This window comes from Tiliqua scincoides, chromosome 6 (genome assembly GCF_035046505.1).
Source record: "Tiliqua scincoides isolate rTilSci1 chromosome 6, rTilSci1.hap2, whole genome shotgun sequence".
Taxonomy (NCBI): domain Eukaryota; kingdom Metazoa; phylum Chordata; class Lepidosauria; order Squamata; family Scincidae; genus Tiliqua; species Tiliqua scincoides.
Window position 1 is genome coordinate 8,215,274 of NC_089826.1, and position 144,179 is coordinate 8,359,452.

The following is a 144,179-nucleotide window of genomic DNA, read 5'->3' on the forward strand; positions in this document are numbered from 1 at the left end:
TTTAATGCACTGGCAATGTAATGTGGCCAGCCAGATGCTTGACAATGCAGATGGTCAAAACAGGAAGTTCATCTCACCCCAATGGGTTCCAGTCAGCTTAGTGGGTCACAAGTTCTGCAGGAGCTCAAAACAGCTCCAGTATAAAATTGGGCAAGCAAATTGTTGGAGATGTGATTAACAGAATGTAGATTTTAAACATCTCTGGTGGGCATGTGTGAAGGTTCAAAGCATCTTTTGAAAACATATTATCTGATCGGTTATCAGATCAACGGGGGCTGAGTTGCCACTGTTGGTTATTTGGGAAAACCAAGACTCTGAATTTAGATATATGAGTGCAAAATGACTGATAATATCAGCAATATTGATATTCCTAGCTACTAATTGGAAGAACTTAGGATGGTGTGTTTGGTCCAGGAATTAGACCTGGAAGATCCAGGTTCAGACCCCTGTTCAGCCACAAAGCATCCTGGGTGACCTTGGGCCAGTCACTCTCCTTCTCAGACTTGCCTACCTCACAGGGTTGTTGTGAAGACAAAAGAAAGAGAGAAACTGTATATACCATCCTGAGCTCAGATGAGAAATGGCTAAGGAAAATATGGGAGAGTCCTTATGGGAGGGTCCTTATGTATAAATGACTCTGCAAATGAACTGAAAAATTAAATTATATGGATCAGTTGAATGTAGCTGACGTGTAAAGAGATGTCTGCTATATTAATCCTTTTGAAATAATAATTATTAATGGTGGAGCTCCTGGTGCATCATTTCTTCACTCTTACTCTATGTTTTGTTTGCAACAGAAATGAAACAAGCTCTTGAAACGACTGGAAGCTTGAAAGGGTCTTGGAAGACAAAGGATGGATGACTCAGAAGTCCAGAATGTGAAATGCAACTTGCTACTTTCTGTTTTTAATTCTAATAAGTTGGGGGGGGGGAGATAACCCTCATTGTGTGTGTTCAGCCTCACTTTCTCTGTGGGCAAATTGTGGCATCCGTGCTTCTGCTTCTGGAACCTATGAAGAGATATGCTTGAATGGCGTTATGACATGGTTCAAACCTTAGGGGAACAATTTGTCACTTTCAGATTCTTTGTAGACACATTGAATACTATACAGTTGAAGCCAGTATGAAACCAGTTTCACAGCTGCGACTTCACTGCACAGAATCCTCTAAAAGTTTCATCAGTTCAGGGGTGGGTTTTGGGAAGTCTTTTGGAACTCTCAAGGGCTGGCTTACAAATGCGGTGGCAGGATGCCCCCACGTGAATAAAGTCCAAGAAATGCAGAATTGATGTGGTAATCAAACAAATGGTGCTAAATCATTCTGCTGCTGACATACTTCTCCCTGAAAGTTTTCTCCTAACTTTCTTTGGGTCTCAAAGCCCGATTGGAAGACAAGCAGCTCTGGTGAGGCAGGGAGAAATGGGTTTAGTATCTTCTTCACCCCTGGCCAGTACCCAGTTGTTAGCCCAACCTCACCTTATATTTGTCCGGCAACCTGTGCTCTAGAACGGCTCTGGTCAAGTCTCCTTCCAGCACTACAGTTCTAAGAATTCCAGGGCTACAACAGTTCAGTCTGTTTGATTTTACTTTAGTAGACCAATCAGATGCTTTCTAGAAAAATCCTTCAAAATCTGTGTTATGTTATTGCAATGGCAGGTACTGTGAGGGTGAATGAAACTGAAGAATACTGTTCATTTGTTAGCTTTAGGGGACACTCAGCCCAATCCTATCCACGCTTTCCTGGAAGTAAGCCCCATCGACTCAAATGGGACTGACTTCTGAGTAGACATGCATAGGATTGGGCTGACTGTCCCTTATATTGGCCCATTAAAAAACTCCCAAACATCCAAACTATTAACCTCTAGCTGGTTCTAGCATTTCTGACTAATCTAGTTGAAGAAGGTTCTTCTGCTGGAATGTGAAGAGAGAGAAATCGCTTCATCCTATGTTACTGTGCATTTGTGTGTGTAAAAGTCGAGCAATGAAATAAAATATCTTTTTCACTTTATAATATGCCTTTTTAGTCTGATTTTGAGGACTGCTAGGGTTTGATCCTTGTAACTGGCTGTGCTTTTCAGAACACGTGTAACATGTGCTCGGGAGGGAAATCTGTTATGAGTGCCGGGACTGAGTGTGGTGGCCAACGGCTCAACTCAGTGGATTGGTATAGAAGGAGGAGGGAGGTGAGGGTCAAGATGAAGCAAAACTTTTATTGTAGTTATAATAATACAGTAGTAGGGAGGCACAATCAAAAAGCAATGCAATGTATTAATAGGACTAGGTTGGCAACCTTCAGGCTCGAAAGACTATGGTATAAGCCTACAGCACGCGGTATTCCCAGGCGGTCTCCCATCCAAGTACTAACCAGGCCTGACCCTGCTTAGCTTCCGAGATCATGGTATAAGCCTACAGCACCCGGTATTCCCAGGCGGTCTCCCATCCAAGTACTAACCAGGCCTGACCCTGCTTAGCTTCCGAGATCATGGTATAAGCCTACAGCACCCGGTATTCCCAGGCGGTCTCCCATCCAAGTACTAACCAGGCCTGACCCTGCTTAGCTTCCAAGATCATGGTATAAGCCTACAGCACGCGGTATTCCCAGGCGGTCTCCCATCCAAGTACTAACCAGGCCTGACCCTGCTTAGCTTCCGAGATCATGGTATAAGCCTACAGCACCTGCTATTCCCAGGTGGTCTCCCATCCAAGTACTAACCAGACCTGACCCTGCTTAGCTTTCAAGTTCAAATGAGATCAAGCAGGTGCAGGGTAAACATAAACAACAGACTATAGTGCAATCTTATGCATGTCTATTCAGAAATCAGTCCAATGGATTTCACTGGTGTTTACTTCCAGATAAGTGTGCATAGGATTGCAATCTCAGAGTCCTGGGCTCCCACATGCCCATACAAAGCTCTCACACCAAGGAAGAAAATGACAGAGGCACAATAGCATTGCTAGGGGGGGTGCGGGAGATGCTGACCGCACCAGATGCATGGGGGGGGAGGTGACACCACTATTGGCCAAAATTTTTAAAATCTTGGTACTTTCAAATAATACCATCATGCTATATATCATTTGATGTGTAATTTCATGCACAATGCAGCGAAACAAACTGTGCTGAAATATCTCTATTCTATCAACAGTTATAGCCAAAAAACCAGCAGGGGCAGGGCAATGATATATGCCCAGGCCCACTGCCCAGGGCATTGCCCTGCTCACTGCATGGAAGGGGGTCCATCATAGGGTTGAAGCACTGGCCTCCCTTACCGGGTGACGCAAATCCTAGTGACGCCACTGTAAAGGCATGCAATGTGTTGTCAGTTTGACTGCACCCACGAGAGAAAAACAGAGGGGGCTTTGTGGGTTAATGGTTAGGCTTTGCAAAAGGACCTAAGTTACAAATCTGTCTGTGCTGAGCTAGGTGCAAAGCACCGCAGAAGACCTGACGCTCAGTGGCCAAGACTCCTAAATCGACCAGTCTCCTAAATTGCTGTCGCTAGTTCTAAGGAGAGGTGCAGGAAAGGGAGCCAAGGCTGCTTTCCCCGAGGAAGGGGGTACAATACAAGGCAGCTCACCAAAGAAAAGCTGGGCAGAAGCAGTTGGCGTAGCAGCTCTGCATTCAAGGGTCCCTGCTCAGTGGATGCTGGAGATGCAGTTTGTAGGTTATGCTCAGGGAAGGAAGGTGGGAAGAAGAAAGAAAAAGACTGGAAGGGAGGGGGTCAGGTACCAACCATGGGTGCTGGTGGTTGGCAACCTTCAGTCTGGAAAGACTATGGTATAAGCCTACAGCACCCGGTATTCCCAGGCGGTCTCCCATCCAAGTACTAACCAGGCCTGACCCTGCTTAGCTTCCAAGATCAGACAAGATCGGGAGATAGTGTTCAGTATAGGGAGATGGTTGGCAACCTTCAGTCTGGAAAGACTATGGTATAAGCCTACAGCACCCAGTATTCCCAGGCGGTCTCCCATCCAAGTACTAACCAGGCCTGACCCTGCTTAGCTTCCAAGATCAGACAAGATCGGGAGATAGTGTTCAGTATAGGGAGATGGTTGGCAACCTTCAGTCTGGAAAGACTATGGTATAAGCCTACAGCACCCAGTATTCCCAGGCGGTCTCCCATCCAAGTACTAACCAGGCCTGACCCTGCTTAGCTTCCAAGATCAGACAAGGTCGGGAGATAGTGTTCAGTATAGGGAGATGGTTGGCAACCTTCAGTCTGGAAAGACTATGGTATAAGCCTACAGCACCCAGTATTCCCAGGCGGTCTCCCATCCAAGTACTAACCAGGCCTGACCCTGCTTAGCTTCCAAGATCAGACAAGATTGGGCATGTGCAGGGTAACAGTGCTTTAGTATAGCGGAGTCGTGGGGGGAATGGGGTGCCACACACAACAGCGGTGGGTCCCAAAAAGACCCCAAGAGCAATGCAGCCAGATGGGGAACAAACAAGGACTCAATGCGTCCAATGGAACATATGCCATCGTTTGTGGGGTGAGCTCATCAAGGAATTTTCTCTTGAATGTTCAACCCTGTTCCTAAATGGTTCCCGCTACAAGACCAGTTCTTTCACTACCATGGATTTCTTGATTGAATTTAGCCATTGAGTTGGTGAGGGCGGTCAGGGCTAAGGAACCTTCTTTGCTGTTGCGAACAACTTTGTTTAGTCCAAGTCGAAAAGCTCCCAGGATATTTGATACAGCATTCATTGCATGCTAGCCACGGAGGCAGTAGACAGTGAGAGTGGTACACTTTCCTAGCTAGCAAAGATTACAGCTTTGAGCACAAGTAAAAGAGGATTCGCCAGCAAAGAAGCATCTTGAAGTGTGGAAGCTGGGGAGATGCCACCTATAGACTCAGAGCCCAATCCTATGCATGTCTACTCAGAAGTAAGTCCCTTTATATTCAACGGGGCTTACTCCCAGGAAAGTGGGTATAGGATTGTAGCCTCAGCACTTCGGTCCATCAAGCTGGTGCTGGCGTCTGGCCTGGACGCCTTTAAAAGGGGATTGGACAAGTTTCTGGAGGAAAAATCCATTACGGGGTACAAGCCATGATGTGTATGCGCAACCTCCTGATTTTAGAAATGGGTTATGTCAGAATGCCAGATGCAAGGGAGGGCACCAGGATGAGGTCTCTTGTTATCTGGTGTGCTCCCTGGGGCATTTGGTGGGCTGCTGTGAGATACAGGAAGCTGGACTAGATGGGCCTATGGCCTGATCCAGTGGGGCTGTTCTTATGTTCTTAACTACAATTCCCAGGAAGCCTTGCAGGTCTCTTGTTATCTAGTGTGCTCCCTGGGGCATTTGGTGGGCCGCTGTGAGATACAGGAAGCTGGACTAGATGGGCCTTTGGCCTGATCCAGTGGGGCTGTTCTTATGTTCTTAAGCTCTGTATCTTGGACACTGACTAATAGTGGCTCTTCAGGGTTTCTAATTGGAATTTTTCTCTGCCTTCCCTAGAGATGCTGGAGTTAAAACCAGGTTCAACCACTGAGCAATGGCTCCTTCCTGAGTCATGGAAAGGCAGGATAGAAATATTAATAAATATAATAAATATAAATGTAAAACAAGCAGCACCTTGGGGGACATACGCTAGTGTTGCAGTGTCTGTCTTAGGCCATGTCTATCAGAGTCTGTTTTTAACCATCTTTTGCATTGTCTTGTCCTTGGGATCTGTAGTTATGTAGCGAGTCTGGAGTTCTTGAATTCTCCCTCTCTGACCAAATATAAAATATAGAAAATTAAAGTGAGACTGAGCATGTGCAGACTGCATTTTTTCTCCCTTTATTGAGGAATACTCCTGGGAAGTAGGGCTTTGAGGGCAGTGTGCGAGTCCTGATGTTTTTAAAAGATCTTCGCAGGAAGTATATCTAGCAATTAAGAACATAAGTGCCCTGCTGGATCAGGCTATAGGTCCATTTAGTCCAGCTTCCTATATCTCACAGTAGCCCACCAGATGCCCCAGGGAGCCCACAAGACAACTCGATACTTGCATCCTGGTGCCATCCCTTGCACCTGGCATGTCAGAGATAGGCTCCCTCTCAAACAGAGGTTGCCTGCCGTCATCATGGCTTGTAACTGTATACTGACTTTTCCTCCATAAATCTGTCAAATTCCCTTTTAAAGTCATCTAGGCCAAGTGCTATCATAGCATCCTGTGGCAAGGCATTCCACATAGATTAATTCCACACTGGGCAATTAATTCAAGGAGGGGAGATACTTGAGTAGCAGTGAGGAGATTTAGGGAAGTAAAAGTATTTTAACTGCCTTCTCCTGTTACATGAAAATCCCCCTTTTTGCCTTTTAGCTGTGATTTTCACTTTCTATACCTGGATATGCTATTATGGACTATAATATCATGCAAACTGTTCTCCCAGCATACAGGCCACATTCCCAGGACTTTGGACAAGCCACAAGCTCACTGTTAGTTTACACACACACACACACACACACACACACACACACACACACACACACAATGGGAGGAATTCTTGTGTCTTAACCCAATCACCCTTTAAGCCTTTCCTGCATTACTGTATGCAAACTTGAACTGCCTTCCATAATTTTGGTGTGGCAAAATTATGTTTCTGATTCACTGTATTGTACCTACATCCTGCATTTTCCCACACAGTCTTTGTTAAATTCCTCTTTCTAAGAAGCCAGCCATCTACTCCCTGATAGACGTTTGCTTACACAGGCCAACACAAATTTTGCTTCCTTATACGTTACACCAATTCTTGGGTATATTTCGGGTGCCGATTCCAAAAACGACATCTATTTTGCCCTATCATGTCTATTTTTGGAGATATAGTATAGCCTCTTTAGTGAATGGTTCAAAGAGCTTCCTCATGGGGAAGCCGACACCATGGCTTCCTCATGAGGAAGCTGCTTGAACCATTCACTAAAGAGGCTATGCTATATCTCCAAAAATAGACGTGATAGGGCAAAACGGATGACATTTTTGGAATCGGCACCCCAAATTCATATCAAACCACCGTAAAGTTTGGGGGAAACTTTTCTGACCCTCAATTTTGTGGGCCTGTGTGATAACTGACATCTACATCCAGATCCCCATTCAGACTTCAGGGATAAAATCCTTCCCTACAACCCCTTTCTCTTCTGATTTCTCGGATGCACCACCAAGAAAGCTAGGTTACATTCAACCACCACGAAAGCTGTACACTGTATTCAGTTATTAGGACCAGGAAACGTATCTTTATCATTTCTCCATGTGCATTATTTTTACCTTTGTTCTTCTGTAATAAAACCATAATCTTTTATTGAAAGTTATCTTACTCTTGGTCTTCTCTTTAAGCAAAAGGGAATTTCTCTGCATTGCACCATCTTGTTATCCAGCCTAAGGTCCTGATGTTCCATTAAGGGCAGTGTAATAATTCCCCTAAACAAAACAGCCCTTTTGGTAACACTCCTTTTGTAGACAGTTCCTGTCAAACCTTTTGACTTATACAAGGAAGCACTGCCCTCTAGTGGGCACTTGCAATTCAGCAAGTCTGCTTGCAAGAAATACTGTTGCTTATGTGGGAGGAAACCCCATTAATTTCAGTGGGACTTCCTCTTGAGTGGATGAAATAAGGATTGAGTCCTTAAAAGCCATTTCTGCCCAATGTTGCATATATGCAACAGGGACCAAATGTGTACATCTGTGGGCTTGGCAGAAATGGGTTAATTAAGTGGATGTTTGTGTTGAGCTAGATCCTCTAAGATCCCTTACCTGGTTAATCAGTGCCTGTTTGGAGACTTCAGACAGGATTTTTGCCCCATTTGCATCACTTACATTGAACCTTACTTTATTCCCTCAAGCCACACCTCCATCACATTAGAAGACAAACCTTGGTGTCACTTTTCTTCTTGGGCTGGGGCACCTTCCTTATGAGGAAAGACTATGGCGTTTGGGCCTCTTCAGCCTAGAAAAGAGGCGCCCGAGGGGGGACATGATTGAGACATACAAAATTATGCAGGGGATGGACAGAGTGGATAGAGAGATGCTCTTTACACTCTCACATAACACCAGAACCAGGGGCCATCCACTCAAATTGAGTGTTGGGAGGGTTAGGACAGACAAAAGAAAATATTTCTTTACTCAGCGTGTGGTTGGTCTGTGGAACTCCTTGCCACAGGATGTGGTGATGGCCTGGTTGCCTTTAAAAGGGGATCGGAAAAGTTTCTGGAGGAAAAATCCAGTACGGGTTACAAGCCATGATGTGTATGTGTAACCTCCTGATTGTAGACATGGACTATGTCAGAATGCCAATGCAAGGCAGGGCACCAGGATGCAGGTCTCTTGTTTTCAGGCGTGCTCCCTGGGGCATTTGGTGGGCCGCTGTGAAATACAGGAAACTGGACTAGGTGGGCCTATGACCTGATCCAGCGGGGCTGTTCTTATGTTCTTTGAAAACTCAAAGGATGGGGCTAGGTGATCCTTTACCTATATTTTTTAATTCTGCTAGAAAAGGTTCTAGTAGTTACTGGGTGATTGATTTACAGTACTTATTCAGTGGGGATGGAGGGGGGAACCAACAACATTATATTGGCATCCTCAGATATCTGAGAAGCAGTCTCAGGAATGGTGGAAACAAAGAAGTGGGGGAAATGCAAAAGGCATCAAATTAGGGATGAAATCTGGTGCATATTTAGCTCAAAGTAAATCCCACAGAACTTGGTAGGACTTCTCAGTAATGGCTGGATCGCAGGCATTGTGACGAGAAAAGAGATATCAGACAGAGATGGGAAATATGGAATTATGAGGGAGAAAAAGAGGAAAGAAAGAAGGAATAGATGGAAGTAAAAGCTATGAGGAAGAATTAAGAAGAGACAGGATTTTTAAAAAGAAGGCAACTTTAAGGCTGCAACCCAGTGGCATAGCCAGAGGGGGTGCAAAGCACTAGGTTTTGCAGGGAGCCTCACTGCAGCATGCAAGCGGCCTCTTCCCCCTCCCCTTTGGAACCATTCCAGGTAGTGGGAGCAAAACTGAGGGGAGGGGCTGCTTGCGCACTGTGGTGAGGCTCCCTGCAAAACGTAGCACATTGCACCCCCTCTAGCTACACCACTGCCACAATTTATTCTGGAACCCGCCCACAACAGTGAGATTTACTTCCCCGTAAACATGTAGCTGCACAAGAAAGGGAAGGAAGGAAAAACCAGCAAGCTAAAGGGGGGGATGAGAAATGAAGGTGTTTATTGACCATTTGTTCCTCAGGCAGAGAGCCAACTGTGTTGGGAGGACTGGCCTGCACCCCTGCTCTAGTCTGATCTCAGAAGCTAAGCAGGGTCAGGCCTGGTTAGTACTTGGATGGGAGACTGCCTGGGAATAGCAGGTGCTGTAGGCTTATACCAGAGTCTTTCAAGACTGAAGGTTGCCAACCATCTCCCTATACTGAACACTATCTCCCAATCTTGTCTGATCTCGGAAGCTAAGCAGGGTCAGGCCTGGTTAGTACTTGGATGGGAGACCGCCTGGGAATACCAGGTGCTATAGGCTTATACCATAGTCCTTCGAGACTGAAGGTTGCCAACCAACCCACCAACCTTCTCTAACTTGAGTCTGCCCCCTACACCCAATTCCTTTCTCTCTTTCTGTTTTCATGGCAGTTTTCTCTGTCATGTGCGCATGCTCTGCTATCTCCCTAACCCACCTTGCCTTGTGGAGCTCTGCCTTCAGCCTCTCTCTCTCACGCCTCTTCTAAAGATCACCCAGAGCTTGCTAGCCACCTGCAGTTGATCAAAAGAGCCTGTACTGGGAGGGTAACTGTGCTGTGCTGGGCGGCCGCCCCTCTTGCCACATCCATTGCCATGAGCACAAGCTGTGCAGCCCCCGGACCAGGCGCCTGAGGTCAAGCCACATTGGGTTTTAGCAAACTCAGCAGCAGGCGTTGGCTGGGCAGTTGAGCAAGGTCTGTCAGCGTGCTTGCTGCCACCAGAGGCTGTGGCTGTTGGCACCCATGCAAGGGGCTGCTGCAGGCCATGCGTGCTGGGTGAGGAGTGGAATCCGAGAGCAAGCGGCTAGGAGCCCTTGCCTTTGTCGATACTGTTTGAAAACAAGAATAGTTCTGCAAATTAGTTCTGTGGAACTGAGTGGCCTCACTAGGGTTCACGTCACCTGGTGCAGGAGGCCAGCGCATCACCCCCATGGTGGACCTCCTCCCAGGCAGCGGGTGGGGCAACGCCCCAGGTGGTGGGTGTGGTGATGTTCCATTGCCCAGCCCCTGCTGGTTTGGGGACTATAACTTTTGATAGAATAGAGATATTTCAACGTGGTTGGTTGCATTGCATTCTGCATAAAATTACACATTGATTGATATATAACATGATGGTATTATTTGAAAATACCAAGTTTTAAAAATTTTTGGCCAGTAGTAACCCCTGCTAATTGGGTAAGAGGCACTTTCTCAAGTGGGTGCTCCTTTTTTTAGCAGGGGGAGAGTAACCAGCCCATCTCACCCCAGCAGTGTCTGTTCTGGTGGCTGTCTGCTGGTATTCATTCACATCTTTTTAGATTGTGAGCCCTTTTGGGACAGGGAGCCATTTAGTTATTTGATTTTTTCTCTGTAAACCGCTTTGTGAACTTTTAGTTGAAAAGCGGTATATAAATACTGTTAATAATAATAATAATAATAATAATAATAATAATAATAATAATAATAATAATAATAATAATAATAGTGGTGTCACTTCCCTGTGTGTGTCACCCGGTGCAGCCCCCAACCCCCTAGCGACACCACCGGCGGAACTAACCAGCATTTAAGAGACCCAATTTTCATGACCCACACACAGTATTGAACTTATTTCTAATTTGATTTGCCTCTAGAGCAGTTGTGGGGATTGAAAGGTCACATTTTCTTATCGCTGTGCTCCCCATGCAAGCTTTCTTATTCCACGGCATGGTTGCCCCAGGCCAGCGGGAGCACTGCTTAGGGACTCTGGGAAAAAGCCTGAGTGCTTGACCACCAGATCGAGCTCCCTGCACCACCACAGAGGCACGAGGAGTGTGAACCACTTGCTGTGGTAATTATGGGCTCTCTGTGTGTCTTATGTGAGTTTGAGGTTGTGTACCATGTCCTGCGGCTCAGCACTTGGCGAAGAGTTCTCTGTTCTGTGCTTAAGGAACAGGAGCTGACTTCTTCCTCCAGACCTGGCAACCCTGGGTCTGTGAAGGAGCTCCCTTTGTCTTGTCCCCCCCAACCAATAACATCCAGTTAATGATTGTCGAGCGCACACTCTCAGCTAGGGTGTCTGTACTGCAAGGTAGGCAGTACACCAACATATTCTCAATCCTGTCTCACCACTCAGCATTACACACTTAAACCTGGTGGACTAGACTCCCAGCATGGGGGATTATATCACAGTGGACTACTGTGACCGCCACCCCTGGAGCTGTGGTGGCTGGAACACCTTCCTGCCTCATCCAAACAGGTATCCATCATATTCATTGATTTTTCGGATTTTTATACCACACTTCCTCCAAGGAGCTCAGGGTAGTGCACATGGTTCCTTCCCTCCTTTTGTCCTCACAATGACCCTGTGATGTAGGTGAGGCTGAAAAATAATGACTGGCCCAAGATCACCCAAGAAGCTTTGCGGCTGAGCAGGGATTTGAACCTGGGATCTTGCAGGTCTAAGTCCAACTCCAGATCCACTACACACCAGGTCAGTGCCTTCCTCCAGGCCCAAGTCCTGGATCAGGTCATTTACTGACCTGTCATCTAACAACAGCGGCTTCTGGTTGGAGGAGTTGCTACCAGAGTCACTGGTGGGTTGAGGACGATTGGAAGGGCTAGAGATAGGGAAAGCCCCCCAAGACTAATCCTGTTTCTCCTGGAACAGGCAGCCAACCTCCACTGCCTTATCTCCCCTGGGCCTTCACCCTCCCCATGGTGTGGCTGTGAACTTTGCACATGCTTTTAACACACAAGCACCAACTATAATAGAAACCCAGTTGAGTCTGTATGTGGGACACACCCTAACCCCGTGCAAGGCAATACATTTTAAAGCAGGTATGTTTTGTCTAGTGTTAGTGGGATGTGGCTATGGGGGAGGGCGGCAAAGGGTGGCTGTGGGGCATCATGAACAGCTCGTGCACATCAAAATGTGCATCACTGGCCTCTAGCCACTAAAAAATTGACAACCAGAGGAGAATCTCAAAACAGAATTCTATGTGTATATAATATGTTCCGTATGTGTGTAATATGTTTGGCTGAAAACCGAAATGCAGCAGCTCAGGTGAAAAGACTGAGGGTTTTAAAGCTTATTATGGGATCTCGGAGCTTGGACTGTCCCGACTTCAAAAGATGAACAATTACTTCCTTTGTGGCTCAGTTTGGGCCTTGGCAGGGAGCCCATCTCTCTTCTTCCTGGTTTCTGTTTGATTGCAGAACTTAAAAGGGAGAAATGCTGTGGACATAGTTGACTTCAGTTGCGATTCGTTCTTCTCTTCCTATGTGTTGGAAAACAGAAAGTCCATGGGCAGCCTGGGCTTTTCCCCCCACCTTCTGGGGCACCCCAACCAAGTTCTCCCCACAAGGGAAGCAAAGCAAGTCTGAAAACCATGGCGCCATGTTGGGGAGGAGCTGTTGCTCGGAAAGGAAGCACCTGCTTTGCACGCAGAAATTCCTGGGTTAAGTCTGGTATTTCCAGCTAGCAGGGCTGGGAAAGACACACCTCTCCATCTAAAACCTAGGAAGAGCTGCGGCCATCGCAGGTGTAGATGATAGACCAGTGATTTTCAACTTGTGTGCTGCTATGGTGTGCTGTGAGTGGCCCACAGGTGTGCCGCAGGATTCTGCAGGACGGTCAGTGGGGCATTGGGCGATGTGAGCCTCTTGCCAGCAGCATGGTGTGCCTTGTCAATTGTCAAAAAAACCGATGGCGCGCCCAGAAAATTTTAGCACCTTATCAGTGTGCCATGAGATGAGAAAGATTGAAAATCACTGCAATAGGCCTATAGTCTGAGACAGTCAAAGTAGCTTTGTGTGTTCATTTAAGTTCCCATGACTAGGTGAAGGATACCCCAGGGTGCTGGCGGAACTAGTGGATGTGATGTCATTGCTGCTCTCTATAATCTTGGAGAACTTCTGGAGTACGGATGAGGTGCTTGAGGACTGGAGAGAAGCAAATGTCCTTATTTTTTAAGTAGGGGAAAGATAAGATCCAAGAAACTATGGATCAGTCAGCTTGATGTAAATACTCAGAATGATCCTAGAACAGATTATTGAATGAAATGACTGTGAGCAGGTAGAAAACATTGGGGTGATTTCCAGCATAGGTTTGTCATGGACCAGTTATGTCCTTGAGACAAAGCTCTTCTTCTTTGGTACAGTGTCTGGTCTGGTTGACCATGGGAATAGTGTACCTAGATTTCAGCAAAGCATTTGATAATGTCTCTCATGAAATGAAAGCTTCCTCATTAGAATCATAGAATGCTAGAGTTGGAAGTGGACTTGGCGGTCATCTTGTCTAACCCCTACTCAGTGTAGCCAGCTACAGCACCCCTGACAAGTGGCCTCTGCTTGAAGACCTCCAATGAGAGAGAGCCCACAACTGTGCAAGGTAGATTGTACCGATGCCAGATAGCTCTTACCATGATGAAATTCTTCCTATTGTCTAGGCTAACTGTAGTTTCCTATCGTTTCCACCCACTGGTTCTAGCCCTTCCAGGGATGTGTGGTACTAAAGGCAGGTGAGGCAGTGCTTCACCTGACCCACCGCCACTCACGACCCAGGCCACCCAACTCTGTTTGAGTCCAGAGTTGTTCTGAAGGCCAGCGAAGCCCTCAGAACAACTCTGGAAGGCCTCAGAAAGATAGTTCTGAGGAGACCGGCCTCTCCGGCCCTCAAAATACCTCCAGACATGAGTGGAGTGGTTGCATCTGGAGGTGACCCAAAAGTGATGTCACTTGGTGGTGCTTGGACCTCATCGGCAAAAACATCACCGCATATCCCTGAGCCCTTCCCTCAGGAACTGCAGAAGGCTGTGGACTTGGTACTTTCTCACTTCTCCTTCTCTATTCCCATCTTTCTTGTCTCCCCCTCTCTTCCTGCCAGTTTCTTTGGCCCCTATTCCCCTGAGTAGTACCTTTGCGCTTTCCCTCTCTTCAGCTCCCCTATTTTCTCTCTTCCTCTGTTTGTGCCTTTATGCGTCCTCTCCTCTTTGTAAGGATTATCTCTTTCTCGTTCCTTCTGCCTAAAAACCAATGATGCAGTGGCATTGCTAGGGGGGTGCGGGCAGTTGTGGAGTTATCCTCAAGTTGAGCATTGGGAGAGTTAGGAAGGACAGAAGAAAATATTTCTTTACCCAGTGTGTCATTAGTCTGTGGAACTCTTTGCCACAGGAAGTAGTGATGGCATCTGGCCTAGATGCCTTTAAGAAGGGATTGGACAAATTTCTGGAGGAGAAGTTTATTACAGGTTACAAGTCATAGTAGGTATGTGCAGGCTCTTGGTTTTAGAGGCAGGCTGCCTCTGATTTCCAGATGGAAGGGAGGGCACCAGGATGAAGGTTGTGTCTGTTGTCTTGTGTGCTCCCGGGGGCATTTGGTGGGTCACTGTGAGATACAGGAAGCTGGACTAGGTGGGCCTTTGGCCTGATCCAGCAGGGCTCTTCTTATGTTCTTATGTTCTTATGAGGTGTCTGGGGCAAAGGTCTGCGATGGCGCCCCCCCCATGAGTTGCCCCCCCACTCACCTGCAGCGCAATGGAGCCTCGCACAACTCCAGGACCAATCAGGAAAGCCCTCTGAGGCTTCCCCGCTGTCTTAAACTATATGGGAGCCTCAGAAGGTTTCCTGCGTGGTCCTAGAGACACGCGCCTGGGGCATTTGCCCCATTCACTTAATGGTAGGTCCTCTGCTGGATGCGGGCTGCACCAGGTGATGCGCACGGGGGTGTGTGTGTGTGACACCACTACTCTGAGTTGTCTTAGAGCAGCGATTTTCAACCTTTTTCATCTCACAGCACATTGACAAGGGGCTAAAATTGTCAAGGCACACCATCAGTTTTTTGACAATTGACAAGGCACACCCATTGACAGCAGGGGCCCACATCCCCCAGTGGCCCGATTAGCAAATAACCCTTCCCCCAAACTTTTGCGGCACACCTGCAGACCATCCGTGGCACAGTGGTTGAAAATGGCTGTCTTAGAGCATGCCCAATAACACAGAAGTGGCACAGGCAACTGAGATGAGGCACAGAGTGTGTGGCCCCAGAAGCAAGTGCAGAGCAGATCTTGGGGTTTTCCTATCAAGCCCCACTTTGTTTTTCCCCTGCTTTTGTTTTCCTTATCACCCAGCCTGCTTTGTGATATGTAAATTCAGTTATTATGGCGAGGGGAAGAGGAAGTCCGTGATCTGCCTCTCAGCAGAACTGAACTACAGTTCCAAAAAGCAGCTACACACAGCAGAAAATGTCTGATTCTGGACTTCCAGCAGCATCAGAAGAAGGTGGGAAGACACCAAGATGTTTAGCAGTTGTATACAGACAGTGGACAAGCTCCCCAAAGACCTTTTTGGTTAACATATCATTGAACAACTGAAGTTTCTCTACCATCTGCTTAGTGAATATGAAGGATTACACTGGTCCACAAAAGCAAAAACATTTTTTTTAATTGCCAAGGATGTTTGTACCAATTTAGGTTATTTTTCTGGGCACTGAATCTAAAAATGGCATTGGTTTTGCCCATGGCTTCCTCATGAGCAGCTGCTTGAATCCGTATATAAGGTGGCTATGCTGTAAACGCCAAAACTAGAGCCAATCGGGCAAAACCAATGCCATTTTTTGATTCGGCACCCCAAACATACCCAAGAACACATCTCGGTTTTATGACAACAAAATGTGCGTTGGCTTGTGTTATCATGATCACTCGTTGTCTCCTTCCAGCATGCATGTCAAGGCTCCCTGATTTGGGAAACACCCCACAGGTGTCATGGGGATTGCTGACTGAGCAAATGAAGTGTTTCCCAGAGCAGGGTGCATTTGGGAGCACCCCTAGATGTGGGAACTTTGCCAGCTTTACATTGTGCTAATGCAGGGGTGCCCAAACCCCGGCCCTGGGGCCACTTGCGGCCCTCGAGGACTCCCAATGCGGCCCTCAGGGAGCCCCCGGTTTCCAATGAGCCTCTGGCCCTCCAAAGACTTGCTGGAGCCCGCACTGGCCTGACGCAACTGATCTCAGCGTGAGGGCGACTGCTTGACCTCCTGCGTGAGCTGTGGGATGAGTGCTCCCTCCACTGCTTGTTGCTTCACATCTGTGATGCAGTAGCGGCAGCAAAGGAAAGGCCAGCCTTGCTTTGTGCAAGGCCTTTTATAGGCCTTGAGCTATTGCAAGACCTTCATTCATTCATATAAGTTCATCTTTAATATATTAGTTTATGTAAACTTATATAAATGCATTCAAATTTTAAATGTAAATTAATTATTTTTTCCCCAGCCCCCGACACAGTGTCAGAGAGATGATGTGGCCCTCCTGCCAAAAACTTTGGACACCCCTGGTCTTGGGGAACAGGTGAATCTAAACCCTATACCTTCTCTTCCTCTTCTGACAGAGGAGAGAGAAGAGACCAATATAGGAATTTAAGAGTCTCTCTTAATTTCAGCACGACTGGAGTAAGCATCAAATGAATGTAGAAAAATACTTTGGTAGAGAGATTCCAGATAGTCTCCGGGATGCCTCTGTTAATGGTCTGAGATGGCTGGTTGATGCCATAATGGGAGTTCATTGTTAGGAGACTTACAAGGGTCTTTCTGGGGTGCTCTGACTGGAGAAGCAATCACGCCTTGCAAGGTGACATAGATGACCCCCTCCTGTCTGGCTAAGGGAGGGGGAGAAGCTAAGGGGCGAGAGAGAGAGAGAGAGACTACAATATTGCAGTTTCTGGATGACACAGAGACTGAAGGAATGAGATATTAGACCGAGAGCTAACAGGAAGCACTGTAGGGGTGCCCAAAGCCCGGCCCTGGGGCCACTTGCGGCCCTCGGGGACTCTCAATGCGGCCCTCAGGGAGTTTCCAGTCTCCAATGAGCCTCTGGCCCTCTGGAGATTCATTGGAGCCCACACCGGCCTGACGCAATTGCTCTTAGCGTGACGGCAACTGTTTGACCTCTTACATGAACTGTGGGATGAGGGCTCCCTCCACTGCTTGCTGTTTCTCGTCTGTGATGCAGCAGAGGCAGCAAAGGAAAGGCCACCCTTGCTTTGTACAAGGCCTTTTATAGGCCTTGAGCTCTTGCAAGCCCTTCATTCATTCATATAAGTTCATCTTTAATATATTCATTTATGTAAACTTATGTAAATTTATTCAAATTTTAAATGTAAATTAATTCTTCTTCTCCCCCTGGCCCCCGACACAGTGTCAGAGAGATGATGTGGCCCTCCTGCCAAAAACTTGGGACACCCCCGGGTTAGGCCTTCTGTTGGTGGATTCCTTGCACATCCCACTTGCCTTGATTAACTACTTATTATTAATATTATTATTATTAAGGATTTCTTTGCCACCTTTCTCACTGACTCACAATGAGTGAGAGTCTTACAGACCCAAGCCAGTTCACAAAGGCAGGCTATCACTAAACTCTAAACTGTATTGCAAATAGACCACGTTTTCCAGTGGCACCATATGCCTTAAGGGGGGAAGCCCAAACTCGGTTTGTTCTGCCCCTGGAACTTCTCACATGCTATGCCAAAAATAGGAAAGTGTTTTGAATTGGTGATTGTATCCAAACATAATAAATTCCTGTAAATTGCTATGTGTACAAAAGAAGGGAATTACCCCTGCAACAAAGCAAAGAGGCTAGCCTGTTCCAGAAACCCGCTCCCTACAATCTTTGAATCCGAAGTTACTCTTGCAACCTATTTTGGGCTGCCTGATCACCTTAGAGCAGTGATGTTCAACCAGTGTGCCGTGTGCCACAAAAGGTCCACAGGTGTGTCATGGGATTTTTGGTTGAAAATCACTGAAAAAACTCTTCTGGGGTTCTCCATCTCTGTTTAAGAACATAAGAACAGCCCCACTGGATCAGGCCATAGGCCCATCTAGTCCAGCTTCCTGTATCTTACAGTGGCCCACCAAATGCCCAGGAAGCACACCAGATAACAAGAGACCTCATCCTGGTGCCCTCCCTTGCATCTGGCATTCTGACATAGCCCATTTCTAAAATCACTGTCTGTAATAATGAATTGTCTGTCCTTCTTCCTCCACCAGTAGTTCCAGCAGAGGAAGAAGGACAGACAATTCATTCACTGTCAATTTGTTACTACTGACAGTTGCTCTCAAAACAGAGCCACAAAACCCGAAACAGTCTCGCAGAAGCCAGAAGTGACATCACAAGAAGCTAAGACCATAGAGAAGACCACAGAAGTCAGTGTGCCATGAAAAAATAAATGTAAATCGCTGATCTAGATTTTGAGATGAGCAGGAGGGAAGGGGGAGCAAGGCCAGGTAAATGGGAACATAAGAACAGCCCCACTGGCTCAGGCCATAGGCCCATCTAGTCCAGCTTCCTGTATCTCACAGCAGCCCACCAAATGCCCCAGGGAGCACACCAGATAACAAGAGATCTGCAAGGCTTCCTGGGAATTGTAGTTAAGAACATAAGAACAGCCCCACTGGTTCAGGCCATAGGCCCATCTAGTCCAGCTTCCTGTATCTCACAGCGGCCCACCAAATGCCCCAGGGAGCACACCAGATAACAAGAGACCTCATCCTGGTGCCCTCCCTTGCATCTGGCATTCTGACATAACCCATTTCTAAAATCAGGAGGTTGCTCATACACATCATGGCTTGTACCCCATAATGGATTTTTCCTCCAGAAACTTGTCCAATCCCCTTTTAAAGGCGTCCAGGCCAGATGCCATCACCACATCGTGTGGCAAGGAGTTCCACAGACCAACCACACGCTGAGTAAAGAAATATTTTCTTTTGTCTGTCCTAACTCTCCCAACACTCAATTTTAGTGGATGTCCCCTGGGAAACGTGTACCAGGGTTTCCATTTCATCTACTTGCGCTTAGTGACCATGGGGCGTGTGGACAAAGGCATGGAGTTGAAAGCTTTGTGGCAAAAATGAGTTTCAAGGAAGGATGTGAAGGAAGTGAGTGAGGTGACATTCCGATACAACAAAAAAAGGATACACAAACTTTGCAGAATGCACTGTGAAAAATAACACAAACCTTGCCCTCAGGTTTTTAGTTGAAGGCAATGACATGTCAAGTTAGGAAGGAAAAGGGAGGAGAACCCATGGAAGAAAGGCAGGGTGAACAGCTGTCAACCCAGGCCAGTGGAAATGAATGGGCTTTGGAGGATTTTCATCATTTGTATGTGGCTTGTGCAGGAAAGTGTCCCAGCCATTCATGCAAAATGGGTGGAACAGCCCCATTACTTCTGCTTTACAGTCGACTGGCTTGCCCTGATGATGGTCTGGCTTGACCTTCTGTCCTGCTGTGTACTTTCTCTGGCTCTGAGGAAGAAGAAATATTTGGGGAAGTTTAAAAGAAAGAAAAAAAACACACACTAAACATTCAGCTTACAAAGGTTTTCCTGTTCTGCAGCGGGACTTTTCTGCGATAGATTCGGGCAATAATTGTGGCCTGTTCCCTTTTTTGGATGGTTATAAAGAGGTGCTTAACCGAAACTTTCGGAATATCACGCCGCAGGTGCGATGAAGGGGCTCTTTGTGGTACTGATCCTAGCGCTGGTTACAAGTGACATCACCCCACTCTATGGTGAGTAACCGCCATGCTGTTTCAGGTTTGCACATTTTGACTTTAACGTGAGCCAGAGGTTCCAGAATCCACCTTACATGGTAGAACAGACCCTCTAGGACAGCCATTTTCAACCACTGTGCCATGGCACACTGGTGGGCAATTTTAGAGCCTTGTCAGTATGCAATGAGACAAAAAAAGTTAAAAACAACCGCTCTAGGATCTCTGAAATAATAATAAAATGAGTGCTTCTGAGAACTTGCAGAATGCCTCCCCAACATGCATGTGTTCAGAGTTATATAGAAGTGCTTCTGAGAATCTTTTCCCACAGTAATGTATTGTTTCTTGTGGCTATAATGCTCTTACTCCAGGGTTTCCAAATACAGCATTGGTAAGTCTAAGTTCTTCCAGGAGGTCCCCCCCCCCCACCCATGATGTCATGTCATTTAGCCAAGGGGTCCTGTTAAAATCTCCAGGTTTGCTTTCAGTAGTCTTTGGAGATTGATGCTGATTCCTGGAAAGTCCATGCCTATTCCAGACATAGGGGACCTGTATTTTCTCTTGATTTGTGTATGTGGTTAGGGCATAGTACAGTAGATGTGCCATTGGGTGTTACAGCCAGCCAGATTCTCTCGCATGTGTCTATGAGAGTCCATGTCTGTCTGTTCCGTACATTTAGCCTTGTGTTGCAGCTGGGTACCAGATTGCCTGAGGTTATCTAGGGAGTTCACAGCACAGGCAAGTTTCAAACCAGAGCCCCATTTCTTTGCCGCTATGTGACACCAGCTTCCTTGAGCAGGCTTGGTTACAGGCTGTGACTTTGAAAGGGTTTGCGACCCAGCACTGAAAACCTATTCACAGTGCTATGAGCTCTCCGCCAAGTACAGCCACCCCTTTTTTAACATTGATTTTTATTCATTTTGTTTAGGGTTGTTAACTGCTTTGTCTGTGTGGTTGGTTGGTTGGTTGATATTGCATTAATTTATTGGGGTGTTATTGCCTTTTTACTTTGTGAAATGCTTTTGGAAATGATGTGAAGAAACAGATTGTACGTTTTCTTGAATAAAGACTTAAATACTTAAAAAGTAGTCTTATTAACTTTTATAAGCTTGTAATTTTCATGGATTTTAAGTTTCAACTGTTGGGAAATTATTTGGTTACATTTCCTGCTTTTTATTGAAGTGATGCAAAAACATGTTTTTATCACAACTAAGTTTGCATTTTTTTCACCACTGGCCCTTCAGATGCTTTCAGTAAGTGTGTGTGTGGGGGGGGGGACGACGACACAAATTGGGATTGCCCCCACTGTCCCTGCTTGCAACCTCCACGCTTTCAACAGAAGGCATGAATGTTGTTAGTGTTATGAATATTAATATCTCTATACCACCTTTCAACAAAAAGTAGTGCATAGAGAGTAGATATGTACAAACTATGTAGGTTGTTGAGTGTGACTGGAAACTTTGTACATCCAGAGTTGCATGCACACATATCTCTATACCACTTTTGAACAAAAAGTAGTGCATAGAGACTAGATATGTACAAACTGTGTAAGTTGTTGAGTGTGATGGGAAACCTTGTACATCCATAATTGCAGGTGCACACATGCTCTACTCAGACCTTTGGCTAAAGGTGCAGAGGCTGGGTGTAGGATCAGCCTGTACAAGCCTGATTCTCCCCCTCCATACATTCAGTGTGTACCTAACTGTTGTGTGGTCACAGCTGGGCTTGGCTATTGTCTGTCTTTCGAAGTACCTATACTTCCAGCTCCTGCTGAAAGAGTTGGGCTTGAGACTACTTTGAGTCATGAGTGGTGAAATCAGCAGGGCAGAGTTCAAGGGGCAAACGTGACCATTTGGTCTAGTATTGGGACCCAACTTGGTTTTCTCTGTTTGGGAAGAATAATTTCTGGTTGCCCCTTATACAAATGAGTGAATTTTGGCAGACTTGCACAATGAATTCAGTTTGCAGACAGTGATTATTCTGAATTGAAAATTGTGAGTTGTTTTAGTGTGGAACATACAGAATGCTGCATATAGTTCAGAGGATTGGTTGTTGAACTGAACAGCATTGCTTATTTGCTATTGAAGGTCTCTATTGCAACACAATCTTTCACGATTTGTTAGAATTGAACCTGCTCAAGTATGAACCTCACCAGAAAACTGAACCAGTAGCTTTATCTTAACCTAAATTGGTTGGCAATCTTCAGTCTTGAAAGACTCTGGTATAAGCCTACAGCACCCGGTATTCCCAGGCAGTCTCCCATCCAGGTACTAACCAGGCCTGACCCTGCTTAGCTTCTGAGATCAGATGAGATCGGGCATACCCTAAATTATCACAAAGGGTTGTAGTGAGGATTGGGGGGGTAGGGTGGGATGGTGGAATTCAGCCGAATCAAACATGCCACCCTAAGCTACTTGCAAAAAGGAAGAGGGATAAAGCCATAAATGAAATATGGTGCTAGAATCTTAACATTCTTCTCTGTTTGCATGCAGGTCTTCCCATAGAAACACTTTTCGCTCATATTGGAAGATGTAAATGTCTGAAGCACTCCTTGTCAGCCTTTGGGCCAAGGCAACTTAAATCCATTCAAGTAATTCCTCAGGGAATGCATTGCAGAAGAACTGAAATTATGTAAGTAGTGCTTCCTCCCAATTAAAGAAATCTTAATCAGTTCATTGTATGGGTTCTTTTGTCAATTATTATGTTCTGCAAGTAAGAAGTATCCTATTTTATGTGTCAGTGACGATCATCTCAGAAGAAGCATCTCCTCTGGTTGACAGAAGAGGGACGCTTCTTCTAAGACAGCCGTTTGTCACTTGCAATCGTAATAAGCCCTCGTATTAAAAATAATCTATTGCTGTCTGAATAATTGGGGGCATCTTTTAATTGTCTGAATGTTTTTAATTGATAGATCTGGTGATTAACAGATTAAACACTGCTGCGCTGGCCCACATGCTGATGCTTAGTTTTGTAATGGGGCAAAAGGCTAATATTTTTATGTTCCAGACTAACTCTGAAAAACAGCTGGAGAGTCTGTGTCAATCCCAGTGCTGCGTGGGTTGAACGATTACTTAAAGAACTGACAAAGAGGTAATGCATTACACATCCATTTGCTTGAACTACAGTAGTGCTGTTCAGCTAGGGGCACGTCACACTAAGGCATGTGGTGCTTGGCCACGGAGAGTGTTCTACTTGGGTGTGAAGAGCCAGCTGTCATGGAGACTGAGCAGCCTGGCTTAACCTCACTGGAAAGAAGGCAGCAGGGGGAGAAGTAAGGTCCCCCTTACTGTCTGACATGCCCTGGCCCCTGGCCTTCTAAAAAGTGCTGGCTGGACACAAGGCCAGCCCAAGACTTTCAAGCACCTGATGTGGCATGTCAAGTGCTGGCCCTCCTTACCTGATGATGCGTGTAACTCTTCTCACTTCCTGGACTGGAAAAAAGGGGGTGGACCAGAAAGAGGAAGTGTGAAGGCTAGGACAGTAATGTGCTAAAGAGGCAGTCTTGCTCTCCACACTTCCTCTGCTGTTTGACTCTCTCGTTCTTTTCCAATCCAGGGAGCGGGAGGGGGACGACCAGTGGAGGAATAATGGAGGATGGATAGAAGTGGGCATATCCACAATCTGTTTTCAGAGGCAATTACCAGCATGGGCCTCATGGATAGTCCAGTTGAGCAAGGAGAGTACTGAGTGGAGGAGAGACCAGGAGAACAATAATTTGCTATTGGAGAACACTAATCCCTAATTAACAAAAATTGTGATCCCAATGTAGGGCCACACTCTAGTGCTAATGGCCCAGGTACTTAGTGCACTTTCTGTGCAGGCAGCACAGAGTTTGACCATCTGTGGCCCCCTTGGCTTACTGTAGCCATTTAATCACAGCTGTGTGTTAGAGGAAGACTACTAGACATGGCTTGTAGCATCCAGTGGCGTAGCTAGAGGGGGTGAAAAGCACTACGTTTTGCAGGGAGCCTCACCATTGTGCAAGGGTGACGAACAGGCCTTGCTGAGGGAGAGTCAGCATGGCTTCTGTAAGGGTAAGTCTTGCCTCACAAACCTTATAGAATTCTTTGAAAAGGTCAACAGGCATGTGGATGCGGGAGAACCCGTGGACATTATATATCTGGACTTTCAGAAGGTGTTTGACACGGTCCCTCACCAAAGGTTACTGAAAAAACTCCACAGTCAGGGAATTAGAGGACAGGTCCTCTCCTGGATTGAGAACTGGTTGGAGGCCAGGAAGCAGAGAGTGGGTGTCAATGGGCAATTTTCACAATGGAGGGAGGTGAAAAGCGGTGTGCCCCAAGGATCTGTCCTGGGACCGGTGCTTTTCAACCTCTTCATAAATGACCTGGAGACAGGGTTGAGCAGTGAAGTGGCTAAGTTTGCAGACGACACCAAACTTTTCCGAGTGGTAAAGACCAGAAGTGATTGTGAGGAGCTCCAGAAGGATCTCTCCAGACTGGCAGAATGGGCAGCAAAATGGCAGATGCGCTTCAATGTCAGTAAGTGTAAAGTCATGCACATTGGGGCAAAAAATCAAAACTTTAGATATAGGCTGATGGGTTCTGAGCTGTCTGAGACAGATCAGGAGAGAGATCTTGGGGTGGTGGTGGACAGGTCGATGAAAGTGTCGACCCAATGTGCGGCAGCAGTGAAGAAGGCCAATTCTATGCTTGGGATCATTAGGAAGGGTATTGAGAACAAAACGGTTAGTATTATAATGCCGTTGTACAAATCTATGGTAAGGCCACACCTGGAGTATTGTGTCCAGTTCTGGTCGCCGCATCTCAAAAAAGACATAGTGGAAATGGAAAAGGTGCAAAAGAGAGCGACTAAGATGATTACGGGGCTGGGGCACCTTCCTTATGAGGAAAGGCTACGGCGTTTGGGCCTCTTCAGCCTAGAAAAGAGACGCTTGAGGGGGGACATGATTGAGACATACAAAATTATGCAGGGGATGGACAGAGTGGATAGGGAGATGCTCTTTACACTCTCACATAATACCAGAACCAGGGGACATCCACTAAAATTGAGTGTTGGGCGGGTTAGGACAGACAAAAGAAAATATTTCTTTACTCAGCGCGTGGTCGGTCTGTGGAACTCCTTGCCACAGGATGTGGTGCTGGCGTCTAGCCTAGACGCCTTTAAAAGGGGATTGGACGAGTTTCTGGAGGAAAAATCCATTATGGGATACAAGCCATGATGTGTATGCGCAACCTCCTGATTTTAGGAATGGGTTAAGTCAGAATGCCAGATGTAGGGGAGAGCACCAGGATGAGGTCTCTTGTTATCTGGTGTGCTCCCTGGGGCATTTGGTGGGCCGCTGTGAGATACAGGAAGCTGGACTAGATGGGCCTATGGCCTGATCCAGTGGGGCTGTTCTTATGTTCTTATGTTCTTAAGGGGCCCTTCAGAGCCTGTCCTGGCAGTGGGAACAAAACTGAGGCTTATGCCTGGCTCTCACCTTGCACACCATGGTAAGTTTCCCTGCAAAGCTTAGTGCTTTGTATGCCCTCTAGCTATGTCATCCCATGGGGAGAAAAACCCTAGACTGAATTGGACCTGTAGCGGGTGGCAAGGAACAAGGGCAGCTTCTTTCCCCTGGCAAACGGCAAGTGGGGGGGGGGGGAAGCTGGATTCTGAACAGAGGGTTCAAATCTTGTTAGGGCTTTGAGGACGGTCTCTTGGATCCCTCCACAACTCAGAAGCATACACTCATTTCCCTATGAGCAGTATAGGGTGTTCTATAGTGAGTGTCTTGTGAATGTGCTATTTTTACTTCAAAGACCTTTAAGAGACATTCAGTCTTACCTTTTGCTAATGTCGTCTAACAACTTTCTCTTTTTCCGCTTGCAGAAAATAGCAAATGATCCCAGATTGACTTTTCTCATGCCAGAAAAGCACAGAAGCAAGAAAGACATCATTCCATCTTGCCATCATCAGCTTTGCCTTGATTTGTCTGTGTCAGTGACACCTACTCAAAACTGCAGTTTAAACAGCATCTGTTCCCTTTGGAAATGAAGGGTGGACATCAGTAACTCACCTGAGCTTTCGGAATAAAGTAAAAGGAATGTAAATGTGCATTTAGAATGCTTACAATCTCTAGCAAAACCAGCTGTTACATAAGGCTGCTAAAACTAGATGGATGTTACTTCAAAGGTACATAATGCAGCTTGAATCCAGATGGCATTTATGCATTACAAAGCAATGAAATCTCCACTTCCAGGTTTTGTTTTTAAAAAAAATCAAGGTTCTAGTACTCATGACTGCAAATTAGCATACTACATATCAATCTGAGTCCCAAGTCCTGCTCCCATCCTAGAAATAGTATCCTACAAACCGTTGTGTACTCTTCACAGTTCTCTATATTCTACCCTGATCGCAAACCCTTGTCCTTGCGCATGCATTGGTGTCTTGTGAGAATCTCATAAGGCTTTTGCTGCATCAGGCCTGGAGGTCAGCCAATTCAGCACTGGGCTTCAAACAGGGACTAAACAGGTGCTGCTGGGATCCCCTCATGGGAATGGTGCAAAGGAGGGCTAACAGACATTGTTGGCCCTTTGCTCCAGGACCTGATTTAGTTCTAAACGCTGATCGTTGCTACACCTTTGTGCTAACGAATGCTGGAAGTTCATTCTGCTTGTGTCACTCCAGGACCAGAGTGCACAACACAGAGCCTTGCATTGGGGATAGCCCTAGTTGGCAACTCATTTTCAATGGAACCATATTTTCAATTAAGGAAGGGTTGGCCAGCAACAAGCTCCAGTCACTTGTTATTGGCAACCTTCAGTCTCGAAAGACTCTGGTATCGCACTCTGAAAGGTGGTTCTGGCACAGCGTCTAGTGTGGCTGAAAAGGCTAATCCAGGAGTGACAATCCCTTCCACACCAGGAGCAAGTGCAGTCTGTCCCTGCTCTGTCTCCCTGGCTATGGGCTTTCCTTCTTTGCCTCAGTCTGTTGGCCAAGTGTCTCTTCAAACTGGGAGAGGCCATGCTGCACAGCCTGCCTCCAAGCGGGCCGCTCAGAGGCCAGGGTTTCCCACCTGCTGAGGTCCACTCCTAAGGCCTTCAGATCCCTCTTGCAGATGCCCTTGTATCGCAGCTGTGGTCTGCCTGTAGGGCGCTTTCCTGGCACGAGTTCTCCATGGAGGAGATCCTTTGGGATCTGGTCATCATCAATTCTCACGACATGACCGAGCCAACGCAGGCGTCCAGTCACTTATTTGCAGTCAAAACAGAAAGACAAAGAGCTCTTTCAGCCCCTCCCTCTCAGGTGAACAGCAAGGGAAGCTTTGGAAAGCTTGTACACTGGAGGAAGCCACAGAGTAAGGAGATGGCTTACCTAGAACCTCCTTTGCTAGAAATCTAAAGAGGTGAAAGGACCCTCTGGTTGCAGCTCAGCTTTTGGGGAAAGTAGCAAGTGATAGCCTATGTCTTCATTTGGGGCTCCTGCCATCAATCTTGGGGTGGAATACACATTTGATGCAAAATAGCACTCTCCACTGCTTGTTCAGCACCAAGGGGCCAAACAGTCAGCCCCCCAAAGGATATCATAGTTGATTGTTCCTGGTTTTGAGGAAGCTAGAGGTTAGCTAGCATCTGGTTTTCTACTAGTAGGAACTTCCTGGTATCTTGGATGGCAGGAACTTTCAACAGAGCAAGTTCTTACTTATGTTACCAACTTCTCTGCTGCATATGACAACCAGACCACAGCTTGCAAAACTACATGCTGTTCCAGCGAGCCTGGATCTTGAACATGACCCTTTAAGGCATGTGGTGGAGCCAATACAGTAATTATCTAAGAAAGCCAGACTCTATTTTATTATAAACATAGACATTCATAGAAAATGGAGGGCTTTCAACAGAACATGACTCTAAGCACTGACTCTGAGCCCCTAAAACCAGCCATTTGTTGGCTTTTATTTTACTCTTTGCTTTCTTCTCTTCCATCTGTCCTGTTTTTCTTTTGATTCTTTCTCGCCCCTCCTTTTCCTTTTCTTGTTTTCTTTTCCCTTTTGTTATCTTATGACTCTCTTTGGTGCAATGTTATCATTGTCACCTGGCTGATCCCCTTCCCCTTGCTTTGTGCCTCTACAATCTAGAGTAAACATGCTTTGGATAAGAGTACAATAGTAGGTTTCTAGGGCTTAAGTGAGAGCCTATTGTCCCTTCCCCGTTGTCTCAGCTTCTTTCCACATTGTTGGAATGTTCTCCCAATAGACTCCATAAGGTCTTTCTGCACTCTGTGGGGCTTTACTGAAATCATGCACGCATTGCATGGTTAAGGCTGCAGCACTGGCTATTTTTCCAGTCATCTTGGCTCAGCTCCTGCACAGAGACCCTGTGAAAGTAAGCATTATTTTATTATAAGCACTGCGAAAATAAGCATTCGTCTCCCAGCTCTCGACAAGAAATGAAGCCATGGTTAGCATCTCTAGGTAGTTAACCCCTCCAATTCTCCAGCATACCAACAACCTTCAGGTCATTGTATACGTTGCGTGACACATCCCCAGATTTTCTAGCAAGCAGTTGATAGGAGCGTCCAATTTAAATAAATAGGAAGCAAAAACTAACCGTGATTTGCTGAAACATATCTTCTTGAAACTGATGTTTCCAAACTTGTTTGCTTCACATACTATAATTGAGGTGCACATTACCTTCAAGCATAAAATAGTTTTTGGAAGTGTTTATGAAATGTAAAGGTGGTTCTGGATAAAGGATGTCAAGGGACAGTTAGGTGCAATACTGTCATTTTATTACCATTGCTTGTTTTTAGAGTTTAGTTTTACTGTGCATTGCTATGTTTTTTTGTGTGTCCACTTTTGTTTCAATGTTTTGTTTGCCACTCTTAATTTGTTGCTTGTTATTGCTCTCCCATTACAGTTTTATGTATGCTGACAGCTTTCATTAATATATTGACTTTTACTGAAGCTTTAGGATATGGTCTTTTATTAGCTGTCTTAGGGCGCAATCCTAACCCCTTATTTCAGTGCTTTCCAGCACTGACATAAGGGCAATGAAGTTCTGAGGTAAGGGAACAAACATTCCCTTACTTTGAGGAGGCCTCCATGAGTGACACCCAACTGCAGGATGCAGCACACGTCCCATTGGCACCGCTGTGCCAGTGCTGGAAAGCACTGACATAAGGGTTTAGGATTGCGCTCTTAGGCACCCATGTAAGTGGGGGAAGGCAGGACAGAAATTTATTAAATAAAGAATTTTGGAGATGGCTGATCAAAACATAGTTTCTTTCTTACACACAGAATCAGCAAGCCTAATATGCCAAGATAAATCAAATTCCTTTTTTGATTAATTAGAAACAGAGAAAAGGCAGACCAAAGCTTTGAAGTCAGGTATGGCAGGGTGAACTGCCAGTCTGGCTTTTCTTTACATTTGCCTTGTGCACATGTTCAGAGACTCGTTAGGCATTCCAAAATAATTTGTACAATGTAGCTGAATATTCCCCCCCCCCAATTCTTTATGTGTATGTATGTACACACAGAGCCTCATAACACTAGTTGACTGTATCTATTCTAAAAGTTGCTGACAGAATGGTGTTGGATTACACCCACTGCTTGTGTTGGCAGTGCTATCGCTCGGAATGTCAATGCAAAAAAACACCAAAGCAGAGTCATGTTTTCCACAACAGGTGAACAACAGGTAATTAGTGAGCAAATGAGAATACCATCTTCCCTAGTCATGAGGCCACTGTAATTGCTCCCACATATAAAGCTAGGAAACAAGCCACTGACCACCCATGGACACCTGAATAGGAATCCAGCACATTATGCAACTCTCACTGACTTGCTTGCAGAAAAGGTGCAGGCACAACATTAAAAAAACCCCTCTAATCTCTTACAATTGCTTTGTTTCCTCTGAAAACATACCGTATGCACTAATATTTAGATAAAGCACATTTTCCTGTTTCCTGACAACGTATGTTCATCTTGCTGTTTGGTAAACTTATGGACTGGCTGGAATACAAGGCAGCTCCCATTAACCCTACCTAGAGTGCAGGGCTCACAACCAGACAGATCATCATTTAGAAGTGGGGCTATACACACACCCAGTGCGATTTATGAGACTGCAGCAGTAGCCCTTTTTTAGTCACACTCACACAAGGCTGCAGAGGCCACATGTGGGGCTTGCGCAGAGGCCACTGTATGTGTGACTCGGCCCTACGTTCTCAGCTTATTAAAGCAGCATTTATGATTACCCGAAGCTAGGAGACAATACAATCTTTGCTATTTGAAATGGAAAAGCAATCACACCCCCTCGAGGAGAAGCACGGTGTATACATGAGCCCCAACTGGATGAGCTCCTCTATTTATGCACTCTCCGGCGCATAGCAAATGGAATTTTGTCTTACTTGTGTTGAGCAGAAGCTTCCTCTGCACCACATCAGAAGCTGCCGTTTAAAATAACTTACAATATGGTTCTGAGGTACTACAGGCATGCCCCCATATCTGCAGATATGAAGGGACGCCTACCTTATAAGACATTAAAAACATCACTTCCGATTGGTTTGTAAAATTGGTTTTTTGCCTCTAGGGTTCAGTCTGAGCCCGGCAGAGGCTGTGGATGGATGTCCATGACCTCTGCTGGTCTCAGAAGACCTTCCAAAGGCAATGTGCACTGGGGGGAGGTGTGGGGGGCCCTGAAGACTTGATCCACGGATAAATGAATCCGAAGATATGGGAGCCCCCCGTATTTGGGAAACAGTAAGCCAAGAAGCCCTTGTGTGTGAATCTCCTCCTTGTGCTTTCCAGAACCAAGACAATAACCCACTTAAAAGAAAAAGAACTATGCAACTTCTGAAAAGGTATTTTGAGAAAAAGAAAGAGAAGACAGTTACACAGTAATGTACAAGTCCGTTTCAAAGCAGAGGAAAGCCATCTCAACACCATCCTGCACCAGAGCACACTGGGTAACTACAACTAAAAAAACAAAAGAAATTGAGCTGTTTACAATGTTTCCCAATCTTTTTATTTATTTCCCTCCCTTCCCGACAACGTTACAAAAGATTGTGTTTTTTTTCAATTATTATTTAATAAACCGGCTCCTCTGCAGTTCATATACAATCACAGGTGAATTTTTTTTTTAACTCCATTTTATACAAACATCTCAAAAAAATATTTGGGAGTGAAGTATGGTAGGAAATATTGCTCACATTGCTAGTTAACATGCACATGTGAAGAGGAGGAGAATTGTTAGTGCATACCTCCAGAGCATGAAAGACAACAGACTGAAAATGCCTCCAAGTAAAGATACAGTAGATGACCTGGATCACAACCCAGCAGGAAGAACTCCTGCTGAAGGCCCACAGAGGTGGACAGGAGCTGGAAACTTCCATTATTTCCATGGGACTCAAGCAGGAGAACTTCCTCTGATAGACTGTGTCCTTACAAAAAATGAAATTAAAAAAGGTAATGTCCACAAAATTTAAGTTTTTCATGCTATTCTACTTTCCAGTACTATATTGCAATTGCTTTGTCAATGTATATATACATGACCATGTACGTAACAGTTTTGAGGTATATAAAAAGAGATACCTGCACCAAGATGAGGAGGAGAGAAAATGCTGTTTTTGTTAAAGGAGAAAATTTTTTATCGCGCTTTGTGAGTTATTTACACTGAAGGAAGAACTACACATTACAAGAAAAATGGAGCTGCTGTCAAAAATGGTAGCCCCATGTCAAGTTCTCCCCATGTCAAGTTCTCTTAGTATAGCATAATCTCCTGATGTCATCATGCTGAGCATTTTTCCACCCCACCAGGGTGAGCCAATCATTTGGAGTGGGGTCGGCGGGTAAGTGCACACCAAAAAGGATGGCAGGGTGTGAAGTTTCACTACACAGTTACTGGAAAGTGGGAGAACTTGAGGGCTACCATTTTCTACAGCAGTTTCTTGTTCTTTGTAGCCTCTCCTTGAATTGTCACATGAACTTCAAACTGATGAAAAACCTCTCCAGCGGTAGGCACTTTTGAAAGGGAATTACAGTCTTCAACAAAGCAACTGCTGCAACTCATCCCCACCCCATAAAACACAAATCAAGAAGAGGGAGTAATTTCTACAGAAGCCTGATTCAATTTCCTTTGTCATTTTACACATAGCTAGCAAACTGGGAAGAAAAAAACCACACACAGTTAAAAGATATACATTTCAGCATAATGGACAATTGTGCCTTAGGATTGAAACTATTTAACTGTTTTACTCTTTTAATTTTCTTTTTTATGTGTATGAATGAGACAAATATAGGCTCTTTAAAAATTTTCAATCACATAATGGAAAAAAATCTCATTTATTAAAAATATCACATTTTGAGACTAGAAACAGTAAAGTGCATGAAAAGTTTAAAATATAAGCTCAAGGAATCTCATATAGCAGCAAAGGAGCAGAATACAGAAAAACTTAAAAAACACAGACAGAACCTTGCCCTTTATTGTTGTCTGAAACAGCTCAATCCACTAAAGAGCTACGGTTAAGCCACCTCCGTTCATGATTTCAACGGACCTGGAGTAATTCTACCCAAGCCCCACTGAAATGAATGGTGGTGACTCAACAGTAGCTCAGGGCAGATGGCAGTCACAGCCTTCTAAAGCGACAGCATGGTGATTTTACTGTGCTCCTGAGGCACAAAGGGTTTCAAATGGCCACCTGGAGCATGGAGATAGAAACATTGATAACACATTTTTAAAGAGAGCAATTAACCATTGGGAATGAACCAGCAGTGTTTTTTTAAAAAGTTACCTTTGAGAGAAAAATAGGAACACACAAACAAAAAGAATTGTTAAAAGCAAAAGATGGTTATTTGGCAACTAGGACCAGGAAAAAATAATCCCCAGAATGATTATGGCCCTACTCTCTCATTTTGACACGGAGGCGAAATGTGCCCAGACATGTCACTTCTCTCAAAGAACAGGCAAAAATCATTTCTAGAGTTTTTTTTCCCCTGTACCCTTCTTGGCTGAATATTTTCAACGGCTTCTTTTGGAGAATGGAGTTCCAATTTAAAAGGAAAATAAGGATTCCATGGAAGGGGGTAGAAACATATTTGCTCTTTTGTGAAACCACCCACAAGAATTCTTGCCACTAATATTAAACACAGGATTCTGTGTGCCTCTCCCCAATCTATGTTTAGAATTCAAACTCCTCTCTCTCCCTGCTTCAATGGGGTCTGATGGATTGTCAAGGCTGGGTCTCTCAAAGCATGGTCTGATTAATAACGCAGACATTCTTCTACAAAGACGACTGCTGCTGGGGAGCACCTCAAGGAGATCTGTAACATTCCCATTATCAGCTACGTAACGGCTCATGCCTTCCAGTAAACAACAGGGAGTCAGTGATGTACGTGGTTTACCAGACCAGAAGATTCACAGGTGTAAATACTGCCCTGCTACATGCAAACTCCACTGCTTCAATGAAACTTGCACACGTAACTCAAACAAAATACAGAACAACAGGCCCTGTTGGAATGGCACACACAGGCAAAATCTTCAATGGAGTTTCATATTATTGCAGTGGCAGAAAGTTATTTAGAGCCAGGCAATACCTTTGGATTTCTAAATTCAATATGAGACTTCAGTGGGGAGGGGACGTCAGGCCATACTGCTCAACAAATCAACAACAGTAAGTGCTATTTCCAATTATAAACTTTTCCCAACGAGACCAATACATCAATTGTACCCACTCTTATTTCAAGATGCTTTTAAAAAAAGCCACGCACAAGCGTGAGGCTGGGAAGGGAGGTATGGTTCACTTTGCGATAATCTGGGGGGGAAAAAACATTAGCTGTGGATATGTACATATAAGCAAATCCTCCCATCTGACTTGTCCATTTATAAAGGCAGCTTTCAATGAAACCAACAAAGCTTGCCAGTTTAAAATATAGATATAAATATATATCTTAAAAACAAAAACCTGGAAAGGGAACAAACAACAACTTTGGTTCCAGCCCTAGTGCCAAATGGTACCAATATGCACCAAAAAATGTGCAAAATCTTATCATCAAAACACATAATGAAAAGGAGCTTGAAGCAACAGCTTTTAAAAGGTTGGCCATACTTCACTCCTACATACTTTGATTTACAACTGTACAGGTCCATAAACAAACAAACAGGTCCCAGCCCGCAAAAGGGGCAGGGCTCCACTACCTCCTGATAGGTAAGTGGACACCATTGAGAGGAGGCAGGAACGGAGGATGGAGCTCAAGCTGCGTCAACAGTGAGAAGTGGTCTGAAGGGATGTGAGGGTGAGGGCACCCAGTGATGTTGTTCTCAACCAGCCACTGAGGGTCTAAAGGCCCCAGGACACCAAGCACGTTCATGTGAGTGTTGGAATAAAAAATGTAGTCAATCACACCCTGGAGAAAGAAACAGAAATACTGATTTAAAAAAAAAAAAAAGACCCCCCCCCCTAACAAATTCATCCACCAAGAGCCATCTTATACTGCCCCCTTTTTTAATGGAGAAGCTGAGGGAAGCACCTTAATGCTTCTGTTGCTGGAAGCACCCTTTGTGAACGGAAGGGGCATTCTGCTTGCAGAAGGGTTCCTTCTGCTTGCATGGACATTTCTAATAACAGAAGCTGAGTACTACCTGAGGTTTGCACCTCTTGTTGCACCAGTACATCAGGAACTGGGAGGTGACAGAAGGCGTGGGCTACACTTTGATTTATTTGTTAAAAGGTAGCTGACCAAGGCCTCATCAGGCTTGCTTGGAACGGAAAATTGCGTCCCAGAAGCGCTGTGGCTGGAGTGCAGATGGGTGTTCACTGCTTGAAACGCTGGGGTAGCTAAAGCAAAAAAAAAAAAAATATTGCCACACAAAAATGTGAGGGGCAGGCACCCCTAAAACATGCTGGGGAAACAAGATGGCAAACTTCCATCAATCTACGCTCCCTATCACATGTCTGCTATAAGCTGAGAAGCACGTGGCACACACCCTTTGTGTATTTACTGCACCAAGGAGTGTGCTGTGCTGAAAGGACTCGGCTTCCAGAAGAAACAAAAATGCAGAGCCCAAACATTCAATACCATTGCAGCCAGAGTGTAGACCCAAAATCCAAACCCTGCTTGTATCTCTTACTGCAGAAATGACATGGAGCCTTGTAACTCTGCAAGGAACTTACAGAGATATTGCACTAATAATTTCTCTTTTCTGTTGCCCAAATTCTGCATCAAGCTGCATAGCAAAGCATGTTAAAAGAACATATGGGGGAACAAGGGACTCCAATTATTTAATTATGTTGTTAAAGCGTCCACCATCCCCAAGGCTCCTTCAGCTCCCTCTTTACCTGGCAGGGCTCCCTCAGTGATACCTCTCTGTCCTCCTGAGGTTCTTATGTGGAAACAAGTGGACATCTCTAATCCTAGAGCCTTTGTGAAGGGTGGAGGTGTACTCAGAGGGATGCGTGACAGAGAAGTTAGGGAGGGGGCTTAGCTTGCTTAAGAGATGCTTCATTAAGCAACCCACTTGTTTAACTGGCATCTTCACCAGCCATGCGGATGCCGGTTAAATGTGTTTGCCACTTAACTAAGCAACAGGTAACACAACTTTTACTGTATCTCTGGTTTGGGATTGTGCACAACCTGGTGCACAATGCCCATATCTATTGTGCACTGGCGCAGCAGATATACTACAGTGCTGAAATCTCCATTAGCATTTTACCTGAATGATAGGGAAGCACAGGACCAGGTCTTTGCTTAAAGAAATCAAACCATCACTTTTCAAAACTTGGATCTGCAATGCCTTTTTGTTTACTATGAGAGTCAATTACTGAGGTCACAACCTGATTTCAGGTCAAAGGCAGCTTGCCACTTAACAATCATTACTACTTACTTTGAAATCAAAGGTGTAATTGGTATAAGGCATCAAGTTGTTTTCATAGGAGCTCTTGAGTTGGAAACCATGTGTAATTCTTCCTTCAGAAGCTCCATTCTTCCCATTACCACTGAAGTTCATAAGACACTCATTATACCGCAACTCCTTGAAATCTTTATGGTTGTCAGCTACTATTCCATTGCTTAAATATTCCACAACACCTGTTTGTTAAACAAAAACAGTTAAACTGTTGTTCCCTAAAACCAATGCTGACCTATACCACATGGTTGCCTTTAAGTTAAGATAAACTCATTGTATGCTCATGAGCAAATACAAGCAGCAGTTGTGGACTTAGCTTGGTGAGAATTCTTCCTTGTTGGTCATGAAAAGCTTTAAATAGATAATAAACTACTCAGTAGTTAAGAGAAATACAACCATCAATAGTGTTTCAACATTGTTGGTTAGGTTTACAAAAGGGAAAGGCTATTTTGTGTTATGTTATGGAGCATCTCATAATGAAAGAGTGTTTATCTTATATAATATATAAAGGAAGAGCTATTAATCTGGGCAAGGAATTCAGTAACAAACTGCACTGGTTCAACGTGACACATCTGACTGAAAGCTACAATCGTACACACACTTAAGAGCGTAAACCTCACCCAACTTAGTGGAACTTCTCCCAAAAAAGGAATGCACACACAGATTTGGTCTGCATGTCTCAAGATGACCCAAAACATTTACATAATGAGGATCGGCGGTGCTCTCAACTCTGTGCCAGCAAAATAGCTGGCACAGACTTGAGAGGTCCCATTGCAGGGCCTAAGCCCTTACCTGGGGAAGAGAACAAATGTCCCCTTCCCTCAAAGAGATGCTGGCGGCTGCCCAGCGTGGTACCATAGCCATTTTGGCACCGCTGCTCCTCTGGGCATCAGGTAGCTTAGAATTGGGCTGCCCATAACATAAAAAGGACACAGAATGCTTATCCTTCTTTTCTCCTTTCCCCACTCCCAAATAATCAGTTATGTCACCAGTTAAACATATTATCTATCTCTCCCTCACAACATGAACATTAAAAAGCCCAGTCTCCAACACATAACTGGGTGGGGAAAGATGATACAACATACTGCTAACAAAGATAGTATCAAAATGTGAAGAAACAATTATTTCTACATACCTGAATCAGGCAGTGAGTTCAGATCCGCACACAGCACCAGAGGGATCGAATTTGAATCAGCTGTTGGGCTTCCAGGCCTGCCAGAGGCTTTTTCAAGGATACTTTTCAGTTCAGAGACAAACATCATAGTCTGGACAAGCTTTACATCTGAATATTCAGGGTCCCAATGCATATGGGCATTGGCAACAAGAAGCAGCTGGTTGTCCACTGTATGAAGTGGCTTCATACCTAAGGTCAAGGCATAAACGTAAAGATACAATGTTAACTCCATTTCTCTCTAGATAAGGATACAGAAAGGGATGCAGAAATGTACCAAATTCAAGCTTGGAAATCCCCAGAAGAAAGAACAGCAGATAAGCAAGGCTGGAGAAGATCCTGGAAAGCTGCTAACAGTCAGAGCAGGCAGCGTAGGCAGGGCTGGGTGGACCAATGGTCTGACTTGATAAGGCCAAAGGGAACATGCTGAAGTACTGGGGGGTTGTTTGGAACCATAGGTATGAATAGACTTCCCATTTTAAAACCAGCTTCAGCAGACACTGAAGGAAACAACTGGTTTAGATCAGCTCGATTTGTACTTCTAGATGTTGCACTTACTCCATAGGAAGAATTAATGTATTAAAAGCCTAGCATGCGTTATCCACTCTTAGCTTAAATAGCTGGAAATTGTAGGACACCTACCTCCTACGAACAGTTCCTTGTGCACCTCTAACACGACAGCAACTCCAATATTGTCTTTTGTCATCACTCTATTCAGCATAGCTTCTGATCCTTCAGAGTTTGCCATTGCCACTTGGTTAAACTCCACAGTGTGTTTTTGCACCAATGTGAATCTGAAACATGCCCACATCATCACAGTCAGTATCTATATAAGCTGCCTTCATTAAAACAATGTTCCCAGCAAAACATGCAATTTATGGAAGAGAAAAAGTAAATATGACCGCCAGAAATAAAAAAATGCCACTTCCACATCAGTATGAAGTGATTTGTTTTATTTTTTAAAAAACAGATGCGCTAATTTCAAGCCCACTGCACGACTGCAAAACACAGGTGCCGATTTCATGCAAGTATTTCATGCTAATTATTTCATGGTTCTATTTCAGACAAGTCAGCAACAGTCTCTTACTTTTCAGTTTTGAAGAATATTGCACAACCATCCACATGCTTTCGCTCCTGTTCTGACATGATTTTGGCACGTGACTTTGGAGAGAAAAATCCATCATATCTACGCTCTTTTAATGCTGGCAGAAAGAGGGTGAAGTATTGCTCAGTTTCAACTTCCTGGAAACAAGCACAATTAAGATTACACTGAAAGAAGCTGTGCTGAGAAAGCTGGACTTTCTTTCACTGCTGTCCATTATCAGGAGGGGTGACGCTTGTGTGGGGAGGGTCCATAGTGTGGGTTTCTCCTATGTGACCATGTTGCTGCAGTGGTATGCAGCAGCAGCAACACTAAGAACATTAAAGATCAGAAGTCCATCAAGTTTAGCATCCTGTTTCCCATAATGGCCAGATACTTCTGGGAAGACCGGAAGCAGGAGGTAAAAGAAAACAGCCCTCCTTTGCTGCAGCCTCTCCTCCTCTGCTCAGCCCCCAAGTTCATCCTGCCTCTGAAGAGGGTAGTTATCATGCCTTAACCACCACTGATAGATGAGTTCACAGCAGACCAGGCTAACTCCCTTTAAAGCCATCTAAGCTTGTGCCCAGCACAATGAGTTCGGTAAGTTATGAAGTCCTCTCTTTGGATTCTGAATCTACAGCCAATCAATTTCACTGGATAAACTCTACTATTATAGAAGAGAGAGAACTAACATCCCTCTTCAGTCACACCATAGTGCAATTTAAGGAAGGGAACAATATTAGCTTAACCAAAAGAGTTTAACTTGCATATCTCTTTGTATAATTTCACATCTTACCATGTTCGCTGTATTTTTCCTCTAACACAGGGGTGCCCAAACCCCGGCCCTGGGGCCTCTCAATGCGGCCCTCAGGGAGCCCCCAGTCTCCAATGAGCCTCTGGCCCTCTGAAGCTTCCTTGGAGCCCACACTGGCCTGACGCAACTGCTCAGTGTGAGGGTGACTATTTGACCTCTCACGTGAGCTGTGGGATGAGGGCTCCCTCCATTGCTTGTTGTTTCACATCTGTGATGCGGTAGCAGCAGCAAAGGAAAGGCCAGCCTTGCTTTGTGTCTAACACAACATATAAAAGACTGTGCATATATACTGCTCTAAATAATAATTTACAGAGATGCTCCAAGGTCACCATCAGCATCTTAAAAAGAATGAAGAGAGATACAGTCCTACTAAACTGTGATGAAAAGAATATTTTGCTGGCATTACCTGAAGACTAATAATATCTGCATCCCAGTTCACAATTTCTTCCATGATTCCCTTTTTTCTGTATTCCCAATTTAATGCCCAAGATGGGCAGTAGCCGTAGAGCTGTCGGGTGGCATATTTATCACACAACACATTGTAACACATGACGGTAAAAGAAGCTGGGAGGGAGAAAAACAAACATCTTTCGGTGAATATAGTAAGGTACCTTGCTGCTTTTGACACAAGTTATCATCACTTAGCACAAGGCATTTCTCTCAGAGTAAGTTGCTAATTAAAAAAATATCTTCCAGAAAATGTTTTAGAATATGGTCATATCACAGATCATATGTATTTAAGAACATATCTGCGGAAATGTTAGATAACGTACGCAAGGCGTACTAGATAATTTTTAAGGGGAAAAAGATACAAATTATACTATTCAAGTAACCAAGAACAACAGGTCAAAATTTATCAGATCCTGAGGACAGATTCAGGAGGTATGAATTGGCTCCATCTTGCACAGCTCATACGAACAGTGCAACACTAGACAGCAACAACAGAGGTCCACACAGCTTCTTCTGAGAAAAGGAATTGCCATTCTTTTAGTATGGTACGTCCTGCTCATAGAAGCAGCTATACAATATTTCACAATAATTCTCTTCTGACATTACACAGAGCACTCAGTGCAGTAGAGGACTCAAACCAGCTACTGAATGCCTATGTTCAGTTTGACTCAACACATACAATCTAGCTATACTCCAGTAATAAACACAGTGACAGCATTTTGTGCAGTTCTAACAGCAATTTTAAGCAGTGCAGTTCTGCTAAAAGTTGGTTGTTAGCACTTCCTGATCTGTTTAACTGGCAGTGTAGAGCAAAGGTTCCCAAACTTCTACTCAGATGTTGGGACTCCCGTAAGCACTGGGAGGGGGGTGGCAGCATCGCAGTGGTTGTGTTGCCACTGTGACCAAGGGGCTTTGTAATGCTGGCCACCCAGAGGGTGCAGGAGGGAGCTTGTAGCCCCCTCTGCAAGTCTCCCCACTGCTCCAAAGAGCTTGTATCTCTGATCACAACCCACTTACAACTTGTGATCGTTTCAGCTGAAACAGAACTGACGCATGCACACATGCACCATTGTTGAAGTGTGTGGTCTCATGCATGTGTGTCCCAATCCACCCCCTCACTCCCCTGGCAGCTTCTTGAAAATGGATAGACAGAAGAGAACTCTGGGAGTGGTTCTTCAGCTCCCTGCAGCCTCCCATCTTTCATGGTTTAAAGTAGTAGCTGGGCAGTGGAGGAGGAAGGATATTTCTGTACTTAACATCAAAAATGAATGAGGCTTGAATAAAGAGCACAGCCTTTTAAAACTTCAATGCCTCAGTCTGATTTGCACATTTTCAAGGAGCTTCTGCAATCAGGAGCACCAGGAACCTTCTTTCAAAAAGCAAAAGTTGGGATTCTGCTAAAAGTATAAAAGGGACTTTGTTGCTAAATATAGAGAGCCCCCTTTAAAGCATCAATGAAAGAGAAAAATGGCTGCATAAATACCTGACGGCAGAATTTGGTCACGTTCTTTTAATGTAATCCATGGCCTTGGAGGCAGCTGCTCTGGGTGAACTGAAAGATTGAGTTTCAATATTAACAAGAGCTAGAAACTGATATTATGAGTTTATTTTGTTACCACCATTTTTTCCCCCACCTCTACATAAAAGCAAATGGCTGCCATTTACTGCTAGGAAGAAAAAGGAAAACACTGCATTTTGGGGCAATGATGCTATTGGGCAAAGTCTTCCATCCCAAAAAAAATTTCCACAGGGTGCATGTGGTTAAAAAACCTCAGATTTCCCCCTCTGCTATTTTAAAATGGGTTAGCAAATAGTTTAGAATAGAATCATTAGAGGTCAGCACACGAGCTATTGTTTAGGGCTGAAATTCTTTCATCCCAGAAGACACTACTTTAGAGTAGTTGCCCTAATGGAATTGACATAAACCCAGACTAGGCATCTGACCTGGGTCTGAAGGCAGTTAAGGATGTCCAGGAAAATGGTCCTGCCATAACCAATGAGTGACATCAAACAAAAGGTATCAAAAGTTAAGCTGAAGGATGCTCTTGGGTTTTTGACCTCAATTCTGACTGAGTGATGCATTATCAAGATCCAGTCCATCTTTCAAGAAGAGAGGTGCTATTGGAAGCATCATTTGGAGTCAGTTAGAACAGGGATTGAGTATAGGATATCATACTAGATTTCCCTTTATTTTCTGCCTTTATCTACTTGCCTTGCATTGCAAGAACTATGCTTAGGTTTTCAATAGCCCAAGTCTCTTCGCACATGTTTGCTTGTAACTACCTATTACTGTGTTACCCCTTTTTCATAACATCCTTATTGTGATCTTTAATCCGACCAACTCACAGCAAAGCATGTTGCCTTGCTCCTATAACCATTACCCCTACACTACTACTCTGCAGTTGGGGAACTCCTGGGAATGTAGGATTCTGCAATGCAACTGTTAGGGACAAATGCCAAAGTAACCCCCTTCTTACTTGCCCTAGGTAGTGAAGTTAGTACCACTTTATCTCAGAACAAGAGTTGGGTGGAGGAAGAAGGCTGCTGAACGCAAGGCCCCCTCTCACCCATCATAAGATACAGTGGGTTTCTGCAAGCACAGTGCACCAGCATCTTTGATGAGTACTTGCAATACAGAGCCTTCCCTACACTCACTACATACACCCAATAGATGTTTGTCAACATTATGGGCATTTTGCAAGTATCAAAATAAAAACAAACCTGCTAGATTGTCAAGCATGTAGTTCAATAATTTTCGTGTCCCATCTGGGTCCTGGTACAGGCTGAGAATATCTTGTGACAAAGGATTGCCTGCAATCAAAGCAAAATGTTTAAAATTGGCACTGCATGAAAATCTTGTTAGTAAACCTGTAATAACTACGGAGAGACCCTCTCGCATCTGGATTCTAATTTTTACATTCCTCCTCCTGGTCCACAGGATTCTAAAATGACAAAGAAACATGACAACTGATATTTTAGCTTCTAGGGAATAATACTTTATACCCAATACCAGTGCACCAATTATGGGTATTTCAAGTTTATCTAGTTAACATACAAAAAAGTATTTTTCTTTATAACCACGTCAGCAAAATACAAAGTGACAGACAGGATGTTGCTCCCAACAAAGGCAAAGTCTAAAATACATATGGGGAAAACAACTATAGAAGGTAAGGAGAGGAAAATACCGGCAAATGCTGCTACACACACACAAAGCATGGTTGCAAGTGGAAAAGAAGATAAACAAAATGCTAGGTAAAAATATGAGTTTTGAGGAAGAATTTGAAGAGACAAACACTAAGGAAACTACTTCTTGATACTAACCACCACTCTTTACAATGTACCTGTTCGCTCTATGCTATTCTGATTAATTGCTCACTTTGGTGTAGACTTAGTGTTGCCTACTGAAGAACAGAATTCAGCAAAATTTTCTGCTAAGCGAGAAAGTGAATTTCTTGCTAGAAAGTGTGAAAATCCATTGCCTGAATGGAGCTACTTCTAGCATTGGGGAGGCCTGCAAAGGGGGCTGTGGGCCTCCCAGACTGTCCCTGAGGCCAGTGTGACCCCCCCCCCCCCAAGGTAAAGCAAAAAGCCCCTAGGTTCCAGGGGCCATGATCACTGTGGTGCTGTTGGGACCAACCCCCTCCGCAAATACTTACCTACGGTCCCAATGTCCAAATAGGACTTTGGGAACTGCTGTTCTAGGGAATTCTGGTGTTACCAGGAAAAGCTTACCAGGGGAAATGTTATATTCCACCTTTCTAGCATAAGATACCTCATATTCAGAAAAGTTAAAACAATACTCCACATAAAAATAACCCATCCCAAACCCTAATAAAACAGCAGCAGATTCCTTAAATCCCATCAGCCAAGGAACCTTTCTGAAAAAACAGCTTGCCCATTGCTACTGAAATTACCCTGCAATGCTTCTTCATGCATCTTTTTTTCTATCCGCATGCAGACTAGCAAGGCATTTTGCAGGTAGTAACTTCTGTTGGGTTAATTACAATGGTGCTCTCCATTAAACTACTACAGGTGATGGGGAAAGGTTAACAGCAACAAAGTGTGATTTGTCCCCAAAGATTTGGCAGGAAGTTAGAGAAAGGACACAGCAAAAAGGAAACAAAAAGGGAAAGACAATTCAGGATTTATAAAATTTATTGTTGAATTAACAAATGAAACAGTGGGCTAAGAAATTCAGGCTGCAATCCTAGCCACACTTTCCTGAGAGAAAGCCCCATTGAACAAAATAGGACTTACTTCTGAGTAGATCTGGTTAGGATTGTGCCCTCAGTATAGTACCTGTATTTTCAACAAAATTTGTCCTTAAGTCCTATAAATTTCTGTGTCGAACTTAGAAAAGAAAGTTGGAGGAACTAAAGCATGCATGTGTAGAACAGAGTGGCCCACATGTGTACATCTCTTACCTTTCAAACCTAGCGTTTGCAGCTGGAAGAGCCGTCCAAGTTCATAAGGCAAAACTCGTAACAAATTGTTGTTTAAAAGCAATTCCCTAAAAAAATAAGAAACACTTTATTAAGAAGGCTTAATAGGATTCATAAGATGCATCATGTATGATGCTCATCTTGCAAAATACCACCTTTGGTTTTATTGTTCCTTTGAGTGACAAAATGGGAGATCCTCCCAGTACAGAAGTCTGGGTGTACTAACACAAAGCAACCACCACCCCCTTCACACAAAACAAGCTCCACACCTAAACTTCAAATAAATAAAAAAAAGAGAAGGGTTTACACAATCAGTTATTTGCAATTTGGTTGCATGTTGAAAAAAGTCAATCAGTAGTTGGAAGTTAAAAGAATATCACTGACTCCTGGCAAAACTTAGAGATCCTATCTAATCTCTCTTTTGGTGGGATGAAAAATCAGGTAAATAACAGGGTTGTTATGTCAAGAAACTCTGAAAGATCCAAGGCAAATCAGCAAATAAGAGCATCTTGGGATTCTTTACTCAACCAGACGCGGGTTGTTATCCTAAGAGTACTATCTTGTATAAACAAGCTCAAAGAGATAGGAGAAAAGGGCATACAAGGATCAGTCATTGCTTTTCAGGTTTATAGATGACAACTTCTGCGCTGGGAGCACCATGATGTCAGAAACACCTACACTGTAACATGTAGCTTCACAGGAAGTTATGGAAACAAGGAAGCAGACAATTTATCAGAATATGGTTCTGAAATTTCAGGGCGGAAGTGCCTGCGTTCCATTCAAAACTGTAACTAATATTCACTTTTACAGCTGAGTCAGAGTTAAAATTGCTAGCAAGAATTTTTCTGCAATTATTTTGCAAGAGACAACAAGATTTTTCACCTGAGAGATACCATGTTTCCTAGTTCTGCTGGTAAACTTCTGAGTTTGTTGGACGAGAGATCCAGGTAAACCAGATTATGAAGCTTGGCAATATCAGGAGGAATGCGAGTCAGGTAGTTGTCATTGAGGTGGAGAGCAGTCAAGTGTGTTAATGACCACAGTGACGAACTTAAGCTCCGCACTCTACCTAAAATAAAGATTGTGCAGAGAGTATTAAGTAATTAGGAAGCTTCCTCTAGAAAATTTCCCACCACCTCCTTTGGTGCTGCAGCCCCCAGCATAATGGGGGTTATAATAAAAAGTATTTGCCAAGACACTGTTCAACTTTGCACCTGTTAAAAAGAAAAAGTATCCTTCAAGACATCAAAACTAAAGTCTGTACTGTTGTTGCCCACCCCCAAGTAAACACTTATTCCTTTCACAGAGAGGGTTAGGGACAGGAAAAGGGAAAACGTGAGATCTTCCCCAGAGGACGGGTACAAGAGTTTGGGAGGAAATGGACACATATTCTGAAAGAAAAAACCTCCTATCAGTCCGTCGTCCAACATTTCCACATTAGGTATGGATTAGAAAAATCACACACATTTCTTAAGATATTCTATTCTTGGATTTTTTCCAGGAATTCAGTGGAGGATATCCACACCAATCCTTAACGTAAACTTGAAGTGTTCAGATGGAGGGCAAGTGCATACCTGCCATCTTGATTTTTATGACTTCCACAGTCTTCTGAGCTTGCCATGACACAAATGGAACCATTCAGAAGTCAGGTGAATAACTGACTGATAACTGAACCATGAAGTAGGTGGATAACTGACTGAGAAGCAACCCCTCCATCCCATCCTGCCTCTGTAAGTAAGATTTTCAATTGAATGTTATTAACTGTATGGCATTTTATTGTGTTGCGAGTCACCTTGAGCTGAAAAGTTGCAATGAGATACAGGGCCCAATCCTATCCAATTTTCCAGTGCTGGTGCAGCCATACCATTGGGGCATGCACTGCATCCTGTGATGGTGAGGTAGTCACAGGGGGCTCCTTAAGGTATGGTAACATTTTTTCCATTACGTTGGGGCTGCATTACGGCTGCAAGGGTGCTGAAAAGTTGGATAGGATTGGGCCCACAGGTAATTAAAATAAGTCAGAGAACTCACCCGAGATTTCCAATTCTGCCCAATGGGACTTCTTCCCATTGGCTACCTCCTCAGCTGACATGATGGAATAAATTCTGCGAGGGTCCGGAGGATCATATTTTTCCTTTGGCATCCCTGTTAGTCTGAAAGATAAGCCACGTAATTACAACACATGGAAGTTACATACAAGTTTTTCATCACTAAGTGGTCTACTTGATTAATGACTGGATTCTGGGGCTTTCCCAGGCCTCATAATGCCTTATACTAGGGTTTCTCAAACTGTGGGTCATGACCCACTTGGTGAGTCACAAAGCTGCAACCAATAAGCTGATAGCAGATGAGCAAAATGCATGCAGCCCTACTGAAAGTGAGCCATACCACATGTTTACTCGCAAGTACATGAATGTGCCTAGCTCCATTGCAAAGGGCAGGCCAAGAGGAATCCAACACAAGAACGGTCCCAATCCGATGAAGGTAGCACACAAAAACACCTGAGAAGGAAATCCCTTCTTCCAAGCTGATGAATGTACAGGTATCTGCCACTTAACAACTGTTTGCTTAATGACAGACCACATATATGACAGTGGTCAAAGCACAATAAAAATGCTCTTAATGAGGCAATCACATCTCCTATAAGCTGCAGCAGAGTGTTTGTTTACACAACAGAGAGGCTCTTAATGCAAAAAAGAGGCAATCTATCTCCAGTAGCCTGTGCAGCCAGCTAGTGTCTGGCAGCGAGTATCTGTTTACACAACAAGGCAATAGATTGGACTGAATGTTCACATAATGACGTAATCGCATAACAGGGATTGGAGAACGTATCCCCATCGGTAAGTGGCGCACACCTATACTGAGCCATGTGGAAAGCAAAACTAAGATACACCGCCACATTTACTCAAGAGTAAGCAAATAAATGTACATGCACTTAAGTTTAATTGCAATAGGATAAATAGATTATCCCTTTATCCCAACAGGATAAAGTGCCAAATACTTCATAGAAAAGATGGAGTACAATTCCAAGCATGTTTAACCAGAAACACCTTTGAATCAAAGGAACCTACTCCCATGAAAACATCACAGGATTGTCATCTTAGATCCTGCTGCCGCAAGTCTGAAAATGGGACAGCATCTGCCCCACATATTGGATGAAATTTTGATGGGAAAAAAAATCTAGCACATTTCCCTGTGACAGTGATGACCAAATAATTCATATGTAATTTATAGATGCACTGTCAGCAAAAGAGAATGAATTGTTTAACTGCAAGCAATAACTTGCCAAGCACAGGTGCTTTTTCACTCAAAGGTTCATGGGGGGGGGGGTGAAATCAGTTCGTTATGCCCTTCAAATGACTGCTCATCCCATCTCAAACTATATGCATGTTACCTAAGTCCCTATGAAAAAGTCTTGAGGAACTGTGTGTACTGTGAACCTATTTGGCTGAAACATGCTCATAAAACTTTCCCACAAATATATACCTCACCAGTTTGCACTTGTAGACTAAACTACCCTCCAAGTCAGAGATCCCCAAGGACATCCTTGAAAATACAAGTTGCCAAAACAGATGCATTCTAGCATGACTGTACTGAGAACAAAGGATCAAAAAGCAACAAAGAAAAACAAAATAGCTTCCATAGTTCTTCTGAATACAGTTGTGGTGAACTGGACTCCTCTACCCTTAACCAAGTTGGGAAAAGGAAAAATCTGCAAGGACAGGTTTGTAGTGTCTATACCTGCCTAAATCTTCCCTTCTAAAAAATTACAGAAGGGGTGAGAGTTCTATCCTGGACTGAATCTCACAACTTCAGTTTTACTTACAGTAATGTTAATATGTCCAGCTGGAACTTTTAAACAGCAGCTTACACAGGACAGAACAATGTCAGCAGCTATTCATTACTTTGCACATTACTTATAGGAAAAGTGGAACTAACATTTTAAAAACAACCAAAATAAACAGCTTCAGAGAGTGAAAGGGGCTCATAGGCTTATTTATCTAGTCACAATTAGAAACATGTTCACTGTCCCAGCTTGCTTTAACTCAGTGGTTCTCAAACTTTTTAACATTGGGACCCACTTTTTAGAATGACAATCTCTCGGGACACACCAGAAGTGATGCCACTAACCTGAAAGTAATGTCATGGCCAGAAGTGACATCATCAAGCAGGAAAAATTTTTAAAGTCCATATGATCAAATCAAATTTTATTAATTCAGACCCAAATCCTAACCAAATTTCCTGCACTGGCATAGCAGTGCCAATGGGGCATGCGCTGCATTCTGCAGTTGGGTCGCACTCATGGTGGCCTCCTCAAAGTAAGGGAATGTTTGTTCCCTTACCTTGGAGCTGCATTGCCTTTATGTTGGTGCTGGAAAGTGCGTTAAGGATGGTGCCCTCAGTAAATTAAAAGTTTACAATAAGTATAAGTTAAAAAATTTATTTAAAACAAGAATCACTCTCCTAATCATTCCCTAGCAGTTGCTTATTTGTTTAAAAAAATTCCCCAAACATCCCAAAGGCTGTAATCCTATCCACACTTAGCCGAGAGTAAGCCCCATTGATTATCATTGTTAAAAGAATATACAGAATATCATCTGTATAAGAGTACAGATCTGTACCATATCCTCAAATGCAGTCACATACCATGGTAACATCAAGTCTAATATATTAAAAATAAAATACACATTGAAATGAATGGGGATCCACCTGAAATAGGCTCACAACCCACCCAGTGGGTCCCAACTCACAGCCTGAGAATCACTGCTTCAGCTATTTCAACTGTGAACCCCTTGGGGGGAAAAACTACTAACATATTGGAAAAATGCTATGGGTCACCCTGAGCCCACAGCATAAAGCAGGACATTAAAAAACAAACCCAAGAGGCAACTGTTTCACTTCAAGAGTTGCAGAACCTGAGAGATGGACTTGAACAGCCTCTTCTAATTTTTGCTCCAGTCATCTCCACCAGCCATCTTATTAAAACCAGAATAGTCAGACTCCTCTGGAGCTATATCACACTTTCAGTAGCCAGTTTACTCATACATGATGATGATGCTACAGAGAAAGGGTTGTAATCCCTGAGGTACACAACTGAAATTCCCACATAAATAAAAGGCATAGAAGTTAAGGTCTTAGGCACTTCTCCCCATTTGCCAATTTCAAGTCACTCCTACAGGCGAGAGGATGAAGAGAAAGCGCATGCTTTCACATGCAGAAAATCTCCAGTTCAACCCCTGCCACCTCCACCAAAAAGAATTTCTGGTAACAGAGCTTTGTAAGTCACTCTGGCTGACACTGAATGAAAAGTGGGTTCGATGGATCAATGACCTGACCTGAGTGAAAAGTTGGGTTCGATGGATCAATGACCTGACCTGAGTGAAAAGTTGGGTTTGATGGATCAATGACCTGACTCAGTATAATGCAGCAGTTGGTTGGTTGCTGATGTGGCAGTTGATTGCTTAATTTTACTTTTAGTACTCCACTGCAGTACAGCTGGAACTCGGTATACATGGGGAATCCGTTCCAGAATCTGCATGGATACAGAAAACCGCAGATAAGCGAATCCGTGAGTTGGATCCAATAGGACCAACTAGCATGACTGGAGGTGGTTAAAGGTCCACAGAAGCGACTCAAAAAGGATCTCAGAGGTGCTGGAAAGGTACTTCCCAGTTTAGTGCTTTTCCAATACCTCTGGGGGGCCTTTCTGAGGCCCGCAGAGGACGTGTGGCCTCTCCAGGCCTCTGAAAGCATCCCAGATGTGACTGGAGCACTCTTCCGCTCATGCCCAGGAGAGCAGGTGAGGCTCTCCCAACGCTGGTTTGGATCCCAGCGTGAGTCAAAACCACAGGTTTTGAACCTGTGGGTAAAAAGGGTGGACCTATATTTCTTTTTTAACCTTTTATTAGACTTATTATAGGACCCCTCAAATACTTACAAGTGCTGTAAATGAATCAGCCATAAAAGACTAGGTCTAAAATTCAGCATGTATTTGCATAATTATTTCTAAAAATTCTAATTAAGATAGAGCTTTTTCTTAAGTTCAACGCTATAGACCAGTGTTTCTCAAACTGTGGTCAGGACCCACTAGACTGGTTGCGAGCCAATTTCAGGTGGGTCCCCATTCATTTCAATGTTTGTTTTATTTTTAATATATTAAACCAATATTAGATCTTCTTGGACTGTGGGTGGGACCTTGGGCAGGTGTCCCAATGGTGTCACAGTGAACGTGGTGCCATGGTGACCCAAGAGTTTCTCCCCTTCCCTGGGGGTCTGGCTGGCCTTGGGGAGGGTCAGGGAGTCCTGAGGCCTCCTCCATGGGCCTCTCCGATGCTAAATATCGCTCCGTTAGGGGATTGGAGTGTATATTCATACGCACTTCCAAACAACTGTAGTGTTCATTGCTAAAGTAGCCTCCAGTCCTCTCTGCTCAAAGATGAACATGCAAAACAAAAAGCGGCAACGTCCTGTGAATATGCAGAGTCAGAGAAGGATCAACTGCTGACTTTTCTAAAAAGCATCAACAAATTGGGCTGAAAGGGTAAGTTCCAGGTGAAGTTTACATAGTCTAGTAGTTGACCAGAAAAGGAGCTTAACCTAGATCTTAACTGCCAACCTTAAACATTAAAAAGTTTATTTTAAGCAACATAAACAGCTCCAGATTCTATAAATACAGTTTCAGAAAACAGACCAAAAAAGGTGGACTGATATTTTGCTTTCCAAGCCTACTTTTCCTTAAAAAGAACTTTTGCCAGTTAGGATGAGGGAAAGTGACATTTATGGTAGCTTGACTGATGGCTCACCAGGTAAGACATCCAATCAGCTATACTGGTCCTATTAGGATAGTAGCTGGCAATTATCTTCTTGAGAGAGAGAAAAAAGTAAGAGATTTCCTATCTTTGAGGAAAAAGTCAATTTGTTCTTTGTGCACACTACAAAACATACACATGTCAGAAGATTCACCAGCCCACATCCCAAAACATCCTTTCTGAATCAACCCTTTCAAACAGTTCTAAAGACACGACAAAAGGCCAATTCGCACAAATGTTTGGTCTTTTCTACAGAGCAAATCCTGCAACTGTAGGATTCTAGCAGACTAAAGAGATGCATCATTCATACAACACCCCATCCACTCTTATGCCTCTATCAGGGCAACTGCAGAGACAGAAGAAATTGGGTTTGAGGCACTATAGCATTTAGATTGCCACACTAATTCTGCGTGTTCAAGTGAAACATGTGCATCTGACTTTGGGGAAGACTGGCACAATCCCTGTATATGTTGCAGGTATCCCAAAGATCAGCGGTTCCCAAACTCTCCTGGCAGCAGCGCATTTGCAGCAATGGTGTTGCTGCCTTTGCCCTCCCCCCACCCCTTAAGGGGGCAGAGACAGGGCTTCCACGGCTGGGGCGTCACAATGCTCCAGTTCAGAAACCTCTGCCAAAGACCCTTACTTCATATTTATTTCCACTGCAATACACTTATCAAGAAGCCATTGGGCAGCATTCCCAGCTGCTCTTTTCTTAACATGGGTATTTATATTTGTGACATAAAAGGAAGGTTGAACCCTAATGCAATACATAGATGGCATGAAGTGAATGACGAGGATATTTCAGCAACTTCTGAAACAACTGGGTTCTGTTGGGTTCATCCTGGAATTGGGTCCAAAATCCCTTCAAGGACATTCGACACATATCTTTCTTTCTCTGTCTCTATATTCCACGTATTATTTTCCACCTGCACTTCTAGCTGGTGTTAAGTTTATTTTATTTTATTTTGTGCTTACAAATAACGACTGCATGAGATAGCATGTAGTAGGATACTGCTGTGGTTAAGTGTTTAAGTCAGAGTAACCAGTGCCTTAAAAACATCTTAAGCTTCCATCTCTTGTAAAACTGCCCCATTTTAATCAGTTTACCATCCCTCTTCAACATAAAAGTGTACTAGATTAACCACCAAACAGATTTAAACCACCAGAATAAGGTGGATGGGTGAGATACTGCAAAACATTAACCTGTGTGAAATCAGATTCATAATTTCATGGTTGAAAAGAACAGCACTTGGTCTATGTAAAAGTATGCAAGCCAAAAGGCAACTCTTCAGCTGAAGCAAACATATCAGATTATACCAGCTGAGATTTGGCACCAGGTTTCACCAGCATTCCTGCCTTCCTTCCAGCACTTTGTATTTCGAATTATTTCCTGCCCCTCAGAAACAGTGTTTAAAAATTCCCAAAACATGAAAGGAATTCAAGGAAAGGCAGAAACAAGTGGAAAATTCCACAGGGTGGAATAAGCATCCTGTGCTAAATCTTGCATTTCCAGAATTAACTGCAATAAATTAAAATAAAACCCACCTTGAAAACAGACTCAAGTGATATCCCATCACTCCCAAAATGAATGTCTAACCAAGAACCAGTCAGATCATACTTCCCCACACCACAGAGGGAGCTGGTAAGCAAGTTTTTGTTTAAATACTGTGATATAGAGAGAAGACCTGACAGAGAAATTCTTTAGGCATCGGCCTATATTCCCACCTGGAGTTATGGACTGAGACCATGTGGTTATATTCTGTGTCTCAGCAATGGGTAGGAGGACAGAGAAACATCAATGTTTGCTCCATCCGTACCTCCACTGCTGTGTTCCTAAACAGTTGCTGCTACTACATTTACAGAAGGGGCTCGAGTAGATTGATTTTACAAACTGGTATTTAGGTTGAACACTGTTGAAGCTTGCAAGAATGACTGCAAAAGTATTTATGAGTCTGATCAAGAACTGTAAAGCAAGAGGCTATATACATAATGGCCAGCTGGCCTATAAATCAAGGCACAGAGTAGTCAACAACTGGTTGCATCACCCAACATCTTCAGTTTCAAATGTACTTCTGAAAATTCAATTCAAGGATAAAAAGTTGAGCAATTGCTCTCTCCTGAGTTACAAACAAGCTGCAGACTTCAATTGTACTGAAACAAAGATTGTTTCTGATTATATTGATTTGATAGTGCAACTTGGGACACCCATTTTAATTTCCTACAAATGAAAGCTTCAGCAGTTTATTAAAGCACATACAGGGCTACAAATAACTGTTTTGACTTGCCATGCTGATATATATACTACAGCAGCAAATTAAATTGTTCACCAGTTTGCTTGTTTATCAAATTCCTTTATTTTACAGTTTCAATTTACCATTCTATTTGCTCATGTAGCAAAAAGCAAATGCAAGATACTGAATGTACACAGCAGAAGGGAAATAGAAGCTCTTCCATTTGCTTTCTGTTTACTCAGATTTCTGTGAAATGAAGGAAGCCTTGAAACCAAAGTAGTTTGCCCAAAGGGGGGGGGGAAATGTACACAAACCCTCATGTTAAGGCAAGGACAATACTCACTTTGGCACCTATGAACATCTGCAAAGTAAGAGGTCTGTGGGTTGTTGGGGAGCATTTTTTTTACTAGAAGATCCATGGGCAGACAAAGAATAACTTTTCCAATCTGTAAAGCAGACTGCACAGGCACTGGAGGCAGTATCATGTGATAGTAGCAAGAGATTCCCACACAAGTTTGTAATAATTCATACTACACAGTCATAAATCCACTAAAGAACTTGGATTAGATCCAGCAAGTCTGCACATAAACAGGTTATAACTTGCTTTACAAACTCTTTACGTGACACTTCAGTCTCAATCTATCGGCTTGCCAATGTCTTCAGCTTCACACTTTAGGTATGAGAAAAACATTCTTGAAGTACACTCAAGCAAACATTAAACGCCACTTGCAGACAATAGAGAGGCCCTGACTTATCCACATACGTTCACAAAACAGAAACTTCTACCACAATATCCAAACAATTACAGTATGATACACCGCTTTAAATTATAGCAGTATAGCCATAATTGATCATTAAATTGAAGTTTTGTGAGCTTCAGCAATAAGTGGAACCAAAACAAAATTTCATGTAAATTTATAATTTAGTTTCAAAAATTTCAATTAAGACATGTTCACGTGTGAAGTCTGAAACTCTGATTGAAAACAAAACTCCCCTCTGACATTTCATTTCTTATCTATTTAGAGTAACAAATTCCTACTGAATCACACAAGAATTGTTGACCTATATTGCTCATGAAGAAAGAGGACCTAAAGGATTATATTTTCACTTGAAAAAAAAAATATTCCTAGCGTAGATATGTTTGATATACAAATTTTAATAGAAGCTCCAATTACAAGCATACCATGCCCATACAAGTTAAAATAACTGCAATTTTCCATTAATTTCACACCTTCCTATGGATCACATTTTTTCACCACAATATATACCTTGACATCTATAGTTTTAAAAAGTCTGCTTATAAAATTATCTGAAAACTCAGAAAGATTTTAGTCATTGTTTAAACTTCAGAGAAGTAAGTATCATGAAAAATTGCAATCAAGCAGTCCAGAGATGAGAGTCGAAACTAAAGCAGATCATACCAGCAAAACAGAAATTTGAGTCATAATATTAATTACACAGCATTTCATCTTACTGGACTGTAATCTCATGTTTGTACTTGACAAAACTGCTGTTGTGGTATATCACAGTAGATTTTGAAATTAATGTTCATATTGCCTTTGACTGTGTGTTCAGCGTTACTCTGCTAAGCTAAAGTGGTAGTTCAATCTCCATGCTACACAAAGACAACCAGAACAGTAATTTAAGTATCCCAAACCCTTCTTCCACAATATTGGCTTATTAACATCACCATTATGACTATGTCTATTTTTAATCTAAATTCCCCTCCAGAAATATAAACCTAGAAGCAAATGCTATAAAAACTATAGTTATGAAGATTAAATAGCAAGGGACACTGGCATTATTTAGAACCAGTGGATGAGAAGTACTTTGTAAAAGATCAAGAACAAAATAGCAAGCCTATAAATGGAAATAAGTAGGGATCCAAGTCCAAATCTTGTGCTCTTCTTCAGAACTACAAACATTTGTGAGAATTACTGGAGTCAAGAAGCAAAACACAAACAAGGTGTTCATGTGTAGTTAGGCAGGATTAGTTGCAATGGGAGTGTTAGGCACACACATGACTGGGGTTAAGATTTTGTTACCAAGGGGCACAATGCAGCCAAATTGCGAAACTAACTGCCCAGAAGAAAAACAGATTTTGCGCATGCTACAAAGAACTCTACAAATTAGTTCCAGTTTATTAAAGCATTAACAAATGTCTTTAATTATGTTACTAGAAATGCTTAAAAACAGTGTTATTTATTTTACTTAGAAGTAAACCCATTGTAAACAGTAAGGCATAGGCTATAATCCTACCTTACTCGCTGGAAACAAAACCTCTAGTTATTACTAGAACTACTTATTTCACAGAAGACTAAACTGCAGTACACAAAATTAAGTTTGTGATCCTCACAAGCCCTTTGGGTTGACCCTTGTGAATGCATGTATGGTAGTTTATTCATATCACCTATGCTTGTAATAAACCCCTCCCCCAATGAATGTGCAGGTAGAGCTTGCTGCCATAGTGTTACCTTCTATCGTATGCATTAAATGTGTATAGGATCAGACTAAACTTCTGAAAAGGGCTTAAGATTTGGAAACATTATCTAGGCAATACTGACATAATAGTGAACGAGATTCCACTGCTCACTGCCACTAAACTCCAGCTTTGAAGCATTAAGCATGAAGAGATACAGTATGGACTACCAACCCCAGATCTAAATTGCCCCAAATCATTATGTCACATAACAGCAGGTATTCCACAATTGTGAATGTATTCACAACTGGACCTTACGGGTGTCTCAAAAAAGTATCCACACATTTCAATGAGCTAATTCATACATATTTTACTGTACACATGATCAAACTTCTAAGGCAGTGTTATTCAAACTGTGAGGCTCGGCTCTTTAGGGCGGTGCCCGGAACTCAAAGGGGAGGTGCGGGATGTCCTCTCGCATAAGAACATAAGAACAGCCCCACTGGATCAGGCCATAGGCCCATCAAGTCCAGCTTCCTGTATCTCACAGCGGCCCACCAAATGCCCCAGGGAGCACACCAGCAACACAGTCACACCCCTGGGCAGAATACAAGCCCGTCTTCTGCGCTTTTTTGTTTAAAGCAGAAGAAATGAAGTTGCTCAGCTGCGAGAGTGGCTGCTGCCGCCCCACCCTCTTCCGAGCATGCTCCGCTTGCAGTCCTTAACCCTCACTGATCCTTGTCTGGTTGGTTCCTAGTTCCCAGCCTGGGATCGCTTCTCATCAAAGTGAAATCTCTTTTCAACCCCCTCCCTCTTCCACTCCCCCCTTTCAATCTCCCGCTTTCCTCCCACTCCCCAAATAAAACGCTTCCTATTTTACCAGTCACCAGGGGGTCTTAAAGTTGCTTCCATGCAGTTGGCAAAGGGAGGGGGGAGAGGGAAACAAGCACACACTTTACTTGGCCAGGAGCAGAAAAAGGGTACTGTTTTTAAAGTGATTAATTAATCTTGTTGTTTGACTGAAGAGGAAAGGCTGTATTTTTAAAGTGATGAATCTTGCTATTTGAAGGGAATACTTATCAGCCATTGATGAAGTGATTGCCAGCCCAATCCTATCCACAGTTTCCTGGGAGTAAGCCCCATTGACTCTAATGGCATCTCTACTGTCTAATTTAAAGCCTACCTGTTCACCCCTTTTCTTTGGACTGTCCCCCTCCCTTGGCTGCCCTGTGAATTATTTTGTCCAACTCACTAATCCGAGCAAAAGAAGGGCTTTCATGTTAGCGCGACTGAACATATTTCCATCTGCAATACATCAAGGGAGATTTTCTAAAACCCCTCGTTCAAATAGATTATGTTTGTTTTGTTCAGCTGAACCAGATACCCTGGATCATATCCTTCTTTGGTGCACTGCCCATCATAATCTCAGGTCTCACCTACTTGGCCCTTTTCTTTCTTCTCTTCCTGTTTCCCTTGTTGATCCTTTCCCAATCCTTCTTAGCGATTATTCCCCTTCCATCACCAATTTGGTGGTGGAATTTTTAATGGTAGTCTCTATGGCAAAGGCCAGAAGCTAATACCTGGTAAAGTTGTATATATCTGCTATGTTATATTTATTATTGTCTGTGGACCTCTAATATGCCAATAAAGGTTTACCAAAGTAAGAAAGACTCTAATGGCACTTACTTCTGAGTAGACATGCATAGGCTTGAGCTGTGCATCTCCTAGTATAGGAGACAAATCAGCTTCCTAACCAAACCCTTATCAGCTCTGATATATTTTCATGGTCTATTTTTGTTTTCCCCACCAGCTGCTGGAAAAATTTAATTTCATTAAATTAATAAAGGGTTCAATCCTATCCAAGGAGAATGGGAGAAATGACTAGTTGGATTGGAGTCCACAGGGGTGTGTGTGTGTAATGTTGGTCAGACTGGTTGTTCACAAAGTTCATTTGATAAAACAATTCTGTTGGTATGCTTACAAAGTTTAAAAAAATGAGTCCTCCTGGACCAGACAAAATCTACCTACTATAGTATCCTGTCTCCAACAGCGATCAGCAGCTTATCATTTATAAAGCATGTATATTGCTGTGTATTAATTATTATTATTAACAGTATTTATATACCGCTTTTCAACTAAAAGTTCACAAAGCGGTTTACAAAGAAAAATCAAATTAATAATATATGTTTAAGATCTGCATTTAATTAATGATATGATTAATACAGTTAAAATTAATATAGTTAATATATAATATAATAAATATAATATTATAATATTATATTTAATATATTTAATATAGTTAATATTTCTGGCCACTTCCTGTTTAATGATGTCACTTCCAGCCCTCAGGAACATGATGGGGAGTTCATGGCCAACAGCCACGGGGGTCAAGGGAGCCACTGGCCGAAAAAGTTTGAGTACCACCGTTCTAAGGGAAGAAACTGAAGAGATGTGTGGAATCATCCCAGCACTCACAAAGGATGCCAGTGGTATATAGATGTGAATGGGAAACATTTCGAGCAGTTGGTCCAATTCATTAACTAATTAACTGGGTAAAGCAACTGCTTCTCTGTACACCACATGTAATGTATGTGAATGATAGCATTGTAGCATGCGTGTGAATTGCAGCATAGTAATTTGACTCTATAAAGTAGGTGTAGATGTTCCTGAGATGCCCTGGACTCATTCTGTATTTGTCAACTAGTGGTACATCAATACATTGCAACTGCACACTAACTATGCTAGTCTGTGCAACTTTAAATCTTTGATTTTATTGTTTCTATTTCCTAAAAAAAGGCAAGACAAAACTCCTCAATTCTTTTTGGAAAGCATTTGCAAACTAGAACTGTAATAAATGTTCTTATGAGACAGAAAAAAATGAGAAAAAATGAGAAAACAATGAGACAGAAAAAAAGAAGTGCAAGAAAAAAAAACCTCTCTTACATATCCAACAGGAATAGGGTACTGTGCATTTCTAAGAAATTTACTTCCAGGAACATCACCTTCTCCATTTCCATTGGAAGCAACAAACAGAAATACCATCCGAAATACAGTTTCTTGCAACTCAGAAGCATTTGTAGTAGCTTTCAAATATTTGTTTTTGGCATAGAAGTAGATGCAGAAATCTTCCTTCTCATTAGCTTAACATTACACCATATTCACTCTATTTCAAATGGGTTATGGTAAGACTGTGCTCACTCCCCCCCCCGGTCAATGTGCTCTTGCACATGTTGCCACCAGAGAAAGTCTACTGGCTGGTTATAATACGAGAGAGGGCCTTCTCTGGGCTTGTGTCCCACTTGTGGAACTCTCTGCCTTTGAAGATTAGACTGGTCCCTCCTTTGCCAGAATTCCAACAGCAGCTGGAAACTCATTTTCTCTCCCTTTTTTCCCCTGAGGGATGACCCAATGCCCAGTGTTCCATAATTGTTGGCTTTGTTCACGAAGGCATAGCTGTGGTCACTACAAAGCAGCCCCCTCACTCCCCGCTATGCTTCCCTGTCCTGTTCGAAAGGAGACCTTCAATGAAACATGAACTACTTCCCTCTCCTTTTGTGGAGCTGATGAAAGCATAGGGCTCAGTGCTTGGTGCCCAGGGTGCCTGCATCAAGCATGGCCTAAGTCAGTTTCCTCTCCCCCTACCTACATTCCTTTCCTGCTCTATAGCAGGAGAGGAAATTAGAGAGCTCAACTGTGCTAAGCAGAGGCATACCAGTTGCCTCTGCTGAGCATGCTCAAAGTTCACTTGCTAGGGCACCAGTCCTTTCACCATGGCAAGAATCATGACCAAAATTGTGAACACCTGTCATTGCACTTTTGCTAATGATTTAACATGCTGCTTCTTTGAATATTTTTGTAGTTTTTCACAACCAAAAGGCATTTCAAAGAGCCTTCAATAAAATTTTATCTTGTGTATTTTGTTTAATTTTTAAAGTATTTTTAGTTTAAATTATTTTTATAGTTATGGCCTATCCTTCTTCCACCATCATACCTCCCTTTGCCTGCTGTTGTATTAATGGCACCCAACGCCCTCATGCAGACAACAGGCTACCTAATCAAACCCATCCATATTTTGTTCTCTCACCACAATGAGTGGAAACAAATTTTGAAGACCAGATAGCCCTAGGTTTCCCTCTCACATAACCTCCTGCTCACGGAGGATTAGTCACCCAAAAATGGGAGGGGGGGTAGTATTAGCCTTGGGGCAGCACAAAATATGTAATCTAATGAAAGAACAACTTGGAAGAAATAAAAGAGCTCATACTGTTTATTGGACTTTTGCAAGAATGGCTTTTCCTTTCACCAAATTGTCTAACAAGACAGAAGGAATACTGCCCAAATCTTATTCAGAACTCAGGGGTTTTGTACAACTTTCTAAATTATGAGAAAGTGCAATTTAATCTGATGGTATGTGAATTGAAGCCTGATCAACCATTACATTCCTCCAAATATTTTGTATGCAATTATAGTTATGGTCTACCCTTCTCCCACCATCATTAAAATGTAAACAGCTCCAAAAAAGAGCCATGATTTTTTTTGTTTCTAATTGCTAACTTCTCTACACAGAACAACGAATTGAATTTAACTTAAGAGTATTAGCTTTGTACACTAGTGACAAGGAAAACAATCTTGGAATACAGTAGAACCTCCAAAGTTGACCATCTCTCTATAATGACCACCTCCTTAAGTTCACAGTATGGACAGACACTGCATACACACTATGGGAGACCAACCTCTCTATATTGACCACCTCTGTAAGTTGTATCTTGACCATGTCGACCATTGCACAGAGTATTAATTTACCCTCCGTAAGTTGCACACTGAAAGCAATACTTTGGGCCTGTGTTTTGTCTGGTTTGTCCCATCTTGGAAAAGCAAGAAGCCACAGGACAATCCATCCCCTACGCCTGCTAGCGTATGTGTGAAAGAGTTTTTATAGGTGGGTACACTGCACATAGCCGACAGACCTGTGCCAGCTGCCAATTGTACCTGGGCATGTACCAAGTTGTAAGGGACATGAGGCTGCTTGTGCATAGTGAAGCCATTGTCCTTTCACTTTGGTTCCCATCACCAGTGCATTACTTTACACTTATACTGAAACACAACTGCTGTTTTGCTGCCTATTCTCCCAGTTTGGAGAGAGCCTTCTGGAGCACTTCACAATCCCTTCTGGTCTTCACTACTCAGAAAAGTTTAGTGTCATCCACAAACTTGTCCACCTCCCTGCTTATCCCTGTTTCCAGGTCATTTATGAAGATGTTGAAAAGCACCAGTCACAGGACAGATTCTTGAGGCACTCCACTTTCTACCTCTCTCCATTTTTTTGTCTATTGCCCATTGACACCCACTCTCTGTTTCCCGGTCCTCAACCAGTTCCCAATCCATGAGAGGACCTGTCCTCTTATTCCCTGACTGTGAAGTTTTCTCAACAGCTTTTAGTGAGGGACCGTATCAAATACCTTCTGGCATTTAGTGAATTTGAGGAGACCCAGTGGATGCCAAGCAGCCTAAGTAAAAAAGTGGTTTTTTTTGTTTGTTTTTGTTTTTGTTTTGCTGTTGGGGCTATGTAACATGCTACATGCTATGGGCTGGCAAGGGATAGCATTGGTCTGCCTGTCTGCTATGAAACCAAGTATTTTTTTTTAACTTGCAATTTTTTTTAAGCTTATGAATTTTCAGGGATTTTTTTAAACACTGATTGTGGGCTGTTTATTCTCTGTCTCTTGATATAGATATAGATGATATAACTAGTAAGCATCACAAGAGGATCAATTCTCATTGATATTTGCAATAAAACTTTTTAAAAATCCAATCTAAATAATAACTTGGCCTTGCATTTGTTGTCCTGGGAGCTAAACATGATAATATTTAAATGCCTTTTTTTCCGTATGTTGACCACCTCCCTATGTTGACCACTTCCTCCAGTTCCTTGGGTGGTCAACTTAAAGAGGTTCTACTGTACTTTTTTAAAATGAAATACAAGAACAGGGTGAGTTAGGAATCTGACACTGGATTGGAAATATTAAAAGCTTTCAACACAATCCATAGATTTACATGACCATAAAATACCTCAACCCTTATAAAGTTTGTCTACTCTTAATTTTATCCATCATAATTATTGTTGCATAACTAGATGTAGACAAGTGTCAGGTAAAGCATTTCCAATATCCTATCCCTTTGGTTTTGCTAGCCAACCATATATGAGACATTAAACAAAATCTTAATGAAAAATAATGTACAGACAGGAAAGTAAATACTTTCTGATAAGCGTGTGTAACAATTCTGCTAGGTTGCTGGGTAAAGTTAAGTATATGCCCAACGCTCTGACCCAAGTTTATGAACACAAGCATGTAATCATTCATACAACCTTGAGTGATGATCAATAAGGTTGCCAAATCCAGGTCTAAAGGAAGCTCCTATTTTAATAAGCTATTTGTTAGGGAAAGGTTTAGCAGATGTGACTTTTCCCATCGTGCCAGCACAGTGAAGGGAGAAGCTTTACCTGCCAACCAAGTACAGGTATGTCCCTACAACACACTGGCTAAAGGCCCAGTTTCCATTGTCTCCAGTCTATCAAATAAACTATAGAACCATGTGTCAGCCATGTACTCATAACCAAAGCAATAAGAAACTATTTTTATCCCTGGAGAATTCTTCATGCATCCTTTTCTCCTGAGAAAAACAAAAATGATATAACACTGATGGGACCAAAGGACTTGGTGATCACCCTTGTCACACATACTGGAACTAAACTATGGAAGCAAAAGATAGTAGGTAGAGAAATTGCTCTAAATAAGTGCTGGCAAGTTCAACACAAGATGCCATTTTGGAAACCAAACATGTTCAAGATAGCCAGAACTACTTGGCATGTTTTTATTTATATCAAGTGCATTTCAAAAAAAGTTAGCTGAATACAGCAAATGCCAGTCTGCAGCTGGTGGACAATCTGAATGCCTATAATCCCTGTTCTGTGAAAAGGATAGGTTGCTCTGAGGCACCTGTTGCACATGAATATTCTCACTATGTCAGAAGACTGACTCATCTGAGATCAGAAAACACAGAAGGCACAAAGGAGAATACTACTAACATTGTCAGAGTTCATTTTAGCTTCTCTACACTTAGTGTGCAGAAAGACTGCACAGGGAGTCTCAGAAAAAGTCAACACACTATCAGGCAAAGTTGCATGTGTTTTAGCCATAAACTAGTTGACACATGCCAAACTCTAGTTCAACCATTAGCTTACTTAAAAAGTAATCAGAAATAGAGTTATAATGGAATTTTGTTAACAAAACAATGGTTTTGCTGCTTGTTTTTACTTGTGATTTTAAAGCCTTAAGAATGGCTACAACAAACATGCACATGCAATTCCATCAGACCACTGGATGGAAGCAGAGCAAACAGTGAATCAGACCAAAATGTTATCTACACTTTTATCGGTTATATTTCCTATTTTTCAAGAACTAGTCACAATATAGTCTGAAAATAAGATATCTAAGAAAGGCACAGATGTTGCAAAAAAAGAGTACTTTTTCCAGTCTACACTGTTCATTTAGAAGCATCTACTGGTGGTTCCCAAACTTTTTGGGAGTTTTACTCCCAAGATAAGTCTTTCTGGGGGCATGGGCAAGGACACTGAAGCAAGCCCATGACTGAGTCACTAATGGGGGTGAAAGGGGGATACTTTTACTTACTACAAGCTGCAGGAGTTGGGGAGCCCCACACAGCCCTCTGCAGGGCTCCCCAAGTCTTAGAATGTTGATGAGTTCTCAAAGCACTTCCTAGTTGTGTTCACAAACAGGAAGTGCTTAGCAAGCTCATCTTTTCAATGTTCTAAGACTCAGGGAGCCCTGCGGAGAGCTGTGCAGGGCTCCCCACAACTCTGGCAAACTGCAGCAGCCTGTAGTAAGTAAAAGTACCCTCCATTCACCTCCTTTAGCAATTCGATCCTGGGGATCGCTTCACTGTCCTTGCCCCCTCCCCTTAAAGGGACAGGGGAGCTTTACGCAAGCTGGTGGGTTGCAACCCACCAGTTTGAGAACCACTGATTATTGTATTCCCAATTCTTTATTGCCTGTCCAGAATATTTCACCACACTTGTGGAAAACAGCAACAACACTGGAAGCAGAACAAGACTCAGCCTGCAACGTACAATTCTGAACTCAAGGCTAGATGACAATGTTTTCGGTTTTGTTTTTCCTCTCTTTAAAAGGCAAGGCCACTCAGAAGTCCCTTCCAATAATTAGGTCTGGGGAAAATCAGATAAAGTAATTCAGTTCAATTCCATGAAAGGCATCTAAACTCTGCCCACCATACACTTAATTTGGCCCCATTCAGACAAACTTCTTAAAAAGCATGTTTAGCAACCACAGTGCTTACTAAAACCAAAAGGGACAATTCAAGCGTATACAGATAAACATATAATTAAAAGAAAAGAACTCAAAGTCAAACTTATCCATGTTGTAAGAAATCTTTCCACTCAGCTTTGGAAAATTATTATTATTTATAGCAGGTTTTGTGTACATAGCACATTCCAGAGTGCCATAAACACAAGTAGGTTATATTCTACAATCTCTTTCTAACTACTTCTGAACTCCTTCATTTCAGTTTGTACCTTGAAGCAGTTTCTAGTATTTTATTAGTAGCCAGATTATACGAAAGCATACACTTAACCATGACACAATCGCCTATATATTATTTGGCTCTGTGCCATAAATAGTCAAATTAAATTTTACAAAATGGTGTATCAACACACAACTGTGAATGTTACTTAACTTACAGCCCAATCCTATGTAACTTTCCAGCACCAGTTCAGCCATGTCAATGAGGTGAGCACTGCATTCTGCAGTGGTGGGGGGTGGTCACAGTGGCCTCCTCAAGATAAGGGAACATTTGTTCCCTTACTTCAGGGTTGCACTAGTGCTGGAAAGCTGGATAGGATTGTGCCCTTAGAGCTTTATCTATGGCCTACTTCACACATAACACACATAATTTTAAAAAAGAATGCAAACAAACCTCTCTGTGTGTGCTTGTGTTATGAATACACATATTAAGAAGTTGGGATAAAACAAAACTCCTTGTTGATTATGTAGTACAGCATCTGCCAAACCATGGCCTGTAGGCCGGATCCAGTGTGACACTGAATCCCTCCACACTGTGAGCAGGGCTTACTGTTCCACCACACTGCTAAAAACAAGTCTCTCCATCTTTGCTGCACGACCATCCGTGCAACTGCATCTGCCTGGAAATCCAGGTACGAAACCTGCTGGGACAGTGGGCTACAGACACAACTGCCCAGAGTGTTGTGTAACAAAGATGGAGGGGCTTCTTCTGAGTCACACAGCGGAATGGTAAGTGCTGGTCCAAATGAGGACCGCTTTACCCCACCACAACAGTTGCCAGTTGGGAGACCACTGATGTAATATATTGTTCCAAGGCTTCTATCTGAAGCATGTTGAACACAGGCACACCTTGCACTTTTAGGAACCAGAGCTTTGATGAAAGTAAAAAATGGAGAAATGCTGCCAATCTTTTTGTTTATGGGGGTCAGACATTGTTTAAAGGCACCAAGCACCCAGAAGTATACCGCACAGAGCTTGCCTTGGGACCCAGTTTGCTGCTCACTGGATGGAGAATGGTAGAGCTGTCCACCCAGGCTCACGGAGTTCCTGTGCCACTCAAGGCAACTTGGGAAGGAGTCTTTACCTCCCAAGCCAAGTTCTGTTCTGGCCAGACAGCTGGTTTAGGACAAAAGAAGAAAGCAAAGAAAGCCAAGGCATTGCTTTACGTACATTCAGCTACCTCTGCTACCTGAGCAAGAGGCTCTTTTTAAACTGGTGCTGCTCTTATATTTAGCAGGGGGAGAGTACCTGTCCCTTTTCAACTCAGCACAGTGTCTTTCAGCACCATGGCTCTTTATTGGTGATGTTCTGCATCTTTATACATTGTGAGTCCTTTAGGGATAGGGAGCCATTTAATTATTTGATTTTGTCTGCAAATTGCTTTGTGAACTTTTTGTTGAAAAATGATATACAAATACTGTTAATAAAATAATAATAATAATAATACATAAAATGAAAACACCCCTCAAAAGTATAGATACTAGCATCATAAATACTAACATCAAAACACTATGAGATTATGAGGCAGTTTTTAGAAATGGATGAACTAAACTAGAATTAAAACATAGCACTACATTACCAGACAGGATAGATTTAACGACCTGTCCTTAACCAAGATTTTTTTTTTTAGGTATTGTATTGGCAACCTTCAGTCTCGAAAGACTATGGTATCGCGCTCTGAAAGGTGGTTCTGGCACAGCGTCTAGTGTGGCTGAAAAGGCCAATCCGGGAGTGACAATCCCTTCCACACCGGGAGCAAGTGCAGTCTGTCCCTGGTCTGTCTCCCTGGCTATGGGCCTTCCTTCTTTGCCTCTTAGCCTCAGACTGTTGGCAAAGTGTCTCTTCAAACTGGGAAAGGCCATGCTGCACAGCCTGCCTCCAAGCGGGCCGCTCAGAGGCCAGGGTTTCCCACTTGTTGAGGTCCATCCCTAAGGTATTACAGACACTGATTCAGCACAGATTCAAACACCATCACATCCACATGGAAATAGTTACTATGAATACTTTGCAACCTCCTAATTCAACTGGTAGATGGGGGCTAGAAAGATCATAAATAGACTCCCTTTTGGTATTTTCCAGCCCACTTCTGGTTTAGCATCACAGCACAAAATTTGCCAGGGGGGTGGCTGTGCTGCCATCCAGGCAGGTCCTGAAGAACAAGAGAACTGTACGTAGAACAGAAATTCCTAATTTTGAAAAAATACCATAAAACTCGTATTATCTTGCTGTCACAAAGGAATGTAAGAAAAAGGCATCCTAGGCCTTTTATTTTGAAAACTCTGATTGGGTAGCACTGCTTATTAGGCATGAATGGAGGGTGGCTGAAGAAAACAACAGTAATTCAGTGTTAAAAGTTTAAAAACAAATATTAAGTTTTGTACTGAATTTTACTTTTTGGAAGTCACCTCACATCAAGAATATATACAGACATACCTCAAGGGAAGACTCACCACATTTTTTTCCCTCTCACAAAACAAGACCAGATTCCCCTTGCTTTTTGCTATGCTCTTGGACAAAAATATTTATCAATAAGTTAAATACAGATTCAGTTAACTGTTCTTGGACTTTTCATTTTTAAAAATAAAGTACCACTTGAAATAAAGTTTGGTTTTTAGTATGTAAAAGTGTGGATTTGTATTCATACAGAAAGAGGGTGTTTTATGTTCTAAAATAGCTCTGGGTGGGTGGGTGTATTCATGACATCTCAAGTCAATACCGGTCAGTTTCCTCCAACACACAGAACTGGTTTTCCCCGAGTTTGATCCTGGGAAGAATATTTCATGCACAAACCCAATGCATCTAAAATGGAGGCTCCACCATCCAAAGTACATATGTTTGGAGGCAGTCTAAAATATATCTATGAGCATACACAGCCCCTCTTCACACCCTTTTACTTTCTGTGTGTGTACTCACACACATGCATACACTTCTTCACAGGAAGCACTCTATTATGCACTACCAACCCCTGACACTAACCCAACTTTTCCTATATACACACATAGTCCACAAACACTATAGCTGCCAGACATCCTTTTTTGGAAGGGTTTTCCATATTCCAGGACATATCATAATCAAATAAATGAAGACTTAAGGAGCTTAAGGAGGTGTGTATAGGGTTATCCCATTTACCTTTCCAACAACTTTGTGTGCTAGGGTAAGAAAGTGCAAGCAGCCCAAGCTTTACAGTTCTGCAGATATTGAATTTATTGATTTAATTCATTTAAATCAATTGATTTAATTTAATAAAACCCAGATATTGAATTTATTGATTTAATTCAAAAATGCATACCCTGTCCTCCTAAATTTCGGAGTGGCTTACAAATAATTTTTAAAATCACAAATTAAATAGCAAATCCAAACAATATTAATACTAATAAGACACAGTCAACTTTAATACCAAGCAGTATCATAGCAGGCCAACAAAACTCTGCTGGAAAAGAAAGTATTTGACAGTCATCAAAATGCTGGTAGTAAGGGGACCTTCTGCATCTCACAGGTGAAGAAATGAGGGATGACCACAGACAACAGTCTCTCATGGTCACCTGCACCTCAAAAAGGAGGTGGAACCCAGTACAGTAGAAGGACTCCCTAAAAAATCTTATAAGGTGGACAGACTTGTGTCTGAAGGTGACAGTCCATGGAATACTTTTAAAGCTCTACAGCAACAACTTTCAGCCTTTTTCATCTCAAGGCACACAGAGAAGGTGCCAAAATTTTCAAGGCATACCATCAGTTTTTGACAATTAACAAAGCACACTACACTGTTAGCTGGTGACTCATATCCTCCAATGGCCCTACTAATACATGACCCTCCCCCAAACTCCTGCAGCACACCTGGAGACCATTCACAGCGCACCAGTGTGACATAGCAAAGTGGTTGAAAATCACTGCTTTACAGGCTAAGGACCAAAGTAAAAACCAGAACCTTGAAATGCACCATTAAACAATGCAGCTGCATCAGCAATGGGGTCACATGGTCATAGGAAGTGGGTGCCACCTCAGCAGCTGCTTTCTGTACCAGCTGGCTTCACGGAAAGCCCCAAGTAGAGCACATTACAATAACCAAGATCTTCCTGTTTCAAGTCCAACACCTTATCAGCTACACCACACTGGCTCAGGATGTACCCTACATCTCCAAAGCACCCACATTTTTTGAAACATGATCTGATAATTGATTGATAATTGATCTGATAAATCCTGGGGCATTTGATGCCCAGGAAGCTGGACTAAATGGGCCTATGGCCTGATCCAGTGGGGCTGTTCTTATGTCAATTACATTTAACAGAGATCCCTTATGCATACATGTCTGCTTCTATACAAACTATGCCAGTATGCCAGCTCATCTCTATATGGCCACACTGAAACTATATTATTATTATTATTATTATTAACAGTATTTATATACCGCTTTTCAACTAAAAGTTCACAAAGCGGTTTACAGAGAAAAATCAAATAACTAAATGGCTCCCTGTCCCAAAAGGGCTCACAATCTAAAAAGATGCCAAGGAATACCAGCAGACAGCCACTAGAACAGACAGTGCTGGGGTGAGGTGGGCCAGTTACTCTCCCCCTGCTGTACCAAATACATTCTTACTTCTACAATATTTATCCTCCCCCTTTCAAACCCACATACTCCTCCTTCATTGCTTCCGTCTTTCTGCAAAAAAAAAAAAAATTCCCTCAGAACTCTTACCACCCAACTTCCACTAAACTCTTCTATACACTTATAAATCAAGTTTTTTTTTTCAAAATTCTGCATATTAACAATATTAACATATTAATATACATTTACATATGAACTACCCTTTTCACCAACATACACTCCACACATTGAGACCTCATCACATATTTTGAGTTTTAGGCTTTTTAATATGGACACCTAAAAAGGTGAGGTCTAAATGCAACCAACAGGTGTTTGAAAGCACACATGTCATACAGGTACATTTGTTAAAAAAGCTGTTTTGCTGTCTGTAATATGCAAAATAGTCTTGAGAAATCTACCAGCTCTCCTCTGTACATACACACTGCTGACTTACAGCCCAATCCTATCCACACTTTCCTGCAAGTAGGTACCATTGACTCTAATGGAACTTACTTCTCAGTAGACATGCATAAGATTGGGCTGTTAGTGAAAGTCAACAACTGTCCTCAGAACATGCAGGCTTTCATCAACATTATGTATTTAAAAACATTTATAGCCTTCCTTCCAATCATCTTGGGGTGACTTAATGCAATGACTTGAAGTCACAAGAACGAAATTCCTTTAATTTTAAGTCTGCAGGCAGGGCTTGTATAAGCAACAAACCATTTTAGAATGCAAACACAGAGCCCTACCTTCCAACTTGGCTTAGGTATTGTTAGGTCAAGAACAGAAACAACCTCAGCTATCTGGCACTGATGTTTGAAAATGGAGAATTGGGAAAGTTATGCTCATGAACTGATGTCCACCAAGAGATGTGGAACGGGAAACCAAACCCTAATTAGAAATGTATACAAGAATAGATGCCATTCTTGTTATACTGCACTAGAACTATGCCAAGGAAAAATGTCAGGCATGAGGTCTCTCTCTTTGTTACAACTAGGAGTCAACTGACTTTGTACTTACTTGTCTCTTGTAGGTTTGTATTCTTTCCTGAGTCTTATCTTGTTGTATTTTCTGGCTAATTATTATCAGACTGCCTGATTTGGGGGATGGTACACGTTTAGCTCTTCTAAACTTAAAAAAAAAAGTGTGTGTATATTAAAAAACATTACACACAATCACTTCTTAAGAACAGTTCCTTAAAAGCAAACTGCTCATTTGTGATTTGCTAATGAGTTCTGTGGTTTGACTGCTGCCATTTTTGTTTTGTATTTACCTTTACATTTTCATAAGTGCATTCTTTTATGAGTATCTTTTTTATGATTTCCCCCCCAATTTCTTGATTAAAATAGCAAATTTGTGGTGTTCTGTGTGTGTTTATTCCAAGGGTGCATTTTAATAAGTGCATGATAATTGCTTTAAAAATGGACTAGGCAGATGATAATATAGTGTCAGCAGATGCAGCCACAGTATTATTTCTAACTGGAAAAGTCACCTATTTTAATTTCTGGAAAATATCTTAAACACCAAAAAGGGGGTGTTTGGGATTTTTATTTGAATATTTTAAACACCCAAAAGGTGGTACTGTGTTTATATTTGGATATTTTAACATCAAAAGGGGGCTGTTTTGTGTTTTTATGAGTTTTTAATAAGACACACACACAAACCACCCCTAAAAATAAAAACTAACACACACTCCTCACAAACAGGCAGCTGACCCTGCTGTACACACATTCACACCTTTCTCTCCCCAGACTGTACTTCTCACACACCTGCACAGACACACAAGGCTGCTGACCCCACTGTACAAACCTGCTGTACACATGGTATACACACAGAGCGCTGACCCTGCTATACATATGTGTACACATATGTGTACACGCACGCGCGCACACACACAGGCTGCTGACACGTGTACACATACACACACAGAGTGCTGACCCTGCTGTACACACGTGTACACTCACACACAGGCTGCTGACCCAGCTGTACGCACGTGTACACTCACACACACACAGGCTGCTGACCCAGTTGTACACACGTGTACTCACATACAGACAAGCTGCTGACCCTGCTGTATACATGTTCACGCACACCACCAGCTGCCCCCAACTGCACCCCCAGCCCGGCCCCCGGGCAGAGAGAGAGAGAGGCAGGCGGGCAGGCGCGGGCCTTGCCCCAGGCGCTCCGAGGGGGAGACGGCCCTCACCGCGTCCAGCCCCACACGCGCGCCCGCTCCGGGGGCCGAGGGCGCCCCGCCGCCCAGGCCCTCCCGCCGCCGCGGGCTCACCTGCATGGAGCGGCGGGGCGCCCGAGGAGGAGGCTGGCGGCTGCTGGGGCGGGGGGCGGCGGGCCCAGACATGCAGAGGCGGGCCGGGCGGGACGCGAGGACGGGCCGGGCGGACCTGGCGGCGCGCGGACAGGCGAGGAGGCTGCGGGGACGGCGCTGCTGCGCGAGGAGAAGGAGAAGGAGAAGGCGGGCACGCTCGCTCGCTGGGCCTCCCTCTCGCCCCCGCCGGCGGAGGGGCCGGGCCTGCCTGCCTGCCTGCGCCGCCCGCCTCCCCTCACGGCGCGTCTCCTCAGAGGCGGCCCCGCTGCCCGGGCCTCACTCCCAGCAGGCGCCTGCAGGGCTCGCTCAGGCCGCTCCCCTCGGGCTGCCGCCGCCGCCGCCACTCACCCCGGAGCAGGCCGCGGGCCTCCTGGGCGGGCGGGCAGAGCACCGGCGCTGAGGCCGCCTCCTGAGCACACTCGCCCGGGAGGGACCCCGCTGACCACAGGGGACCTGCCACCGGCCACACCTACCTGGGAGTAAGCCCATTGACTGAAATGGGACCTCCTCCTGAGGAGACCTGCAGAGCACTGGCCCTGAGGCTGCCACCCCAGCCACACCTACCTGGGAGTAAGCCCACTGACTGAAATGGGACCTCCTCCTGAGGAGACCTGCAGAGGACTGCCCCTGAGGCTGCCACCCCAGCCACACCTACCTTGGGAGTAAGCCCATTGACTGAAATGGGACCTCCTGCTGAGGAGACCTGCAGAGCACTGGCCCTGAGGCTGCCACCCCAGCCACACCTACCTGGGAGTAAGCCCATTGACTGAAATGGGACCTCCTCCTGAGGAGACCTGCAGAGCACTGGCCCTGAGGCTGCCACCCCAGCCACACCTACCTGGGAGTAAGCCCATTGACTGAAATGGGACCTCCTGCTGAGGAGACCTGCAGAGGACTGCCCCTGAGGCTGCCACCCCAGCCACACCTACCTGGGAGTAAGCCCATTGACTGAAATGGGACCTCCTGCTGAGGAGACCTGCAGAGCACTGGCCCTGAGGCTGCCACCCCAGCCACACCTACCTTGGGAGTAAGCCCATTGACTGAAATGGGACCTCCTGCTGAGGAGACCTGCAGAGGACTGGCCCTGAGGCTGCCACCCCAGCCACACTTACCTAGGAGTAAGCCCATTGACTGTATTGGGACCTCTTTCTGAGGAGACCTGCAGAGCAGGGCGCTGAGGCTGCCGTCCTGACCCCACTGACCACAGGGGACCTCCTTCTGAGGAGACCTGCAGAGGACTGGCCCTGAGGCTGCCACCCTAGCCACACCTAGCTGGGATTAAGCCCCATTGACTGCAGTGGGCCTTCTGGGTAGACAGGCATAGGATGTGATCCTGTCCATACTTCCTGCGAGTAAGCCCCATTGAGTATAATGGGACTTCCTTCACAGTAGGATTTAGCCCCAAGTCTGCCATTATGTTCACACTTTCCTGGGAGTAAGCCCCATTGACTGTAATGGGACTCCCTTCTGAGTAGACAGGCATAGGATGGGGCTCTCACAGGCCAGCCCAGGCATGTCTACTCGGAAGGAAGGCCCGTTGTAACCAATGGGGCTTACTGCCAGGAACACACCCAAAGGGTGCCACAGCCATTCCTGTCTCCCTGTGAAGTGCTGGGCATGTTCACACACACTCCTGCATGCTCCTGCTTCAGAACATACTATATTTGATTTACAGCTCATTGCATTTCCAGGCTTTTGTAGTGCATTGCAATAATTTAAAATAAATATATCAAAATTGAATCAAAAATCCCTGATAACTGTAACTATAAAATGTATGTTAGGGAGCTAGCCCATGTACACTCACATGTTTGCTCAGAAGAAGTAGGACTTACTCCTAGGTGAAAGTGCATAGTACTGTAGCTTGTAATGTGTCCGGCAGCCCTAGGGAAAGATGATGACCTAGACCAGGGGTTGGCAACCTACAACTCGAATAACAGAACAAAAACTCTATTCTGTTCTGATGAGCTAGGAAACTGACTGTGGGCACAAGCCTAACCAGGTCTACTCAGAAGTAAGTCCTATTTTGTTCAATGGGGCTTACTCTCAGGAAAGTGTGGTTAGGATTGCAGCCTGTGTGGGATAAAAAGGTAAGGGCTTACATTCCTTTGTATTTAAGTTGAGGAGCAATAAGCCCAGATCCACCTCCAAATAACAGACTGTGAATCTATTCTTGTATCTATTACTCTGGTTGTGCTTCTATTTATAATTTAGTTCTGGTCTCTACCTTGCATAGTTTGTTTCCCAGGTTATAACTACTTGAATTGAGTCTAAAACCATCAAAAAGGGCAGGAGGTCTGGTCTAGAGGGTAGAGCCTCCATTTGCCTGAAGATTAACATCCACAAGGTCGCCAGTTTGAGGCCACTGGCACCGTGCGACCTTGAAGCAGCTGGCAAGCTGCAGCTGAGCTGTTCCATCTGCTTGGAGCGTGGGAGGATGGAGGCCAGAATGTTAAACCAGATCGGAGTGTAACACCTTGAATGTAGTGGTTCTTGAAAGAAAGAACCTTCTTTCAATTTGTAAAAATCCCTGCGTGGATTTAATAAGCCTGCCTATGTAAACCACCTTGAATAAAGTCTTGAATAAAGACCAAGAAAGGCGGTATATAAATACTGTATATTATATTATTATTATATTAAGATGGAAGAATGGATGACTAGATATTCAAACAGAAGCACTCTGTCTCTGTTCCAGATCAAATGAACCATTCCCTCTTTATCCTGGTCTCATTGTGTTCGCACATCTGGGGGTGGTGGACAGGTCGATGAAAGTGTCGACCCAATGTGCGGTGGCAGTGAAGAAGGCCAATTCTATGCTTGGGATAATTAGGAAGGGTATTGAGAACAAAACGGCTAATATTATAATGCCGTTGTAAAAATCGATGGTAAGGCCACACCTGGAGTATTGTGTCCAGTTCTGGTTGCCGCACCTCAAAAAAGACATAGTGGAAATGGAAAAGGTGCAAATGAGAGCGACTAAGATGATTACGGGGCTGGGGCACCTTCCTTATGAGGAAAGGCTACAGCGTTTGGGCCTCTTCAGCCTAGAAAAGAGACGCCTGAGGGGGGACATGATTGAGACATACAAAATTATGCAGGGGATGGACAGAGTGGATAGGGAGATGCTCTTTACATTCTCACATAACACCAGAATCAGGGGACATCCACTAAAATTGAGTGTTGGGAGAGTTAGAACAGACCAGAGAAAATATTTCTTTACTCAGCGTGTGGTTGGTCTGTGGAACTCCTTGCCACAGGATGTGGTGATGGCATCTGGCCTGGACGCCTTTAAAAGGGGATTGGACAAGTTTCTGGAGGAAAAATCCATTATGGGGTACAAGCCATGATGTGTATGAGCAACCTCCTGATTTTAGAAATGGGTTATGTCAGAATGCCAGATGCAAGGGAGGGCACTAGGATGAGGTCTCTTGTTATCTGGTGTGTTCCCTGGGGCATTTGGTGGGCAGCTGTGAGATACAGGAAGCTGGACTAGATGGGCCTATGGCCTGATCCAGTGGGGCTGTTCTTATGTTCTTATATTCAGTTGCACTAATTTTTTTCAACAATTACCACAAATGGTTAAAGCTGGAAAATATGACCCTATTTCAACTTGGTTGGCCTATGATCAAAGTCAAGTTAATTAAAGAGAGACAGCATGAAAACAAGCCCTTAGCATGCTGCTCTGCAGGTAGTGTGGAAGCTTCAGTTTGAATCAAGCATAAACCCTTTTCTGTCATGATAATGCAAGGGGCCAACACAAACTGCAACCCTGGAATCCCAGAACTCACACCAGTCTCTAAGATGTTGAAGGACTGAGAGCCCAATCCTATCCAATTTTCCAGGGCCGATGCAGCTATATCAATGGGGCATGTGCTTCATCCTATGGTGAAGTGTGGAGGGGATTGCAGCCTCAGAGCCCCATCCTATGCCTGGCTATTCAAAAGGAAGTCCCACTATAGTCAATGGGGCTTACTCCCAAGAAAGTATGGAAGGGATTGTAGCCTCAGAGCCCCATCCTATGCCTGGCTGCTCAGAAGGAAGTCCCACTGTGGTCAATGGGGCTTACTCCCAGTAAAGTATGGAAGGGATTGCAGCCTCAGAGCCCCAACCTATGCCTGGCTGCTCAGAAGGAAGTCCCACTGTAGTAAATGGGGCTTACTCCCAGGAAAGTATGGAAGGGATTACAGCCTCAGAGCCCCATCCTATGCCTGGCTGCTCAGAAGGAAGTCCCACTGTGGTCAATGGGGCTTACTCCCAGGAAAGTGTGGATAGGCAGCCTTACAGCCCAATCCTAGCCACACCTTCCTGGGAGTAAGCCCCACTGACTTTAATGAGAGCTACTTCTGAGTAGACATGCAGAGGATTGGGCTGCCCACCCCAGCCAGCAAAACCTCTTCCCCCTCCTTCCTCCTCTGGCCCCCAGAGTTCTTTGGGGGCGGAACATTCCTCCGGGCTTCGCCTGCCGGCCGGGGACAATTCGGTGGCGCACCGCTCGGTCTCCGTTCTGGCAAGATGGCGGCGCCCATGGGGAGAGGCCTCCTCTGGGCAGGTGAGGCTGCTGTAGGGGGGAGCAGCAGGAGCGTCTCCCCGCCCCGCCTCCGTGTGGTCATTGGGCTGCAGGGGGGGAGGGGTGGAGGGTGGCGGCTTGGAGGGGGACTGGGCTGCTACGCTGACTAGGGTGCTGCCTTGACTAGGGTGTTGGACTAGGATGCTACCTTGGGTTGGTGCTGCCCTGGCTAGGGTGCCTGCATAGGGTGCTGCCCTGCCTTGTGTACTGCCTTGGGTAGGGTGCTGCCCTGACTACGGTGCCTTCCTGGATAGGGTGCTGCCTTCACTAGGGTGCTGCCCTCACTAGGGTGCTGCCCAGAGTAGGATGTTCTTTGACTAGGGTGCTACTGCCTTTCTCCCCGTTGTGTTCTCAGTAGCTTTAAGACAGGCAGAGGTTTGACTATTGCTGCCTAATACTCCTAATTATCATAATTAGAAACAGTTGCTGCTTGTGCTAGAAGAAAGCTATCCTGTTGAAGTTCTGTCTGCCTTGCAGTTTTTTCTAATTAAAACGGGGGAGACCTTAGGGGCTGCTATGGGATAAAAGGAAAAAAAATTCCAAGGTGCAGGAAAGGAATGAAAAAGGGGGGGCTCCCTCCATATGAAGGGAGACTCCAGTGAAAACTGTGCTTCTCTAGGTCAGTGGTTCTCAAACTTTTCAGAGCAGTGGTCTTCAACCCTTTTCATACAATGATCCGCGAAAATAAAGTGTGGGGACCCATTGTTGCTCATGCCTTCCTTCCCATGACCCTATCTGCCCATTCCTTGCCCCTGACAAGTCCCAATCCATGCCCCATTACACCCTCCCTACTTTTCACTGTAACTGAATATTTTTATTACAGAGAGCAAAAAAGTTGCTATGCAGCCTGGCACTAGTGAAAGTTATTTGAGCACCATTGTTAAGAACCTGAGCAGGACTGGGACACAATCTCCTGAGACCTGAAGCGGTACACTAGTTGCCTCCACCTTTATCTGGTGGTGCTCTGGTCCACTGATCTTCAACCTATTTCATTCCTGTAAGTTGCCATAACCTCATAACTGAGACTTTGCAACCCATTGGGGTCCCAACCCCAAGAAAACCACCTCAGAGACTGCTGCCTGATGTATAAATGCCAAAGGGTGTGGCTATAATGGTGATTGGGCAGCAGTGCTTCCTCCTCTAGTAGCAGTTTGTTTAACCGCTGATGCACATAGCCTAATCTACCCTGCTAGTTTTGCAAACCACCAAAAATGTGTCACGACCCACTAGTGGGTCTCAGACCCACAATTTGAGAACCATTGATCTAGATTTATGATACATATACACACCTGCCATGCACTTTTATTTTTGAGTTTGACCTCTTTTTGGTTGCCTTCACTGAGAAGAATTAGTTGACCTATTTATGGTACTTGTCACCACTCCATTGTTAATACTCTTTGAAGCAAGTTTTGCTTGTTTATTTTTGATGATAAATCAGTCATTCAAAAATTTCCAGGGCACAGAAGAAGACAATCCATCAGCTAATTGGGCAAAATAATTCCAACTTTACTATGCACAAAGCCTTGGGTTAGACCAGGGGTGTCCAAAGTTTTTGGCAGGAGGGCCACACTGTCTCTCTGACAATGGGTCGGGAGCTGGGGGAAAAAAGAATTAATTTACATTTAAAATTTGAATGAATTTACATAAGTTTACATAAATTAATACATTAAAGATGAACTTATGTGAATGACAGTCTTGCAAGTCTTGTGAAGCCATGATGTGTATGCGCAACCTCCTGATTTTAGGAATGGGTTAAGTCAGAATGCCAGATGCAAGGGAGGGCACTAGGATGAGGTCTCTAGGATGAGGCACTAGGATGAGGAGGAAAAATCCATTATGGGGTACAAGCCATGAGCAACCTCCTGATTTTAGAAATGGGTTATGTCAGAATGCCAGATGCAAGGGAGGGCACTAGGATGAGGTCTCTTGTTATCTGGTGTGTTCCCTGGGGCATTTGGTGGGCAGCTGTGAGATACAGGAAGCTGGACTAGATGGGCCTATGGCCTGATCCAGTGGGGCTGTTCTTATGTTCTTATGTTCAATAGCTCAAGGTCTATAAAAGGCCTTGCACAAAGCAAGGCTGGCCTTTCCTTTGCTGCCGCTACTGCATCACAGACGTGAAACAACAAGCAGTAAAGGGAGTCCTCATCCCACAGCTCACGTGAGAGGTCAAACAGTCTCCCTCAAGCTGAGAGCAGTTGTTTTGGGCCAGTGTGGGCTCCAACAAATCTCCGGAGGGACAGAGGCTCATTGGAGACTGGGGGCTCCCTGAGGGCCACATTGAGAGGCCTCGACGACCACAAGTGGCCCCAGGGCCGGGTTTGGGCACCCCGGGGTTAGACCACCCTCTCAGGATTTTACTAACTGAATTCTTTACCTTCAGTATGGATAAGTTGTGGTGCTGCTGCTAGGAAAAGCTTGCAACTTTACATTTAAATATCCGAGTTAATATTTATAGGATCAAACTGTGAATTTCTGTTTGATGGGGTTAGAGCAGGGGGGTCCAAACTTTGGCAGGAGGGCCACATCCTCACTATGATACTGTGTCAGGGGTCTGGGAAGAAAGAATTAATTTACATTTAAAATTTACATAAATTTACATAAATGAATATATTAGAGATGGAACTTATATGAATGAAGGTCTCATGATAGCTCAAGGCCTATAGAAGGCCTTGTGCAAAGCAAGGCCAGCCTTTCCTTTGCTGCTGCTGCTGCTGTTTCACGGCGGAGGGAGCTCTCGGCCTGCAGCCCACATGATAGGTCAAACTGTTGGCCCTAGTGGTGAGAGCAGTCGCATTGGACCATTGGAGACTGGGTACTCCCTGTGGGCTGAATTGGGGGTCCCCGAGGGCTGCAAATGGCCCCCAGGCTGGCATTTAGGCATCCCTGGGTTAGACTGTCGAATAATGTCTTGTGCAGAACTGTCAAAAACAAAGCACTATGTAGCTTGTAGAAGTAATTTAAATACAATACATGTACTGTATTTTAAAATACTATACATTTTGGAATGCTGTCACATTTCCCATACAAGTTGCAAACACGATTGATAAATACAACTCCTATTAAATTCTGTCTAAGGATTTTCCGTTCCAATGAATGAAGGGGGTGACTTTGTTGTTATTGTTACTACCACTACTACCACAAATAATTGAAGAGAAAAAAATGTGTTACTGAACTAGTAAGAGGAAATTGGCGAAAGGTTCTGGCTTTTCTTGTTTTCACAACAATTTCAGTGTTGCTGTAGTTTACTGCTAAGAGTGGGCAGACCATGACAAAATCTCATATTTTTTTAAAGGATGTTCTTTGTTTTAGCAACAAGTCATATCCATGTAGCAAAACATGATGCTACCTGAGCTATGCGCAGCTTAGGTAAGCACTCATCCTCTGGATTGATACAGGGCCTAGTCCTATCCAATTTTCCATTGCTGTTGCAGCTATGACAATAGGGCAGCCATTTTCAACCACTGGGCCGTGGCACACCAGTGTGCCGTGAATGGTCTACAGGTGTGCTGTGGGAGTTTGGGGGAGGATCATTTATTAGTAGGACCAATGGGGGAACTGATGGTGTGCCTTACCAATTTTAGTGCCTTGTCAGTGTGCTGTGAGCCGAAAAAGGTTGACAGTCACTGCAATAGGGTGTGCACTGCATCCTGCAATGTGGGGGGAGCAGTCACGGAGCTCTCTTCAAGATAAGGGCATGTTTGTTCCCTGACTTCAAGGCTGCATTGCTGCTGCATCGGTTCTGAAAAGTTGGATAGGATTGGGCCCTTAGTTGACTTCCTGAAAGGACTATACTTGGTCATGTTTAATAGGTTGTGGCTTTTATTCAGAGTCACTCATGCTATCCATTGCATGAAGTGTTCTTGTGTATCTGTCAACACACTGAAATTATAGGCTGAGAACTTTAAAATAAAGGTTCTGTGAGAACACAAATAAGAATAGCATACAGTTAACTTAGAAAAATGAATAAAGCAAAAGATCAGATGTTTAGTTACAAGTCTTAATCTAAGTACATGGTGAAAAACCACCTCATGCAGTTGTATTGAGTTGTAATTATAATTGAGTTGTATGGAGTTGTACAATCCAATTGAGTTGCAATATAATTGATTACAATTACAATTATTTCTCTAATCTTGGAAATGATCCCACATGGCAAGCAAGTTGCAGTCTGTTGGCTGAAGAGCTCTCTCTGCCTCAGTTTCTCCGATTGATAGACAGCCATGTGAACCTCATGACTCTGCCCAAAGAACGTGATGTCAAGATTCTAGCCTACTTCTGTTTGATGTAGTAAACTTGTTTCTGGATTGTACTGCTCCAGTCTGCAGATTTCATATGCCCAAATCCTCCGCCATACAAAAAGTTGTATTAACATAAAAACCTTAGACTAGAAGGATTCTAGTCTAGTTTGAATTGCTTCAGATGGGGCTTTGGTTAACCACTTGGGTTAAAATTAGGCCATACGTATTGTTAATTTTAAAAAAAAGGTTCTATTGAATTCAATATTATTATTATTATTATTATTATTATTATTATTATTATTATTATTATTATTATTTATATACCACTTTTCAACGTAAAGTTCACAAAGCGGCTTGAAAGAAAATACAATAACCCATGGCTTCCTGACCCAAAAGGGCTCACAGTCTAAAAAGATACAAAAAGAACACCAGCAGACAGCCACTAGAAAAGACACTGCTGGGGTGAGGAGGGCCAGTTACTCTCCCCCGCTAAATAAAAGAGGAAAACCCACTTTAAAAGTGCCTCTTACCCAGTTAGTGGGGCAACTGGGCAGGGCAGGGCAATAGCTTTTACATTCAGTTAAGTGAGTTGATGATTGCTGACGATGAGCTTTTTTATTCCTTTATAATTCGGGTCATATCCTGAAACTACGAAGTGGTTCAAAGCCCCATTGAAGCTAATGTTAAGTAGTTTGTTTTGCCACTTAGCTTATTCCCAACTGATATTGGAAGCATGTTTTTTTTTTCCTCTCTCTCTCTTTTGCTCTGAAACAGTTTCAGCTCATTGTGCTAGACATCTTTTCTCCCGAATTGCTCATCATTCTGCAGTAGTTCCTTCTCTTGTCAACATGCGGATCTCCAATAGACATTATGCTGTAAAGTAAGTAGATATCCTTTTATTTCTTTGGTTAGTGTGTAATGAAGTATTTTTTTAAGTTTTTTAAGCATAAACAGTTATGATGAGGAAGGCTTGAACAAGTATGCTGCTAGTAGCTGATACTGAGTTCAAAGAGGTGATCTATTACAGCACTGAATAATCTCTTTATACCAAGAAGATACTTTCTCTAATGCATTCTTTTGAGTCTCTGATTGCATCTTGCTTGTTATTAAGTAGTATCCACTATGTTGTGGTACAGATGGAGTGTATTTGTTAGCACCTTACTGAGTCATTTGTGAAAATAGTGCCTTGTCTGCAACCTACCAGTAGCTAGTTGAACAGAGAGGATTAGCATAGTATTCCCTGCTTGAAGCTAGCTTATTCTATCTTGGTTCAATTGTTTTTTTCACTCTGACTTGGTATGCATAGTGAGGCTTAACAGATCTGGTGAGAGAAATTGGAGAGGGGCTATTGCTCAGTGGTGGAGCACCTGCTTTGCATACCGAAGGTCCCAGGTTCAATCCCTGACATCTCCAGGTAGGGGTAGGAGAATCTGGAAAGCTGTTACTGGTAAGTGTAGACAGCACCAAGCAAACAGGCCAATGCTCTGTGTCAGAACAAGGCAGCTTCCTATATTCTCTTGGATCTTGGTGATAACCAAATGGCTTTTCAGGCTTTCAGTGATTACTGTCTTCTTATTTGGAATAGTCTAGCAATTTTAAAATTGGAAGTTCTGTTTATATATTCCCCTGGGGGCTGGGGATAAGAATAGGCCCTCAGTTTGGCTGTACTTGTCATAAGAGGTGTCTGAATGCCACCGGGTAGATGGGACTCGTTAGCCTGGGAAGGCAGCTCATCTGAGAGAAGGAAAACTCTGATCCCAAACCTTCACTGCCTTGTGGCTACATCCAGTTATGGAAAAGGCTTCAGGAGTCAACCTTGAGGCAAAATCCGGAGCCGGAGTCCCTGAGGCAGTTCATGGCTGAACACAGTCACGTTCTGGCAACTCCTGCGACGCCGCTGGAACCAACTGTACTGGCTTCTGCCTTTCCATTGGACCATTTCAGCGATGTGGAGAGGGGGGATTTGCTGCATGGGTAACAGTCTATCCTCCATATCTACCTTACCCAGGCTTCGTGCACTGGAGAGGACACTGTTCCGGAACCGCTATTCAGAGCGTGATACCACAATCTTCTGAAGGATGCCAACAATTGTTTATATAGCTATACCAGTAAAGATGCATGTTTAGCTTATAGCAACAGTGGGTAGAATCCACAGGGAATTTCTCACAGGCAAGTGACAAGTCCCGTTGAAAAGATTGTATGAGAGCAGTTATTCTCTTGCCAAAGGCCCATTCCTTGCAGTGGAGTTTGCACAAAACTAGTTCCTGGTGGATTGGGCTCCTAGCTGTGCAGCTCTTGAGTTTAAATTATATTCAGATTTTGTTGCCATGTGGAATCTATTACAGTTTTTATAATGAGCCAACATGATGAGACTAAAATCTTTTCCCCACCAATGTAGTCATCCTCCCACTGAGACAGTAATTGCTACCCAGACAAACGAAAGCTATGCTGTCGAGAAGAAGAAAGCGAGCTAATTCATAACTGAGGAATTTTAACTATTTTCTCTTCTGGTTCCCTGGGCCCCAAACTATTTGTCTTAAAATCATTCAAGTTTTTTAAAAAAAATTGCCTTGTAGAAAGACACTCCTGACAAATTAAGTAATTTAGAGACTGAGGTCGCATGTTCTTTGCTGTTTTTTTGACTACATTTTTTAAGGGTGGTGATTTGCCACTAAAATTAACAGCTATCGGTATATACAGGTGGGACCTCTTTATCCACAGGGGCTCCGTTCCCTGGACCCACATGGATACTGAACCCACAGATAGCAAGATCCGCGGGGAGTCCCTTAGAGGGCCTCTGGACATGACCGGAAGTTCAGATCATGTCTGTTGATAAAAATCACTTCCGTAGGTAGAACATGGTGCGGGGAGGCTGCACACAGTATCTGCCGACTCAGCACTTCTGGCGAAAATCAGCATTTCTAGTTTTTCAGAAGGCCCTGATTTTTCAGAAGGCATTTCTGGTTTTTCATAAGGTTGGTGAGGCCCTCCAGACATGGGTTTGGAACCCTCTACAGGTCAAATCCATGGGTTCCAAACCCACAATTGAGAAGGGCCCACTGTATATGTTGGTCCAGTAATGCTGAGATATTAATAAGGGAATAGCCAGAATATTAAACTTAGGTAAAAATATTCAAAGGCACTGAAGAACAGTTCTCTTCAATGTTTTCTTTGCCTCCTTCACACCCACCTGCAACAAAGAACACACTTTTAATTATTTTTTAACGTGTACAACTCTGTCTCTCTAGCATAGTTCATTCTCTTAAAAAAATCCTAACTAGAATAAGAAAATGGTGTTACCCCTGATGCAGCTCATTTTAGAACGAAGCATGATCCACTTACAGAATGCGACCCGCCAACTGAAGACAGGTGTTCAAAGGCTGGTTTTCTTTTTGAACTTACATGGATAGAGTCTGTTCTTTTGCTTTAAAAAAAAATTGCTAGAGGAAAACACCCTTGGAATAAAGCAGCAACTTCAAAACCTGTTGACAATTTTCTAAAAATAAAACAGTTATATCACCAGGAGGTTTTCTGCTTGTGTTTTCCAGGGATTGCAGCTTTCCTTCTGTCTTCAGTAGACTTTAACTGTAGGAAGCATATGTGTATTTTACATTGTGGATATCAGTTAAACTGCTTCATTTATCGCTTCTGTTTCCTCAAAGAACAAGAAAAAAATCCAAAAATGACACCCAAAAGAAAACCTTGGAGTCCGAGCCTAAGCAAAAAAAGAAGCATAACAGACCTCCGTTACCTAGCGAGCCAACGGATGATGTCTATTTGACGTGGTGCTACCAAAGACAAGTTTATGAGGCAGAAGTAGCTCTAGATATGCTAAAGAAGTTTCAACAGCTGGACTTCACTTCCCCCAACCAACATGTATATGCCAATATTACCTTAGATATGGCAATGGACAAAAAGGTATGCTAGAGAAGAGTTCCTAGTTTGCTTGCAGCTTTATCTTTCTTTTTGTTTGTTTTTAATAATATGTATATAACCTAAATAATGCCTGCAATTCTGAAAGAAGGAAGACTTGTTCATACATTCAGGGCACTTAGATGAGTTCAGAGGCTTTCATTTAGGGCTGATGCCCTGAGAGGGATTCTGAAAGTGGTGAAAATCCCCTTAGTCTCTCTTATTTGCTTGCATTGAGTGGTGATTTCCGCCTGCCTCTGTCATTGGATGTTATGCTGCCACTACAGAGATCTTTGTCAAGGTTCCAGCTTATCTTGTTGCAATTCTTGACACAGTCAATTATCACAAGAGGAAACTGAAGTAAGACATAAACCTCTATCTATAATGCCCTTCCATGCTTTCAGAGGAATGCAGAATGTTTGTGAGTGGTGCTGCTTAGAGGGGATTATGGAAATATTTTTTTTATATTTTCAAAGGCTGGGTTCCAAAGAGCACAATAATGTTGAATGTTGTTTAATTCAGGTATGCCCATGGGTTTCCCACGTACTCAGGGAGATTTTGTTTCTTTGAACAGCTGCCCACGCACCCAGGCCTCCTAGTGCCATTTCCCAACAGTCTCAGAATTGGTTTGCCTTATTACCTGGTGAGAGATTCTGCTGTTGGAGAACCACTCATGAGAAACACTCATTTAAATCCATCTTTGGCAGGTGCAACTGTGGTCAAACAGTTAATTGCATCTTGGCCGTTGTGTTTTGTTGCAGTCTTTTAATCTATCTTGTTCTTGAAACGAGACATCGAGGGGACACTGTTCCACCATCTCAGGGCTGCTGATGTTAAGTCTACACCAGTTCTTACTTCTTATCATTTTACTGTTGTTGTTTCTTGCCCTGAAGTGCTTAAGTCAGGATGCAAGTGGAGGAGGGGCTTAAGGGTGGGGAAAAGGATTTTTGTCGTTCGTCATCTCAGTATGTACAAAAACAAATACATGAAATGTTTACCACATATAGATACTAACCAAGCTTCATTTGTCCTAAAATAAATGCATGGGGAGGGAGAGTTGTGTGTTTTGGAGTGAGCAATTTTTTTTTACATTTAACAACTTTCAGAAAACAGTGGAGCAGTTTGTCGGTACGCTTCTTCTGCCTTATCGTTACACAGATGGCACCCACAAGGTTTTGCTGTTTACAGAGGTGAGTTACAATGCACAGTCTGTAGTAGTAGTTGTTGTTATAAACGGGTGTACTTGGCAGTTTACAGAGTAACAAGCAAAAAACACTGCCTGAAGGAGCAGTGTAAATGTACCATCTACATTTAGGCAGGAGACAGGAGAAACGTGGCTCTGTGGCAAAATGTCTGAAGCTCTCAGTGTCATAAGGCCAAACTTTTGTTTTGTTACAGAATGCAGAAGAAGCTGCCCTAGCAAAAGAACATGGAGCTGCATTGGTAGGAGGGACCGAATTAATCAAACCGGTAATTAACGCATGTGAAAATGTGTAGCAGCACTTTGCAGTTTCAGAAAACCACACTAGATCTTACTAGGGCTGAGCCTAGTTTTTCTCACTGTAGCTGCTGTGTTCATCTTTAGTTCCTTATCCTTGAGGTATATCTTTGTACTGGCCAAACCTTGGTGCCGTAGCAAAGGAATTTCACCTTGAAAAGAGCTGCCTGTGCTCTGCACTTGAAAATAAAAACATTGGAGCGCTGCACTGGCTTTGTCATCACAAAAGCCAGATTCTACAGCTTGAGTGAATTACAGCACAGTTATCCCAGTGCCCAGGGCTGCAGCTGTGTGGAAATGGTGACAGCTGCATCCAGTGGGTATGGGAAGCAGCGCCAGGTCTCCTCAGGGGAAGGGAGCTTATGCTCCCTTAACCTGTGTAGAGACCAGGCAGCCCTAATGGGTCTCCTTGGAAGTGTGCCCGCTCAATTGAGAAGGCCAGTGTCAGGTCTCCTGGGCTGGGAGGGGTGTCAGGATATGGCAGCAGAGAGTGCCGTCATCTCCACCCCGCTCCCTTACCCTGGCCTAACCCCTGCCCTCCCCCATCCCAGAATGCCCCCCTCCCACCCCGCCTCACTGTTCCGGTACTCACCCGGATCTCTGGGCAGGGTTCGCCAGGACTCCGCCCAGCCCTGGTTCAGCCCAGGCTTGTGCTGAACCGGCGCCAGCCTGGTGGTAAGTGTCACAGTTACATTTGCAACAGTGCCAGCACTGGGCCAGCATAGGTCCGATAGCACTGGGGCCGTAGGCATTTTAAGTAAAGGTGCATGATTTCTTTTACTTTGCATGCTTCAGTAGGGATTACTCTTTTGATTTATTCAGAGACTCAGCAGGACACAAAAAACCTGCCACTGGACATTTGAAAACCTTATTCAGCCACCTTTCTGGCTTATGGATTTTCACGAGCCAATACTCCCATGCTTTTCAGCATATGCCTGCGATCTTAAGATCTAGAAAGTTCCTTTAAACAAAACAAAAGGGAAGCATTAGATCTCAGTAGGCTGAATGCTGTTCCGCATTCTTTTGCTTTTCAAAGCTTTCATAGTGTAATAATAATAATAATAATACAGGCATTTATATACCGCCTTTCTTGGTCGTCAGATTTCTCCTCAGACTTTAATTCAAGGCGGTTTACATAGGCGGGCTGTTCTAAATCCCCGTAGGGATTTTTACAATTGAAGAAAGGTTCTGTCTTTCAAGAACCGCACAACATTTCAGATGGATCTTTTATGGTCTGTTATCACTTTCTGGCCTCCAGATTCCTCCCACGCAGGCTGACAGGCAGCTCCTTCTTCTCTCCAAGAGCAGGTGGAATAACTTGGCTGGGCTTGTCAGCTGCTTCAAGGTCTCACTGTTCACGGTGCCGGTGGCTTTGAACTGGCGACCTTCGGATGATATCTTCAGGCAAATGGAGGCTCAACCCCCTAGACCAGACCTCCTGCTGATAGTGTACATCTAATAAATATTGTGGTAGAGAAAGTGCGGTGCCCAATGCCATAACAGTAAATGACCCACAATCCCCATTTGCTGCACACCAATGTACGGGGCTTACCTGGACCTCCTAATGCCTTATAGGGCAATATAAAGTCACTTCCAGTTTCATGGGGAGACTGGAATTTGCATTTTTTAACTGCAGGGGTGAGACTAGTTCTCTTATATGGCCTGACGTATCATTCCGATGCAGCAATTATCGTGTTGTAAAGAGGCTGGATGTAGCTTCTGTGCCTGGCTGTTAGGGAAAATGCAACTGGAGTATTTTCAGTTCACGCTAGTGTGCATGCTCATTGTTCTTATCTCTGACAGTGAGCAGAATAAGGAGATGAATTGGGCTGTGTGTGTGAGTGAGAGAGACCTTGAGGATGTGTGCTAAATTATTTATGTGTTAGTGGTCATAAATAATTGTCAGTTTCCTTTTTTCAGATTTTAGATGGTGAAATCCAAGCAGACTTTTATGTAGCTGTACCACCGATGGTATCCAAACTCTCTGCTTTAAGGAGCACACTGAAAAAAAAATTCCCAAAGACCAAAGATGGTAAGGGCTCAAGTTTTTCTTTTTTTTTTTTTCCCTTGAGCGTCGAAGGCTGCACTCCTATGCATACTGATACTCACTGAACTCACCAGGACTTACCTTCCTGTAAATGTGCAGGGGATTGGCTCCATGATGCATTTTTCTCATTTCATTAACTTTATGGAAAATCAGAATCGTGATTTCACCTGTGAACACACCTGACAGAGTGTTAACTGACTCTACAATGCTCTTTTAGAAGAGCCAGTTGTTTTAGTTTTCTTCAAATAAGTGAACAGGGGAAGATTGTGTGTGGAAGAATGAATGAGCTTCCTGAACGGCCACTCAGGAAGTGGATGGCCCAATGGTGGCTTGCTTTTTTCCGGAATGCACAAGAGGTAGCAGTGCCTTTCAGGTTATTTGAAATTGCTTCTTTTTCTTACAAGTGAAATTGTGAGCAAACTATTTTGTGGCACCTTGGCTGAAATTTAGCAGAGCCCCCAGAGATAAGATAAAATTGTTTTTGAGAACCAGATCTGGCCTTAGGGGCTACCAATTGGCCATCCATGCCCCAGATCTTGCTTTTTGACTTTTGGGGTAGCCAAAGACCCTTAAGAGCAACACACCAAGTGTTCTCGTCTTAAGGTAGGACTCTTCCTGCCTTCTCCCACCTCTTCCTTTTGATCAGCTTTGCTTTGCATTGGAAATTACAAGAAAGTGGGCTTGCATATTTTTTCATATTTCAGCTGTCTGCGTGGTTTAATAATAATAATAATAATAATAATAATAATAATAATAATAATAATAATACAGGTATTTATATACCGCCTTTCTTGGTCGTCAGATTTCTCCTCAGGCTTTAATTTAAGGCGGTTTACATAGGCAGGCTGTTTAAATCCCCGTAGGGATTTTTACAATTAAAGATAGGTTCTATCTTTCAAGAACCACACAACATTTCAGATGGAACTTTTGCGGTCTGTATCACTTTCTGGCCTCTTCCTACACAAGCTGACAAGCAGCTCCTTCAAAGAGCAGGTGGAATAACTCAGCTCAGCTTGTCAGCTGCTTCAAGGTCTCACCATTCACGGTGCCGGTGGCCTCGAACTGGCGACCTTTGGATGTTATCTTCAGGCAAATGGAGGCTCAATCCTCTAGACCAGACCTCCTGCCCTCCTATTTATTTGGGAGCTGCACATTTACATTGTGTTCTTTAAGAGCCTTGTTATAAATTGCAAAGCTGCCAGAAGGAGTAATGCATCAGAGTTGTATTAGCCAGTTGAGACTATATTTAACTCACAGGTCTCTTAGTCCTCTTTAAAATCCCCAACAGCTATTATGTTCACCAAAACATTTAGGGAGGTAGTGCAGATTGGTGAGGCAGAATTAAAGTTTCAGGTGTGGGAGTGATATTATAACTCATCCATTTCTCATTCTCTGGGGAGGGAAGGAGGAGGAGTTGTTTAGTTGGTGCAAGTCAGCAAAGGATTAACCATGAAAAAAACTTCCTGACAACACTGCAGTGACAAGCTTAGAATTCTAATGATAATGGTAGTTAGCATTTTTATAGCATTTTCTGTGCATGGAGAGCACAAAGGCTGACCTTACAACAGGCCCATAAAGTGAATATTACTGTCCCTGTATTGCAAATGGAGAAGGCTGAGGCTGAGGGCGGAGTGGTTTGCCTGAGGCCACCTAGTGTGAATTCATGGCAGAGGCAGGATTTAAGAACTTAAGAAGAGCCCCACTGATTAGACCAATGGCCCCATCTAGTCCAGCTTCCTGTATCTCACAGTGGCCCACCAGATGCCCCAGGGAGCACACAAGACAACAGGAGACCTGCATCCTGGTGCCCTCCCTTGCATCTGGCATTCTGAGATAGCCTACTTCTAAAACCAGGAGGTTGCGTGTACCCATCACGGCTTGTAACCTGTGATGGACATTTCTTCCAGAAATTTGTCCAATCCCCTTTTAAAGACATCCAGGCCAGATGCCATCACCACACCCTGTGGCAAGGAGTTCCACAGACTAATTACATGCTGGGATTTGAACCCAGAAAGTTCTGATCCACCGCTCAGTCTCTCAGCCACTGTTTTACATCAGAACAGGGGCTGCTTAGCATTTTTCACTCCAGCAATATTTTTCTTCTTTCTCAAATAAGTCCTCTGCAGGAATTCCAACATTTTTGAGACATTACAAGGCTGCCCACAAGTTTTTCTCCTTTTGGCTATTCCTTTGGATGGAAAGATTGGGGAAATGTAACATCAATATAAAAACAGCATATCCCATTGTGCCCTTTTAAAAAATCAGAAAAATAGGGAAATTTCTCTTTTGGCACAAGCTTTTGTGGATAAGAGGCAGCTCAATCAGCCATTCATACTGCAATAATTCGGGGATTTTCAAAGAGCTGCTTTAAGAGCGTTCAAAGTTTTAGGTGCATTCATGTATGTGTGACTTTTTCCTTTAAATGACAGGTGTGTGTTCCCCCCCCCCCACACACACACACAGTCATAGCACAGGCTGCTAAGGAAATTTTCTTCAGGTTCAGAGGAGGTATGGTTCAGGGAAGCTGATGTTTGAGAGGTGCAGGTCCAAACTTGCCTTCAGAGCATGGAGCTAGTTGCACAGTTTTTTTGATGCAGCCAAGACAGCCTTCAAGGTGCTATAAGACTCTGTGCTACAGAAGACTGCTCTTTTAAAGTAAATGTGTGTATTAAAATGGGAGCGACAATTTGATGGCTCAGGGACAGTTTGACTTGTGTAACTGCTGAATTTTCATCAGGGTCTTAAATACAAGCAAATTGAAGAACACTGAGGGTTACAAGTCAGGCTGCTGTGATGGAGGTAGCTTGAGTGAATTCTTATAGGTTCAAGGGATCTCGGGGGAGCCAGGCAGCGCACTCACCCAAGCCCTGGGGGTAGCAGTCAACAAGATGACCTTAAGGAACTCTAAGTCCGAGAATGATCATTAACTGCTGCAGACTTGGAAAGGGTAAAACTAGCAGAGGGAATTCTGCAAAAGGAAGCAAGGGCTGTATTGAAAGGGCCTTTTCTCTGGGAAGGAAGGGCTGGCATTCCTACTGCTGGGATGCCCCTCCTCCTGGAAGGTAGGATCGGAACCTCACTGAACGGATACTCCTCCCACGTTGGGGGCGTCCCATGGTGTTTCCCAGTTTGGACTCGACAAGCGGGAAAAGACCTGATGCTCCTCAGCAGTGGCCTGGCCCTTGATTTGTGGAGTGTCCACCGCGAGGGTTGAGTACAGTGATACCTAGCCAACTGTAGGAGTAACTACAAACAAACAACCAACAACCGTGCAAAGAAATCCCGCTAGGGTTTTCTGCCCCCCGTGGGGAGGCCTGAGGTAGCAGTGAACCCCCCTGAGCTGGAGAAGCGGTGGGCGGAATGCCATCCTTCCTTTCCCAGAACTGGAATTCTCAGGTAAGAAATTCCTACTTTCTCTGGGAAGGAAGGACTGGCATTCCTACTGCTGGGATATACCAGAGCCAACCAGAAGGGTGGGCCAGCGAGGGGTCGCTCACGGCCTCAGCACTTGTTGCAACACCTTACGCCCCATAGCGGCGTCCGATGAAGCGGCTATGGTTATCCGGTAGTGCTTGGCAAAGGTGTGGACCGAAGACCACGTTGCCGCCCTACAGATTTCAATGAGGGATGCTTACCTGTCAGATGCCACCGAGGTATCAGTGCTCCTGAGGGAGTGAGCCGTGATCCCTTCTGGGGGAACTTCCCCTCTGGCCTGGTTGGCCAGCCGTATGCATGCTTTTAACCAGCGCACTAGTGAGCTGGCTGAGGCCTTGTGGCCTTGGTTGGAGCCCTTGTAGGTTACAAACAGGGACTCCGACTTCCTAAAGTCTCTAATGCGCTTGGTGTAATAACGTAGGAATGCCATCCTTCCTTTCCCAGAACTGGAATTCTCAGGTAAGAAATTCCTACTTTTCAGGGGGAAGCAATAACAAAAGGGTGTAGTATATTTGTATTTCTCAGTGAAACCCTAAACTTCTATTATCTATAGACTTCCAGGCGTGCCTGTGTGTGGGGAGGATGAAAGGTAGTGTGAATCATCACAAGGTTCTGAACATTAAATGTCCAGCAACATTAAATTGCAACTTCCTTTTGTTTTCCTTTAAACCAGGTTCTCTGAGTTACGACATTCCCCAAATGCTTAGTTTCTTTAAAGTGTGCCATGAATATGCAGTCGAGGATGAGAACTCCATCCAGTCTCAAATTGCAACGGTAAGTTTCACAAAGAATATTGGCGGCTCACCCAGGTGAAATGTTTGTTCCGAGGAGTTGTTAATAATTTACTGACAGTACACACACGCATTTTCAGCTCTAGTACTGTGTTGGCTGTAGAGCTTTTTAGGAACACTTGGAAATGGTTCATCCAGCAGGAAAGATTAGACCAAGCGGTTAGGAGAAGGCTGGCAAATGATTACCCTTTGCTAACGTAAGAGTTTTCCTTTCTGAATTACCAGAAAGCAAGAGGTATGTGACGGGAACATCGCATTAATAAACAATATTGCAATCTGCTCTGTTGTCCCCTGTGCTAGGTAATAACTGTACATGAATGGATATAAATGGATTAGCATTTCCCAAATTATAGTTCTCCCCCCTCCCCATGGAACATGTTGTCTGTTGTGGATCGTCTTCATGAAAAAATTTTTATAAAATGTGTGCAAAGAAATGTAGCATCCAGGTGACACTCAAGCATTGTTTCCCGAAACATTCAGCAGAATGTTGTCTGTATTCAAAACAGGACTGTCACTCATTTGAACAAACTGGGCAACCTGATCCTATTGCTGAGCAGTGCTGGTGGCCTGTGAGCTACCCTGGAAACAGTTGTCACAAATAAGGCACATTGTGGCAGCTGGGAGGGGAAAGGTGCTGGTGGAGAGACCAGCACCAGTTGGTGTTGGACCTCTATGCCAGTTGGGCACCCATCAGCAGTAAGTTACCTACCAAGTAGAGTGCAGGGGTTTCTGGGAGGGTGCATTTCTGGGTGGGAAGACCTGGGAGGGGGACAGGGATGGCAGCCTCGATTCCCCTCCCCCCTGGCCTGAAAGCCCTACGCAGGCTACTCTAATCCATACCAGCGATTGAGCTGGTGCACATCTGAGTAGACCCTATGGCCTGACACAGGGTAAGGAAACTGATGTTCCCTTACCCTGAGGAAACCTCTGGCTGGCTTGCTCGCCCCTTGAGATACAGCAGCAGGTGCTTAGCTGTACCACAGGGAGGTGGCCAGCATAGGTTTAGGACATTAGCTAATTAATCATCTGTGTTTCAATGAAAACTGCATGGGGAGGAAAACAGTTCTGACATGAAAAGCACACTTTTGTTTCTAGGTTATGCACCTGTGTGTCATAGCAGAATCCTCTTAGAAGAGGCATTCTCTCCTGGTGAGTGAATAGGGGGAATGCTTCTTCCAAGATGGAACCAGCTGCCTAAATTTTTTGTAAATACTCATATTAAAACTTTTTTTAAAAAATTGTTTAAAGTAGTGAGAGGTTGGTGAGTGTTGACATTGGCAATTGACAATTATGATATCCTTCACCAGAGCCAGTCCAAAAAGTGAGAACAAATGTATCTGTTTTCAGGCATTCATAAAATACATCTGACATTGTAGGCATTTGCTTGTGAAACATATAGAACAGCAAAGTGGCTGTTTCCTGTACCCTGTGGGCCTTCTAGGGTAAATTCAAAGCTTCAGCTTCTGAACTGGAATAATCCTCTTGCCAGACACTGTTGCCTACTTAAGAAAGTTGATCCTTAGCCCTTGACTGACAAGGTGCAACAGAACGTTCACAGACTTCTGTTAATGCCAGAAATTATATACTGTGCACCGTGTATAATATCTTCTCCATCACTGGTTTATCAGAGACTAATACTTTTGCTTTGGAGTACACCTCCCAGTCTGTCTCATTGCCATCTCGTCCCTCTCCTGCCATGCCCTTATCCTGAGGATGACCATGTTTGCCCCAGGCTTTTCACTGGCGGATCGTAGCATATGAACGTCTTACAGCCTGGATTTTGCGAAGGGACTGATTTGCCTTTTAATGGAATTCTATCCCATAGCACTCGGCCCACACAGGAGCTCCTGCTGTGGTTAATACACTTATCAATTGCATAGATACATTGTCACATACATTCAAAGTGTCAAGTGTGAACACAAGTGAAAATATGAGTTTTTGCCCCCCAGTTTTCACAGCAGGGTATATTTGAACTAACGGTGTTAATGGCATTTGTAGTACTTTGCATCTTTAACAGGAGGGAAAATATTTCTCCTTTTATTAAAAAAAAAAAAAGCAGCCCAGAACGCTGATTAAATATTTGTCCCAGCCGCTGCAATTTTTATTAATCTGGGAGCGTTTAATGTGTTCTGCTTCATTAATTTTGCATTAACGTCTTTCAGCTGGATATGCCTAATGATCAGATAGTTGCCAATCTGGATGCACTTATTAAGGACACTTGTAAATACAAACCTCTGAGCTATGGTAAGCCGCTGTTCTTTCAATCTCTTAATTGACACTAAAAGCTGATTTTGTGACTTCACTGAATTGAAGGAGCTTCTTTCCTGCATGAAGGAGCAGAATAAATACAAAGCCCTGTCTGGCAACAAGAAACAGAGGCAGGCCGTTCACTGTAGTATGTCAGGCAAAATGTACTTACTGAGTATTATTAATATCAGGGAAGTTGCTTCATAAGTTTGTATGAACTGCTTCCTTCTTTAGAGCAACAGTTGCCATACTTGCAACCACTGAGTAACAAAAAAAGCAGTCCCCATTCAAATCGGGGGCTGGATCTGGGGTTTGGACTAACCTGTTCACCCCATGAGCAGAGCTTACTGTTCCACTAGATCGCAGCATGACTTCTACTGCCATCCCAGCAGGCTGTGCAACAGGACATCCAGGGAGACACGACTGCCCAGAGCGTCTGTCCCCCAATTGCAGTAGAAGTCATGCAGTGACCTGGCAGAACAGTAAGCTCCACTCATGGGGTAGACAGGTTAGTCCAAACCTTGGAAGACCCTGCTTTAGAGGGAAACTTTTAATCACATTTCCTTCACTCTTTGGAGTGCAGTGATTGCAGTAAGCCATTCTGTGTTATTACAGGTTTCAGTCATATTGATTTTCGGTGGGAGAGTTTAGTATATATTGAAATCTCTTCCACTGAAGGAAAAGGGACCTTATCTTGAATTGTGGGGGCAGCTGGAGGAGGGCCTCCAAAGATGTCCTCAGTCTCCAAGCCAATTCACACAGAGAGAGGCGATCCTTCAGTTCTCACGTCAGCATGATGTGAGCGTAAAAGAGAAAAAGACAAAAATGAAATAAGTTTGGCAGAACTTACCCCTAACCTCTCCCCTTTGGACCCATTTCAGGCAGTGGGAGCAAAATGGAGGCGAATGCTTCCACTGCCTGGATTGGGTCCAAAGGGAAGGGGGAGGGCCATTTACATGCCATGGTGAGGCTCCCAGCAAAACTTAGTGCTTTGCACCCTCTCTAGTTACACCACTGGTGAGCACCAATGTTGCTGCATTAGATCTTTGAGTGTGTATCTGTTGGCAATTACAATGCACACCAGGGTAATAAACTTAGAATTTTTTCCGTGTTATGTGTTTTTAAGGCCCATTTGTGACAAGTTTGATTATGCGAAGTTCAACCAGCGAAGGATTATACGTACAGTTTGAACGCTTTCTTCCTGAAGGAGCTGTGAAAGAAAAAGTGAAAGTGGAAGAGATGGAAGAAAAAGACAGTGATAGTGACGATGAAGAAGAGAAAATACGAGAGGCGAAATAATCTTCTGTTGTATAATGTGTCTTTAATTGTTTTCTACAAAAATCTTGATAGCAATTTTGTGACTGCTTATGTTGTCCTACTTCAGTAGGACTCAGGACTGTGAAGAGCACAAAATTGCACATTCATCCACCCCATCCCCCACCCCACCGGCAAAACTTTATAAATTGATTTGGGCAATTTTATAAAATGTGCAGGAATAGTTTTGGATCAATATTTAGTTTTGAAAAAAAATTTCATCCAGAAGTTTGAGGCACTGGTTGATTACGAAAATGGCTTGGATTGCAGCACCTCTCTTGTTCATGAAACTGGACGTTAGCAGCCATCAGTTAAGCCATTTCTGCCCAACGTTGAATATAGGCAAAAGGGATCAAATGTGTACACCTGCGGGCGGGGCAGAAATGGGTTAAATGCAACCATGACTTTAAATTGGAAGTTCACATCTGGCTTGTACGTGCACCTCCAAATGCACAAGTTATTTTTGCTCTTATGTCTCCATTTAGGTGTTTAAGGTAGAAGTGGTTATATAATGCCAAAAGATGGATTTTAAAACGCAAAGGTTATTATTGGGATGAATTGAGATTGTCTCTTTTGAATCACCTCGTTGCCACGCTCAGGAGCGTTCTGGTCAAGAAATAACCAACAATTTTCGCCTTTAGTCAGGTGGAGGGAATGCAGTTCCTCCTCCAGCCCAGGAGGAAGCCATCAGCACCTTCCCTATCAAACTCTCACAGCTGCTGGCACCTGGCCCTGCCATTCTTTTCAGTGGGGGCTCTTGTGGGAGTCCCACACTGTCCATTGAAATGAATAGACTAAAGCCTGCTGGATTGTATCTTTCTGCATTGGAATGTCACATAATTTATCTCACTGCCCAGTACTGGGGGTAAGATTACGGTAAATGATTGAAAACTTCAGCTTTTGCTTTCAGCCTCAGGAGCAGCAGCAACCAAGTGTTTCTCCCAGAAACATTGTCAATGATGTTTCTCCGTGTTCAGAACAGGATGAACTATGATCATTCTGCTATGGTTCGTGGCTGTGACAGTTGAGTAGACTGCTGCAGTGATGAAACGCTGTTTTTTGCCAACTCGGTTGTTCTGTTGGGCAATCTTTCTGTTTTAAATGTTAACTTGACATTCTATTAAAGGAAGAGCGATTGCGTGGATGAGCCCAAATCCTTATGTTGACAACAATTTCAGACATGAAAAACTCTTGCTGTCATTATTACTTTTGCAATAATAGATGATCTGTGGTTTCTGCATGCGGACAAGTTTCATCAAATGGCTTCTGCTGTTGGATCAGCTTCAACTCTTTAAGTGGCTTGACATTACTTGTCTTGAAAAGTCTTGATCATGGCTGAATTCAGGGGCAGCTCTGTGGGTGGCTCAGGTGTTGCTAGGTATGGCGGTGACCTTGAATAGGACGCGATGCCATCAAAACACTGAATGTTTTCTAGCTTCTGCTCAAACATTTTTGGGAAAATACAGTTTTTCTTAGCCCGGCAACTCATGGAGTTGGTACGCAGTAATACTGTAATAATAAAAATGCTTTGGAGCACTCAGCAATGACATCATCATCATCGTCATCGCTGGGTACCAGGGCCTGGAGGGATTCCAAGAAGGAAGCTGCGTAGGGCTTCGATTCCAGCTGTGCAGCCACGCACCAACTTACAGGGAATGCTGCTTCCTGAAACCCTCGAAAACATCCACATGACCCTCGTTTGAGTCAAAACCCCTGGTTTGGGAACTGCTGGTGCGCATGGTGCTTTGTGACAGGAGAAAGGCCAGGTTCCTGCCCTGAAGAATTCATAATCTAGAAATGGACATAAGGAAGACAAAAGAGCAGTGGTTCCCAGCCTTTACCTAAAGGTAAAGGAACCCATAAGTGGCTATGGGGCCCATTAAAGGGGATGGTGACTTGGTGATGATGGTGGCGACAGTACTTCCAGGTTCACACAGCCACTGCCACCAACTAAGTAAAAAAAAAGGGGGGGTTGGACTGTATTCAGAGGTGTTGAGAACCTGGGGTTTGTGACTTCTCATGGAAGTTCATACTTTAAAAATAACTTGACTGTTATTTGACCAAATTCAACTGGTCAAATGCCTGACCCAGTGCTCAATCAGAATTCCCGAGTGTAATTTCTGACTGATGAAATCTTGTGCATTTGTGTTTCAGGCCCATGAATAGAGCTTGATGTGTAAAAAAAATGTTCTAAACACTGTTGCCACCAGATGGTGCTCGTCCCCTGCATAGTCCAACCAAATTTCTACATTTCTATCTTAAACCAAGTGAGTCCACGATACTGATTACTATTTGCAGTTGTAAAAATAATACCCTTTCAGTGGCTATGGATGCATGTGGTTCTGAAGACGACAGTAACTGAGTGTGAGTAATGGTGACATAATGTTTTCTGTTAGATAGCATAGAATTTGTGATATGGAGCACAGAAGTCGATATCCTGAGAATCGCGTTATGCAATCCGCGCAACTAATTTGTCATTAGTTTAATAATTTATATTCTGCTTTGCTTCCAACTGGATAACTCAAAAACAGCACAAAAAGATTTAAAATAATCAAAGAACACACCCACCGAAACAATAATAGTTAACACGGCTGTTGCCCTGCATTTTAATTCTCTTGGTGTTCCCCAGAATTGTTTCCTTCCAAAGCACCCATTCACAAAACACTCCTGTGTCTACTGTCATCTGTGCTCTTTGGTTCACAACCTCAGCATTTGTAGCTAAACAGATATAGATTTCTTTAAGAATCTCTTCTTGTGAGATAGACCTCAGAAAAACGTCATGGGAAATGTATGAGCTAAGGGTGCAATCCTAAACAGGGTCACCTGGGAGTAAGCCTCATTGAACTCAGATATACTTCTTAATTTAATCATAGTTACCTTACAGGGTGGTTGTAAAGACAACATTGATGTAACACATGCAAAGCACTTTGCACATTCAAATACTAAGCGGTTTTGTTATGAAATAAATTTTCATGCTTAAAAAAAAACATGCATGCGCACCAGATGTTATGTTAGAAAGAGTCTTGTGTTGACCTGTAGCTCAGCCTGTGACTATGAGCATAAGAGTTTGCTCTGTATGCGAGAAAACATGCCCTCTGCCCCATTTGTCAAATGTTTAGCAGTCTGTAAATTTATGCCTGTCCAAGCTACGCCACATTTGGGACTTCAAGTCTATTAATACTGCTTTTAAAAAGGACTGAATCAGATTACAACTGCGAAGGTCATGCGTCTTCTTTGAAGCTAAAGCTGCACATGCTTGTTTCGAGTTATCCATCAGAGAGAGACATTTTCCGTAGCAGAGGCGGAATGTCTCTTATTTTTAATGGAGCAAGAGGAATTTATGTAAATAGATCTTACCCTTCCTAGGTTGTTTCCTGCATCAGACTCGCCATAGCTTAACAATTACTTTGAATATAAATTTAGCTAATACAGTAATTAAATTCTAATAAAACAAGCGAACAGAAAAAATGATGGTGCTATTTAAAGTCATAAGAGCAAGCAGTATGGATTGAAGTCATAGTTGGCTTCTCATTCCAACCAAACCCCCCCCACACACACACATTTCAATAGCTCTTTTTGTCTTCCTGCTCTCCCTTAATGTGCAAGTTTTGCTGTAACATCCTAGATATGAACCACAAATATACTGTCATCTTAAAGACTAACAGCCCAACCCTACTCAACTTTCTAGAGCCAAAGCAGGTGGGCCAATGGTGCATGCACTGTGTCCTTCAGTTGGGGGGGCAATCACAGGTTGGTTGGTTGGCAACCTTCAGTCTCGAAAGACTATGGTATAAGCCTACAGCACGTGGTATTCCCAGGCAGTCTCCCATCCAAGTACTAACCAGGCCTGACCCTGCTTAGCTTCCGAGATCATGGTATAAGCCTACAGCACCTGGTATTCCCAGGCAGTCTCCCATCCAAGCACTAACCAGGCCTGACCCTGCTTAGCTTCTGAGATCAGACGAGATCAGACATGTGCAGGGTAACAGTTGGCATCACAGAAGCCTCCTCAAGGTAAGAGAACATTTGTTCCCTTACCTCGGGGCTGCACTGTGGCTGCATCAGTGCTGGAAAGTTGGATAGGGTTGGGCTGTAATTGTAGGATAAGCTGTACTGTAGGATAAGCTTTCAGAGATGGCTGTGAATTATCACTGCTTATCTGATATACATGCAAGTTTCACATGGGCTTGTCACAGACTACCTCTTGCATTTCATTGGCTGTTTGACTCCACTATTTCTTTCTCTGTATTGTTTACTCATATATTACATGCGCGCGCACCCTACCTGTCAATTGAGGATAACTTTTTGCATTGAGAAAGCGGACTTGGATCTGTAAAGGTTTATGCTATAATTAAAGTTTTTAAGAAGAATGTCCTATGGCATCAGGTCAAAAAGGCCCATCTAATACAGCATCATAGTTCGTATAGTGATGCACCAGTTGCCACTGGGAAGCCCAAAAGCGGAAGAGAAAGTTATGCTTCCTTTGCTCCCTTGTAATTGGTATTCAGAGGCTTACTGCTACTGAACCTGGAGGTAGTGCATGTCCATCATTGCCAGGAGCCATTGATAGACCAGTCGTACATAGCTGTCCACTTTTCAAGCCAGCCAAACTAGTGGCCATCTCCACGTCTTGTGGCAATGAATTCCACAAACTCATTATGTGCTGCGTGCCAAAGCACCTCCTTTTGTCCATTCTAAAATTCCACCTATCAGTTTAATTGAACGGTTAGTTCCCTGAGAGAGGGACAAAAGTTTTTCTTGATCCATATTATGCAGAATTGTATGAGTCTCCCTATCTTAACCACCTGTTTTCCAAGCTAAAAAGGCCCCCAACCAGTAGTCTTTTTTTTTTTTAGTAAGGAAGGTGCTCCAGCTTTCTGATCAGTGTGGCTGCTCCTTTTCACCTTTTCCAGTTATACCTTCTTCAGATACGGCGACCAGAGGTGTGTGCACCCAATTCCACATGTGGTTATACTATTAGTCTCATTCTTGATCCCTTTCCTAATGGGGCTCTTTGTTGTTTTTGCTACCACGGGCAAGCATAACAACCCCTCTAGAAGTTATACTTTTCCCAGACTACTCATCAAATAGCTGAATTTTCTGTTTCATTTCCAGTGATCAGCAATACAGCATCCAATAATATGATATGTTATTATTATCATAATATGACAGGTTAGGGACCAGCGTTGTGGTGGAAATGGCTGAAGAGCACAAATCAACATGGGAGAGGGCAATTTTAGCCTTTAGAACTGCAGATTGAAAGAGCAGAGCATGCACTGAATGAATGACTTCTGCTATATGACTTCTGGCTATAACTTAAACGTGTTAAAAGAGCAGATTGTTGAAAAACTCACTGTCAGAAAGTGGGGGATAACTGTACCATTGGTCTTTGTCAAATGACAGATCCAGAGGTTGGAGCCTTATCACGACTGCTAGAGCAGGTGCCAAAGAGAACAGGGTGGAAGCTCCTGTGCTGGAGGGAGAGAAAAGGAGCTGGCTGGGTTGCCAGCATCACCAGTCTGAGATGCTTGATGCTTCACAGATCTCTTGATGCTTCACAAAGCTACATATGTTGCAAGAGCGGCGGTCAACAGCACCCAGCCTGGCTCTGGCCCAGTGATTTGTAGCATCGAGTCATACAATGGCTGATGCTTCTTCGGAAACTTCAGATTCTGGAGGGTTGGGTTTACCCCCTAAAACCCTCACTGAATAGGGAAGGAAAGTATGTCAGAAAACTCTCTCTGTGTGTCGTGCATGCCATACCCCAGATCCATGAAGGAAATGCTATCCACTCCTGAGCAATGATAGCATGCGCTCACTCTCTCCCTATAAAAAGAGGGCTGAATTTTTCTCCTCCCAAACAACTGGAATGAATGGACAGCTGCCTGACACCTGTTTTAAGTGCAGAGGTTAAACATTCACATTCATTCAGACTGTTCATTCACGGTCTACGAGGATACAGCCCCCACTAAGCAGCATTTCTTTTCTCGAGATGATGTGACAGAATTCTTCTCAGTAATGAATGGGTTATGTGTGGAGAGGGGGCAGTTCTCTCAATTGCAGAGACACATTGCTGACACCCCAGAGTTAGAAGCAGCAGGCAAGCTTTGCTCCTGCTGTAATAGAACCCCCTCCCAATTCAGTGTTTTCCTTGTTCCATAAGAATCCATTCACTTCTGTGGGAGAAAGAGGTGCGCTCAGAGACACAAGTGGGATGGAGGCTAAGCCTGCTCCGGGATCTGGGCAAAGGGCCATTTCCCCCACCACCATTGCATACCATCCCAAATTACACCCTGGTCAATCCAGGTGCAGCCTGCATATCTCAAACAGTAGCATAGCTGGGGGGGCGGTGTGGTGTGGCAAGTATTGTAGGTGCCGCAATGTGCCATGTAACTGGCCCCTCCCACTTGCCGTTGCAGCCATCCTGGCAATGCATTGCCATCACTGCCTGGAATGGCTCCAATGGTGAGTAGGAGGGGTCAGTTATATGGTGCTTTGTGGACTTACCGCACCACCACCACCCCTATAGCTGCACTACCGATTTCAGCTATGGGGTGAGTGCCAGTGGCAGTTTTCTTTCCAGAGCAAATAGCAGCTGTGGGGGTCCAGGGGTCTAGACTGGAGCTGTGGAAGGGGGCAAGGGGTTAAAACGCCCCTGCACTGTAGTTCCAATCAGGAGCAGGAGGTCTTCTGCAGCTACTATTTCTAAATTAAAAGCCTGCATGGGAGCAGATGATCATGTGATGAAAGAATCATCTAGCAGCTCACTTGACGGTGATGGAATCCTGGTAACTGGCTCATAAGCAGAGCAGGGTTCCACTCTTTGGTCTCTAGGCTGGGTCAGTGCAATCAGAGATGCGGTAGCTGGATGCTGCTGGTGTCTCTCCGCCTACTCAGCCTTTGAGTGGTGCTGCCAAGGCAATTGTAAGGTGCATTGCACATCTTGACTGGCTGGTGAATAACAAATGGTCTGAGATTGATGCTCAGGTGAATGCAGGGCAGGTGCAAGAGGGCAGAGAGGTGAATTCTTTCATATGGACCTTACCACCATACGCACATCCGGAATATGACCCTTGGTTCATCCAGCCCAAGGTTGTCTGCTCCAGCTGCTGGGGAGGGGGCCTACAGGCAGGGATCTTCTGTGGTCCTGTCTCTGGTGTCTTCTGGACCTGGAACCAGTGGCCTTCTGCATGCAAAGCGCCTTCTCTGCCATTGAGCTATGGCTCAACCTCCCACAATCCAGACAGGTTTCTGTGTGTACTAGAGACAGGGGGAGATAAACACGTACGTTCAACACTATGTCTGCTACAGTAAAACAAAGCAGTCCTTGTTTTACTTTGTTTTACTGGTTTTTAAGTAAAAACAACAACACTTGCCTTAAGAAAAATCCTTGTATTTATGTTCCTGTTTACTTACAAAGCATTCCCTCGTGTAGGAAAGGCAGAGAGAGCCGTGGGCACAGTACACAGAAGAGACTGGTGTCAACAGAGCTGCAGGTGTCCAACCACCCAAGGGAAGAATGATCCTGGGGACAGCGAGAAGGTGAGGCCTGTTGATGGCAAGAGGCAGGAGCAGAAACGACATGACCTCATTGCTCCGTCCAGACAGTAGCCTGACCCTGAAGGCTCAACATGGATGAAACCTGTTCATGTGCAGTGCTGGTGTCCTTGGACAAAGCCCTGCACTGGGCCTCCCAAGATGCCCTCATCTGCCCCTGATTGGGTACTGCCTGCCATTGCTCATGAGGGCTCAGGGGTTGACCAAGCTGGTGGTCTTCAGATAGTCTTGAGCCTTCAGCCAATGTGATCTGATGGCCCCTGATGCAACTCTTGCCTGGCCTTTTGCTGTGTATGGACCTGCTTGGCTGGTGAACTGGTCAGTTCTTCCTCTTAGACCACAGCTTGTCAACAATGTACAAGCTGCATTCCTTGCCATCAATGTTGCTTTGGCTGTCAGTTCACTGACAGGAGGTGCGGTAGGTAGAACTGAGGATGTTTGGGATGCAGCGTTGAGGCGGACCAGTTGTCAATGCCTGCATCACAGTGCTGGACATGCTCAGCGTGACTGTTCTGAATGGGACCGCGTCTGAATGGTCGCGGTCGAAGTCAAGTCCCAGTCTTTTCAGTTCAAAGCTGAGCAAAATTCACTGAGACATGAATAAAGGGTCTCTCGAGACAGCCTTGGTTCAAAGAAGTCATGTGGCATATTTGGGGTTTTTCTGTTCACACCCAACTTTTGATGGGACGTTTTATGCTGCTTGCAGAACTCGACGGCGAACAGCTTTCCTTTGAAGATTTCCTGTGCCAAAATAATTAAGTTAAAAATACTGAGTAAGGGAAACTTCACAGATTAATTAATGGCTGACGGTAATGCGGACAAAGAATTGTACAAAGACAAAAGGGGAATGATTGGCTTTGACCAGCTCTTCCTAAAACGCTGAACAAAGCGCTTTTGTGGGCCGAGGAGTTCCAGCTCATGAAAGTTATATCCTACCTGGTTGACATTTTAAAAACAACAAGGGTTTTATGTGTTGATTTTACATTGTCTGCTACAGATAGTTTATCGATCTGGGTGTTGCAAGAAAGCTGGAGCCATATTTTCAGGGTTGGCTCCAGTGTTTGGAAGGCCTTTGGGCGTCGTTGTCTAAGAGCACATGGGAATATTAAATCTCTGTTGGATCAGGTCAAAGGTCCAATTCATCCAGCGTTATAATTCCTTCCATGGTCAACAAGAGCCCTCTGGAAAAGTCCGCAACCCCGGCGGTATGGCAAGAACCCTTTGCTGCAGTTTGCCCCCCCCCCCAACAACAACTAGTATTCAAAGGCAGTAGCGTAGCTACAGGAGGGCGGTGTGGTAAGTATGGCAGGTGCCGCAAAGTGCCATGTAAGTGGCCCCTCCCACTAAACCTTGGTGAGAGCGAAGTAATGGTTGGGTGTTGGGGCCACCCTGGTGCATTCAGGTTGGTGTTGTGGGCCCTCCTTGGCTCTGTGTGGAAACTGTAGAAGTGGAGGACCTCCACTGTCATTTATATGCCCTTTTTGTGTGTTTGTGTTTGAGGGTGGTGGTATCGGCATTGCCATAACACAATTTTTGTCACTGCCAAAGTCTCAGTATGCGCAACCTCTACTACCTTGCAATATCAACCTAATATGACCATAAAGTGTGTTGAAATGGAGGCCATTAAAGGCCTTCTGTCCTACTGCCATTAAATTTCATTCTCAGACGCGGTACATCCATCCTAATAAGCACATAATGAAGCGAGTTCCACTAACTACTCATGAGAAAGCTGGTTCATTTCAGAATCGCCCATTCTAGCACATGTCCAGGACCTTTGACTGCATTTCTGAAGGTGACAACCAAGGACCTTAGCCTTGAGTGCTCAGGACCTCTCCTGCTGTTGCTGCATTTGCCTTCACTCTGCCCCCAAGGGAGGGGGCCTTGTGCAGGGGACAAGGCTGTGGAGGTTCACTCTGCTTCCACAAGCTGTGTCTGGAACTGTCTTCATTCTAATCCAGCTTGTGAGCAAGCAGGAGGTTTTGCAAACACCCGTGTGCTCACGATATCTCTAGCCAGGCATTTGGACAGCTGAGCTGCCTCATTCTGTCTGATGAATGAAATGGCTCTCGTTTTTGCAAAGCTGCCCTTGAACCAGTGGCATAGCTAGAGGGGGGGCAAAGCACTAAGTTTTGCAGGGAGCCACACGGCACCGTGCAAGCAGCCCCTCCCCTTCCAAGCCATTCCCGGCCGATAGAGCAAAACGGAGGCATATGCCCAGAAGGCCTTCCTGGAACACTCCAGAAGGTGTACACCTCCGTTTTGCTCTAGCGGCCTGGAATGGCTCCGAGGGAGAAGGGCTGCTTGTGAGGCTCCCTGGAAAATTTAGTGCGTTGCACCCCCTCTAGCCATCCTGCTGCCTAGAGCATGAAACAGTTCAGGGAAACAAGGCGTGCAAAACACTATTTTTGTTAATGCAAATCCCCAAATGGGACAGGATCTAACTGCAGACTATGATCACTTGTGTGAGTTAATCCCAATTGGATTAACTCCTTCCTTTTTTTCGTAATTAAAGACACTACTAATCCAATGTGGTTCCTGATAACACACTCTGTAAAAGAAATAGGAGGACACAAATAATATTCCAACCTGTGATTAAATTGTGATTCCAACCTGGGATTGCTCTGCCAGAGCAAGAGTGCTGGGGACAGATCTTTGCAGGACCATTTCAAAGACAGGGTGCCATTTTCTGCTGCCTGTCTGCTTTCCTCTCCGTTCCAAAAGCCATGAATTAGCAGAGGCACAATTGCTGCTTGTAGCCACAGCGGACAAAAAGCTTATCTTGAATTACTGACCTGTGCCAAGGAAAACACCCAAACAAAAGAGGGTTTGGGAAGATTTCTAAAGGAGCTGCTGTTTGCCTTCCGGTTTAGCAGCCCGTTGCTATTAAGGCTGAATGTCTTTGCTATTGAGGGGATTGTCAGGTAAGTCTTAAGTGACATGTTTGCCGGTGGAGTGACATGAGTTGGCCGTTCTTTCCGTGCTGTTGGCAGCAAGGACTTTTTGCTTGATCCTGGCCCTGCAAGTGCTTTTCCTTTTGATAGAAGACAACAGTGCTGCAGTTCAGAACAGATCTAGGGCTGTTTCACGCAGTGCTCCTGGGTAAGCTACTGAGTGCACACCGACCAAGGCCTGGCAGCCAATCCTGGTTTCCTGACAAGTTTGTCTGTATACTGGGGACAGGCAGAAAGTAGACCAGTATCTACTGATGCATCCCTAGGTGATGTGCAGTAGTAGATCGGCAAGGGGTTCTAGCTTCCTATAGTTTAACAACAGCAACAACGAAAGCCTATAGTCTCATGCCCACCCACTTGACAGATCCACAGACGCATTTTTATAACAGTATGTTTGTTTCATTAACACTTTATATTTAAAAAAACTGTTCAAAGTGCACGCTTAAGCTACAGCAGTGTGTTCTCAAATAAAATTTGGTGCCTAGACAATGCTTATTGTGCACCAGGAAAAGCTGAATCCTATAACCCCCTGTGCAGTTTGCAGATTAGACAAACGTGCGCAATTTCTTTTATTTTTTTATTTTTTTATTTGAGTAAAGATCTAACTTCACATACCCCGTTATATGCTATTTTTCTACCATGTGGCAATAAGTCCATGCTCTGTTGTTTTCTTTCAAAGAGAAGAACATCTGGAAATTCAGTCATGTTGTTGGCAACCTTCAGTCTCGAAAGACTCTGGTATCGCGCTCTGAAAGGTGGTTCTGGAACAGCGTCTAGTGTGGCTGAAAAGGCCAATCCGGGAGTGACAATCCCTTCCACACTGGGAGCAAGTGCAGTCTGTCCCTGGTCTGTCTCCCTGGCTATGGGCCTTCCTTTGCCTCTTTGCCTCAGTCTGTTGGTCAAGTGGCTCTTCAAACTGGGAGAGGCCATGCTGCACAGCCTGCCTCCAAGCGGGCCGCTCAGAGGCCAGGGTTTCCTACCTGTTGAGGTCCACTCCTAAGGCCTTCAGATCCCTCTTGCAGATGTCCTTGTATCGCAGCTGTGGTCTACCTGTAGGGCGCTTTCCTTGCACAAGTTCTCCATAGAGGAGATCCTTTGGGATCTGGCCATCATCCATTCTCATGACATGACCGAGCCAACGCAGCCATCTCTGTTTCAGCAGTGCATACATGCTAGGGATTCCAGCTCGTTCCAGGACTGTATTGTTTGGAACTTTGTCCTGCCAGGAAATTCAATGAACAGTAGAAAACTGGCTTCTACTGTCACAGATCTTAGTTCAGGGACGGTTGTATCTTGCATCTTATTTCACTTTAGACTGGAAGGTATTTGGGAGGCCATAAACCAGGAAGTTTTTTTCCCCCCTTTATAATCCCCAGGCAATGAATGGGAATTGTGGAACAGCATGCAGTTTTCATGCTTCAACTACATGTGTATCTTATTGCCTGCTCTTTTCTTGGCCCCGTTATCAGGCTGGCTGCTTTGCATTGAATACCCATGTGTTGTGTTGCTTCTGCATGTATAACTGGGCTCAGAAACCCCGTATCGGCGCCTTACCGCTTTCTATATTTTGTGAGCGGCACTAAGAAAGGAGCTGTGACTGTCTCCATAGCAGCTGGCCATCGATACTAGCTACATTTGTCTTCTGGCCCTCGGCAAGCAAGCAACGGATCCATCCTGGTCTTGTCACTTTACAGCTGTTAAAGCATCAGCAGTTGCAAAATGTGTGCGGGAACCAGCCGGGAGAAAGATATGAAGCAAGGACAAAGGAAAGCGAGACAGGTGGGGAGATGGAGAGAGCACTGGAAGATGGGAGGACAGAAATGTAAATGCTGTATATGGCAGAGGTGCTTAACGGTCGGAATAGGAAAAAGGGGGCATGTAACCACTTAGTTCGGAGTGTATTGATTCTGATGTCATGAACTAGCAATTCTTGTTTCCACAGAGAGGGAATCCCAGGCTACCTTAGCTGTATCTCCTTGCTTCGCATCCCCAAGTCAGTGAATTCTGAACTCTGCTGAGTTACTGACCATGCTAATATTTTCATAGCAAAAAGGCCAGAGCCCCTCGTTATCCAGGGGCTCATCTTCTTGTTTTGTGTCGCTTTGACTTTCAGCTAACCTCTTGATCATCCTGACAAACAGGAGATTGAATGAATTCCAATCTGGGAATGTTTTATGTACTGTTCAGAGCTAGATAAGGCAGAAGTGGTGGCTGAATTGATTTCACAGAGTGAAACACAAAGGGTAAGGACAGATGTCACCTTATATTGAATCAGCTTTTCAGCGCAATCCTATTCTTGTTTACTTGGAAGTCTGTCGCACTATGTTCATTTAAGCTTACTCCCAGGTAAGTAGACCCAGGGTTGCAGCCTTAATTGTAGTCCAAAGTTTTCAGTGAAAATTTGAGTTGCTGATATACTCCTGCACAGGAGAAAACTCATCCCCAAGAATTGTTATTTTATGATTTTCACATTTTTGTACCACCCTTCCTCTAAGGAGCTCGGGGTGGTGTACATTGTTCCTCCCCTTCTTTTGTCCTCACAACACCCCTGTGAGGTAGGTGAGGCTGAGAGAGAGTGACTGGCCCCAGGTCACCCAGGAAGCTTCATGGATGAGTAGCGATTTGAACCTTGATCTTCCAGGTCTGAGTCCAACTCCCAAACCATCCTGGCTTTTCACCTTAATTGTTATACTGCCTTATAAAAAAAAGTGTGAAGAATTAATTGTGTTTAATAAAAATGTACTGTACTGTTCATTATTACTGTAGCCGCAGCTCTAGTCTTATGCAATTAATACCTCCTGCTGATTGCTAATGAGTAATAGTTTGCTTAAAGCAACACAATTCATCATGCAAATTGCCACATACTGTATAGTCTGGGATCCATACCGCATTTTACAAGTTTAATTCCTGTGTTGCTTTTCAATGAAGGGGCACAATAAATTGTCCCCCCCCCCACAACATTTTGGAGCCAGCCAGCTTGGAGGGAGGGAGAGAGACTTTAATGCACCATTGAGATGAAAGGTCCTGCTTTTGCTGCTATATTCTAATCTCTTTCTCTCTCTCCCCTTCCAGAGAGTGTTTAGTAAAGAATAGTCCAAGCTTTGGTTTCTTTTCTGAGCTGTGCCATCCATTGGACACAAGGCGAGATGACAATTGCCAATCTGCCCCACCTTACCAGCCAGCCTGCTCCTTGCTGCTGCCCTGATAGACCCCTGATAGTCACCACAAATGATTCGGCAAGTGATTAAGGCAGTTTTGTAAACCGTCACTTGCCTGCTCACCTGCGGTGAGTAATTAGGACCTCTTGGTGAACATGTGCAGTAACATTTACTGGAAGGGAATGAAGGGTTTACTTTCTCTTTTAGACTGCTGATAGACTTGAGAAAAAAATGGTTGGCAACCTTCTGTCTCGAAAGACTATGGTATAAGCCCACAGCACCCAATATTCCCAGGCGGTCTCCCATCCAGGTACTAACCAGGCCTGACCCTGCTTAGCTTCTGAGATCAGGCATGTGCAGGGTAACAGTTGCTGCCTTGAGAAAGGTAGGTTATAACAGTGAAGGTAGAGGAGCCCTCTCAACCGTGGCACTTAAAACTCAATGTAGTTGCTGTTCGTCTACTGCTTACATTATGCCATTAACAAATCCCCCCCTTTTCCCTATTTCCTTTTCCTCCTCTGTTTGTGCGTTCAGCAACCCCCTATTTATTTGGGGGAGGGGGAGAGTGGAGAAAGAATGTATGGGAGGTCCCTAACGTTCAATGGAACCTCTTAAGAGATCAAAGTACCATCATGTACACCAGGCTTGGAGCCTGGCCGAAGACTAGCAACCCTCTTTGCCAGTCATTCATTGGGTATAATTGAAAGAAAGTCCTAGGAATTTGAGCCTGGCACAGGATCAGCACCTCCTGCCTTGATAATAGGTGCCCTGGATTTGCCCTGACATTTATTTTCCATTAAGCGGCATGTATGCACCACCAGGAGACCATTATGCCAGGACAACGCAATTCTATTTTCCCGACATTAATGCTTTGATGTATTTGAAAAAAGAAATGAAAATGCCCTTCTCAGCTCTCCCTGGAGAGCTAATGACTATATTCTTAATATCAAAAATGTAAGCCTCCGTGCAAGTGAAGCAGCTTTATATGAAAGGCCGGCAGAGGGAAGAAAGAAAATAATTAATGTGTTTATTGAGCTTGATACTGCACTCGCCCCCTCTCCTCTGAAAAGAGAGAAGGTTTCTATCAGAAGTGCTGCTAGGACAGGTTCTCTCCCCAGGACTGAGGGTTATACCAGTGAACCACCTACTCGGTTGGGGAGGGTAAGATCCAAGCAGGGAGGTGCCCCTGTAAGGCTCCACAACGGAGCACAGCATGGTTAATGATTAGTTCTGTTACCATAGCACTTAGAGGCCCCAGCCCCAAACAAGACCCTCGGCAGATCCCCGCCAGCGGTGGATTGCTCGAATTACACTTTACCCCTGTTTCTTGATCCCAGAATTGTGGGGTGATTCCACGGGTGGATCCTGTTAGGACAATGGAGTGCTGTGAAGGCCTGCGTCTGATCTAATCATTGGAGCAGGGAGAAGGCTGAGCAAAATGCATCCTTGGGGAGCAGGGGCAGGTAGGTGGTTGCTAGAGAATAAATTTGGCCACCAGCATATCCCTTGGTCTGAAAGATGCCCAGTCCCCTGCATGGAACCAAGGTAGCAGTAAAGGGTTATGTCTCCTCTCCAGTGTGAACAGCAATCCAGAGTTGGGCACCTTGGCTACCTTTCCTGCATATGAAGTTAAGTGGGTGCGTGCATCAAAGGTGCATAAACAGGACTGTTGGCAACCTTCAGTCTCGAAAGACTATGGTATCGCGCTCTGGATGGTGGTTCTGGAACAGCATCTAGTGTGGCTGAAAAGGCCAATTCGGGAGTGACAATCCCTTCCACACTGGGAGCAAGTGCAGTCTGTCCCTGGTCTGTCTCCCTGGCTATGGGCCTTCCTTCTTTGCCTCTTTGCCTCAGTCTGTTGGCCAAGTGTCTCTTCAAACTGGGAAAGGCCATGCTGCACAGCCTGCCTCCAAGTGGGCCGCTCAGAGGCCAGGGTTTCCCAACTGTTGAGGTCCACTCCTAAGGCCTTCAGATCCCTCTTGCAGATGTCCTTGTATCGCAGCTGTGGTCTACCTGTAGGGCGCTTTCCTTGCACGAGTTCTCCATAGAGGAGATCCTTTGGGATCCGGCCATCATCCATTCTCACAACATGACCGAGCCAATGCAGGAAGGCAATACAATCTTTGTTGCCTGTTTGCATTGTGAGTTGCCCCCTCCCCCTCTAAGTGTGCAAACTTTGGACATGTGAAGAGCCTGAGAGATTGGGGGGGGGGAAGATGGGCTGAGGCACTCCCTAGTGGGGCCCCAGAAACCTGAACAGGTTCCGTTCACCTGAATTCATGTTGTGAATGCCCTGGGATGTCTCGTGATGCCCTAAGATCTCCCACAATGTTGCAGAGAATTCTGTGGAATTCTGTGGAAGGGAGGAGCCCTGATCATGCAACTCTATAGTACTGAAACCTCAAACATATAGCTTTACATGATGACTCCCTCTTCTTGGGGGGGGGAGGGGGTTGGTTGTATCTGCAACCAATTATAAATGGTTATATAATTGAATAACCATTCCCTGTTTCTCACATCTGCAATTTGGGAGTGACATCTAAGGAGGCAGGCAGGCTCAAACTCTGTCAGCCTTGCTCCTTTGAAATTAACCACTGGAGAGTGTTACTAATTTCAAAGATGCCACTTGAAGTACTCAGGGTGTGCATATGTGAAAGAAAGAAAACCTACACCGATTGGGATTTTTTAACTGATTCATGGCTCTGTCGGAAGTTAAATTTACAATCATATTTCAACCTTTGGTACTTCAGTATTTTTTGTGTCACTGGTAATAGAAGCCAACACAAAAATTTAGGGTCAGAAAAGTTTTTCCCAAACTTTATGGTGGTTTGATATGAATTTGGGGTGCTGATTCAAAAAATGGCATCCATTTTGCCCTATCACGTCTAGTTTTGGAGATCTAGTATAGCCTCTTTAGTGAATGGTTCAAGCAGCTTCCTCATGAGGAAGCTATGGTGTAGGCTTCCTCATGAGGAAGCTGCTTGAACCATTCACTAAAGAGGCTATGCCGTGTCTCCAAAACTGGCAAAACGGATGCCATGTTTGGAATCGGCACCCCAAATATACCCAGTCATTGGTGTAACGTTTAAGGAAGCAAAATGTGTGTTGGCCTGTGTAATAGCTGCCTCCTGAGTCATCCTGAATCAAAACCATTGGTCCACTATTGGTCTCTCCCAGCTTTACTGGAGATGTCAGGGACTGAACCTGGAACTTTCTGCATATAAAGTATGTGCTCTAAGATATGGTCCCTCCCTTAATGCAGGCTAGCTGAAAACATGAGTTTGCTTCTGCACTTGCCATTGTTATTCATTTAGGAATTAGCTTCTTGTTTGCACCTGCTAACCTCTTCTCCCTGCACAAATGTGGCTGCAATCCTAACCACACTTTCCTGAGAGTAAGCCCCACTGAACAAAATAAAACTTACTTCTGAGTAGACCTGGTTAGGATTGTGCCCTGTCTCTGTTTGGTCACTTTGAACAGGCACAGCTCTCTTCCCCACTATGCAAAGAGGGGGGGGATAGAGGGATGTTCTTTTATCTCTCACACAACACCAGAACCAGGGGGCATCCACTAAAATAGAGTGTCAGGAGAATAGACAAAAGAAAAGATTTCTTTACCCAGTGTGCAATTAGTCTGTGGAACTCCTTGCCACAGGACGTGGTGATGGCAACTGGCCGAGATGCCTTTACAAGGAGATTGGAGAAATTTCTGGAAGAAAAGTCCATCGTGGGTTACAAGTTGTAATGGGTATGTGCAATCTCCTGCTTTTAGAAGTGAGCTACCTTTCTTGGTAGCCAGGAGCAAGGGAGTGGTACCAGGAAGCAGGTCTCTTGTTGTCTTGTGTGCTCCCCAAGGCATGTGGCGGGCCACTGTGAGATTCAGGAAGCTGGAGTTGATGGGACTTTGGCCTGAGCCAGCAGGGACTCTTCTTATGTTCTTATGTTCCCAACTTCTCCTTTTCCATGACTATAGGGTCTTCTGTGGCACAGGAATTTCTTTCAGCATCTTTCAACTTTAGCCTCCAGGGAAGATGACAAGGTTTGCAAAAAGCCTTATCCTTTCAAAGATTTTTTTCATTTCTTCTACCCTCAGCCCTGCTGACTCCAGTGAAACTGACAAGGTCCATGGCACTAATTCCTTATTCTCTTTAAAAAAAAAATTAAAGTATTTATCATTCTGGTAAAACTAACAACATTGTCTCAAAAGTTGTCCTCCTCTGAAATCCAAACATAGGCATGGATGATACTGACACGGCTCTTGTAAAGGCATCTAGGCCAGTTGCCATCATCACATCCTGTGGCAAGGAGTTCCACAGACTAATCACACACTGGGTAAAGAAATATTTTCTTTTGTCTGTTCTCCCGACACTCTATTTTAGTGGATGTCCCTTGGATGTCACCAGCTCCTAGACCAGCCATTTTCAACCACTGTGCCCTGGCACATTGGTGTGCCACAAATGGTTCCCAGGTGTGCTGCAAGAATCTGGGAGAGGGTCATTTATTAGTAGGGCCATTGGGGGATGTAAGCCCCCATTGGCAGCACAGTGTGCCTTGTCAATTGTCAAAGAACTGGGTAGCCTCCAGCTCAGGCTGGCCACTTGCCATGTTGGGGGGGGGGGGTTGCCCCAGCCAACCCCCACCTCCTTCCTCACCTCTGGGAAAGTTTGCTAGGGTGGGGGGCAGGTTTGATGCTGCCCTCCCTACAAAGGCTGCCCCCCGAAAGAGGCTGGAGGAGATCTGGATGAGCAGAGAGCGGTGGGGGGCTCGCCTTGCAGTGCACATCTCCTAGACCAGTGGTTCTCACACATTTAGCACTACTTTTTAGAACGAGAATCTGTCAGGACCCACCAGAAGTGATGTCATGACCGAAATGACATAATCATGCAGGACAATCCTACCCACACTTGGTCGGCAACCTTCAGTCTCGAAAGACTATGGTATAAGCCTACAGCACCCGGTATTCCCAAGCGGTTTCCCATCCAAGTACTAACCAGGCCTGACCCTGCTTAGCTTCCGAGATCATGGTATAAGCCTACAGCACCCGGTATTCCCAGGCGCTCTCCCATCCAAGTACTAACCAGGCCTGACCCTGCTTAGCTTCCGAGATCAGACAAGATCAGGAGATACTGTTCAGTATAGGGAGATGGTTGGCAACCTTCATTCTCGAAAGACTATGGTATAAGCCTACAGCACCCGGTATTCCCAGGCGGTCTCCCATCCAAGTACTAACCAGGCCTGACCCTGCTTAGCTTCCGAGATCATGGTATAAGGCTACAGCACCCGGTATTCCCAGGCGGTCTCCCATCCAAGTACTAACCAGGCCTGACCCTGCTTAGCTTCCGAGATCATGGTATAAGCCTACAGCACCCGGTATTCCCAGGCGGTCTCCCATCCAAGTACTAACCAGGCCGGACCCTGCTTAGCTTCCGAGATCATGGTATAAGGCTACAGCACCCGGTATTCCCAGGCGGTCTCCCATCCAAGTACTAACCAGGCCTGACCCTGCTTAGCTTCCGAGATCATGGTATAAGGCTACAGCACCCGGTATTCCCAGGCGGTCTCCCATCCAAGTACTAACCAGGCCTGACCCTGCTTAGCTTCCGAGATCATGGTATAAGCCTACAGCACCCGGTATTCCCAGGCGGTCTCCCATCCAAGTACTAACCAGGCCGGACCCTGCTTAGCTTCCGAGATCATGGTATAAGCCTACAGCACCCGCTATTCCCAGGCGGTCTCCCATCCAAGTACTAACCAGGCCTGACCCTGCTTAGCTTCCGAGATCAGACAAGATCAGGCATGTGCAGGGTAACAGTTGGTTCCCACACTTATCCAGGAGTAAGTCCCATTTACTATCATTGTTAAAAAAATACACAGAAGCATGTTAAAAGTACAGGTCTATAAGATTTCCCCATCGCAGTCACGTGCCATAGTAGCATCAAGTATATGAAAAATAAAATATTGAAATGCATGGGTTCCCACCTGAAACAGGCTCGCAACCCACCTCGGGGGTTCCGACCCACTGTTTGAGAAACACTGTCCTAGGCACTTTGGGTGCCTTGCCAGTGTGCCATGAGATGAAAAAGGTTGAAAACCACTGTCCTAGCCAGTGAGTGAAATATAGGTGGGGGCTGAGATTGCAGGTAGGTCATACAGACCAGAGTAGGTGGGTGGGTCACCTATGGCGAGACACTATCGCTAACCAAGTCCTGTGTCTGAAGGTAGGTGCAGGGCAGGTAGGTGACTAGGAAAGGGGGGGATTCCCTGGGGGGGGGAATGCAGGTATCTTTTGAAGTGGATCAGGCAGGTGTAACTTGCCCCAGTGTGCCTGAACAAGAGCTGGGTGATCCTGGAAGTGCTTTTAGCCTGGGTGCGAATGGGGGCTCCGTCCTGCACAATGGCAGCAGCAGTTCCTGGGTGGGTGTGCCCTGCTCAGAGATGCTGCCTCCCTCCCTCCACCCCCCAGTCAGCCCAGTGCATGGCACATCAACTTCTGCAGCATGAATCAGGGATCAGGTTGCTCTCTTCCACGTGACTCTCTGGAATCTTTGCCAGCTCCCTCCAGCCCCCTTCCTGGGTCCCCGCTCACACCGAGACTGCATGAGAGAGGGAGGACCTCCCCAGGAGGAGGGTCCTGGCTGGCTCCCGGGGAGGCTGCGTTTCGACAGCAGGCTGGGAAGGGGACCTCCTGGGAGATCTCTTCGGGGTGGGTGGCGCTGCTCCTACCTGCGGGGTGTGGGTCCCCATCCTCGGGCGGGCTGGGCTTCCAGGACCCCCATTGCAGCAGAGGGGTCGCGCTCGCCTGGCTGGGGTGCTCAAGGAGGGGCGCACCCACCCACACACAGTCTCCCAGACCCCCCGCGCGCACTGCAAGGCGAGCCCCCTGCCCATCCGGATCTCCTCCAGCCTCTTTTTTTTGGGGGGGGGGCAGCCTTTGCAGCAGGGGGGTGCATCCAACCTGCCCCACCCCCACCCCAGCAAAGTTTCCCGGAGGCGAGGAAGGAGGTGGGGGTTGCCTGGGGAGACCCCCCCCTCTGGTGTAGCAAGTGGCCAGCCTGATCTGGAGGCTACCCCGGGGTGGGGGGCGAGATCAGCTGGGAGGGGGGGTCCCAGAGTGGACTTTGAGGGAGGGGGAGGGGAGGGGTGGGCAATTTGGCCAGGGAACCCCCCCCCCGCCCTGGCTGGAACTGGCAGTGCCCTGCCCTGGACGCCCCCCTTCTCCGCCCACTGAAGCCCCTCGCTTGCTCCAGCAGAGGCGGGCTGCTTGCCGGTGGTGCTGCCCGGAGGAAGAGGCATGGATCTCCCGGAGACTGGCTGGACGCGGCTGCTTCCTCTGGCTCTGGCCGCCTTCGCGCTGCTGCCCCCTGGCTCCCAAGGTGAGTCTCTGCGCTCCGAGGCGCGCCCCTGCGGGAGTCTCCGTTCGAGGAGGGTCGCCGTCCCTGCTCTGCTCCCAGGAGCGCGGGTGGTGGGTGGGTGGGTGCCTGGGGGGCCACTTACCTCTGCTCAGTGACTTGCAGGGAGCTCGGACCCGATCCCCAGTAAGTCCTTGCAGAGTTGCCGCCTAAGTTGCAGGATCGGGGCCATCTCCCTGGCCACAGGGTCCCCCAGAGGGGTCTTTCCCCAGAGGTGGAATCTGGCACCCACTGCAGGTGACCACTGAGCCACAGCCCTGGATCTCTCTCTCCCCCCCCCCCCCCCCACACACACACAACAGAGTAGGACCTGCTTTCATTAAACGCGCACAGGGCTGGACTCTGGCTGCTCAATGAATGAGCCTTCCAGTGTGCGCTGGTGCTGAAGAGCATCAGTGCCCTGTGAGATCAGGGCAAGGACAAGCATTTTTGCTAGAGTCCCAGCCCCCAGGAGGTGGTGCACCAGAAGCTAGCTAGTGGCAGTGGCATAGCTAGAGGGGTTCAAAGCACTAAGTTTTGCAGGTGCATGAATGCACTGTGCAAGAGGCCCCTCCCCTTCAGAGCCAGGCATTCGCCTCCGTTTTGCTCCCCCAGCCCAGAATGGCTCCAAAGGGGAAGGGGAGCGGCTGCTTGCAGGTGCCTGCAAAACTTAGTGCTTTGCACCCCCTCTAGCTAAACCACTGGCCAGTGTTCCTCTGGTGCACCCTGGTCCACCTTCTGGCCAGCCCTGTTCTGTGTGACTTTTGAAATGTTGAATGGTGATGCTGCTTTTTGTCCACCCGACATCAATCCGTCAATTAGTAGTGCCCTCTTTCTCTATCATTCTGTCAGAGCCAAAGGGGCACATTGCAGTGGGAAGGAATCCAGTGTGAGTAAGCCCCATGAGTGCACTTGTGTGTCCTGACCCTTTCTCACTTCAAAGTGCATCGTCCCTTACAAATTGTGCCTAAGCTGTAATGTATACGTTGGGATGAGGAGAAAAAAAATTGCTATGCCCGCCTGACTTTAAATTACTGTTTAAAAATATGTCATGTACTAGGAAAGAGGTGTGTCCACACTAAACGCTACAGGCAGCTCCTGCCTTTCCCATACCTTCTTTGCACATGGAAACCATGTTCTAACTAGAAGTGTTTTCCCTGAAAAATTGGCTCCCTTCTGCTTTCTCTGTGGCATGAACAATATTCACATGTGCGGACAGTGCCACAGAGAGAATCAAGCATGTTTTGAGTGGCATTACAACCAGTCTAGCCTAGCTTACTGTATCCCTGCAGTGGCCCAACAGCTGCTTCTGGGAAGCCCACAAGCTTCCCAGGACAGGAAGGACAGAAAGGCAGACGTCTCCCCCACCATCACTTCCCTGGGTGAATAGATTCAAAGTTGTCAGTTCTTCATTGTGTAGGTGCAGCTGGCTGATAAGCTCAAGGGTTTGTTATGCATTCAATAAAAGCTTTGTGAGCAGAAAAGACGGCATGTAGCACAATCCTGTGCATGTCTCCTCAGAAGTAAATCCCGTTGTGTTCAATGGAGCTTACCCCCAAGAAGGGGCTAGGATTGCAATCTGGATGGTTGCTATTTGGGTTCTCAAGGTACTGCTGCTGTTTAACAGCAGTGCTGGGCTAGGTGCTGCACCGACCGTGGAAGGGCTGTGTCCCATGTGCAGAAGTCTTGCTGCCTGAATTATTATTATTATTATTTTTTTATGACTAACAGTATTTATATACTGCTTTTCAACGGAAGTTCTCAAAGTGGCTTACAGAGAAAATCCACTAATGCCTCCCTGTCCCAGAAGGGCTCACAGTCTAAAAAGATAAGAATATAAGAAGAGCCCTGCTGGATCAGGCCAAAGGCCCATCTAGTCCAGTTTCCTGTATCTCACAGTGGCCCACCAAGATCCAAAGGTGCACCAGCAGACAGCCACTAGAAAAGACATTACTGGGGTGTGGAGGGCCAGTTACTCTTCCCTTGCTAAATCAACGAGAAGCACCCACTTGAAAAAGTGCCTCTTACCCAGATAGCAGTGGTTACGTAGGCCAGTACAAATTTTTTTGGATGCCTTGTTTGTTTGGAAAATCATCCATCAAGGCGGCGTGTGGTAAACATTACACTCCAACATTACTCCGTGATGAACTCTCCTCTATCTTTGACGGGCTCGTGGGGAGAAGTAAGATTTATCGCCGCCTGAGCTGCCTGGAGTGGGAAAGGGCGGGACTGGATGCCATCAGGACCTGGAATCGTCACTGCCTAAGAATCTGCTTCCCATTCCACGGTCACTTATGCTTAAGTTTGATTTTCCGAAGGACGCACCTGTGCAGGCTCTTCAGTTCCCCCCAAGTTAGTGCAGTACTTTGCATGAAGCATAGCTTGAGTCACACGTTCACTTACATCACTTGTTTTAAGTGGCTTAATTTAAGAATATTTGGTGATGCTCGCAGTATGCAACCTGTATGCGATCTGTCCCCATTTGATTACTGTTCTTAAGCTGATGCTTGGTGTTAAGGAAGTTCTGTCTATGGTGAATGTGCATGTGATGCCTGATGCTCAAAAAAAAAAAAAAAAAAAGATGAACATGCTTTTGTGAACTGGCCATAAATGGTCTAGAGCAGTGTTTCTCAAATTGTGAGTTGGGACCCAATTGGTGGGTCCTGATCCAGTTTCAGGTGGTTTACATAGCAACTAGCTCAGCCACCACTGAAAATATAGAGCTGAAAATACAGGGTACAGAGCTGCTGGGCAGAGTGGGCTTCTGGTGGGAGAGAGACCTGGTGCTTTGTCCTGAATAGGTGCAAAGATGGGATGCTGGAAAGGACGGAGGGCTGCGTGGTTGGAGAAGGACCCAAGCCTGTGACCTGCTTTGACTTCCAAGCGGGAATGTTTGGATACTGAGTTATGCAAAATAACAGCAAGAGTAGACTGCGTAATGGGACTTTTGGCTGATCGTGGTTTAGGTTTGAAGCCTAAATGGATCATGATCATGACATCACTTCCAGTTTAATGACGTCACTTCTGGTGGGTCCTGACAGATTGTCATTCTAAAAAGTGGGTCTCGGTGCTAAAATGTCTGAGAACTACTGATCTAGAACAGGGGTGTCCAAAGTTTTTGGCAGGAGGGCCACATCGTCTCTCTGACACTGTGTTGGGGGCCGGGGGGGGGGAGAACTCATTTACATTTAAAATTTGAATAAATCTACATAAGTTTACATAAATGAATAGGTTAAAGATGAGCTTATATGAATGAATGAAGGTCTTGCAATAGCTCAAGGCCTATAAAAGGCCTATAAAAAAGGCCTATAAAAAGGCCTTGCACAAAGCAAGGCTGGCCTTTCCTTTGCTGCTGCTACTGCATCACAGATGTGAAACAACAAGCAGTGGAGGGAGCCCTCATCTGACAGCTCATGCGAGAGGTCAAACAGTCGCCCTCACGCTGTGTCGGGCCAGTGTGGGCTCCAACAAATCTCGGGAGGGCCAGAGGCTCATTGGAGACTAGGGGCTCCCTGAGGGCCACATTGAGAGGCCTCGAGGGCCGCAAGTGGCCCCAGGGCCGGGGTTTGGGCACCCCGATTTAGAAGAAAGCCTGACCTTCTGTAGGAGACCCCATGGCCAACATAGTACTTTGGGTCATGTGAATGGAGTAGCCTGCTTTACTTCTGCTTTCAACTTGGGGCCTAACTAGATGTGACTAGAATACTATCTTGGGTTCTCTTATGTAAACAGCGCATGTGGGACTGTCAGTCAGGATCGGTTCCATGACGAGGGGTTGGGGAGTTTTTAAGTTGACACTTCATGGTGGCCCAAGTCTGAATTGGGCCTCCCCACATGTGTTATCTGTCTTGTGGGGGAATCTTTCATTGGGGAAAACTTTCATTGGCTCTAAATTTGTGAGATTATACATGATATGGAGAGAGCAACTAGTAGTGATTTTTTTTTTCCAAAGCAAAAATCTCCAAACTTGGGCTCTTCAACAGTCACTAGGGTTAGCATCACCCCATGTGCCTCTCTCATTGCATCATCCCTAGGATGGACCTTCTCCCATGTGGGCATGATGATGTACCATTGCCTCACCCCACTGGTTTTTTTTGGCAATAACTTTTGATAGAATTGAGATATTTCAGTGTGGTTTGTTTCATTGCATTCCGCATGAAATCACACATTGATTGATATATAACATGATGGTATTATTCGATAATTTCAAGATTTAAAAAATTTTGGCCGGTAATGGTGTCGCCCCCCCCCACTCACGTCACCCAGTGCGGCCCACACTCTCTAGCAACGCCACTGCTCTTTGAACACATTAATTGACAGTAGTTTCAAGATAAACAAAAGAAAGTTCTCCATTATGCAAATTATAATTAAGTTGTTGGAGACATTGCTACAAGATCTGCTGAAGGCCACTAGCTTAGATTACTTTTAAAACAGATTAGATATTGATGGCTATTAACCTTGAGAGCCAAACCTTTCGCTTCAGAGGCAATAAGCTTCTGATTGCTTAGATGCTGGGGTCACATGCCCTTCTGCCCTGCTTGTGAACTTCTAGAATCTGGCTGTGGTTGAAACAGGATGGTCATCTGATGCAACAGGGGGATTTTTCTGGCATGCAATGGTATATTTGCCATGCAAAAAGTTCAATGCAGCCTTGGGCAAGTGTGGCTTGTAGAATTCAGATATTCTACATCAGAGGAACGTGGATGGATCAGGCCAAGGGCCCATCTAGTTGAGCACCCAGTGGCTAACATGCCTCTGGGAAGCCCACAAGAAAGGCATGAAGGCAATACATATAGTGGTTTGAGAGGTGGACTTAGACCTGGAAGATCCTGGGACCTGGAAGATCCAGGTTTGAATCCCCCCTCCGCCATGAAACTTCCTGGGCGACCTTGGGCCAGTCACTTTCTCTCAGCCTCACCTACCTCACAGGCTTGTTGTGAGGACAAAAGGAGGGGAGTGCTGTGTACACCACCCTGAGCTCTATAGAGGAAGGGTGGTATAAAAATGTGAAAAAATAAAATAAATAAATAAATAGCCCTCTCCTGATCTTGCTGTCCAGCAAATGTTATTCAATGGCTTTCTGAACCGGTGCGTTCCACAGGGACGGCCTATCCATGAAGTCAACTGAGGAGGTGGCATCAGGCATTAGATTAATTATAGGGGTGTCACCTCTGTCTGCCCACTTGCCTCCCCTACACCCTGGATTTGAAAAGGAAAAGGGGGAGGGGCAGAGTGGAAGTGTGGAGCAGAGGAAAACGGTGGGCTAGAGTTTCAGAGAGACTCTGCCCCATCACTCTCTTCTCCTCCACACTTCTGTCTCATCCTCCTGTTCTTCTTCCAGTCCAGGGGATGGGAAGACAGGGTGTGGCTCATCACCAGGTAAGGGCAGTATTTGACATGCCTCCTCAGGCACCAAGTTACCTCGGGCTGGCCCTGAGGTTCTGTATAGTTTCCAAGGCTAATGGCCATTGACAGATCTCTCTTCTTGCATTAGTTTGTCAAATCCACCTAAACCTGTGGTCATCACCACATCCTGTGGCAGTCAGTGCCACATGTTAATGATGACAAAGTCCTTTCTTTTGTCTCTATTGAATCTCCTGCCTGTCAATTTCATTGTTCGACCCTGAGTTCTAATACCATGAGAGAAGGAGAAAACCTTTCTATCCACTTTCTCTACACACTGAGTCTATTTCTGCAGAACTTGGCTGCATCCGTTCCTTCCCCCAGTCATCATTTTTCTAAACTAAAAGGTCCCAGATGCTTTAGCCTTTCCTTGTAGGGAAATAGCTCTGCACAGCAGATCATTTTGGTTGCCCTCTCCTGCACTTTTCTCATACAATACCCATCAAAAGCCTCATATCCCCTTGTTCTCAGAGGATCCTTTTGCTAACCTCTGGTATCCAGAAATTACAGTATATTGGTCTGTGCTTTATTGCAACTGTTTGATACCTGTCCTCTCGGCCTGGGGGGGACGGGGTTAGCTGGAAAGGCTGTCTGCGGCCACTCTTGAGGGTGTAGCAGTGGAACCAAAAACTGACTCAATTTGCACAAGAGCCGGCATTCTCTTGCAGTAGGAAGTTGATCTTGGATTTTGGAGACCTAAGGTACGCCTAAGCTATGAACACATCATGCTTTTGGGGGCAAGCTGCGGTCTCTCAGCCTCAGTTCCCTTCTGTAAAATGGATGGAATAGTAACAAGTTTGTTTTAAGGGTAGGCACAATCGTTGTAGACAGAGCATTGCACCTGTGAAATGTGTAGCAGCATTTCAGACAAGATCACCCCCCTCTTTATTCCAGATTAATTAGTAACAGCTCTTTCCTCATTATTTGCATCCACTAATTCAAATCCTCACAGCACTGATAATTGTCAGTGGTGTCTCTAAGGGGGTGCGGGCTGGACCAGGTGTTGCTCACAAGGGGGAACTGACACCACAACACATCAACACATCTTGGTATTTTCGAATAATTCCATCAATACATCAATCGTTGCCACTGATAATTGTGAATGGATTAGGGGAAAAAAACAAAGCTTCCTCTTGCAATTAACCTGTGATGATGAAAGGCTGGTCAAAGCACAACTGGGTCTGCATTTTGCCACAGGATGTAGTGAAGGCATCTGGCCTAGATGCCTTTAAAAGGGGATTGGACAAATTTCTGGAGGAAAAGTCCATCATAGATTACAAGCCATGATGTGTATATGCAACCTCCTGATTTTAGAAATGGGCTATGTCAGAATGCCAGAAGCAAGGGAGGGCACCAGGATGAGGTCTCTTGTTATCTGGTGTGCTCCCTGGGGCATTTGGTGGGCCACTGTAAGATACAGGAAGCTGAACTAGATGGGCCTGTGGCCTGATCCAGTGGGGCTGTTCTTATGTTCTTATGAGTATGCACCATGAGAAAACATGAAGCAGGTGGGAGTGCTCTGGGTTTCCCTTCCTGTGCCCTCCACTCTTTGGCATTGTGGAAATGCACACTGCTTCTACCTCTTTAGTTCCATTCATTAGTCATCTAGCTTCAGAAGAAGCATACCTGCCTGCACATTGCAGGAAGGGGATAGTAATGATCTGAACAGAGACAAGCAGACAGCATAAATAGGAGTTAGGTTGCCCTTCAGTAGGCAAGAGTCCTGTTGTGGCTACGAGGAAGTCTGCACTTCAAGAGTCAGCACTTCAAATCTCGCATGGTCACAGACTTCCTAGATGACCTTGGGTGAGCCACGGTTCTCTTGGCCTCAGCCTCCCCATCTGTCACAGAACTGATCCTATGAATTTCTTATATTGGCTCCGTTCGTTTTTTTAGGTAGGAGAGTTGGCTACTAGCAGGCTTCCAGTGTGGTTAATTTAAAAACAACAAAATGGCAACCCCTCATTGAAATTACTTGCATGGAGGTTGCCTTGTTGTAACCATACCCTACATACGTGATGGAGGCAGCTATTATACTGCAACCCTATTTAGATGACTAGTCAATGGACACTGTGGCCACTGACCCCAACCTGACCTTCCAGTGTTCAGCCAAACCTATGGGCAAAATTTGCAGGAGCTCAGTCATTTATGTGTAGGCTGTCTGCCCAGCTGGGGTCCCAGCTTTCTGCAGAGTTCCCAATTATACATACAGAGACATGCACATGTACAAGCTCTTCATACTTGTCTTTTCATAGGTGTGACTAAATGTGTGGAGGGCCAAAGAACTCAAGCCTCATGTTCCCCTACATATGTTTGGTATATTTTCTGAAAGGTGTTGTAATGGGAATGCACAAGATCCTTTAAGGAGATAGGGTGTAGTGTCAACAGTGGTCCTTTGCTCTGGCAGGCAAGCATGGGGTTAACATCAGGGCCTTAGATGGCAATGAGTGTGCTGCACAGCTACAGTCATTTGGAGGCAATAGGACCCTCAGGGTTAAAAGCAGCACCTGCAGGAAGGAAGAGGGGTGTGGGTAGTAGAAGGAAAGCTTGGAGAAGGAAGGAGAGTGAGAGAGTAAACTGATGGATTAATGGACTGAGGTACTAATGGGCTAGCTGATGGACTACGAACATAAGAACAGCCGCACTGGATCAGGCCATAGGCCCATCTAGTCCAGCTTCCTGTATCTCACAGCGGCCCACCAAATGCCCAGGGAGCACACCAGTTAACAAGAGACCTCATCCTGGTGCCCTCCCTTGCTTCTGGCCTTCTGACATAGCCCATTTCTAAAATCAGGAGGTTGCGCATACACATCATGGCTTGTACCCTGTAATGGATTTTTCCTCCAGAAACTTGTCCAATCCCCTTTTAAAGGCTTCCAGGTCAGATGCCGTCATCACATCCTATGGCAAGGAGTTCCACAGACCAACCACACGCTGAGTAAAGAAATATTTTCTTTTGTCTGTCCTAACTCTCCCAACACTCAGTTTTAGTGGATGCCCCCTGGTTCTGGTGTTATGTGAGAGTGTAAAGAGCATCTCTCTATCCACTTTATCCTTCCCTGTTGACTGACCAATGGACTTCTGAGGATTGCTGGAACAGACTTCTGGAACAGCAACACCTTGGACATTGGTGTGTGGCTGCCACACCCAAGACCTGCTGAGGACCAAGGTGTTGCTGTAGTGGCTGGCTAAGCTGCTGGCAGGAGAGGGAAGAGGACCCCTGCAGGTTGAACACTGGTGATGGGGTCCAGTGTGGGGTGGGGTAAGAGCAAAACGGAAGCATTGCCACGCTGCAGTGAGGCTCCCTGCAAAACTTAGTGCTTTGCACCCCCTCTAGCTATGCCACTGTCTCCAATATGTCAGCTATTTCTTGCTCTAAGCTGGGTGAAATATGTCTGGTTTCAGATTCCTTTTGAGACTGTCAACCAGGGAAAAAGGGCTTGTATAAAGAGTTGTTAATTTAGTTTTACCTAGTGCTGCAAGATGCAGAATGCAAAATACCAGTGGCTGGGGTAAAAAGGCTCCTCTCAACTTTAATGGCTGTGAAGAAAGGGAATTTTTGCAGCTGCAGCTTGTCAGGCAGGGGTAATAAATGCTGCACCCAGACTTCTTCTGTGCACCTATGAAAGGTACACCAAGTCTTTTGTCCTCTGTGTGCTGTACGGCTGGACTTTCATGACTCAAAGCTCACCCAGCCTGAAGCAAACTGCTCTCTGTTCACCGGTCCCTTTCTCGAATGGGGGTGTGTAATAACACTGGCCTACCTTATAGGGTTGTGGTAAGGCCTCATGGGAGAGTGCATGTGGAGCGCTTAGGAGAACACAAAGTGCCGTTGTTGTAGGGTGAGGACAGGAGAATCAGTCTGACATGAGTGGTTTATTAGAATAGTTAGGCTGTCCTAGTGCTGTTTTGAATTTTTTGATGGGTGGTAAACCAAAGTCCTTGATCATTTCTGATGTTAAATTCCTGGCTCTGTTCTATTCCAGACCTTGCTTTCTTACACCATGTTCCTGGGACTGTTCCCATCCACGGTGTCTGAGCTTGACTTTGCTCACTTGAAAGCAGTCAGTTAGCTTCCCAAGAGGCCAGCAGCCCTGGTGCGTGCATTAACGGTCTGGCAGGTGTCGCCCAGAAGTGGCTGTTCCTGTCTCCTCTGGGAGGACAACTGCAGCTCTGCCACAAGCCCTTTCTTTGTCTCCTCCTCAGGCGGCACCGAACCAAATCCTTGTCTCCTCCAGACTTCCTGGTGACGATCCCAGCCAGCAGATCCACGTGCGTCCTGCCAAACCGGCCAGCCGTCTCTTTCCCCCAAACAAGCAGCTAGCATGTGGCCTGACATTTTTGTAATCCCCTCGGGAGCTTTAAATAAATAAATAACGCATGCCTGCCACACACTCTCTGGAACAGTGTAGTCTTGCTCTTTTAGAAACCCAAGAGGTTTCATTTCCTAGCCTGCATCCCTCCCTGGGGGAAGATAACATTTTAAACATTCATCGCAAGTGCGTTTCCACCATCACCAGGGTTTCTGCTTGAGTACGCGTGCGGCAGAGTGAACTGGCGCTGTTGTGAACTGAGTGGTGAACTGTATGGCGGAACAGCATCAATTTAAGATGCCTTATTTGAACTCCCCTTTGAGTTAAAAGAGAAAGAAAAAAAAACTCCCTGCCAACAGAAAGCTAGCATGCCTGTGAGAAGTGTCTAGCTTAGCTCACTCATTGCGGACTAATTTTCTAATTGCAGGGAGGTTGGTGTTTTGTTTGGCTTTTTAAATGCAAGTGATCCTTCAGGGCAGGACCTGTTTTTTCTATTCTGTGTCAGTCATCCAGTGGGGTGCAGCACTGACCTTTGAGGGGTGTGAAAGCACAGTGGTGGCACACAGGTGGAGTCTTTTCCTAGCATCTCTCAGGTCCATGTTAAGTAGCAGGGGTGTGTGAGGCACCACCCCACTAGTGTCCTCAAATATTCACTGCAGTCTAAGCCCTGCGTTCTGCCCACTTAGGGCCCAATCCTATCTAATTTTGCAGGACTGGTGCAGCTGTGCCAGTGGGGTATGCACTGCATCCTGTGGTGGGGAGGAAGTCACAAGAGGCTTCCTCAAGGTATAGGAGCATTTGTTCCTTTACCTTGGGACTGCATTTTGGTTGCACCAGTGCTGGAAAGTTGGATAGGATTGGTCCCTTACTTGGGTGCAAGTGGGTGGAGTATGTACACAATCATCAGGTTAGTATGCCCGTGGGGCAGTCTTGCCTGACCTGACATCCCTGCACCTGATGTCCCTATTAAGAAGACTTTGTTTTGGGCTGGAGATTGGACAGCCAGCCAGAGTAGCTGTAGAAAATAGCCCAATTTGTGGCACACATGCTCCTTGGTCATGTGGCTTGTTAAAGACCTGTTTTTACTGCCCTTCCTCATTTACCATTTTGGTTTTATGTCTGTCTAACACAATTTCCTTTTTGGTCTTTCAGGTGTATGTGTCTATCGAGGCTTGTCATTTGAGGTAGGTCAGCTTTAATGCTGTTTGTTCCTCACTCTGCTTGAATTCGTTTTCATTTTATTGCACAAAAAGGGCTGTATGCTTTACAAAATTTTCTGGTCTTCTCCAAATGAAAGTATTTTCTACATGGTTATTACTGTTTAATGGCAATTTGTTGCATTTTGTGACAAAAGTCAAAATGTACAACCGGGTTTGGTTTAAAAAAAATTTCTAAACTGATTTCAAAATAATTTTCAGCCCAATCCTATGCATGTCTACTCGAAAGTCAGTCCCATTTGAGTCGATGGGGCTTACTCCCAGGAAAGTGTGGATAGGATTGGGTTGTCCTAGAGTTGTCCCTGTTCACTATACTTTCCGGAGTTAAGAACCTGGTTTTTAGTAATTTTTTTTTAAATTGCCAAACTGGCATTAGCTATTGCACAAGATATATATATATATATATATATATATATATATATATATATATATATATATATATATATATATACACACACACACACACACACACACACACACACACACACACACACACACCAATCCTGTGGTATAGAATAGGTGCAAGATTTCGGAAATGTTATTAAATTTTTGTTAAGCCAGTCGCATGTTTATGAGAGAGAGAGAGAGAGAGAGAGAGAGAGAGAGAGAGAGAGAGAGAGAGAACATTTTCACGATAGGTTTCTAGATTCAGTAATTATTGCTATTATATGATTTTATGAAATAATTGATTGGGGAATTGTTTTTCAAGGGGAAAAATTATCTTTGTCAGTTTAGCCATGCTGTTGAAGTATCGACATCCAGTTAACATCTGAGCATTTGGTATGTTGTAGTATGAGGATTTATCTTTGGAAGCAGGGGTGGTACAGCCTTAAATGCTGCCTGATGCTGTCTCTGGGGGAAAAATCCATTACGGGTTACAAGCCATGATGTGTACGTGCCACCTCCTGATTTTAGAAATGGGCTATGTCGGAATGCCAGATGCAGGGGAGGGCACCAGGATGCAGGTCTCTTGTTATCTGGTGTGCTCCCTGGGGCATTTGGTGGGCCGCTGTGAGATACAGGAAACTGGACTAGATGGGCCTATGGCCTGATCCAGTGGGGCTGTTCTTATGTTCTTAACTACAATTCCCAGGAAGCCTTGCAGGTCTCTTGTTATCTGGTGTGCTCCCTGGGGCATTTGGTGAGCCGCTGTGAGATACAGGAAGCTGGACTAGATGGGCCTATGGCCTGATCCAGTGGGGCCGTTCTTATGTTCTCAGGTCTGCCACCTCTGCAACTCTTACCATGATGCTTCTTGCATGCTGCTGGGAAACCCGGAAGTGCAAGAGTGGCACGGGAAGGAGGGGGAATGATCTACTTCTCACTCAAGCAAGTGGGAAGCAAATCATTGTGGATTGCACAGCAGATTGGAGGGCAGCGTCAGTGGTGGCAGACTTGGGGTGAAAGACATCCTGAACATTCCCTCCTTGAACCTGCCACTGATGCATCCAGCATCAGGTGGCCTCAAGGGTGGGCCGTCTTTAGAAATCTTTAGAAATATGGATTATGTAGGAAAACGTATACAAATTTCACCACCATCCTCCAGAGCGGCTTGGTTGTTTGGGCTGTAAACATGTGAAGGATATGTAAGGGTTTGCTTTTTAATCTCTGCCTTGGGTACAGACAGCCTGTTCGTTGCTCTGCCGGTGCTAAGTGGTAAGAGTTTGGCCTCTGCATTTCTGGGTATGACCTTGCTAAATGAGATGTACGTCTCTGTTTAGAACCACTGCTCAGAGTGGCTCATTTCTTGCCCTTTGTGACCTTCTCGTTTCTCCCCACGTATAACCTTTCTGCTTCTATAAGAAACTGAATTCTCTTTTGCTTCCCAGTGCTGACATTGTCCCTTTTTTAAAAGCCACCCTATGCAAAGAGAGGGAGGAATGAGATGAAATTGATTTACGGTGCGTTGTCTTTGGCGGAAGGCTGGGCGAGAAGCTGGAGCAGATTGCATGCATTTGTTTCCATTAAAAATATACTGTGGAGCATCACAGTGTTTTAAAGGCTATTGAGAGATCTGCCTACACTCCATCAACTCTAATAAATCGTGCGGCAGATAATTCTCTCCTCCGGATTGTGTTTCAATAAGTAACGTAATATAGTGGTGCCAAGAATGGGCGGAAATGAGACGTCAGGATGTCACTGCTGTCTGTTGACGTGTGAGTGATATTCACAACTTTTTTTTTTCCAATCTTGTACGTCTATCTAGTGGTAAAGACAATGGTGTTGCCAGACTCATACAAAGCATCTTTTCATCATGTTGAACAGCCTACGTGACTGATTTTCTTTTCCCCAGCCCTTCACTTATGACAGAGTGTTAGTTATTATCCACACAGCTCTCCTGATTCCATTGGATCTACGTGTGAAGGAAAGTACAAATCACTGTGGGTGAAGGGCCATAGCACTGTTTAGTGTACCTGCTTTGCATCCAGAAGGTCCCAGGTTTGATTCTGGGCAACTTCAGTTAAAAGGAGCAGGTAGCAGGTGGAGAACTCTGCTGGTTAGAGCAAACAATATAGGGCTCAGTGGACCAAAAGTCTGACTCAGCAGTTAGAAGGAACCTTCATATACTCTCAGGGCTGGCCCATCCGTGAAGCCAACTGAGAACATTGCCTAAGGCAGCAGACTGTCAGGGGATGCCTGCCTCCATCCATTGCCTCCATCCATCTAGTCACCTCCACTGTTCATCCTCTTCCTTCTGCTCTCTAGATTGGAAAAAGGGGTGGAGCAGAAGAGAAATCATGGAGGAGAGCGGTGAACCCCAGTGCCTGTGTACTTTGATGTGTGAGTCCCGAACATAGGAATCTACCTTATATGGAGTTAGATAATTGGTCCACTGAGCCCAGTGTTGTCTATGGTGACAGGCAGCAGGGCTGCAAGGTCTCCAGGTGGAGATTATCCCCAGCTCTGCTACCTGAGAATCCTTTGAGTTGAGAAGCTGGCCACGTTTGTGAAGATAGTCTCCTGCTCCCAAAGTAAAATGCATTGTCTTCAAGCCGTTAAAAACAAGCACCCCCTTATGAGAGTCAGGAAAGGTAGTCAGTCCATTTTTCATGAGCCTAGTGGCTGGGTAAAAATGTTCTTTTAGAAGAGGTGATGTTGTTAGCCATCTTGTTCTTGTCTTGCTATGTTTCTGCATGTTGCTGCTTGTTGATTATAAGGTGAAGGTGTGTGTTTTGACAAATGTGTTGCTTGGCTGTAATCACAGAAAAGAGAGTCCAAAAAGGGATGTGGGCTAATCAGTGTAAACAAGCAGCAAGCCCAAGGAATGAACTTTCCCTCTGGAAAAGTTTGGAAGTTCAAATGCTCCTAGTGTTATCGACAGCAAGCCCCTGGTAGAAGGGAATTCCTTGACCTGAAGAACTTGCCATGTTGGTTATGCAACGTGGGACTTGTGAGGACCAGAATGTGCAGGTGAAGCAACCTTACAGCCCAATCCTATCCACACATTCCTGGGAGTAAAGCCCCATTGACTCTAAAGGACTTCTGAGTAGTTATGCATAGGATTGGGCTCTTAGTGATCACATGTGCTGTCAGATATCATAAAGTGGCTGTGGTTGTGGAAGTGGTTGACCATAAAGGAAGTGGATGACCAGAGTGGTAGCTGGGACCTCACTGGTTACAACTGCTGTGTGTGGATGGGCAAGCTTTAGAATGCAAAATGACTGGTTTTCCTTTTGGGCCTCTAACAACCCTCACAAACACAAACAAAATGGGTGAACCTATTCCAGGGCCAGTGGCATAGCTAGAGGGGGTGCAAAGCACTGAGTTTTGCAGGGAGCCTCACCGGGGCATGCAGGTGGCCCCTCCCTCTCCCCTTTGGAGCCATTCCGGACAGTGGGAACAAAATGGATGTGTATGCCTGTCTCCAAAGGGGAGAGGCTGTGGTGAGGCTACCTGTAAAACTTAGTGCTTTGCACCCCCTCTAGCTATGCCACCGCATAGAGCTAAATGAGAAACACTTCACTTGTTCAGTCTGAGTTGCTGTTAAAGGAGGAAAGGATGTAAGCAACCACACAAACTTTGGCAGGGGGGAAGCTGTCCTCTGGGTTGCCTGATTTGGTGTGCAGGGAAAAGGAGCAGCTAAAAATGAGATGTGAAGTTATACGGTCCCAGACATGCAAGTACATTCACAAAACTGGCTAGTACGTAAAGGGTTTATGGCTATGTAGCTGAACGATCTCCGACACTCTTTCTCTCGATACCGAGCTAAACAAACGCATCGGTAAAGCAGCTACCATGTTTTCCAGACTCACAAAGAGAGTCTGGTCCAACAAGAAGCTGACGGAACATACCAAGATCCAGTTCTACAGAGCTTGCGTCCTGAGTACACTTCTGTACTGCAGCGAGTCATGGACTCTTCGATCACAACAGGAGAGGAAACTGAATGCTTTCCACATGTGCTGCCTCCGACACATCCTCGGCATCACCTGGCAGGACAAAGTTCCAAACAACACAGTCCTGGAATGAGCTGGAATCCCTAGCATGTATGCACTGCTGAAACAGAGACGCCTGCGTTGGCTCGGTCATGTCATGAGAATGGATGATGGGCGGATCCCAAAGGATCTCCTCTATGGAGAACTCGTGCAAGGAAAGCGCCCTACAGGTAGACCACAGCTGCGATACAAGGACATCTGCAAGAGGGATCTGAAGGCCTTAGGAGTGGACCTCAACAGGTGGGAAACCCTGGCCTCTGAGCGTCCCGCTTGGAGGCAGGCTGTGCAGCATGGCCTTTCCCAGTTTGAAGAGACACTTGGCCAACAGACTGAGGCAAAGAGGCAAAGAAGGAAGGCCCATAGCCAGGGAGACAGGCCAGGGACAGACTGCACTTGCTCCCAGTGTGGAAGGGATTGTCACTCCCGAATTGGCCTTTTCAGCCACACTAGACCCTGTTCCAGAACCACCATTCAGAGCGCGATACCAGAGTCTTTCGAGACTGAAGGTTGCCAACATGACATGAGTCATCTGTTGCTAAAAAATAAATGTGAGAAGCCTTCCCTAGGTGGTCTCAATTCTTCCTTGCTGTAGGCAACTAGGTGAGCGGCTCTTTAGAATCCTGCACAATCCTGGTTTAGCCTGTTGATGGGAGGCATTTTCAAATGACCTGGGCCAGTTGGCATTTTAGGCAGACACTGAGGCCCTAGCACTACACACCCTGCCCTGAAGCTGCTCTTTGCTGTAGTTCCTGCTGGCTTGCTCACCCACCCTCTCATCAAAGACAAATATGAAAAATACCTCCAGCGGACCTCCCCCAGCCCTGCTCCCAGGCAACCCCTTTTAAACTGGCGATGCCGGGGATGGAACCTGGGCCTTCTGCATGCAAGGCTTGTGTGGTATTCTTTTGCCTGTGCTATTGGATGGGAATTGCAAAGCAGCTTGCAAAGGTGTGCAGCATTGTTGGCTTCAGAGGACATTAGACCAGAGTTTCTCAACCAGTGGTCCTTGAACCACCTATGATGGTGATGATGGTGGATTGAGGTGATGTCCGGTGGTACCCATGGGGCCCCTGACGCCTGGCAGCGAGACCAGCATAGCTCAGCGGGCATAGCTCCAAGCTGTCCTTCTGTCCACCCTGCGCCACTCAACTGGTGTTTGTTGCACTGCATTTGGCCTCCCGTTCTGGAAGTAAATGGCACTGACATCACTGCCAGTTGCTTCTGGTGGTATTTCCAATAGGTGGGCCATGTGAAGTGGTACAGTGGAGGACAAACGTTGAGAAACTCTGCATTGGATGATTTTTGACCGGGGGGGGGGGCGGCCTGTTCACAGGTGGCCCACTGACCTGGCTCCCGGTCATAGGAAGCTGCTGCGGTTACAGGCAGGTCTCTGGTCCTGTGTGTACTGTTGGAAATGGCACCGTCAGACCCTGGGCGGCATCTGATCTGTGAGGCTATGTTGCAGTTCCAATTGGTTGCCTGGTGAGCTTCCCTTCACTCCCCCCCAATAGCATTTCCTCACAGATATAAAGTAGATGAATGGTTGTCTAAGTCAGCTACTTTCCTTCTGCTCAGCTACTTTTCTCTTTGTCTTCATGAGGCTTTGAAGGAAGCGCATTCTCCAAAGGATTGATTAAGTGCTGTTGTACCTGCTTCTAGAGCACCTACGGCTATGTACAGTGGTAAGCGCAGAAAAATGGTATTATATGCAAAGGAGGCATGCATGATTCATCCCCCCTCGGGGAAATCAATCTAGTGTAGTGGGGGGGGGGGGGAAGGCGGAGAGGAACTCTCATTCTGTTGCTTCCTGATGAGAGGGAGGGGATTCATAGGCTCCCTATTTATCAGCTCCTATTTCTTCTGCCTGTCCCTGGAATGTCACGGTCCCTGGTTTTGCCTTTGCGAGAGTGACTTAAGAAAGTTTTAGTGGGTATTGCTTTTTCTGGGTTCCCCCCCCCCTCGCTCCTGCCCATGGATTCTCCTTTTTTGAGGAGGGAAGCACAGGGAAGAAAGGAAGGAGAAGCAAGAATACAGGAAAAGGTATGCACAGCGAACAACATGTGCATGTTGACACATGAATTGGCATAGCTAGAGGGGTGCGACACAGTAAGTTTTGCAGGGAACTCACTGCAGTGTTTAAGCAGCCCCTCCCATTTGGAGCCAGGTGTTCACCTCCATTTTGCTTCCACTACCAATGCACGGGAAGGAAAGAGTGGATAGAGAGATGATCTTTATCCTCTTACACAACACCAGAAACAGGGAACACCCACTAAAATTGAGTGTTGGGAGAGTCAGGACAGACAAAAGAAAATATTTCTTCACTCGGTATGTTAGTTGGTCTGTGGAACTCCTTGCCACAGGATGCGGTGATGGCATCTGGCCTGGATGTCTTTGAAAGGGGATTGGACAAAGTTCATCACGAGTTACAAGCAGTGATGTGTATGTACAACCTCTTGATTTTAGAAGTAGGCTTTCTCAGAATGCCAGATGCAAGGGAGGGCACCAGGATGCAGGTCTCTTGTTATCAGGTGTGCTCCCGGGGGCATTTGGTGGGCCGCTGTGAGATACAGGAAGCTGGACTAAATGGGCCTATGGCCTGATCCAGTGGGGCTGTTCTTATGTTCTTAACTACAATTCCCAGGAAGCCTTGCAGGTCTCTTGTTATCTGGTGTGCTCCCTGAGGCATCTGGTGGGCCACTGTGAGATACAGGAAGCTGGGCTAGATGGGCCTATGGCCTGATCCAGCCGGGCTGTTCTTATGTCTGGAATGGTTTTGAGGGTGACGGGCTGCTTGCATGCTGTGGGGAGGCTCCCTGCAAAACTTAGCATTTTGCATCCTGTCTAGCTATGCCACTGGTAATGACCATCATTGATGTGTGCCTGAAAGACTGCAGGGAGCCAAAGGAGACATTCTAAGACCCTGGTAAAATTGGATGCATGTGTACTGGGACTGTTCTTTCCTGCATTAACTCTGTCTTCTGAGCAATCTTCAAAAGCAACCTCATGCAGGACGCTTTACAACAGTCCAGGCTATTGAGGCTGTTAATGAAGTCTGTTAGGCTCACACTAGAAAACCTGGTAGGCTTTCACATTAGAGAAAGATGGCAACGGCCGTGGGCCTTGCGCTGCCAGGATTGCGTAAGAAAGCCGGAGCCCTGTGGCTGCCGCTTACACAGCTCCGCTCTTTTCAGTCCTAACTGCAGTTGCAGCATAATGAAAATTATATTTCAAAGCAGTGTGTCTGCCAACAAGTTTGTAATGAAGCGTCGTTATTACGCTGGAAGCAATTGGTTCTGCAGAAAAATACCAACAACAACAACAACAACCCCCCACGCTGTTAGGATAGAGATAACAGACAGCATAATCCTAACCTGCGCTAAGCAACCTTAATTGGACGTTTTTCCCTGCTTGGTAAAGGAACACAGGAGCACAGCTCTGGCCATCTCTGGAGGCTTTAAAGGGGCTGAAACAGCTGATTTCAGTATCTGCAGTTTTTTTGTATCCACGGGGGTGTGTGTGTGTGTGTGTGTGTGTCCAAGAATGGATTCCTCCTGCATACTCAGGCCCCACCTGTATTTTCAAGATATGAGAAAGATATCGGAAGTGGGATATGTCAGAATGCCAGATGCAAGGGAGGGCACCAGGATGCAGGTCTCTTGTTATCTGGTGTGCTCCCTGGGGCATTTGGTGGGGCCACTGTAAGATACAGGAAGCCGGACTAGATGGGCCTATGGCCTGATCCAGTGGGGCTGTTCTTATGTTCTTATGAGAGAGCCCAAATATCATGCAGGCCGCCCTTTTAGAGATACTTTCTTCTACTGCATCATCACTTTGCACCTGAGTAACTAAGAGGTGCTCTGCGAAGTGACTCCTCAGTGAGAAGGTGGTCCATGTGATAATCGGGCCCTCCCAGCACCGTGGCAGTGCCTCCCTCTTTCATCCCTCTTGACCTTCCCCTTGTATTTCATGACCAAGAGCCATACACTTTTGAAAATGGGTCTCAATTCAAGTAATGAAATGTGTTTTTTTTGGAGATGGTGTTGCAGACATTACAGAGACAATAGTGGGCTCCGTTAGTAGGGTCACTGAAAGATGTGAGCCCCTAGCAGACAGTGCGGTGTGCCTTGTCACAAAACTGTTGTGTGCCTTGGCAACGGTAGTGCCTTCTGAGTGCGCTGTGAGATGAAAAAGGTTGAAAATCGCCGGTATGTAGTGATATCAGCTAAAATCCTCTCTGCTGAGCACAGGAAGGTTAAAAACAGCCCACAGAAGAGTTTAATAAAATGTGGGGATTGAAGCTGGTAAAATTGACAGCCTGGAAGAAACGGAAATATCAAAAACGATATGCAGCTGGAAATCAGTAATTGAATATTTAGGCAAGAACGTTTTAGTGTCCAACACGAGCTTAGAGTTATGAAATGGTAGATTTTTTATGTGTGTGTTTATGTGTAGGATATATCTGTATTTTAGATTTTTTGGGGGGGGAGAGGCAATATCTCTAATACACTTATAGTAAGAAAAAGGTTTACAATCTTATCGTCAATACTAGCGCACGCTTATGGCAATGAATGGAGACTAAGATTGTGCTGTAAGTCTTTGCGATCTTCCCCGATTCCACCCTGCACACATCAACTTTGTATGTCTGAGGTTGAAGAGCATGGGATGTTGCTGGAATCTTCCTGGTGGTTGTGTATACGTGTGTTTTTCCTCCCCCTCCCCGACTCTCAATCAAGACGAAAAATCTGGACAGGTGAAATGAAACATGTTGGAAGGAAAACAAGATCAGACAGATAATTATTTCTTTCTACAAATTCAGCAGATGGGGAAAATGTCCTTTAATTACCAGAGGATGTGGCAACTGAATTGGATGGCTCAGGGCTGTCATTTGTAGTGGCATAGAATAATCACAATGTCCGTAAAAAGACAAAAGGATATTGGCTTCAGGTTTGAAATGGACTTTTTTTCTTCAGGAAGTTGCTGTGGAATTCTGATCAGGAAGAGAGAAATGGGGGCCGTGAGACTCCCAAACCACTACATCAGTGGTCTCCAAAGTGGAGATTGCTACACACCGGCAAAGGCTTTCCCAGCGCACTTAGCATTTCACCGGGGAGCCTCCGCAAAGCACCTCTGTGCACCCCCAGTCTTTCCTGTGTTCATCCACTTCTGTCCAGAAATCCAGGTGCAAAGTCCACTGAGGTGTTGGAAGATGGAAGTGGCTGGATTAAGCGTAGACTGTGGGCACATGGAGGTGCTTTGCAGATGTTCCCCTGTGGAACGGTAAGCGCTTTTCATGTGGGGGAGGGCTTAGGCAGGGCACAGAATCCGGCCTATGGGCTGGAGTCTGGGGAGCCCTGCACTACTCCATCCTGACCGTTTTGCTGCATAGCAGAGTCCCGTGCATGTATACCTGGAAGTAAATCATACTATGTTCTATGAGGTTTAGTCCTTGCTGTGTAGGACTGCAAGCATAGGAATCCTTCCTATGTAACAACATATAAGTCAGTGGAACAATTTCACCTATCCCTAGTGGTAGCTAGAGCAGTGTTTCTCAAACTGTGGGTCGGAACCGACTAGGTGGGTCGCGAGCCAATTTCAGGTGTGTCCCCATTCATTTCAATATTTTATTTTCAATATATTAGACTTGATGCTCCCCTGGTATGTGACTACATTTGTGGAAATGTACTTTTAACAGGCTACTGTGTATGTGATTTTAACAATGGTAGTCACTACTGGGTAAGTGTAGGAAGGATTGCAGCCTAGGATGGCGCAAAATTTTTCTGCTTGATGATGTCACTTCCGGTCATGACATCACTTCCAGTGGGTCCTGACAGATTCTCATTCTAAAAAGTGGGTCCCGGTGCTAAATGTGCAACAACCACTGGGCTAGAGTAAGTAGTAGCCTGCTTAAAACTAAGAACCTAAAGAGTTTGTAGCAAAAGTGCGACTTGGACTGGAGACATAAGCGCCACTGCATCGAATAAAAAGTTGCAAGTCAGGTAGAGCAGTCCTTCAAAACATAGGAGGTTTCTGATGATTCCTGAACAGCTTGCTGTCTGTTCTTTTAAGGCACCCCAGTCTTGGGGCTGCCTAAGTGCTGTCCTGCTGTCAAAGTTTGGTTCGTATTGTGTGATCATTGCTACCGCATTTCAATTCCTCCCCTGTTGCTTTTGTACTAATGAGGTGCATCCTGCCCAGAAAAGCTTGGCTGGGACTGGCAATCGAGACTGCCAGCCTTCTGTGGCTGGTGCCATGCATCATGGCAGTAAAGTCCCACAAGGTTTTTTTTAGATGGCTTTTTCATCCCAGCTTGGCAGCGAGTCTGCCCTTTGTCATTAGCAGGCCACATATCTACACAGCAGCCCCTGTCTTGTGGTGTGATGCGCTGGCTAAATGAGCTTGGAAGCAAAGCAATCCATCACGGGTCTGCTGGAAGCTCTGTAGTTTTTGGAACTCAGTGGAAGCAGCTGGATTACAGGTGTTAAAAAGAAGCCATGTTCCCAAGGCTCAGAGTCCAATGCTGAAATCGCACGTGAGGCCTGTTCAATTAACTGGACATCTTCCCTGCTACTGTCAATGGCCAGTATCACTGTTCACAAGTTGTGCTTTTGCACTTAAAATGTCCAGCTTACACAGATCTATTCTCTACCTGCTTGTTGTTACTATGAATACAGGAACCCCCGTGAATGCCAAAACCCACAGATGCTTAAATCCATGGGTCTAGGCATCTATAAACCTCCAGAGGTGATGGGAGCTGTGCTCCTGTTACCTCTGGAGGGTGTTCTGAGGCCCGTAGAGGCCGTGCATGGGGCCTCAGCTGTAGATAATCAAATCCGTGGGTCCCGAACCGGCTGGTAACAAGTGCCCACTGTATTTATATACTGCTTTTTACAAATAGTTCACAAAGCTGCATACATAGCAAGAATGAATGGTTCCCTGTCCCCGGAGAGTTCACAAGCTAAAAGAAGACACAGAAGAAACATCAGTGGGAGTCACTGGAGAAGATGCCATTCTGGCGTGAAGTGGCATAGATCTCTCCCAAACGATACTTCTTTGTCCTGCTAGCAGGAGTAACTAGCCTACCCTAGTTATTGTCCCGTGCTGTCCTGTGTCTAAACTCAGACACAGTTGCGCAGGTATCTTTCAAGCTTGTCCCATTCCCCCATACCTTTCCTAATTCTCTGATCAATGGGAAGGTCAATGGGAAAGGGCACAGAGTTCAGAGGGCACAAAGTTACTTCTAGGTATTCAAGAAGACTAGGAAGTGGTGTTTTTAAACCTTTAAAATGTGATCTATGGGCTGGGAGGCTGCGCGCAATCTCCTTGGCCCTCAGAACACCCTCCGGATGTGATTAGAGCGTAGCTCTGGTCGTGTTCAATTGAGTTGGCCAGAGGCTCTCAGGGGACCCGAGGCTGGCTGTGGGCCAGACGGAGGCTCGTCACGGGCTGCATCTGGCCCCCAGGCTGGGGTTTGGAGACCCCTGGTTTAGAAAGTTTTTGACAGCCACAGCCCTATCCAGCGAGCAGAATAAAATTGACAGTGAAACTGTTCACCTTGATTCTTCAGTGGTCAAGGCATCTCTGTATGTCATGTGAGGAAAAGGAGGAGTATTTCATAAATAACCAGCTCCAACATTTGCTTGTTTTTATAAACAGAACCAGGGTGCAGTCTGTTGTTAGGTACAAGATTAAGCATTCTGAGAACACCTTGCTTTTAGTTTCCAAGTTTCCGGTCCTCATGAAAGCAATAGTTAACCTGGTGAAGTTTCAGAAGGGCAGCAGAGTTTCTATAGTTTCCTTTTTCCTGCTTTTTGACCCCTTTGCATGACTGTCAGGTGGAAGAATCAGTTGCGCGTGATAAGCGATTTATGCAGTTTGCAAAACTCAGCTTGTCTTGGCGCAACTCTTATGAATGCCGGAGCAGTGAGCGGGCACCACTCTGCCTGTAGGAAAGCTCTGGTTGCATCACTGAGCACAAGACTGTGAGCAAGAAGAAAACCAGAGGTCCTTGTAGGTCAGTCTAATGGCTGGTCCCTGTTTGTCTGCCCACTGAAGCGGCGCTTGGGCTTTTGAACGGATGCGCTTCTGCTTGGAGAGGGTTTTGAGCTGTAACAAGATGCAAGGAGGGCATGGCAACGTGAATGTTTACGGCTCAGCACACCCTTCGTCTCACCTGATTTAGTTAGCGCCTCATTTGAATACCAAGGGTCAACCTGTGTTCAGGTGCTTTTTCCTCTGAGAGGAGACCTCCAAATGCATTTGACCTTTCAGTCTCTTTTGTTGGAGGCTTGGATTTCCCTACTCCTTGGTTGCCAAACATAATGCTGGCAGCATCCCAGCAAACAGGAGTGATTTGCTGCCTTCTGGATAGCAGCACCACTTGCTTTCTGCACCCTGTGCCTTTTAAAAAAAGAGCGGTGTTCTGGGTGTGAAATTCTGACCAAGTCCAGATCTGTTAGTTTAACGGCTTACAAAGGATTGTCCCCATTTTCCTTGAGGAGACCTGTTGATCATGAAGTCCTGATGGGGAGGGGGGTGTTTTGAATGGGCTGTTAGGGCGTGATAGAGGATGTTTGTTCACCTTTGATTGGAGTTGCAGATATTAAAACAAACCATTCTTGTCCCCAGGGCTTGGATGCACCAAGCATGGACGATGGAGAGAGCAAGCAAAGCCAACTGGCTCTTTCTCCAGCTTTGTTGTTGGCAACCTTCAGTCTCGAGAGACTCTGGTATCGCACTCTGAATGGTGGTTCTGGCACAGCATCTAGTGTGGCTGAAAAGGCCGATTTGGGAGTGACAATCCCTTCCACACCAGGAGCAAGTGCAGTCTGTCCCTGGTCTGTCTTCCTGGCTGTGGGCCTTCCTTCTTTGCCTCTTTGCCTCAGTCTGTTCGCAAAGTGTCTCTTCAAACTGGGAGAGGCCATGCAGCACAGCCTGCCTCCAAGCGGGCCGCTCAGAGGCCAGGGTTTCCCACCTGTTGAGGTCCACTCCTAAGGCCTTCAGATCCCTCTTGCAGATGTCCTTGTATCGCAGCTGTGGTCTACCTGTAGGGCGCTTTCCTTGCACGAGTTCTCTGTAGAGGAGATCCTTTGGAATCCGGCCATCATCCATTCTCACGACATGACCGAGCCAACGCAGGCGTCTCTGTTTCAGCAGTGCATACATGCTAGGGATTCCAGCTCGTTCCAGCTGATAACTGTGTGTGATCTTGTTCTCCAGCTTATCCATGTACAAAGGTTAGAGGAAGCGCACAAGAATATGATAGAACTTGCAGTGAGGGAGTGTGTATTGTACCACAAACAAGGGATACTGGAAAAACTTGTAAAAATGTGACCAACATACTCAGAGTTGTTGATGAAAACCATGACAGGACCCTGCCGTGCGAAACTAGCAACTTATCTATCCACTCATCCTGATGTCTTTTACGCTGTCCAAGTTGAAATGTTCTCCTTCTCTCCTCCCAGCTCCTCTCACAGTACAAATTAGTATACAGTTGGCCATCCATATCAGTGGGGATCCATTTTGGACCCCCAGTGGATACCAATTTCTGCAGATCATGGAATCCGCAGGGAGGGTTTCAACCTCTTGAACATTATTTAAAGTCTTCCGGTCGCACCTGGGAGGTGTTCTGAGATGTGGCCTCCCCAGGCCTCAAAGTCCTCCTGGAAGTGTCTGGAAGGCACTTCTAGTCACATCCAGGGGGTTCTCAAGGCCCCCCCCCCACACAGGGTCTGCACCCGCATTGAGTCAAACCCATGGGTGCAAGATAAGGAGGCCAATTGTACTCTCAACTGCATGGGATCTGGGAGGGAAGGAGGGCCTGCGTCCCATAGAGAGAAACTTGTTTCAGTTTGTTGATTCTCTTATTAATTAATTATTGTCATTAAAATACGTTTTCAAAATTTAAATTGATAATTTAATTTAATTTAAATGTTAATGAGTTGAAAATGAAGGACAATTTGATTAATAAATTAAAAATTAATTAAAAAGTGTGTGGAGGAGGCTAATAAAAAAAAAAAACAACTATAAAGAGGTTTTTAATATCAAACCATTGCACCTGGCCAAATAGTGCTGGTTCACAGCTATGGAGGGAAACTGTATTTGCCATCCTCCTTCTCAATACCACTGCTTCTGCAGCCTGAAACATGTGTTTTGGCCAGGGAAAGAGATACTTGCCCGACATCCTTCTTCCCTTGTCTTTCTGTTCATGCCTTCTCTTCCCTTCTCTCTCTCTAGCAATGTATTTTTCACATGCACAGAGAGCTCATTGCATCACCCCCATGACGGACCTCCACTTGACGCAGATCATACAGAATAAATCGATACAATATCATACACATAGCCTAAATGCATCTCTAGGGTTGGGGTAACCCCCATCAACTTTATTCTTTATTTACTTTAATATATAACAGTACAGGCCACCCAACAAATCAGTAACCAACAGAAAACCAGGGGTCAACTTGATGGCACTCGCACAACTGAATAAGAGTTATCCATTCAATCATTAAATCCAAACTTTGGGAATCTGAATCCAATCAACTTTTTTCCAACCTTAATCCTATCTGTTCTCCCCAGTTTTTTGGCTTTCCCCCCTCACTCAGCCGCCCTTTTAATGATTTTAGTAAGTTAATTAACCCCATTAAGAGGAGAGCGTTTATGCTCGCGAGATTTAACATCTTCCCTTCAGCTGTTCACTCTGGCAGATTCTCCAAGATCCCACATGATTGCAGATTATGCCCTTTTTGTTCTCTAGAACCGGACACAGTGGCCCATATACTACTTTGTTGCCCAGCCCACCAATCCCTTCAAGATACTTACCTGAATCCTTTCCTGTCTTCTCCTTCTGCTTTCTCTACTGAGCCTTTTGTTGTCCTTTTAAGTGATAGCTCTGTGGCTATCACTAATGCTGTAGCAGATTATCTTTCAGCTGTTTCCAAATTAAAATTCCCTCCCTGACCCTATATTTCTTCCTTGTTTCCCTTCCTTTTTCCCCTCATTAGTTCCTTGTGATTTTCTTTTCGGTAACATAGCCACTGTGTTGGCTCTTGTTATTATTGCTATTACTGTTATTAACTTTTTTAAAAATGCCGATAAAGGTTTATGGATGGATGGAATAAGAGTTATAGGATTAGCTCTGATACATGGAAATATGAGTTGACTCAGATTAGCATCTTATTGGTGCCCTGCTGTGTCATAACAACACCTCATTGGTTCTCAGAATAATCAGTCTCATTGGTCAGTTTTGAGTTGGGGAAATCCACTTTTTGTTACATAAGAGAGTTGCGTTTCCCATTTCTGGTTATTTGGCAATAACTTTTGATAGAATATAGATATTTAAACGCAGTTTGTTTCACTGCGTTAAATTACATATCACTGGTGTTATTAAAAAATCTCAAAATTTTTTCAAAATTTTGGCCAGTAATGTTACCTCCTCTGAGGGTGTCACCCAGAGTGGTGCACCCCCCCTAGTGACACCACTGCACTTGTGTACACCACTATTCCTCCAAAGAGTTTAGGGAGGGCACACAAGGGGTTATCCCATTCTAATCTTGCAACACCCCGGTGGAATAGAACCCAAGGAGAAAGAAACATCAAAACTCTTGGGTAACTGTATTAGGGCCCAATCCTAAACAGTGCACACCAGCTCAGCACCGGTGCGCAGTGTTGCAAACGTGCTGCAAAGCATATGAGCCCTTAGCACCAGCCAAACACGCTGCAAAGCATTTGTGAGCTCTTAGCACCAGCCAAGCGCTGGAGCTAGCTCAGCGCCAGTGGAACGCCAGAGTGCTCCGCCCCTCTGCGGGGAGGAGGCATGCCAGGGAAATGAGTGGGGTGGGAGGGAGGCAGGACTGGTGGAGCTCAGCTCTACCGGATCCTGAGCTCCGTGTCAGGCTGTGTGGCCTATCACAGGCTGTGTGGCCTAACAAGGTTCTTGATTCTATGGCAGCCCAAGGGCTGCTGCAGAATTGCAGGGCTTACTTCCCTTACCTGGGAGAAGGGGACAAGGACCCCTTTCCCCAAGGAGCTGCTGAAGGCTGCCCCGTTGTACACAGCATGCTGCGGCAGCCATTTCAACGCAACTACAATCCTGGCACAACCAGCGGCGGGCTGTAGCAAGAAACAATAAAGGATCATATCTTACCTTAAAAAGGAAGCAGTTTATTGCGCATACAGTAGCTTATGCTAACATAAATGTGCTAAAGGGGCCTTTTTGTTATTAAAAAGGAGTTGGGGAGAAAACATTTTTCAAAGAGCTTGCTGCTTTAGAACAAAAAATGATTTATAATTTGCTGCCAGTGGAGGGATCGTCTCTGTTTTGATGGCATGAAGTAAAGAGCCCGAAAGTGCACAACAAAGCAAGATTCCCAAGAGGATTTAGGATAATCTTGTCTATTAATCAGACATGAATTGCTTTCTGGATTGAGGCACCCGTTTTACGGTCTCGTCATAATTCTGTTTTATATGACAAGTTAGCGCATGCCATAAAAGACCAATGATTCGTGTAATTTTTTAAAACAAAGAATAGAAAAGGCACCCCAAAAGTTTCCTTTTAATGCACCCTTCATTGGCTACAGCATACCTGAGGGCCAGGCCAGCCAGTAGGAAAAACCAACTAGGCAGGTTCCCCGGGCACTAACATTCCAGGGGTGACTGCTTCCACTATGTAAATACTTTGGTAAGGAAGCGGGGTTATCTCTTGAACATCAAGGTCATTCTGTTGGTGGATTTGGAGGCTGAGTTTGGAATTCTTTGCAGTAAGCATGGCGAGGGCCAAAGAAGCCAGGTGTTTCTGATGATCTGGTGTGATGAAGCCAGACCTGGTTTGGTCAGTGCCTGGAGGACAGACTGCCTGAACACCCATTGTATGCTGCTTTGAATTCCATGATGGGAAAAGGAGGTAGTATGAATATTGTGTGTAGAGGCCAGAGTGAGGCTCAAAAAGGAGCCCATGGGCTGCCCACATTTTTGGAAGCAGCGGGTGAGCCTTGTGACTCAAGTGTCATGCTGTACAGTGGGTCCTTCACACCCATGGGGGTTTGGTTCTGGGATCCTCTGTGAATGCCACAATCTGCAGATTCTGAAGCCCCATTAAAAATATAAAAAATAGTGTTCCTTATCTCTGGAATGTTTCCAGAGATCTACCACGTTTTCCAGACTCACAAAGAGAGTCTGGTCCAACAAGAAGCTGACGGAACATACCAAGATCCA

General features: G+C 45.0%; 4 protein-coding genes and 2 pseudogenes across 5 annotated transcripts in view; 3 read left to right on the forward strand and 3 right to left on the reverse strand.

Moving 5' to 3' along the window:
- The window catches only part of CXCL13 (C-X-C motif chemokine ligand 13), a 5,232-nt gene extending 3,255 nt beyond the window's left edge, over positions 1–1,977 (forward strand). The window contains exon 4 of the mRNA XM_066632717.1: positions 798–1,977. Coding sequence (XP_066488814.1) covers positions 798–816 — 19 coding nt within the window. The 3' untranslated portion in view covers positions 817–1,977. The remainder of the gene's footprint in view (positions 1–797) is intronic.
- A 2,258-nt stretch (positions 1,978–4,235) lies between these two features.
- LOC136656492 (5S ribosomal RNA) lies at positions 4,236–4,354 on the reverse strand (annotated as a pseudogene).
- Positions 4,355–30,680: 26,326 nt separating this feature from the next.
- On the reverse strand, positions 30,681–70,616 carry CNOT6L (CCR4-NOT transcription complex subunit 6 like). 2 transcript variants are annotated; one of them, XM_066632614.1, is made up of 12 exons: positions 70,470–70,616; positions 45,552–45,673; positions 44,403–44,589; positions 43,503–43,588; positions 41,800–41,889; positions 40,562–40,630; positions 39,035–39,192; positions 37,821–37,975; positions 37,376–37,527; positions 36,698–36,925; positions 35,542–35,744; positions 30,681–34,064 (listed from the first exon to the last, which is right to left on the reverse strand). In XM_066632614.1, exons 2-12 carry the CDS (start codon positions 45,661–45,663, stop codon positions 33,852–33,854), a joined length of 1,653 nt encoding a protein of 550 aa, XP_066488711.1. In that variant the 5' UTR covers positions 45,664–45,673; positions 70,470–70,616; the 3' UTR covers positions 30,681–33,851. The 2 variants fall into 2 exon arrangements, with proteins under 2 accessions (XP_066488711.1, XP_066488712.1); XM_066632615.1 differs by lacking the exon at positions 70,470–70,616 and having other exon boundaries at positions 44,403–44,585; positions 45,552–45,592.
- Positions 70,617–74,979: 4,363 nt separating this feature from the next.
- Positions 74,980–97,766, forward strand: MRPL1 (mitochondrial ribosomal protein L1). The gene is made up of 9 exons (XM_066632718.1): positions 74,980–75,054; positions 80,085–80,190; positions 82,973–83,228; positions 84,329–84,412; positions 84,621–84,692; positions 86,641–86,752; positions 90,876–90,976; positions 93,156–93,237; positions 94,367–97,766. The coding sequence occupies exons 1-9, from the start codon at positions 75,018–75,020 to the stop codon at positions 94,537–94,539; spliced, it is 1,023 nt and encodes a 340-aa protein (XP_066488815.1). The 5' UTR covers positions 74,980–75,017; the 3' UTR covers positions 94,540–97,766.
- Positions 97,767–98,434: 668 nt separating this feature from the next.
- On the reverse strand, positions 98,435–98,548 carry LOC136656155 (5S ribosomal RNA; annotated as a pseudogene).
- Positions 98,549–114,831: 16,283 nt separating this feature from the next.
- The window catches only part of FRAS1 (Fraser extracellular matrix complex subunit 1), a 279,843-nt gene continuing 250,495 nt past the window's right edge, over positions 114,832–144,179 (forward strand). Inside the window, exons 1-3 of the mRNA XM_066632279.1 lie at positions 114,832–114,922; positions 115,470–115,592; positions 126,476–126,507. Coding sequence (XP_066488376.1) covers positions 115,511–115,592; positions 126,476–126,507 — 114 coding nt within the window. The 5' untranslated portion in view covers positions 114,832–114,922; positions 115,470–115,510. The remainder of the gene's footprint in view (positions 114,923–115,469; positions 115,593–126,475; positions 126,508–144,179) is intronic.

Bases quoted from the DNA above. Each gene is read 5' to 3' on its own strand.
- CNOT6L (XM_066632614.1), bottom strand. From the start codon at position 45,663: ATGCCAAAGGAAAAATATGATCCTCCGGACCCTCGCAGAATTTATTCC. The intron at 41,890-43,502 runs GTAAGAGATGTA...CTTTGATTGCAG, and splicing joins GCAAACGCTAGGTTTGAAAG to GCAATCCTTTGTCACAAGAT. The intron at 36,926-37,375 runs GTAGGTGTCCTA...CCTTGACCTTAG, and splicing joins CAAGGAACTGTTCGTAGGAG to GTATGAAGCCACTTCATACA.
- MRPL1 (XM_066632718.1), top strand. From the start codon at position 75,018: ATGGCGGCGCCCATGGGGAGAGGCCTCCTCTGGGCAG. The intron at 75,055-80,084 runs GTGAGGCTGCTG...GCTCTGAAACAG, and splicing joins GAGAGGCCTCCTCTGGGCAG to TTTCAGCTCATTGTGCTAGA. The intron at 93,238-94,366 runs GTAAGCCGCTGT...TGTGTTTTTAAG, and splicing joins ATACAAACCTCTGAGCTATG to GCCCATTTGTGACAAGTTTG.